Source organism: Synchiropus splendidus, chromosome 1 (assembly GCF_027744825.2).
Source record: "Synchiropus splendidus isolate RoL2022-P1 chromosome 1, RoL_Sspl_1.0, whole genome shotgun sequence".
Taxonomy (NCBI): Eukaryota; Metazoa; Chordata; class Actinopteri; order Syngnathiformes; family Callionymidae; genus Synchiropus; species Synchiropus splendidus.
Window position 1 is genome coordinate 10,422,345 of NC_071334.1, and position 140,449 is coordinate 10,562,793.

Here is a 140,449-nt window from a genome sequence, read left to right on the forward strand (position 1 = left end):
AAACAAAATGTAATTTTTAAGAGATGCATTTTGAAAATTTAATTCTCTTTTTGTTTTGTTTTTAATGTATTTACACTTATAGTGTGCATACTGTAAATATTTAGCTGTATTACAAGGAGGTAATTGTTGGTATTTACTGGTGTCACAAAAACGTATAACACGGCAAACGGTTGAGTTTCTCAACTGGCAGTTAGTGCAGCACTGAAACAAAATAGACCCCTTTCCCCGACTGGAGTTGTATTCCTCCGCAGCTCGCCGTTTTCCCAAACGAACGTGCGCGGCGAAGAGCGACTCCGCGGAGTGATTTTTCTGGGACTACACCCAAGCGCTTTTCCGATTGCAGTGGCTTCTTTCAGTCGCCGAGAGCAGAAGAAAGCCGGGACTTGACGGAGCCGGAGGCCCGTAGAACCAGATTCCTCTCGCTTCCCCAGTCGCTTCAGAGACGCCCGTTATCCACCTTGCGCCACTTTCCCTTCCATCTCAGCGCGAATTTCACCGACATGTCCTGGCAAAGCTACGTGGACAACCTGATGGCTGATGGCAGCTGCCAGGACGCTGCTATTGTTGGCTACACAGACGCCAAATACGTCTGGGCATCGTTTGGCGGCGGCACTTTTGCCAACATTACGGTAAGTGTGGACTCGCTGGTTCGGATTTGAAGCTCCGGGGCACAAGAAATGGTCGGGTCCCGCTTTAGTTTGCGTGAATCCTTAGGCCTTGACAAGTGATGGTGTGTGGTACACATGGTATCCGGTGGTCCCAGACTAGGTGGAACGGCACCTAGTACTCCACCCAGTGAGGAATTACTGGATTGCTGTTTGCGGCCATTCTTATGTAACCGTTTCCCCGTACAAAGAACGGCGTTTTAATGAAAGCCGAGTGTAAAAAGATCACATCATGCTGCGAACTTGAGCTAAAGAAGCTAACATAGCAAGCGCTAGCAGCTAGATGAATTGGTCGCGACATTTCAGTGAGAACAGACCCTTAACGTCTTATATCTCCTTTTATTGCGTTCGTTTTTTATTGCACATGTGTTTTGTGATGGTATAAGACGAGAGAGTGGGCGAAACACGCGGCCATCCAGGACCGATTGGCCAAACTTGGAGGAAATCAGGCCGGTCTTTGAAAGAAAGACCACCGGACCACTCTTACGCAAACTACGTAAAGATAGTGACGTACGTGATGCGCGCACATCAGTCAACGCGAAGGATGTTTCAACGTAGATGTCGTTTGTGAATTTGTCTCCGCTATCATTTTCCAAGATGTCGGATTCAATCCCTGTTTATCAAATCACCTTAAACACACGCGGTTAAAAAAATATATATATATTTTAATCTTTTATATTCAAGTAGTAGTCAACGTTTTGACCGGAATACGTTTTAATACAAAACGCTCACATCTTACCGAGACATGAATACAGATTTATCTCCTTTTTATGAACGAGCTACTCATTCTTTTTATTTTATATTTTAATCTCTGCTTTAGCCTGACTATTTAAATATTGTGCTACAGTCATAACCTGAGCATAATCGCTAAATCAATATTTATACACGTTTTTGTGTGCTCATAATGCGGGTTACGCTAAACGGAAATGTCATCTTAGCAGCCACAGTTAAATTGAATGGTTTTGTTTGGGCTTTGTAAACATTTTTTTTCAATTTGTTGTCATTTGTTGACCCCAGTGTGAGCCCATTAGCTTTAGCAGTAGCATGGCACTCCGATCTCCCGACTGTTTAACTGCGAATAGCATAATCGTGCCAGCGTTTTAACGCAATATTAAATAGCTTTATTTGCTGTTAGAATGAGCGGAGTTGTCCCGACCTCTGGGTTTTATTTGTGGGAAAAGCCTGCTTCCTGTCGGCGCTATATGACTGTGCACTTCTGGATCCGAGGGCTACGCCTTTTGTTCCGCAGACCGGCTCAAACAATGTGTTATTATCACGCGGTTCAATAACGTCCTCTGACTATGGGATTGTTATATTTGACTTGGAGGTAGGTATTGGGGCCATTGTCAGCGACATCAGTCACTGGGGTCAGTACAAAGCTGCAGCCTCTGCACTGGGCCTCTGAGATTCAGGAGCTGATCATGAAGACAGCTGCTGCTTTTCAATGGCCCTTTGACTCTCTTTTTTTCCCCCCAGATTGAGATGAAACGCGGCCTTTTTCATGCCCTGCAGTTCATATTTATGTTGCTCATTTTTTGATCATAATAAAACGGGGTTATTCTGAAGTGTGATTTATTTATTTATTTATTTTAAATTGGTACATTCCAGTAGCTTCCATTAGTATGTGCAACAGACAACTGCACCATTCTTGATGTGGAGGTTCAAAGGTGGTTGTCTGGAATTGCTCCAATTTCATATTGGAAACCATTGTTTTATTAAGGTCACAAGTAAAACTGAGACCTACTGTTTTTGTTGGCAAATGTTCTGGCAAATATGGCTTCAAAGCTTTAGGGCCTGCACTTTTGGGGGGGAGTGAAAGTGTTTATTTTTCCAAATGATGTTGGTCGCATGTTTGGTGAGAGGCAGGGAACATCGGCCGAGTGGAAACAGACTGACAACATTTCATTCTGAGGAATGTAGTTTGTGTCAACATGCAGAAGAAACTTTGATGGCAGGGAGAGTGAGTTTACTTTTTCAAGGAGGAAGATGCTGCATCCGTCTTAAGTTGTGATGTGACATTCTTATGTGTGCTGTACTTGTGTAAAACATGAATGCATTTGTCAGAATTGAAGAGCTTTGGACTAAGATTTATGTGGTCAAGACGCTCCACTGGTTTGATGGAGCTGCCCTGCTTCACACAATACCGACCCAGTGAATGAGTCATCTCAGGAGTTTGCAGCCAGTATGACAAAGGACTGACACAGCGAGCCATGTGTATTTTGACCCTACAGTGGTAGCAGCAGATGACCCACATTGATTACAAATGTAGAGCAATACTCAATTGTTTTGAATGTTTATAAGCCTGTGTGGTGGCCGCGCTCTCATGCCAGTCCAGCCCAGGTTTTACGGACTCACATTACCCATCTATCTATATACACATCTATAGTAGGTCGATTGAAAGCATTTTTTTATGTGTTGTTGACATTACTTTGCCAAAAATAATGGTTCAATTCCTTTCTCCCCCCTCTCTCTCCTTGTAGCCCGATGAAATCGACGTGTTAATAGGAAAGGACCGCGAAGGTTTCTTCACTTGCGGCCTGACTTTAGGCAATAAAAAGTGCTCCGTAATCAGAGACAGCCTCAACGTGGACACCGATTGGACAATGGACATCAGGACAAAGAGCCAAGGAGGAGAGCCAACATACAACGTTACTGTAGGCAGAGCTGGCAAAGGTACGTGTCCCACCGCGACTGGCTGTCTCCCTGCGTACGTTTAGTTCCCCCAGTGATCCATAGTCTGCTTTACCGTAGAGGCATCAGTTCAGCTCTGAACATCGGTGTTGTCCATGCATGTGGATCAACCCGACACGCACCTTTCCTCAATATATGACGCTCCTGTGTTCAACGCTTGGGTTGATGGAATTCACTCCAGCATTATCGGTTTCAATTTCCACAAAGAATTTGTGACTATAGTTGATTGCACTGTGAGAGAAAAGAAAGGTGAGGGAGGTCTCTTTGAAGACAAACCTCAAGATGTCAAGATATAAATTAAAACTTCCATGAAGAGGATAAAAGGAATGCTAAATATACACTCCAAATATGCATAGTAAAATAATGGCTGACTTTATTATAAATCCCAGCACGGGATGAACGTCTATTTTTAGGGACAAAAACTTTCAAGATATTTCAACTTTGAGGACAAATATTGTTTGTGTCGACTACATTGGCAGGAAACGCTTTGACAACAGTGTATGTAAGAAAAAGTGTTTTTGTGATGTCAGCGAATCAGTCTTGTTTTCTGCCACTCCCCTTCAAAGTGAAGCACATGCAGTAACGGTGTATTTTCTCAATGACTGAAAGGGCCAGTGAGCGTCTTGTACAGTATACTGCACTACGTATATATAGAAGGACCTGGAAGGTAGTGCCAGAGAGTTCGCCTGCTGACTTGGCTGGGGTCATGATGCCCTTATCTCCCCCCTTTTCCATTTGTTTCGTCTCTTGCTGACCCGCATGTTTCTTCCTTCTGTTCTTGACTTCCTGTCTGAGAGTCTCACCCTCTTCTACTAACGTTTCAGGGCAGTTGAAGCCCTTTTCATGTATTGAGGAGAGGTACCACGCGCATGCTGATGTCTCGCCTGCTTCTGTGCTGCGCCTCCATGTTGCTGCTGATACGCCGGATGTAGCGGCTCAGTGCCGACTCGCTTACACACATCACAACCACCGATAGATCAATGTGTCATTCAAGATCCAATCTTAGCCGCATCACACACACGTTAGCTTCTGGACCCGCCGTGGTAACACCACTCACTGTGTGTGTGAGATCATGGTAAAGTTTTAAATAACCGTGTTTGTCAGTAACTTTTTAGTATCATCTGTAAATGGCGCAAATCCCAGTTATTTTGACAGTCAATTGCGTGTCATTAGCTATTCCGCTTTGGTGCGAGTGACTGTGCAACAATGCCGAGCTAAGTTGGCGCAGCAGCCACTTCATCCGCGCCCAGCCACCTGAATAAGCCGTCCAAATCCACTGAAGCGGGTTTGTAAACATCCAATTAAATGCTCGCTCTGAGGTGAAATAAGTGGTGTCTGGCCCGTATACGCCATTTTGACCGTAACATTATGTCAGAAGTGGCTTTGAAAATATTATTTCAATAGTGTTCAGTTATTCACTGGAGCTGAGAAGTACATTACTCGCACTGTTTTTCTAAAAACAACTCATGTGGTCTTTAAGAATATTGAGACCCGCCGTTTCCAAACAAGGATGCTACATTTTTGCGTTTTTCTCAAGCAGAGTACTTCATTTTTGTTGTACTTTGGATGTATTTAGGGACACTGCCAGCTTGAAAACAAGATGGCAGGAATGTCCGTTCTACATCGGCAACCAGACAAAAGTAAAGAGATCCCATCCAAATTTCCAGAAATTAAACGTCTGTAGTTTTGAAGTCGCGGGTAGTTGAAACACTGTAGAACAATTTGTGTTGCTCTCCAGTAAAAATTGTGACACAAAACTGGTGCTGTTTCACTACAAGCTCCTTGTGTTCAAAGCCTGTAAGATATTAGTGGGCTCATGAGGCTTCATGAAACAGTGTCCTCACGAGATGGCGCTCTCTGCTGTAAGATCTGTGGGTTTGAACAGCCGCTTCAATGAAACCTGACATTATTTTGAGGCCCACAGCGCCACCTGCTGAGCTCGTAGAGTGTTGACACTGTTTCGCGAAGACTCCTCAGCCCATCACTACTTGTCTGTGTTACTAATAAGCCATTGAAACGTGCGTGGTGAATGAAACATTAAGGGTTCATGTTTGGATTGTTGCGGTGCCACTTGGATGGTTAAACATCTGAATCTGAAGTTCATTTAAAACGCACATGCTTGATGCTTTTTGCAGTTTGTTGTCGCAGCTATGGCTCACTAGAGACACCAAAAAGGGTTTGATCACATGACCTCCTCACCCGCTTCACACCCCTCCCCTCTTAACTCCACACTGTCATCAGCAGCACAAACCAGGTGGATCGTGGTGGTCTCGCTGCGTGTGTGTCTGTCTGTGTATCTGTCTGTCTGTGCCTGCCACGCTGTTCTCTTGACTTCACCTGTGGCCTTCACCTTCTAAGTGTCCTCTCTGTCTCTTTTCTTCCAGTCTTGGTCTTGGTAATGGGCAAAGAAGGGGTCCATGGCGGCGGCTTGAATAAGAAGGCTTACTCGATGGCAAAATATTTGAGGGATTCAGGCTTTTAGTTTTTAAGTAGCTGCTCTTGTGTAGTGTAGGCAGAAAAAAAGTCAACTAAAATACAAAAAAAAAAAACAAAAAGCTTTACCTATGGTCAAATCCCAGGAGCGTCTCTAGCAGCAGGACTCGGGGCGATGTCGCCCCCCTCACGTTTTAAACCCTGTAACTGTTTCAATGACCAGCTTGCCGCAATGTTTGTTCATTTTGTTTTGTTTCTTTTCCTTTGTGTACTCCAGCGTTGGTTTTTGTCATGGGGAAGGAAGGTGTCCATGGTGGTAACCTCAACCAGAAAGCATTTCAGATGGCTGACTACCTGAGGAAGTCCGGATACTAGAGCGAGCGGCCCGTTCCCCAACTCACCCGCACCACCCCGTCGCATTTCACACTCTCGTCCTGCTTTCTTTCTTTTTTTTTCTGCCTTCTCTCCATCCTGTCGTCCCACCCCCACATCGACCCCCCCTCCTTCTTTAAAAGCACCACGTGGATAGCGAATCATGATGTCAGCAGTAATTGGTGAAGAATCTGTACCAGCAGAAATCTGGCCACACACGCACGCATGCACACACACACCTGCTCGGCACACACTCCCTCCCTGACCAGCTGAAATCTGAAGAGCACTTGATCAGTAACTTCCAAGTCTTCCTTCATATTCCCACCCAGGGAGGGGAGACCGCAGACATATCTTCCCTCTCCTCCTCCCCCTCCCACCCTCCCCAAGTAAAATGCAGATTCCCCGCTCCCTGTCCCGAAGACGCGGGTCTGGGGCGTGTGTTTGTCCACGCGTGTGTGTGTGTGTGTTTGGATGAGCTCCGTCTACCCCCAGTTTGATGTGGTCCAGATGCTGATAGCCTCCCTCTCGTCATCATCATCATCATCATCGCCTCAGCTCCGCCGACTACACTGACCCCGCCCCCTCCCTCCTGAAGGACATTCCACAGTAACAACGGCTCAGGCACTTAATACTGTTTTGTTTGCCAGCTCCTGTAATATATGTTTGTTTTTGTTTTTTTTCTTTAAGGCTGCCATTTTTCGGACAGTAGCTCTCCCAGCATTAACATCTGGATTGTGTCCAGTTTCTTCTTTTTTTTTTTTTAATAGGACCAAGTGTAGTCAAGGGGTGTTCATACATGTGTGAAGGAAGCGACCGACCCTGGTTGCCATGGTGATATGAAGTTACACTGGGGGTGGGGGGGGGGTGGGGTTAAGGGTGTCTGTTTTCTTTATCTTTGTTTAGTAAACAATACACGACATTTGTACAAACCCATGCTGTGTTGACAACTACAAAACTGTGGAATAAATTGCCTTCTACTCTGTCGAGCGCCAAGCCGGGCCACCGGCGCAGCGTCGCAAACTGTAACGTCCAAACCCCAAGTAGAGCAGACACTGGGATTGGTTGGTTGGAAACGCCGGGAAACCGGCCGTAACACTAGAGAAGCTGTGTATCCTGTGCCATAATGTAGAGATGTGTCGGCGTCGCTCACTGTCCACTAGCGTTGATTGGCACTTTCTTAGCTTGAGCTCCACTGTCAAGGCCTTGTGGGATTTGTGTACTCAAAACGAAAATAAACCCTGTCCTGTTTGCTGATTTATGTTCATTTCTCCCTCCCCCCTTTCTCTCTTGCCACTTTTGTTTTCTGACATCTGGGTCTCTTGATGCGTCCGATTTCATATGCATTAAAAAAATGCCATAAATTGATTTATCACCTTGTTTACAGACAGATCAAAATAAATTTATTCCAACCAGGCCGATTGTTTGTGCCGTCATTTGCGACTGGATTTCGGTTCGCGGCATCGCACTCGTCCCACTCTGTGCATTCTTGAGGATTTTTTTTTTTTTTGTCTGGCTAGTCTGTTTTCTTTTGTTTGTTTGGGAAAGCTAGCTGGAAATGGAAGGGTCTGGTATGGGAACATTATGCCAAAGAAGGGGGTGAAGGAAAAATAAATTTTATTATTAAATGCTTCAAAAGGAAAAAAAACCTGCTGTACATTAATGTATAAAAAATGATATCTGTCAGATCCTTTTCTACATTTATTTTCGTTTTACTCTGGCAACTGAGGACTGGCTGAGCTCCAGTTACCTGTCATCTTAGCCTCCTTGGATGCAAAAATAACATGGACCAAAACAAATCCTCCAGAGGGGTGTCTGGACCTTCTCTTGGTGATGGCTCATCTGAGAGACGTTCGATGTGGAACTGAAGTTCCTTCTCAGCCTCAAGTGGGGATGAGGTGAAGCCCTGAGGGAGACCCAGAACACACCAGGGCGATCTGCACCTCACGCATCAAGACTTTGATCTTGGCTATGCAAGAGCCCACTCCTTCCCTTTTTCCGCCAAAGAAAAGAAGGAAAATGATAGTGCTTAAAAGTCCCAGTGGTCATAACTTAACACTGTACAGTCCATGAAATCAGAGACACGAGGATGAATTTCCAGTTACTTTTATTGGGTGGATCAACGATGTGAGCATCAACTGAAAAGGCAACATATGATTCGACATATAAAAACATTAAAAACAAGGTCGGTCATGTTTGTAGCACTACGGAGCTGCTGGAGTGACGTGGTGGCACAGATCTGACGGAAGAAAATAAGGTGTCAAACAGGCCGACGTACGGTGAAGCTGAGATTTGTACAAAAACAAGCAGCTACAATGAAGTTGTACCGTTCTGTGTTTATATACAAAGAGGTTCCATGTGGTGCCATCAAAGGTGGTGGGAGTTTGGGGCGCTACAGTTTTTATTTACACTAAATAGGCGTGAGTTTTGTCACGCTCGCGGGATCAGCACTTGTCTGGTTAAAACTCATTGGTGAGTGGATGCAGTACGTTCATTTAGAAGCATTAAAGCGGATGGACCGCACGCAGTCAAGCTCTGGGCGAGTCTTCGGAGCACGGCTGCTGCATCTGGACCACCACAGTCTCCACGGTGACCTCCTCCTCGCTGTCGCTGCTGTCCAGCTCGTCGTCATACTCCGACGACTCCTGCTCCTGCTCCGAGCGCGGGACCCCCGACATGGTGCCGAAGGAGTGGGCGCTGGTGGACGCCAGCGAGCGCAGCAGAGGCGTGCTCTCCGACACCTCCTCGTTCTCGTCCGGGCCGCTCTCGCCGTCCTCCGAGTCCGAGTCCGAGTCCTCCTGAGAGGGGACCACCTTCTGCTTGCACACCGGGCATGTCTTCTTGGTCTTGGTCAGCCAGGGGTCCACGCACTTGCTGTGGTACGCTGCAACACACACAAGGTGTCACATCTTTGGCAGGCGACCAGACTGGCCGAGAGGTTACCGTGGGAACACGGCAGCACTCGCAGTTTGTCTCCTTCCTCATACTCGTCCAGACAGATGGCACAGACGTCGTAGCTGTCTCCTGAAACACATCAGAGTTGGGACATCAGATCATGTTCTGTCCACGTCCAACATTTCATGACACCCGGGGCAACACCCCCAGCAGCCATGAACACGTGCTGTAGAGTGGACTGGTGAGTTTCCTCTGACCGAGACCTCAGTGACTGGAGTTGAAAACATTCAAGTCACTGCTGTTTTTTTTCAACACGGCTCCTCAAGAGTCCGTCCCTAACTGCTGAGTCGACATCTCCAAATATGGCCTCTGATCATCGGTGCACTTTGAAGACCTCCAGTGATGCATTCACTGTCACTAGAGTAAAAGCAAAAATCGGCGCTCAGGAATTTGCTGTCGCGCTCCCTTCCAAATTCCTCAGCTTCTTTTCGTTGGCTTCCTCTTCCTCCTCTCCAGGAGCGGGTGTGTTTATCTAAGCTGCAAATGAGCCTGTTTTCCCCTCCTGGACTCGCAGCGTCCGTGCCAGGGCTGCGTGTGACCGTATAAGGACGAGGAGTCACTTCCCGCCGCTCCCCCTCCCTCCCTTCTCTTCTTCTCTCTAAGCGTCAGCAACTTCTGTTTCCATCCCTCGACCACATTTCGAGTGAACAAACGGCGGCGTCACTTGCCGCCCCTCCCTCTTTATCCCTCTTTCATCCCGACATGCGTCCAGAGCCGCTTCCTTCTTCACGTCTTCTCTACCCCTGCTGGACGTCTGGGGTCAGGGCGGTGGCACGGATCCACTATGAGCTCAGGAAGCACCAGCACCAAGAGCGTTGGTCGGAGCGGAACACGCTGAGCAGCTTTGGGGAGGAAATGAAATCTCACATCCACTTTTAAGCAAGACATCCAGCCCAGAACCTCCTGACCTTCTCTCCTGTTGCTGATGGCGAGCAAAATGAGGTCGAGCAAGAGCAAACGTGAGCCACCTGACCACAAAAACAAACTGGACTCCAGACAGAACATCTGCTTCTCATCCATTTCTCGGTAATCCCGGAATATCAGATGGTTCCTGAGCTGTCCCGTGAACTTCCTTCACTCTTTCCCTTTCCTCCGTGAATCCATTCACAAATGTCTAAATTCCAAATATTTTAATGCTTAACAGAAGGAACTAAAAAGCAGAACTCACCAGTGCAGCGTGGACGTAAACAAACATGGCTGACATCTCTGTCGATGCTATTCCTGACCCTCTACATCCCGACCCTGTGTAACGTGTCAGCAGTTACTGTTTTAACTGGCTGAACAACACCAGTCACACACAAACACTCCCCCACCTGTACCTCTCAGACTCCACCCACCCAAACATCCATCCATTCCGAGGAGCCCCATAACAAAGCAACAAGTGCTCACTACATGCTGTCAGCCTGGAAACTACTCACGGAACATCATAATAAAAAATACAAAGTGACACCAGTTTGATTTTTTTTTTAACTCAGGTCCTTATTTCCCCTCTTGTTGTATCTTGACCAGAAATAATCACAACATTCACCAGAATTTTGAGAAAAAAAATCTGCTGCAAAACCAATTTTTTTTGCCGCAACAACCAATAAAAAACTCTGGGAAAAGTCCAGGAAGGGGACAGTCAGTTGTTTGCGTAAGAATTCCTTCTGTGATACAAGGGTGATATTGAACTACGGAGTCTGCCGTGTGACTTGAGGGCCGGGCAGACCACCTGAGCGCTAGCATCCAGCAGCTGGGAATGATCGGTGTTTCCCCACAAGACGCACGGTTGGACGACCAACATCAAGTGTGAGTCTGTGGAGGATTCTTGTGTGTCTCCATCACACTCGGTTCTGGATGTTGACTTCCCAGAAGTCCGTCTGGTAGGAAGCCCAAACTGTTGCAGTGTTAAACATATACAGATGGGAATGGTGCAGACAGGAAACTGCCCCCAGAGTTGATCAAAGGGTGGTCCGTCTGTCTGCCAGCTCTCTTCTACACCTCCTGCAGGGCTTGTTGAAGACCACCAGACGCCATGTTTTAATATGCCTGCCAAAACATTGACAGCGCCATGCTGGACTTTAGCTACGTTGACACTTTTCAGACAAGGGAATCCCCAGCCACGGGTTCAGTAGGACGTCCGCAAAAGGAGCCAGTGCTGTCCCTCAGCCCATCTTCTCATCTCTCAGAGGAACCTCTGTGTCCCACTGAACTTCAGTGGAGTGTCTGCAGCGAGGGAGGCGTGAGAACCAGCTCGGTTCAACCCAGACAGAAACTGGCGATGACATTCAGCAGAAGTCAGGGGTCAAACAGGATTGTGTCTTATCCTCAGCAGTACAGATGCCCAAATATTCTCTGGAGTCCGGAGCCATTCAAGTCTGCTGTAAAATGGGAGCCTCATTCACGACCGTGCGCGACGCCAGCTGCCGTTACATAATCCCACATGTTGACACAGATCTTGAGTTTCACGCTGCGGCTCAGACTGGCATTGTCCACCGATGACACGCTGGTTTTCATTGTGTGCCACCAATGAGATCTCCTATTGTGTCGCGCACCATTCTCACCAGCCTGGTGCAAATGCACAAGGAGCGTCCGCCGCACTTCCCTGCTGGGACAGTGCTCCTCTAAAGGTGGGACTTGCACTGGACAGTTTTAATCTTGACGTTAGATACTTCACCATCACCTGCCTGACGAAAATCATATTGCTGCCTTAATCCCAGCTGGGATTAGAGAGAGATTTCCTGCTTTACTGTGTCACTGCGATTCGGACGGAGCAGACCCTCACTCCACTTCCTGGATATCTGAGTGTCCTTCAGCAACCAAGGTCTCCAGGGACCCATGAAAACCCTGAGTCACAGCATCCATTAACCAACAGTTAGCTTGCAGCTGGCTGGTCGCGTCAGCTAGCACCGTGAGCCCTACATTATGTTTGCCTCCGCTGTTTCAGCCAGAAGGTTTCAGCCTCCAAAATACTGTTTGAGGCAACACTGCTTAGAAAAACACCTCCACGAGCTGACAAAACCTGAGCAGCGCGGATTTGCATTGCAAAACCAAAAGAGTCCTTCTGACTTTTGCTCGCATGCGCAGGCAGAGCAAAACTAAATCAGTTGCAAAACACAAATTTGCTGAGCTAAACGCATGTAGTGGGAGGCAGAAATCCTCAGGTTGATATGTGTGGGGCCAGAAAGTTCCTGGCGACTGTCAGTCAAGCGAACCGGTGTCAGAACTGAAGAGCACTAATCTTCTCACATGAGACTTTATGGAAAATATCCACAATAATCCGATTAACTGGAAGGTGCAGAGCTCTGAGAGCAACGATATGTCAAATGCACTGATCACACTTTTTTTCTTTTGCGTCATGTGACCAACAGCAGCACAGTCGCTACGCAATCTGAATTCAAAGGACTCACAAAGTGATTTTGAATTATCACGACAGATTTTTTACACAATATTAACCATGCTATTTCAGACAGAGTCTCTGCCAGGATTTGTTCATCATCATCACTTTCAATCAGGGCAAAAAAAAAAAAAAAAAAAAAAACAGAACCCACCAATAAAAACAGGTTTACCAGATTTACTGAATTGGTGACAATAAAAATGTATGAGAAGTAGATCCCTCTCCTATCAGCAGCGGTCCCTCTCTTCATACGTCTGGCCATCATGCGTTCCGTATACTATATAAAATGTGAGTTCCGAGACCAACCTACATGATGTTTATTCGGGTTTTTTTCCTTGGAAAAACAGGACAAATCCCGTCATGTTCAAGACCACCTCCATGTTGCGTTATGTGTGTTTCAATGTTTCCACTTTGTTTCAATACATTCGATCCATCACAATTCATCTTTAAAAAGAGATAATTTCTCATTCTCATTTAAACTGCGGCAGTGCGTCACGCTTGTGCAAGTGAAACCCTGAATAACCTCCTGAATAACCTCCTCATGCCACAGACAGTCCAAACAGTCACATAACACTGCAGCAACCCAAAAACCAGGACACTCGGGTACCTTTCTTGTATTTGTGGATGGGAAGTTTCTTCAGCTGATCTTTACGGAGACGGTTCCTCCGAGCTCGGCGCCGATCCTGGACAAACTTTGTGATCTGCCGAAGGCAAAAGAGAGTCAGGCGGCTTCTACTGTTCCAGCTACGGCATGATCATGTTCGAGAACAATCTGACTCAGCCAGTGCTGTTTCAGGACAGTTACGCGAGGATCTCCACTCAGGATAACTTCCTCAATCTCTGGAGTCTGAACAGCTCAACGAACTAGAGCCACCTACAGAGCCGGCCTGAGAGCAGTGTAGGAAAGTATACAGAATGATAGACTGTTTTGTAAACATGAACTGTCCAATGTGTTAACTATATTCTATAACTATATTCCCTCATTGAAAAGCTTCATTTAAACAAAAGCCCCTCCACACACAAAAATGTTGCATGATGTTGTAGGTTATGGAACCTGTATGTGTTTGGGTGACGTGTAATATGGAATTCATCATAAATACGTGTAGACTTTTGAAAGCCAAAAATTGGTAACATTGGTAGCACATTCAACAATAATCAAGCATTGGGACAAAAATGGTTATTTTAACCCTTAAAATGCCAATAGTAAACAAAGACTGAACGAAAAACTAAGGTGCCGTTTGCAGAGACAGAAACAATTGAGTCCAGGTAACTGAAGCAGCGTTTGTTTACATAGTGACAGTGTAGGATCAACTTTTATAAATGGGCTCCAGAGTGAGAATTGTTGACGTCGTGCAAACGCTCCATGAAAACGGGATATTTTCGGCACTATGACATGTGCCAGACCCGGAAGAAACCTGTAAGGCCGCCCCACGCGCCTCTCACCATGAACACGACGATGAGGATGAGGCAGATTCCTACGATGATGAGGAAGGGGATCAAGTAGTATTCCAGTGGCAGGCTGAAGTCCGGCATCATTACCACATGTCCTCTGGAGAACAACAGAAAACAGAGATTTTCAGCGAGTGTAGCGACAAACACATAGGAGACACAATTCTTCATCGCTCGGCTGTGGAACGGCATCAGTGGAGAATATGATGCTTGTGTAACAGAGACACAGTGAAGGACAAGGTTCTTCACTGGAGATATGGACTGGGAAGATATCAGACCCAGAAATGCAGCAACATTTAAAAACTAACTTCTACTCAAACAATTCAGATTAAAAGACTTTAAAGATCAGAGATGACGCTGGACATTACGTCACTAAGTCAAACTGGATCAAAGTCAAGTGATAAGCAGCCACCTAGAAACTGTTGCAACGCGGAGGTAAAATCTGTTCGAACCTAATTTGTTCCTGAAAAACTAGAGAACACAAACCAAGCCTTATCAGAGCAGACTAGAAGCCACATGGTTGAGCGATACACATACAACCACATGAGACCGATCGGACCACCTACGTCCGGAACCGGAGTCATGACTACAAGCGCGCCGAGCATGGAAGACCATCAGTGACAGAGTCTGAACTCCAGTTGCCACCAGCAGTCTGGTCCTGGCATCTAAACATATGATCTCAGTGGGGAGGATCTTGTCCTTGAGGTAGTTCCCAATGAGCGTCCAAAGTTCTCAGAATCAACTTACCCCTTGTCAAACGCATATTCCACTTTTAGAGACTTTGCCGTCTCCTCGCTCACAAACACTGAGGGAATGTCGATCTGCTTCATAACATCCACTGTAGAGAGAAAAAAATGCCAGTTAGAGGAGGTCAGTTTGGGAGGATTGACTGCAGGGCCACTAAACTAAGGTATCCAGGGTTCCAATAATGTAGTGATGCTAAGACTAAAATATGAAGCATAAAATATCCTTCCAAATAATGAGGGAATTCAAGAGTGAGAATCAAGGACACTAAAACTACAGTAGTCATACTGTCCTGTTCAACCCATCTTGATCTGCCTCCCGAGTCCCGCCTGTTCTCTTCATGTCCTCCCTTGGCCACATGATAGTATGAAACTCATTGGTGGTTCTTCTACTTCTAACAAGGTACAGAACCTCCATTTCTGATGTCCAGCATCTCACCTGTGCACGTGTTCAACCCTCCTGGCCTCCATAACTTTGTCTCCAAACTTCCCTGTCCCTCACACTTACACTCATAACCTGAACATCTTCATCCCAGTAGTTAACTCCTGTAAGTTGTCAGCACCCACTCTCAACCCTCGGCATCACCTTCCTCCCTCCCTCTTATCCACATGAGTTGTCTTGCTTCTACTGATCAACACCTTCATCACAAACGTGTTTAAGGTTACAAAGTTTATCGTCAACAAATCTACCACAAATTCAACAGATACATTTCAACAAATACTTTTTACATTTGGTTAAAAAAACAATAGGAGAGTGTTTAGAAACACATGCAGTGTAATGAACGGAATAATAATAATAATAAAAAGCCAAATTCAGCAAAGACAAGTCTGGTTTATGATTCAGGGGATGTTCTTCTTGTGACTTTAGAGGGTCGACAATGCTTTCGCAGAGGAATGAGGCCAGGAGACAAAACACGGCCCTGAACTTCGCAGCATGAATATTTGTGTCCACCAGCAGTTACTTACGATCGTTGGATCCCATGCTGATTAAGTCGTCCGAGTCAACATTGTGAACAATGGCCGCCTTGTACCCGGCTTTCTGGGCATTGAGGACCTGTAGGGGGACAGAAATGGGGACAATAAGAGAGGAGGAGAGCTTGGGATCAAAATGACCCTGCAGTCTTGAACAGGTGTTTCTCTTAAGATCGATTATTCATCATTTTCAGTTGTTGAATTGCAGCAATGAACTACAACTTGCCATATAAAGGCATCAAATGCAGACCTATTACCACAGCTGCAGAGGAAACAGACGTTAAAGAACTTTTCTCATTGGCGGCCCTTCTCAAGGGTTTGATCCAGTGTATAAATAAGGTCAGTATCCTGTACCACTATTGTTGAGGCCAATGGTTCACCGCAGATGTGGAGAAGGAAACAGGATGTGACGTTGGCAGGAGTCACACACACACACAAAGATGAACTGGCATTGGCTATGGTCTGCTCCAGAACACGCACACAATGAATACATCCAGAAAGTGTTGACGAACAACACCAGAAATCGTTGGCCATGTCCAAATTAGGTGTAGTGAGATGAGAACGACAGTTGAAAACAGGGAGACTGGTATAAAAAGGCAAGACTTGATTGGACTTCATTTTGGTGATATAAGTGGAATTCATCACTTCAGTTTGTTCTCTTTATTCAGTTTCCAAGGTTACCATCAAATCAGGAAAGATGGTTCTCTTTCCAGAGACACTTTTCTCACCCTTCTCAAAGACTACGCCAAAAAAATGTCTGTGAAATCCAGGAGTAGCTAACTGACAGGTGGGTGAAAGCAAAGCCAAGCTGGACACATCAGGGAAATAACAAATATCTCCCTTAGCCAAAAGTACATCCCACTGAGGACCCTGTTTTACAACAACACCAGAAGAGCAGTAAGAATGTGACATTGCTTTGAGGAGGACCGGGGGATTCTACAGGTCGGCCAAACTCAATCGGAACAGGGTCAAGTGTCGAAGTTAGAGGTGTTCAAGCATCAAAACACAAAGCTCTCAACTTGCTGGTCGAGCTAAAATGAGTTTTCTCCTCAGAGTGTCAGGACTCCCTCTATGAAGAGCTCCACCGTCCAGCAAAGGTGAATCAGGCCTCTAGCCAGGCTGCCTCCTGGACCCCTCAGAGGGAGTCTCAAGAGTCGTTGGAGAGATTATGTGCATTGCATTGACCTGGCAATGCCTAATAATTCTCCTGGTGCTGTGGGCCCTCACACGTAACTTGTGATACTGAATTGAAATGTTCCGTATTCAAAGTTAATGATTCAAATGTAGTTTTCAAAATTAATTTCAAGGATTTTTATTTGGAATGTTTTGTTCTTTTAAATGCACATTGTTTTCCTTTATATTGCATTTAAATATATTGATAGATATAAATTATATATCATTTAATCTTCTTTAAACTATTTTAAATTTTAGCATTTTCATTTACTGCAATTCATCTTTTTTCCCTGACAGTTCCTCATTTATTTCATTACTGTATAATAGCAGTAAACAAACCCTGTATATACTAGCACCAGATGTGGTCCCACTGGAAATTGGATTTCCCACCACTGCCCTCGAAGGCTGGAGGATGTTTCTGGTAAGAGTGAAGTCAAGGTTGCTTCACGTCGAAGCTGTGATTTTTAATTTGAAATTCCCCATTCAAGAGAGCCCATTACCCTCTCCGTAAGACCCTGGTTCCATCTTTGAAGCAGAAGTTCCTTATGCAGACTTGGTTCCCCAATGCATCGGTCACTCACCACCTTTCTGTCAAGTCCTGCTTTTTGCACTCTTCTGACTATATACTCAATCAGAACAAAATTGTACAGTGTTAATATTAAAAAAAATGAAACTCAACAAAAATTGTGCTTGAATTAACAAAGACTTTGATTACACTGCTGTATTCGAGTCGCTTTAAGTTCACTTTACCTCAGACCAGAACCTTGGATGTGTCCACTTTTTCAAGCCTAATGCAAGACAATCCATTCCAAGCTATGAGGGGAGAACAGTCTGCGCAAGTGTGTATTTGCATGGACGCCATAGCAGAACAGAAGTTTCTATTGTCTGCTCCTTGTCATTGTAATTTTATGCACAGGCACACATGAAGTAGCAGCGTTTATGGCAGCCGCAGCATTGTGAGTCCATGTGTTTGCATGTGAGGGTGTATTGTGTGGACAGCTCAATGGCTACTGTGTGTCCAGAGGCAGGCTTCGGCATAAAGAGCAAACAGGCGAAAAATGGTCTGATTTTTGGGGAGGGCTTTAGTTGTGGTGAGGGGATTCTACTTAGCATGTTAATCATGAATGATAGTGCATGAAGCACGTTGGTTTCCTGAAGCTAGTTCTCCATATTCCACGGCAGACGCAATAGACTGGTTGATACGATGTCAATAGTATGTCAAACAAAATCAGGTGACATCTATCAATCCTGAATTCAACAGCCTTTCTAGCAAAACCCAGCTCTATTCAATGGTTGCAGAAGCAATTTGAACAAATCCACAAAATCCTTTAACTTCATCATGTAAAGCAAGTGGTCGATTTCTCAGAGCCCATGTGTCCGCCTGGGATCTGCAGAGGAATTCAACCTCAGCTGCTGGCTCACCTTGGTGTTTGCATGAGCAGAGATAAGGGCATTCAGTGCATTCCTGAGCCGAGAGAGGAGGGACACACCAGACGGGCAAAAAAAAAAAATCACAACAACATGTGAAAGAATGGGGCAGGTAAACTGAAACAAAAAAAATGATTCCAATACTGCCTTGAACATGCTCCTCAATCATCAGAATGTGAACAGACTGTCTTGTGATCCCATGACCCATCTCTGCATGTGTTATTGCAAAGGTCAACATTATCTGAAACATTAAAATGGTCACAAGACTGTTTAATGGGCAAATGCCATCACACGCTCCATTCAGCAAGTGGAGTTTTCAGGCAGAACAAGCTACCAAGGATGAAGGCAGAATGCTGCTCAAAATTATTCCTTGCAAACAAAACATGTTTATCCCATATTTCAGTAACAACTAGCATGGAAGCTAAGCAAACCATGAGTGCAAAACAAACATTACCGATGACTCAATATTGTCTGCAGCTATTGGTCAATGTAGCAACTTTACAAACTGTTTTGGTGCTGACTCAAATCTGTGGAATGTCACTCCCAGAGCACAGGAGGTTCCCTCACCTCTTCCTCCAGAATGACCTTGCTGAAGCAGCAATACATTTTTTTCAGTGTGAGCACATATTTGGGACAACAGGTGTGCAAACCTTTGTGTGAACAGGTGCCTCTTCCATCTAGTTGCAGGGTTCTCTCCAACACTTTGGCAGCATAGGAGCCCCCTACACTGAGATTTTCCCAGCATAGTGGGATTTTCAATTGTTTTTGTCAACACTTGGTGAAGTATGACATTAGAAAGTCACCGCCCCCTCACCGTCTGTTAAAGAGCCTTTTAAGGTACACAGTTTTGGAAGACAGTTAAGAATATAGGATGTCATTCACCCAATCGAACTCAGCTCCAGTCCCAAAGTAGGTTACCCCTTACGCAAGAAGATTTCCTGAAGAGAACCCTCAAGTCTATAAACATGACACAGAATAATAAATGTAGCATTGCTAAAACAGAAAAGTGCTAATCGACATTTAAGTTACCAGGGGGCATCAAACTCAGTATCATTGCAGCCATCTTCGACAAGTCAAGACTGAACGCTGAGAACAAGTTCAGTTCACCTCCATGACCTGGTCTCTCCAGCTTGGCAAAGCTCTTCTCTAAAGTTGGGTTGTGCTACAAAAAAGAATGTGCAATGTATGACACAAAAATGTAATCTGGGCAACAGACGTTCATGTCAGATGGATGAACCAAAAAGAAGAGTGCAATTCAATGAACTGAAAACAAGTCAAGAGCATTTCTTTTCTCAAGATCGTCCATAATTATTTGTGCATCAAAAAATCCTGATCTCTCATCAAATCTCCGCTACTTGTGCTAGCAAGACAAACAGTGTTGCATGAGATTCATCCTGATGTGCTGCTCTGTATTTGCATGGACGTCAACTTTGTGTAAATGAGCACATCAGCAGTTCTAACCCAGGGAGCTCAAATACAACCACACCTTGATCACAACTTTTTATTATTGATCAAGACTGCAGCAAGACAAACAAACGGGTAAGTTCCTTGCATCAATTCCATCAAAATTAGTCACTTTCACAAGTGTACTTCAACATAACATGCCGAGAGTAGATTCTGTCTACAAAAATATCCATTCATGAGCATGTCAGAATCATTTATAAACACCCGGATCTTTCAGGATCCACCCTCTCACAGTCCAACCCCTCGAGCCATCTGCTTCAACTTTCCAATCCCTATATTTTGGACTGTTCTCCTCATATTCTTCACTTGTCATCACGTTCCTTCTTTAGGATCATGCAAAATCACCACGCCTGCCAAAATGTTCCACACATTTGCCCTGCCTCTCTGTACTTCTTCCACCTTCCTGCCGTTATTACGATCCACCCACTATCTTGTTCAGTGACACTTTCTTCTACATCAACCACTCCCCCCAGTCCTCCCCTTCCGTTTCCCTTGCTTCTTCAAAATGACTCTAATGTTCTCTGTGGTTCCAAGGTCCAGAGAGCTGATTAGATAAAGAAGTTCAATAAAACTCTAAACTGCAGGGCGTTGAACACTGATTATCATCTTTCGCTGCAAGCTTGTGTGAGACACTTCAGGCATAACAGCACACCCTTAATTAACGTCTTACAAGGGACAAGACCTCATGCCTCATATCTGAAAAAAACAAGTACTCACAGTCATCTGAGCACCACATGGCACTGTCATATCGACCTAATAGTGATTTACAGCACACCAAGTCATTCATGGGAGAAGCGAACAGTCCTAATAAATATTTTTGTAATGGAATACAAGTGAGGTTAAATTTTACCGGTATAATAACTATAATTAGAATTATAAAACAAATGAAACTTAGCAAAATAAACAGCAAGAAAAAAAAAGAGAAAACCGAGACTCGGCTTTTGTCAAGCGAGTCATGCATCCAGTCAGCCATAGTCATCGCAAGTCATAAGACTGTGAGTGTGAGCAGGAAGCTGGACCTCCGAAAAGTGTGTGTGCAGCTGTGAATTTACAGACAACCGAGATGAGTGTGAAACTGACTGTGAAACAAAAAATCTCAAGAAAAGAAATACTCAACGTTAACTAGACAAAAACTAAAAATAAACCAATGCAATGTGGGGGATGGGAGACTGCTGACAGACATAAACACGTTGGCCCAGCGGGGAATTTTGGTAATTGCTTTTTTACATACATTACTAGAGGAACCTTAAATCTGATGCATCGGCCATTAGTGAAATCGCTGAGAAGATGGCCCATGCATGGGCGGGGTTAGTAAAATCACAAGCACAGGCACCATTTTTTTTCGTCTGTCGCTGTTGGCCAGATGCATTGCCTGGGAAACACAATGTCCCTTCATTAATTGGTGACCTGTCCATAGGGTTCCCTGCCGTTTGCCGAATGGAGGATTGGAATTCAAACAGTGAGGCTTAAAGCTGTATTATTTGTGTCACTCTTTCAGATACAGTTTCACTGCGTTGTTGATTGTTGTGTATTCACCAACAGAGAGTTGATGGTTGGTGAAAAGAGGTCTGGTAAAGATTTTGTGGAAGTGCCAGCTAAAAGATGGGGGGAAGGCATGGATAGAAAAAGGAAAAGGGTATTGGGTTTCCTGTTGATTCCCCCTCCTTTTTAGCAGAGGTCATCACTGAGGCACCCCCCACCATCTAAAAGAATCCCAGAGTACAGGAAGTGCAAACCCGCTGTCTCTAGAGATTCCCTTTGCAAAAGAAAGAGACTTAAGGAATGCGCCCTCTCCCTCTTCCAGACACACTCGAATCAAGGCCATTAACACCCTTTCACTTGATCCACTTTACCCCAACCATCTCATCTTAAACACTCTACATTAAACCAATCCCATCTTGTCTTATCACAGAAGGTCGAGCCGACAGCCACACTACGTTTAGAGGTTCTAGCACGTGACCATGGGTTAAGTGACCGAGTGTCCATTTTACTGGCTATTACAGCCTAAAAACCATTACGTTCCTGATGCTAATGGAGATAAAGCCAGAGGAGGCTGCAGAGAGAGTGGGAGGGAAGGACCGAGAACAAGGCAGTGACACACAGTCTGACACTCACAGGACAAAATCTGTTAGATCTTTGTTTTCTCTGCAGTGGTGTCTAATAATGTGCATGTGGCTACTTTCTCCTCTGCTACCCTAAAACAAAAACAATAGTTTTATTTTGCCACTTAAGACGTTCCTGTTCCTAAAAAAATATGAATGCAGCCCAGCTCCTGAAGGTGTCAGCAGCGAACACTTTTAATAGAAAGATCACAAGATCCTCCTTCTAGAATGTTTGGGAAATATATTGGCTGAACGAATCTGGATATTTCACAAGATTAAATAAAAACGTACACAGTAGTATCATCAAGCAGTACTCTCAACAACCAAGTTATACAATTGCACCAAAATAAGACCCATAGACAGCTGGCAAATAATCAACAGAACTGGACTGGACTCAATTCCTCTCATCTTAAAGAGACATGCATTGCATACGCAATAAAAGTCAAAACCCAAAGATTCATGTGAGTTTAAATCTAGCTAATATCTTCTTCACTCTGATCCAGAAACAAAAGCCAAATGTTCAAGATAATATCTGATCCCAGCCAGGACAAAGTCAGACTGTCTACAACTATCACAGTTACAGCTTGTGATTTTCGTCAGGAAAAAATGTCCTATGCCAAAATGAAAAATGAAGGTATTTTAACCCCACCATCTTTCAATATATAATTTGTGCATGCATACAATGAATTATAGTTTAGTTTTTCATTTTTTCCCCCTCTCAATAGAAGTCAGATGACCACTGACTGGACTGAGTGGCTGTGTGAAGCTGAACACTGCATTAAGAGAAGAGAAATACTCAGCTCTTGCAATATTTTCTCTTTTTCTTTCTCACATTTTTATTGACTGGGAAAGCACGAGGATGATAGATTGTATTTTGTTCCACTCCATTTACACTACACTATCAGAAACCTCAGTTGTCTCGTCTGAAGCTTTTTTAGAATGAGGAACAGTTTTACTAGAATATTTTGACTGAAAACGATCTGGTGATACTTAAGAAGTTGCTGGCTCTGGAATGCCTGAATTCACTAAATGTCCTCACAGAGTCCAGCTACGAACAACTGTGTATCGGATCTTCCCCACAGCCATATAAGGCTGCAGAGCTGGAGTTAGCGTTCAGCAAAAAGTGGGTGAGAAGGGGAGACTGGCTGGAATTACAACAGCCAACAAAACACCCAAACAGAAAAAGATCAGGAATGTAACACGGTGAATGAATAGGGGATTAGGAAAGAAGGCATGCAAGGAGATGGGATGGACAGATCTTTAAGAATTCTAAAAAAAAGGGCTGAAAAAAACTTCACAAAAGTGCTGCTACTTTCACCCCATTACTCCAAGCTGTTCAGAGCCTTAATCCTCACCTCATTCTTTAACTCACTTCAAGCTCCCCCAAAACCACATCTGGCACTCTTTTACTGATCTACAGTACAGAGGCACACAGCTTCTCCAGCAATGAACAAGTGAGTGAAACCCCCATAGCAGGTGGAATCTAATCAAATAGACCCAGCTCTCGCATTATCCAGCCATCAGCAAACATCATTCAATAAGTGTGTTGTTAATAAAGATGAAGATAAAAACGCTACTGTATGGTCTCAACTGTCTCAATCACTGTTGCTGCAGTGCTGGACATGGAGAATACACTTAAGTTATAGACATGTGTTTAATTAAGTTACTATACTTACTATACTACCAACTCTATTCAGGATAATAGAACAATGTACCATTGGAATATAGATGTCTTGAGAAGGCTCGCATTATACTACATGTTGATTGTACCACTGTGTTTATAAATGAAAGGTTAATTTTGATATTTTAATTCAGTAACATGACAAAATGTTTTGTTCGATCCGGAGCCGAACGGAAAAACCATGAAATTAAAAATGTCACTTTTAATCCCTAAAAATTCATTTTTTTGGTCTTTGTAAAAGCAAGCTTTCATTGAATCCACTGTGTTTTACCTTGATATCAAAATTACAGTCAAAGCGCTTGATGAGGACAATGAAGACGCCGGTGGAGTTGTCCCTCGGCGGTGGCTCGATGGACACACAAGCATTCTCTGGCCGTGCTCCGATTAGAAAACCCTGTGGGGAGGGAAGAACAAACTGGTATGAGTGACAACCTCGGGATTCCAAGTGCGAAACCACAAGAAGTTGTGGTCAAACCACTCCTGGATACATGGAATAGTATGACTGAATGGGTGAACACATAAATCACACCTCAATGTGACACAAGGAGAACAAAGGAAATACGTGTGTATCTTAACTGACTCATCAAAATTAATACATGATGAGAAATTACTTCAAACAGTTGGCTGTGACTTATAACTACTACGCTACTTACTTCTGAAGGAACAGTTTGCCAGTGAAGTAAAGGCTTCTAAGCAAATGACGATTATCTTTTTATTGGCGCACAAACACAATAGCAATTACTTGGCATCACAACAAAAGGAATCAATGTGTGAAAGCAATCAGAAAAAGTGTTATCTATCAGTAAGATCTTAATATGGTCTCAATGATCTTGTACCAAACACAGTTCAGGAATCAACATTTCCACGAAGCGGAATTCAGTTTGGATTGACTTATAAATAAACTCTCAAAAGCGGTGGAACCACATGAGAAATCGTGTTCGATTCATGATCTGAAACCTGACCGCACGTGAGCAGTGAAAAGTCCAAGTCCAGGAATAAGCAAGTAAATTTAGAAAGTGAATCATACATAAGGCAGGACAGAGACGTGAGGACCTGCCCCTGCCATGACTTCCTGCCCCTTCAGTCAATTCTGGCCTCTGGCAATGACATCACCGTGCCACTCGCTCACACAGAGGCGTAGCCGATAGCGCCATCTTTTGGACAAAACGAAGCATGCCACTTCAGCATAGAGATTGAAAAACAGGAAATGGACCATGGGCGGAGTGCGAGGAGCGGAAAGACACATCTTATAAGACCTTAAAAACACTTACTGCACTGTAGTTTGCTGCTTTGCCAGACAGACAAAAAGATCAAAACTTCATCTTGAAAACAACACTGGCTCAATTGTCAACCTTTTTTTTTATAGCACTTCGTATAGTGTGAGCACCATATGCTGCTGCATATCACAATATTATAGCGATTATACAAAAACATATCTATTACATATTATTAAAAGATTTTAGGTTGTTTCTACACTTTATTTATCTTAAGCAAATAATTTTCTTTTCTTGTCCAAAAAAAGCATGCTCTGATCAAAGCTACCTCTGGTCTCTTACGCTGACAAACTGAAGTTCAGTACCATCTTACTGTGTTTTGTCCAGCCAACTGTTTCACTGAATGTGGACAGGAATGTTAATTAACAAGCGAAGCTCATTCTGGGTCACATTCCACAGTTGCCGAAGACAAGAAAAAGGTGGAATACAAAGCAGACGTGGAATTTGACCTCAGACAAGAGGGAACAGATGAAGTGATCAAATGACTGTTGCTGTCAAACCGATTATCACACAGCTCCAAACGCAAGACGAGTGTCTCATGCTGGTTCTTTAGATCTGTGGAAGAATATACCAACTACTATTAAACTTCTACTTTTTTAACTCCCAAATAAAGTTCCCACTGTCTCTCAACAAATATCCCAAGCATTTTATAAAAGCATCCTTCCCGTTTCCCCACTCTCGAGCTGTGCAGTCCTCACTTCTCTAACAGTTTCTGGAAATTGCACAATCGGCGTAATCCCTTTTTATACTGCCTTGAATGCCGGGTAATATGACTGTCCAACCCTCTATGGAAACTCTGCCTGAAACGCTAAGCCAATCTAGTTTCATAAGGCCTTTAACTCTCCATGCATTGTCACAAATCACTTTGCATCCGTCCCTTCGGATTCACACTCAAGATGATGAACGTCCCGTTAGAACAAAGTTGCTGCAGTGTACCATGAGTTCAAAACATTTCAGATTTGATACACTTAACAGTGGAAAACAGTAAACACACAGTAAACACAGCAACAGTAGAACAGAAGTTGACAAGGAGTTGAAATCACAGCATCAGAGTGGCTTCGCCTCCTGTTGGAGGATGGCTGCAAATGATCCTTAAAAAAACATGTTTGGAGGTGGGAAAGATGAGATTTTATAGTGACTACGGTGTTGTGCAGACATTATGATCTGACATAAATTAATCACGCTACTATAGCAGATGGGTCGGAAAACATTGAACTGTCTGTCAAAAATAACTAACAATGAAGATAACACCACCCATATGGATGAATAGATCTTAACCATCATTGAAAGGACAATGTTGCTGCTTCACTGCGAGTTCCTGTGACTCCATCATGTGCTTCCCACAAACAAACAAGGAGAGAAGTGAAAAAAAAACTGTGATGTTCCAGGCATAGCCTGCCGATAATTAAAACTACATTGAAAAGTTATTTATAAATTACAGCCCAACTGCACCAGATGGACTTGATGTGTTCGTATATATCTTTTACTTTACTTCAATCTACTGTGGCTTTATTATTTTATCCAGAAAGGATCCCTACAAACCGATCTTGAGCACGATAATCGTCATTTGCACTAGGTTTCATTTGGACAATGACACCTAGTTAGAATCATCACAACCTCCTGTGACAAACACATGCCTCATGTTTGCGTGATGCACAAATCTCAAATCCTTTAGCTAATATCTGCACTCATGAGACAATGATGAGTAAAAGCACTTTTTTGTACAAAACAGGGGCAAACCTCATGAAAGTTGTCAGCAGCTGGTGAAAACGTCACAGTCCTGTTTTGAACGCCTGTAGCATTTACTGTGTAAGTGGAAACAGTGCATTCTCTGTTTACTAGTACAATTTCAGAGTCCTCTCGAGTCAAGAAGAGAGGGGAAGAGTTGCCGTGTGATGCCCAATTTTTCCAGAAATATCCATCAGAAGAAACAAAATTAACAGTTGACAGTTGTATTTATTACAAATCATTATTTTTCATTTGACAAAGTGTCATCAGGTTAAGAATGTGGGGACTGTACGTTTTTAGTGTCAGGCACCCAGAGTAAATTCCAGAAAAAGAATTGAGAACAATCATTATTAGCATTATTAGTCTGTGGTGTAACAGTACTAAATCATTTTTTTGCATAAATAAATAGGCAGAGCTTTATTTTTAAGCCTTTGAGGGAGAGCTGCGGACACTGTTTTAGCACACAGCTTCTCTGACTTAAATGATACTTTAACTAGAAGTGAAAACGTTTCCCAGATAACATTTTTTCAAAAAAATACCCATAAATCAAGTGTGAACAGAAATACTTTGTTGTTATATGTTATAATGACTAGTAAAGTTGTTGAAAACCTACTGCTGATGCGCATCAGATTAATTTAATAGCTATGTAATCAAAACATCATCATTTTAGAAATTGCCCTCTGATGCAATTTGCTTGTGTCAGTCAAACATACTGTAGAGACTTCCAATTCAAATTGGGCTAATACATTAATCAGATTTAATAATTTATATGATCCATGATTTCAAGTTTTCACTGTGGAGACAGTGGAGAGTCTTCATTTCAAAAAAACTCATGAGGTCATGTTCAATTTTAGGATTTTTTAACAGCAGCTTGCAGAATGCTGTTGCAGTGTGATGACATCCAAGACACAAAAATAAATAGGTAGTTATTATAGCCGCCCAGATATACGGTGCTTAATGTCTGCGCAACACCGCAGTCACTATAAGCAAGCTTGTGTGGCTCTGAATCTGTTCTCTTCAAAGACATTGTGGTGTGGACCAGCTTAGATAGCAGACATGAATAACCACCATGAGCTGGGGCAAAAGAGACGCTGCAATAACAGTGTTTATAGGCTCATGAAAACAAAGGTCAGCAGCCTAGATGGAACAATTCCAGTGAGTCAACAACCAATGACACGTGCATCAGCTTTTAATCACCAATAAGATACTTGACATCTCTAAATACTTTCAAGATTTTGGATAATTTATACACTTTTTTTTTAGAACATTAGAATAGAGGAATTTAAAAAACCCAAATGATTTTAAAATGTAGGTCACTTGTCTTCAGTCTATTATCTATGCAGTAAATCATGACTGGCTCAAATCCAGAAATGTGACTTTTCAGACACGTTGAGTACTCCAGATATCTCAACCCGTTTAAGTACAGCTTCAAATGTCTCTCTGGCTAAGAAACGACCACAAAAGCAAAGTAAAGAAAACTAGCAATATGTGAACGTGGACTCACCTTCAATCCATCACTTGGGAGTCTGTATCCAAACCGTGCAGGAAGGTCTTCAAAGGTGTCTGTTCTGTTGTCATATGAGTACTGAAGAAACGAAAAGTACCATTTTATTGGCTTGAAAGCCTTATTTAGAGTACCAAAAATTCAGATTCTTAATAACTCACAGCAGAGATATCCGCCTCCACAGGCAGTAGGTTTAGGAAGGCGAAGAGCTGTACAGTGAAGATGGTGTAAATCTGAGTGGCAGACAGCATCAACATTCCCAGAGACAGGAGCATCTTGGCATCACGTAACGACTAGCAGCTGCTGTGCCGATCACTTGAGTCCACGAGGGGACACACGCTGACCTGCAGCTGACCAACCAGGTGTCACACCTAAAAGACAGTTTTGGGAATACATATACAATATAAATACATATACAATGTGCATTTACTGTAGTAATTCCAAGAAAGGACATTTATTATTAGACCTGCAGCTGCATTTTTCAACTATAAACGATTCAACTCTGACACACTGAGATTCATGTTTTTTCCACCAACCTGAAGGGTTATTGGCCCTTCACAGATACTTTTTCCAATCATCTTTACAGGAAAGAAAATGTGCTGGATGTTGAAATGCTTTTCAATTTCAACAGAGGCCATTTCTCTTTGCAATATTTTTGCTCTTACGGTTAACATTGTGTGCTAATTACTCATTCAACAGCCAAAGTAAGCTGCAGATCAAACATGAAGTGACCTAATAAGGGTTAGCTACAGCAGAAGGGGAAGCATGTGACTGGGTCAGAGGCAGCACCTTCTTTTGCAAGACTTTTGCTTGAACAAAACAAAATTAACACGATTCTTTTCATCAATCAAATTGAAGGGAAAACCATTCACAATAGTCGCTTCCAAATGTCATCAAATTTGAGATTAAATTATATATAAATGTGCCAATACTCATAGATCTCAATAAATGTATAATGTCAACTCTATACCAATGTAGCATCTTACAAGTTAAAGTGTGCAAAGAGTAGAGTGGAAGCTACTCAGACAACATTGAAACAAGTTCATTCCCATGTATCTTCACATGTGCAGCCATAATAAGTAGCGAGTCAAAGTTTACCAGTTCGAGTGCTGCGAAACTTTCTTTTTTACTTGGAATTCCTCAAAGCACATTGATCTGTTGCATAATGGCACAGCAAACAAAAGCAGTCTTGATATAAGTAGTTCATTCTCATTGGAAAAATTCAAGGGATATACTATACTTGCAAGTTTTCTGTTTGACATTTTAAAATAATGCCACACATGTATCAGTATAAGTATCCTATCACCAGATTACTGGCAACCATGTCTACACAAATTATAGTGATCCATCAAAAAATGTATTTACGCAGTTCTGTGGCTTTCAATAACAGCAAAACTGCAAGTGATGGTTAACCAGTTCAGGTTTATGAAGTGAAATTGATTCATTTGGTCCAATTATTGCAAAACACATATGAATAACCTTCCTTTTTACAAAACCAATTCAAAGAAATCCCCAATTTTCTGGAATTAACTGGACGAACATGTTTCTTGTCACACAGGAAAAAATGATTATTGTTTTGTAACACAACATTTAATTTCTTTCCCTCAAAATAAAGCTGGTTCTCAGTCTTGTGCTGAATTAGATAAGCAAGTACAGTGGTGAGTTATTATTGGACATTTCTTACATTTCTTCAGGCAGTTGGTTACAAAAATGAAGAATGGCATTATCACATCATGTTTGGCTTTGAAAAGCATTTCATCAAAGAACTAACAAATTAAGCGATTTTACTCACATCAAACAGCATTAGATTCAAGTTGTTGGTAATTGATATGGTAAGACTTCATGTATAAAAATTATCCAATGCAAAAATTCGAATTATAAGGCGGTGTTTTAATGTCAATGCCACAATAAGAGGAAACGAAGCTTCCGCATTTTTCGACTAAGATCGACACTTCCAAACGAAATCTCAGCAACTTCTCAACATCAGCACTGATTCCTCCTGAGTTTTGATCAGGAGACACTTCACACATCAATCTTTTTAGGTGCACTCGAACCTGTATCCTATATATTGGCGAATTCCAACTAAACATTTCGCAGATCATTTTGCCGGTCCAAAAAATACCCACCCAACCCCTCCTTAAAAAAAATACGACAGCATTTGTGAGATCTTCTTGACAATCAGTGCAGTTAGTCGTCAAAAATTGTTAGTGGAAACAAGAACTTTATCAGTCTTTGAAATGGGGAAGGAAAATAAACCACACCTGTTTATGTGCTTTAGTGCATTCACAGATGATGACAAAGCACTACATAACATTATTTGAAAAACTCCATGAGGGGTCACATGACAAGTCATAGTTACACTGTGAATAAAATTTTCTGCTATCTTGAAAAACAACGTCCTGTGTCCGAGCTATTAATATGCTAACGGTCCGAGCTAGCGGGGTTTTTTTACCTTCAACTCCGCTTGGATGTTCGGGTTGTCCTCGGTGGAAGCCGTAGGCAATGACATCGCTTGATATTACAGCATATGATCAAATGTAGCGTGCATTCTGTACATTCTGTCGCTGGTTTCTTTCGTTTATTAAGACGGGACGGCGATGTTAATCCTCCGCGTTAGCTTCTTCTTTCATGTGAGAGCACAAACTTCCGTTGCTCGCGCGGATCCAATCTCAACTCGTCATTGGATGAAACGCCCGTCAATCATTTTATTCCGGAAATGAACCCGAGCGTAAACACAGCCACGTGATGAAATAAACAACCACAGACCCGACGTGAGGAAAACGTGTATTTTTTCGAAATTAAGTAATTAAAAAGCATCTTAAACAGTAAAATAGTTTTAGATTATATTCTATAATGCATAATTCCTGCCATATTTAACTTACGCGTTTATATCTTCTTGTGAAAGCAAAACACTTTAATGTATTTGAATTGTCGCGATTTAAAATAATAATAATAATAACATATTGTACCCTAGTGTTTCTCTAACAGTAGCGTAAGGTGCTTTTTCCATTTAGTGAATGTGTGAAAGCATTAATATTCAATATATAAACATTTAAACTTTAATTTAACGTTCTATGGCACCACGCTTTTTTTCTGACTATTATGTGTGTTAACATAATTACATACACATGCCGAGTTTGCAAACTCTAATTCCCGTGTGCAGAATAACCCTCTAGATTGCGTTTTATTACTTTTTTATAGTGTCAACCCAGCCCCCTCTTATTTTCGCTATTTGCTGGATTTTATTGTTAGCTATGAGTCTTTAAATTACATAATTAATCCCTGTACTTTCATTATTTTTGAGTTAATAAGATACCAGTTGTTAAATTTGTATTAACAATTCTAAGATACAGCCTTCATAGTCTTTTATCTTGCACTGAATAAATAAGATAGGCCTTTTGTATGTCATCGCATTGTTCTTAAAAGTCACCCACAAAACAGTCCAATGCCATTGAATATATACTAATGGTCTGTTTCTAATGAAGTAAAGATTATGCATTGTTGTTTTTCATTGCTCAAAATGGAAGATAAAGACAGATGAATAAGTTTTGAATAGGGCATCACATGACCCGTGTCAGTCTTTGTTTGCAGGGGTCTGCCTCTCCCCACCCAAATTCTTTGTGACTTCAACTGAAGGTAACTGAACCCCTCCTCCTTGAACACAGACAAGCTGTGAAACAAACTTGAAAAGGAAGCAGACAACTTAGCCATGAGAATCTTCGTCTGCTATAGAGGCTCCTGGGAGACGTTCGATGTACCCAGGGATCAGTCTGTAGGGACAATGAAGCAACTAGTAAAGGTAAAGTCCTCTAGTGTCTGGGTTTGAGCTCAAAATTGTTTATTTTTAAACTTAATTTGGCAAAATACAATACCATCTGTACTTTTCATGGCATTGTTTGATCTGTCTCTTCAGGATGCTTTTCTGGTGAGCCTGCTCGATGATGCTCATTACATGGAGCTCAATTATGCTGGAGCAGCTATGCAGGACAGTTGGACCCTTTGTGACGTGGGTATTACCAGTGGAAGCCTAATCAAATGTCTCATAAAGGTACTGAAACTTTTTTTTGAGGGCCAATGCTTTGTATAAGGCAAAATATCCTACTCAGACCCATAACCATATGCAGAAACACATCACTTAAAAAACATTGCTTTTAATATATCCAGGGACTTATATGATTACTTTTTTCTTTTTCTTTTCTTTTCTTTTTTTGTTTTGTGAATTTATGAAGAGTTTGCTTCCTGATTAACCCTTAGGATGAATCAAGTTTGAATTATGTGTCAGCTTGTATGAAACCAACCTCTGTGTACCACTTGGCCTGTTCGATTTTGACAATTGAGACAAGTTCCATGCCTGTCACTTGGCAACCTTGTGTAAAAGTGGACACAATGTGTAGGCATCTGTTCAACAATGTACTTCTTTTATGGTTTAACATCCTCTCGTAAAACCACGGCTGTCAAAAGAGCCCACAGTGACCTTTTTCCAACTATGTTTGTTTCTCATAGGACCCTTCACAATAAAACTGCAACATGTGAACTCTTACACTTTGTAATGAGTCGTGTGGCCCTATTGCTAAACATCTCATGTCGCTGCTAAATCATCCCTTATCGTTTGACATTTTTTAGAGCGAACAGAAGCCGGTGCTGTTTGTGTTCAATGTTGTGACAAAGGACATGTTACCAGTCCTGAGAAGTGAGAGTCTGATGAGCATGTCTGTGGCCGAATTGAAAAGCATCATATCAGAGAAGACGAATCTTCCTGTCAGCATCTTCAGACTCACAACAAGCAGTAATGTTCAGCTCTATGACTGCAACACACTTCAAGACTATGGCATCAAGGAAGGTAATTTCACTGAGGTTCCCAATCATGTTATAATTGCATTCAAATTTCCCCAGTTGTAAACATATTTAATGTCACTTAATGCATGCCCACACACTAAATTCTACACATCTAGTTGGTATTACATGTTGAAAATGTGCTTGTTTGTCTGCACTTAATATATTTTTTCCAAGCTTCTACTGATTAAATTTAATTTCAGCATTATCACTACATTTAGAAAAAATAACTTCAAGCTGATATCAGGAGTAAAATAAAAGTTTTTCATGTTATTTGGGGTTTTGGACATGCAAACCCCTCTACATGCGAACTTTGAATTGTTAAATGAAAATGCTCTGGGTACAAAAAAACATTTTCGAAGTTGTCATCTTTTCCTGTAGGCGCTGTTCTTTATCTGGACACTTGGGATGGGTGGGTGGAGTTCCTTCAGGGCTGCCTTCTTGGCAACAAGACCACAGTTCTGAGTCATTTTTCACAACAAAAGCTTGTGATCAGGTGATGAAATCTCGGGTTTATAAATACTCAAGTCTCGGTAGTTGTTGTCTGCTCATTGGCATGTAATGTAATTCCAGATTTCAGCAGCGAGTGGCGCTCTACATCGCCTCTTCACTTGGCCACCTGGACCTGGCTTGCTGGCTGCTGGAAAGGAGGGTGCATGTCGATGAACCCGTGGGAGTTCATCCGTCTCGTCAATGGTGCCACCGAGCTGCCCACAGTGAGAGCAGAAAGTGCCCCGTCCATGTTGCTGCAGAGCGAGGTCAACTCCTCATCCTCAAACTCTTCATCACTAAGGACATTTTGGCCTTGACTTGTCAAGACCCACAAGGTCGTGATGCCTTAAAGATTGCCATTCAGAATAGACATGTGGCATGCGTGTGCTTCTTAGCTGAAAAACTCTGCTCAGTCGCTTCCTTCTGGAACATCTCACTGCCCATGCGAGTCTACCTCAGGGTCAAACTGTGGATCCGACTGAGTCAGAGACGCACAGCTTCTGCTCAGTGTCAAAACAACCTCCCCAGCAGGTTGGTGGAAGGGTGTTTGGTTGATGGTTATAACCATTCTAACATGTCGTCTAAACTCAAAGGCAAAGAGATAAAAACACAAAAAGCACAGAACGACTCCTTCTTCACTGAGGTCCACAACATAAGGCCAAGTAGAGGTGATGTCCTCAAGACGAAATCTAGACATGAAAACACCATCATATACAAAGAAAAGCTTCCCCCCATCCAACAATCTTCAATGAGTGAAGTGTTAGTTGGTGCGCCTTTGAAATCCTCCATCATCCATCCTATACTCATCACCAACCAAACTAAAAGCACACCAAGAGAAAATGCAGTCTACTACATGACACTAGCCAGGTTGGTTTTGACATGACCTTTATGTTATGCATGATGCATGCTGTTTTTCTTGTATTGTGGTATTGTAGTTTAGACTTGGGGCTTGAATGTAGTGGGGCAATGTAACATATATTCAATTTTTTTTTCTTTTGAACCAAATCATCAGGTATATATAATTTTCTGAACATTTGTTTCCTATTTGCAGCCACTTCACAGAGAAGCCTTGGGCAAAGCAGTTGAAGATTGCAAGGACACTGGCCAAAAAGCACATCAAGACCTGACTTGACACTCAAAAAGCCCAACACCACAAAGCCTCATCCTGGATATCTGTTCCCATCCAGTCTGGATGATTTAAAATGTAGATTACAAAGGAAGAAATTACTCCTCATCTTGTTATATTCCGCGTTAGCACATCATTTTGGAGGTTATGCATAGATTAGCTTTTGCTGATAACAACAATGGAAATGTATATGCATGTTTCCGACGGATAAATGAATTGCAGAAAGATTTGTGGGGACAAAATCGGTCTGTTTTGTTCTAGCACCACACCAGACTAATTCAAACGAAATCTCGCACTGGACTCTCGCGATACTTTCCTCCGCTACGACCCGCTGCCTCGGCTCCAGCCCCGCCACATTGAGTACACTCGGGAGTACAAATGTGCGCTGGCGCCGCGGACCCCGACTAGGTTTTTCTGGAGCATACTGGAAGGACTTGAGCTATGACGACGCTTGAATGTGATCCAGCCTTCGGTTGCTGAGGATTAGAAACAATAGAAGCAGATTTCTCCTGAAAGGGAACACTTGAGCCTGCCCCAGTTTGACAGAGCCACCGTGTGGGAATGGCAGCTCCCCGGCCGATTAAAGGCATCCTCAAAAACAAAAACTGCGCGGCAAGTGTCAAACCTCTCCCCGATGACGTTCAAGGGGAGAATCCGGAGCAGATTCCCGGACTGTCGGAGGATGACCAGCAGTAAGTTCTCTGGCTGTCCTACTTTGATGTTAGCTGGCTAACAGTTGCTAGCTTCTCAGCTGCCTCTTCCACGTTGAAGAAACTTTCACACAAGTTAAATGTCCATGCGAATCGAATACGTCCGGGATATATTTCCGTTCACATTCCACGGAATGTTGCCAAAAACCCTTCGCTATTCGGAGTCGGTTTTGTCTATCTCCTACCGTAGCACGTTACAATGACTCAACCAATACAATAGGTGTTGTTTCCATGAATAGCCAAGCAGCGAACTGACTTATTCGTAATCAACCTTTAAATGCTAAACATTGACTTATTATTGGTCAATGAAGTTGGTTACACCCCCCATTGATTTCTTCTTTGATGACCGTATTAGGCGACAACTGTCAGCAATTCTGCTCACATAGGGTTCTATTTACATTCAGACAAAACAGTGGCAATATGTCATGAAGACATGATGTGCAAGGAGTAACTATGTATTAGTCCAAGTTTTACCACGACTGTATTATCTTTGTAGCGCACAGTTGGTCCATGGTATTTATTTTGATGTTTGAGTTATTTCATGTTTTTATTTTGATTTCTTCACATATCACTTGTTTTTCATCATACGCCTTTCAGACCAAGGTTCAACAAAAACCTCTTTTTGCTACCTAAGTTTAAATGCTGGTTCAGACGGAACAGGAGTTGAACTTGAAGAACATGGGATTTTGTTGCTTTGGTTTTACTATCATGCACACTTTCTGATAATAATAATGTTAATACTGTGAGCATCAACTACCAATCAAGCTGTTTCTCTTAGCAGTAGATAGATGCCTGCTCCTCCTTTTGGAGGATTTCCAAGCACGTCCATTTAAGGAGACAATATTACCATCTCATAGCCACCTGGGTTGGTTCTGCCTTTGCACTGACTTGTGATCGTCTGAAATTCCTCCAGTCAAGACCGACTCAAATGGGGAAGCAGTTGTATTTCGATTTATTTTTACAATATTGCAATTGGAATTCAGCATGCTTTTTTGGGAGTGGGATGGAATTGTTTATGCAACAGAAGCAATACATTGCTCTATTGTGTGACCAAGAGGATACAATTCACATATAAACACTTCTTCCCAGTAGCCAAGCAATATATGATCATGAAATGAGATGAATTGATTCATACAATAATTTGAATTACAAATCTTTATTGAACTGTAAAAAGAAAGACCTTCAATCACTGTAGAATATTGACTGCAAGCCTTGTAAACATGTGCATCTGTAACTGGTGTTGTGGGATGCCACGTTTTCTCCAGTGGTCTCGCGGAGCTTGCTTCAGCGCTGTGGCAAACTTTTGGTAGGCTGCAATCTGAAAAACGCAATACGCTTTTGCTGAGTCATAATAAATCAAGTTGAATTGTTGAGACCTTCTGAAATGGCAGGTTTTACCCTCACTGACATTGCCACCGCATCCTTGTGCAAGCTTGAAGCAAATAATAAATTGAAACAGAGATGAATAAATAAATTCAGGGAGGGTTTTTTTATGATTCCTGTGAAAGTTGTATGTTTCACCTTCCTATAAAGCCACAGTCTATACACTAGGCAGCAGCTTGACACCAACCCAGGTTGGAGTTTAGCTTGAGGAAAACATGGGCTTCATTGAACCTGTTCTGTGTGCGTCTGGAGTCTTCTCCCTGTGCTTGCACTCAGGTTTCCTCCCTTAATAGGTGGCCAAAAGCTTTGACTTAATGTTATTTTATGAAAAGGCCAACATGTAAAATGGAGATAATATACTTTGTCATTGTGAACGCTTTCAGCACAAGCAGCTGTTGTGATTGCATTTTTTTAAACAATGAAACAGCGATAAAGTGGAGCTTAATCTGGATATTTGCTCTAGTTCCAATCCAAGTTCCTTTGCGTTGGATGTTGATTAAACACGCTATATGTCAACCACTCTGGAACAGCAGCTGTCCAGTTCTTAATCAGTCACACTTAACATTTTAATACTTACTTAATCCACTGATCCTGATTTGTGGATCACCACGGTTAAATAATGCCAAAAAAGTGCCATTATTTTCTGGCACTAAATTATATTCAAGCATCGGGTTCCTTTATATTACGACCATGTCTTCAGTTTTTTTTTTAGCTTTGTAGCCGTCTTTTTATGTTTCAAAAGCAGGCAGCCACAGATTAACAGAAATGTCCTTGGTCTTAATTTGAGGCTCATCTTTGAGCAACCCACGATCATTGCATTGTTGCGCCTTCTTTGAATACGTTTTGTCTGTTGAACAGTTTCTAAATCTATTGCAGCTAATATTAAGTCAAATTTTAGAGCTGTGCTGTGGAAATTAGGCCAGTGAGGGATGAAAGTTAAAGTCCCTTCCCAGCTGTGAATCAACCTTTTTCTGCGCTGCTCCTAAAATAGCTCCTCTTTGAGTGACAGGAAAGTAAGGACAAAACAAGTTTAATCTTAGTCTTGTGTGCGGGAGTACTAACATAATACACTCACCTATGAAAAAAAAAAAAGTAAACGTGAACACCACCCTTCCTAAATTTTTCTGATGCACTGAAAAAATAACTTGCTCCCAAATGGCACAAAGTTGCATATGATGACTTCTACTGAGGGTGTGTCAACGTTTACACTTGTATAACCAGGTAACGGTAAGCCAAAAGGTTCTTTGAAACTTAAAGGTCCCTTAATAAAGGTCAATGGATTGAAATAAGTTTGTAGTTGAAATAAAGCATTTAAGACAAATCCGAAACCTAAACATCCCACAATCTTGAGGGCTTTGAAAACAATCAGTCAGTCACCATTATTCAGTGGACAGTGATGCTTGAGCATTACTCCCAGTCATGGATAATTGATGTCAACTTCCATGAAACTTAATCTCTCTTTTACTGACTGGAGTGTTGGCGTGGCTCAGTTGTGAAACCGCTGCTGGTGGTGAATCTCATCCTGTTACGTAAGCAAAGGTCATTAGATGCCACCTGAAGAGAGTGTCACTGCCAATGTTATATAATATGTGTATAATATTTGTGTAACTGGGATTTATATTTGCAACTGTTAGACTATGTCAGTGACCTAAAGGTCACAGAAGTATGCAAGCATCCGTGCAACATTGACCGATAACCAGTCTGAACATTTGCTATTCCTGAATGACACAATTGCTTTAAATGGTGACCCACCAGAATGACTATTATTATAGTTTAATAACCCTGAACTGAAGAGCAAAGTCCCCACAGTAAAGAGCATTTTGTATTGTCTCTCATGTCTGTTTTCTTCGCTAACGGTTCTTCATATTTCTGACAAAACAAGTTCCTTCCCCATCTTATTTAGTCACAGTCAAACTTTCTGAAACACACACAAAGAAGAAGATGAGTTCCGCACATTTCCAAGTAAAAGTGAGGGGAGCTTTCATTTTCCAGATTTTCTGGGCCAATGAGTGGGTGCTCTGCTGCAACAAACATTCTGAAATATGTGTGATTCTTATACTTGCACTACATTTGTATATTCCACCAAGTGTATGGTCTGTGAGTTGTTTCCAAAACCGTGCAAACAGTGAAATAAAACTGCAATTAACCCCCTGTTTTTTTTACATTACGATTTGTAAGACAACACAATATACCAGCTTGAAATGCGCAGAATTATTTAGGTGTGACTGTGAATGTTTCCATCTCATTATACCCCAATATTGCTGTTTTCGGTTTATGACGAAAGGGGCCGCAATCTGTCATAGATTGCCAAAGTTGGGTGCTTGAGGAACAACTGTTGTTTGCACATAAATAGATGTCAAATATAGGTCAGCAAAAGTTGTCTTCAGCTACACAAATGTCATATATTCGGTCATCTACAAGTCTAGAAGCTGGCTATGGATTTACCGAAGCAACTCTCTGTCAACAAAAGTCACAATGGCACATGTATTTCAAAAGTATAATTTACAGACGGCATCTGTAACCCCAGCAGTAAGAGCGTTTTACTGGGTTATATCAACTGATTTACTAGGCAAATATTACATTAGATTGGATGTCCTTTATTATGACTTTGATTTTAAGCTTAGGCGACGTCATTCTCTGGTGTCTGCTTAATGTGGCTTTACTGTTCCGTCTACTGTTTCAAAAGGAAAGTCTGCTGCTATTGGAGATTGAGTTCTTGGCCCTAAGAGCTGGACACTCTCCTCGCTTGCCTGTGACCAGGCTACCTGATAGCGTGGCCCAGCGCTCACTGATGACTCACTCTATTTAATGAGCCTTTTTTGTGGCTAGACCTAAGGCTTGAGTTGACATTGTCATGCTATCTTTGTATGTGCTTCTGAGGTGCAGTAGAATTCACTGCGATGAGGATTGGAGGACAGGGATGGGGCGCCCTGCAAGTGTTGGTCTTTGGTGCTTTGACTGGCTTTGTGGCACTTTAGCTAAGAGAGCTATTTTTCTTTTTGTTGTGTTAAACAACAATGCTTATAATTTTATATAAATAATTTTTAATATCTCATATCAATTCTGAACTTTCTGGTACAGCTATTCCCAATATAGTTGAGTTTGTCTTTTAGTTCCAAGCTGAGTTTTTAAAAACTCTGTCTGATTACCGTTCATGTCGCTGGTTTTGTGCAATTTAGAAACACTCCTGCATGAGTTGAATGAATCATTTATAGCTAAAAGACGCTTGGAAGTGGCCTCTTGAAATAATCTGTGCCAAAGACATCTTGGGACCTATTTGTCTCTGACATCAAAATAGCCATCAAAGTGAAAAGTGGGACTGGTTCATGTCAAAGCCTTTTCCGGTAACTGTTGATTCATTCAGCTGTAGCTATTGTTTCTCACTGCTTTGTCTCGTTCACAGGAAGAAATCCCAGAAGTGGGATGAGATGAACATCTTGGCCACGTACCATCCAGCAGACAAAGACTACGGCATGATGAAGATTGATGAGCCCAGCACCCCCTACAACAGGTTTCATTACCTTTGTTAATTCCACTGCCAGTAGTACCTGGTCCCAACTTCATTTTTTTTTTACACGAAATTAAATGTGAGAAATGATCTACTGGTTTGTTAGCAAACAGCGTCTTTTTGCCAGTAGTTTTCACTTTGGTCTCGCCTAGAATTGTATTCTGTAAATAAAACTGACTTCAGCTGCATTTTTCTGTTTAGGTCTCTCGACTTCCAAAACAAACTTAAGTTAGGATTGTAGTAAATGTGATTTTTAAAACCAAGGTAAAATTGAATTGGTAAGAACCTCACAATATAGATACTTTTAATATTTATATGTGATAATTATCTCAGGTAATGATTTTTCGTCTCTTAAACCCCCCACATGTCATCCTTTTGTCTTCAATGATGGTGTTAGCTGCATTACAAGTTAAGATTTGTTCAGTTTTTTGTTATGGTTATCTGTAATTATGTAGTTGTAGTAGTTAACTGACAGTCTTCATGTACTTTGCTTTTTCAAGTTATGTGTAATACTGCATTTAACCTTCTGTATTTAAAAACCAAAATAAATGAAATCAGATGGTTGACTTAATTTGTTCTTTCACGTTTTAGTTAGTTTTGTTTAATACTTTATTTTTGACTTTGTAGAATATATTTCACAAAATTGCGATGTATCATGGTATGCCAACTTTACTTTACAAGTCAAAGTTTTGTCATGCCAAACTGCACAATGCAAAACTCAACAAAGGTTATGCTTCATCCTCATTGAAAACATGAGGACAAAGGCTCTTTTAATTACTAACAGCGTAAAAATGATTCATGTTTTACAACCTTGCTAAAAATGATTAAAAAAAAAATATATATATATATATATATATTGGGAGATTAAATGTACATATTATATTAGAGGTCAAAGATATATTGCAATTTCAAAAGGAGCACTTTCTTCTCCCATTGTGGAGCAGAACTGCAATGTTGACCTTGTCCTTCATCTTGAATTGTAATCTTTTTTTTCCCTTTTTTTCTCTCTTAAGAATGGTTGGTGATGAGGATGATGAAGGAGCACTCAGTGATTCAGATGCCAACGCGCTCCCAGCAGACGACCTGGCTTCAAAGTAAGACTTCATTTTATCGAGAAGAAGATGGAAAGGGATAGGGGATGATCTTGTTATTAAATAAGACAGAGAGGAGAGGAAGCTGAAGGAATGGTAAACAGATTTGTAGTTGATATTATAACCATGAGTGCTTCAGCTAAAGTAACACCCGAACACCGTAATGCAAGGTCAGACGTAATGCCTCTGTTTCACATTTTTGATTGCACAAAACTTGTCTTTTATAATGTAGTAATTTTTTGTTAGTTTTTTTTTTTAGCTTTGCCATAATCTTCTATTATTTTTACTGTAAGTTATTTTGAGCTAAAGCATCGTTGCAAACTGCAGTCACAGCTGGCAGGACATTCAATTCCAGACTGCACTACTGTCACTTTGCGTTAGGCTTCATGTTATTAATGAGTAAGGAGTAGAATAAATTTTCACTCTCGTTGATAAGAGTGCACTTTGAGTACTCAGCAGTTTTTATGTGAAGTCCCTCACCTGGATTCCAGTCTCACACCCTTCACAGTAGTCATAAACACGCTGCTCCCAGGATTAATAAATGTTAAGTATGGAGGCAGCAAGGAAACCTTTTATTGAGGAAATAAATGAAGCTCAGAGAAGAACATCAGAGAAGAACTTCATTTGAGTCCAGTTGTGAGTGTTTCCTGTCCTGTTTCACTTGTTCAGTGAAGTGAAGAAAAGACTGTATAGATTGATGCACATTGAATGAGCCAGCTATAACACAGGTGTTTGATATTAAATAATCCATCATGGCGTGTGGCTCCATTCCGGTCAGTGACGGAAACACGAGTCTGGTGTCATGGATGCCATCTGCTGCAGATTCTGGTGACTGACCTTTGGAACACAAGCTGCAACATTTTAACCTCATTTCAACATCATTCGTTAAATGCTCCTCTGCGACGTATCATGGCTTACATTCAGAAGCCGATCGAAAATCATGGTCAATGACATTTGATTGAACTTGTACGGAATGCGAAGCTGATTAATTGCAAAAATGAGAACAATGACATGTTAAGTACTTCCCAAAAAGGCTCTTAATCTTCATCAGCACCGTATTACTGTTTTTCCTAATCTGGGAAATTGCACTAATACATCACAGCAGTGCAATGTCTTTCAATTATATAAAGTATATTATGCAACATTAACTACTCTGTTACTCTGGATCGGCTTAATCTCCAAATTAAAAGCCTCAAGTATCAAAGAGAAGAGAAAAGGAAATTATTTGTGTTCTTCAAATGCAACTACCTTCAGAGAACTGGATCTGATCGTGATGTAAATGTTGGCAACATGGCAATATATTTTAGTCGGCGTGATGAGAACGTAGCAATAGAAGACAGGAATTTCAAATTAGTAATGTGTGCATGTATCAGGCACTTGCACAGACATTTTCGGGCTGGTGCTCGAGCCAGAAAAAAATGGGGTTTTAAGTAGAATTGATGAGAGAATGCCTTTTTTTCCCCTCAAGAATTTAGAAATGAAAACAAAAATGGGCCCCAGAGGGTGCAATTTCATTTCAGTTCATAGGGGGAAAAAAAGTTCAAGTTTCAATTTTAGAACCTGGTAAGAACTGAGATGATTACTGATGACTGAGATGAGCTGTTATACCTATCTGCAACAACAAACTTTCATCCATGGACCTTTATTATTGAGTCACACTGCTAATTGATGTGTGTGCAATGCCCAGTTGTTTTTCACTCGTTCGGTTGAGACTGAGCAACCTGGTGGTCTCACTGTCACAGCATGGAGTGAGACTGAAACAACGCCCCCAAAGTAGCCTTCTAATTGAAATACAATATTAATACACACATTTTTAAAAAGGAATAAACATTCAATAATGTTGCAACGTGCAACTTATATCGTCCTCTCAGGATTGACAACACAAGAAGTGCCTTGAGGCGGGGCTATGCGTGTTCTGTGCCCCTGTGTTTGGGGTGCTCGTACAGACGTGCTTGGGCCACAAAAGAAGCAGATTTTCAGTGTCTCTCTCCAGAGAGTGTTGGGACAGATTTCAAACATTGATGAGGGCTTTGATATATCCCTGCTGTCTTCCACTCCATCCACAGGAAAGAGTGAACATTTGAGGACGCGTTTGCCATATTTTCTCTGTATACTTTCAGCTGCTTCTTCTCAGCCTTAATAGGATGAGATAACACTTGAGTGATTCTCTTGTGAGGAAAGCAATACAGCACATAGGAAAATAAGAGATGCACAGGATGTAATAGTTTGATAGGGTGTCAGCTACATACAGACATATCAAGATACTAGTTGCGAGTAAGGAAGTACAGTTGCTGCGATAATTCTCTCTTTAAAGATTCTGGCACTTCGCAAAGCATTAGATCCAGTCACTGCTCCTGTCCCAAGATGTGTTCTAGGTCTGGGTTGTGCTTATGTAAGAATTAAAACGGGGCCAATGGCTAGAAAAATCTAGTCTGCGTTCCCGCCTGCACATTCATTTGCTCCAGGCTAGTCAATTAGGTTGCATTGTTTGTCTACATGCTGAGTAACTCTCACCAATGACTCGAGCAGTGCTCTTATTTTCCTCCCCATACCACACTTCATTATGTTGCAATCATCCTCCCTGGTTATTTGACGCATCAAGCGGTGTATTTTTAAGCGGAAAGTCCAGTTCTTCAAGTGATTCAGGCCAGTTTATTGGAGAGCAGTGGCACAGTGAATGGGGTTTTCCCTTGAGGCAGCTCCACATATTCACCACGGTCCTTTCACCACTCAGCCGTAAACGTTACTCATGTTGTCCTGTGCAGTTAAAGCTCTTTGTGAGTGTGAGAGATGGGAGTAGTAACTGTTATTTCTGTCGGCTGTCTGACCTCCCCCAACTTGACACTCGACACATGTCTGAACACTTCTGTTCATTTTCCTTCAGTGGCTGTTCTTTTTTTCCTTTTTAAACTGTCCTCAAACTTTATTTGTACTCCCATTTACATTTGTTTTCTTGTCACTAAAGGCTCTTATTTATCTCTTGATCGTGAAATGAAAATTGCTGCGTGTCCAAACTAGTAGCATGATTTGGAATATTTACTACCTCAAAAGTGGGTCCCTTCACATCTGAATTGCCAAATGCTCTTTCTTTCTGAATTTCTGTTAAGCTTGTCGTGGGGAATTCCTTTGATGTGACGATAATTCTATCGTAATGGACCTAACTCAGTGGCCGAAAAACCATGGTGCTTAAAATAATCCTTCTTTTCTGCTCCTCAAGACTGATGGCTGCTGAGGGCTCAGATCCTCGTTTTATGAAAGAAGATGATGAAGAGGATAGCAGCGAGGAAGAGGAGGAGGAACTTACTCCTGAAGAACAAGGTAGAAGTCCAATAATGGGCTGAAGTATGTTTTCATGTCATTTAGCTGAGAGTTAACTTATCGACCACACATGTATCCAATTTTTTTTTTAGGGTTAGACAGCCAAAGCAGATTGTTACAACACTATACTGTTTTGCCTAATGTCAAGATGTCTGCATTATAAGGCAACAATACTAGTTGTTCAGAATATTTTGTAGATGAACAACAATAAAGTGAGAAATTGAATCCATATATCTTTTTTTTTGTTAAACATATCAAATGATACTCTTTCTGATAGCAGACGCCTATGTAGCAGATGAAAAATAGTCTTGTTGGGCCCAAAATGGCTGTTAAAATGGTAGACGCACACTGGACAAAGGCAGTTGAAGATGAACAAACGTTTGACACCGACAATGGTTTTTTAACAGTTCACAGTTCTTGTCTCTCCTGACCCTGCGGGCAAAGTCTTTTGAATTTATGATTTGATGGCTCTAACTGACAAAATAGTTTCCGACAATTGTCTTTATTGATTGCGACAAACGCCAGCACAACCCCTCACTTGTTGATCCTCCTTGTGCTACTTGGATGCAAATTCTCTTGAGTTACTTTTTTTTTTTTAGTCCTCTAATTAGCTTTTTATGCTGTGCATGTCGGGCAAAGCTGGATTTCTACCATTTGATCCTTGACTTGCCATTATCACCTTCTGAGAGTCAGACATAGAAGCAAATACTAATAAGATCATGTATTTCCAGGAATGGTACTCGTATCTCTTTCTAATGACTGGACGTCACAGTGAAAGTGTTGCTACTATGTTGGCCTAATTTAATGTGACATGTGACGTTTTTAAAGTAATATTTTCTGTCTTTCAATTTCAGTCACGTTGTATCCAAATCTTTATTGGAACAAGGAGCGTTCCCTAATTGTACCTCATGTCACCACATTCATTGTCCTCATTTGAAGTAGGTCTGTCCTGGAGAGGTCTGCTATTTATAAGCCATTTGTTACAGCTGTGCTCTAGCAAGTCAATTTGAGCCTTCAATTTGAGTTTGACCACTTAAGATGGACAATGTTTGACACATTCATGTGGTCATTTCTTTCTCTACGCAGCCAAAAAGAAGCATTTCCAAATGATGAGGAAGATGCACTACAACGAGGGACTCAACATCAAACTGGCCCGACAGCTCATCGCCAGCGAGCTCCAAGAAGAGGAAGAGGAGGAGGAGGAAGATGATGACGTAGATGAAGAGATGAGGGAAGACATGGAGGAGTCGGAGGAGATCAGCGTTGACCTGCCACAAGAAGGTAAATCGCTGAAGGGGATCATGTACACGCATGCAATGTAAGGGCAACAGAGTTCAAAGGTCTTTCCTACATCGACTTGCTTGTAGGCAGTTCTCTATTGAAGTGTTTCGCATTCATTTCTATTGAAGCAAGAAGTAGATAGTAATTTTGATGATTTGAAATGTGAAGAAGAAGATGACCTTTGATGACCTTGAAGCCCTGTCAGGTTTATCTGTCTAGGTAATTAATAACATTTGGTGGATAGTAGAAAATGTGGTCACACTTCAGATTGGGGAACCTACTGTATATTACTGTGAATGAAATGCTCATTTGTACATGTATTAGCCTGTAATTAATCATTATAAATTACTTTTTTGTGTTGTTCAGCCTGACTACTCTTAACCAGGAATGGATTCCAAAATTCCACGCTAGACAGCATCTTACTTAGTGATTATTGATCATTAATAAGCGGGTTGTTTATTTGTATTCCTTAATCTAGAGTGTTTATTTTCGATGAAACAATGTTCATAATTGATGTTTGAGGCAGGGAAAAATGTTGGTCATGGTCACACACATGAATATGTGATGCTGTACTTCATTTCCCTGTGTGTATCCTGTGCAGGTGAATCCCTGGACTCGTAGATGAAGCCTGTCAGACCCAAGCAGACGATGGCGATTTCACTGTTGAGACAAATTGCAGACTCCGCTTCACCGCCCTCAGAACAAATCTACCACAATACCAGAGTCGCTCTATTGCCTCCTGAGAGCAGCGTCACACACAAACAGAACACAAGTGAATCGTCTTTCTCTCATCCTTTGGTTGCCAAGAAAAGCCCCTCCCTGCTACATCGCCACAGAGGCGGGTCTCAATCATACGTGACTGTGAAGGGTTTACTGCCTTTTTTAATGACACAGTGAAGGAACCAGGACTTCCGTCTGGCTGCACAGAGCCAATGTGTCAGGACTCCATGGCCCGGAGAGAAGCATATCAGAGATTTAGTGAGGGGTCTTTTTTTGTGAGAAAACAACTGGGTTTCACACTTTTAACTTTGTTCATTAGTAAATTATGTTAATTACTTTAAAATACTGTTTGTATTCTCTGTGCTCATCTATGACCTGCTTCATACCGGAACATAATTATTTAATTTATGCAGATTATGGCTTCACTTAACTAAAATATTTAAGTATATAATGATCTCTTGTTATGAACATAAGTTAAGTTTAACTTCAGACAAGCTATTCCGGCATCGCTGAATGGTATTAACAGCACACAGAACAGCTCAGTCCAGCGAACTGTTATTTGGATTAATATTGAAAAGGAAGCATGATGAATTTCTGATTGTGGTTTTCTCTTTTTTTTTTTTTTTTTTTTTTTTTACACAAGATTCCCAAGATGTTTCAAATGTAAGGCATTCTTGAAATGTAAAATAAACTAAGTTTGAGATATTGGTCTAAGTAATATTAATGTTTGATTAGAATGGCATTTTTTGAATTCTACTTCCTGGAATTAACTACACATTTTCTCACATTTTTATGACACCGAAATGTCTTGGACAGAAACATTGTTGATGCTACTGATCAATGACTTTGCTTGAATACAGGAACTTTGTGAAATTGACCACTGGCTCTTTTCCTGTTCAGATTTCGTTCAAGTGATGTAGTTGACTGACTTTTTTTCTTTTTTTTTCTCTCTTGAGTGACTTGGGGTTTGCTGATGTATGTAGCACCTTTTGTATTGTGATTTCATGTTTTGTTTGTGATCATTTCTGTTGAATGAATTATGGAAAAATGTCACCATGCCTTTTGTTCAAACCGACCCTGCTTAAATCCAACCTCATAATTCCCCATCTCATTATTACACTTGGAAATATCATTGTTATAATAACAAAAAACAGATAGGAAACCAATGCCTGCATGTGTGATTGAGTGAAGAAAAAGGTGGCTTCTTTGATAATAAAAAAAGTTGCTTAAAGTGTATCTGACCAGTTAAGGGGGTTATTACACGTCATTGTGCCTCATGTATTTGTCACGTTGAGCTGGTGCGCTTCAGGGTTTTTTTTGTCCATCACTGATTGTTTTGTGCTGATGAATTTGCACGATGTCAAGACTGTAATTAACTTTATAATTCCAGTTTGCATGTTCATCATCCGATTGTGCACATTCTGTTTTTATGTGTCCCATAATTAAAGAGAACTCTAAGATTTCTTGTCCAGTATTTGTTCTCCATTTCTGTGAACCCTGTGCCTGATGTTTCATTTATGAAAGACAGTTTTTCAGGAGGCAATGTTGCCGGTAGTTTATGCGAATATAATCGGTGGTTTTAGGTCGGAAACTTTACTTTTGTTGCTTCAACATTAAATGTTAAATTCTGTCTCGCCACTTGATGTCGCTGTAGGGTTCAGAATCTAATCTGCAACTTCCTACAGTAATTGGATGAAGTCACTATCGCTCCTGTCAGGATTATTCTGCTTATTTACCCTGCCACATTACAACTAAACAAACATTTATTTATCCCCAGAAAGTCGTTTAAATGGCGCTGTCGTTGGACTCTGTTAAATATCAACACGTGTATTATTTTCTTAGTTTTGTCATAGTCCTGTTGTGTATTTAAAACTTAAAAACTTGTATTTATGACTTGGTCATTAAACCAAACTGGAGGTTAAAGTGAGGAAGCTGTTCGCCTCGATCCGTCAACGCTGATCAGTCCTCTGGGTTGGGGAAACCTGTCAACTGACGCGAAGATCGTTTCAAAGTAAACAGATGGTTCACTCGCGCCGCGCTTCTTCTCAATGGGAGATATTGATTTACTATAATTCGAACGTATATGGGACGTAAACTTCAGTTATGACATGTTTAATGTCACACATATGTGGATAGCGTTCCCCCTTCCATCCCAAGAGAAAACTACAAGCCGTAAAGGCTCTCCAGGCGCGAGCTTCACTCTCCACACACGATCTTTGTGGTCGAGTGTGTATCTGCTGAAGAAAAGCTGCTGGCTGCCATGACCGAGCGACCGGACGACACTCTCCGTTTCCGCCACTGACCCTCTGTCTCCCGTGCACTTTTTCCGTGTTTTGGCCACCGGTCACCGACGTGTTCGCCGTGTATGGTCGCATTCCCGAGTTTTTCCCTCACTATCGACTGTCCTCCGGGGCTAGCTGGCTAGCAGCGGAGCAGCTGGTCGGACAGAGGTACAGTAGCGTTAGCAAACCAGCTAATTAGTCTGGATTACTGACCCAAATCCAAACTGGTGCTGGGCTCGGTTCGCGACATGAAGATCACGGTGGATTTCGAGGAGTGTTTGAAGGACTCTCCTCGCTTTAGGTGAGTCCCCGCGACTGTCCTCTTCTTCACTGTTTGTGTCGGTGAGAAAAATGGTGGACCACTATGGGCAAGATATTTAAGACATTTCTGAATAATTTTCCTGTCTCTCAGTTGTTAAAGTAGTGTGTGTAAACATATGGAGTCACGGTTGTGTGTAAAGTTTAAATTGTCTGCGACTGTCCGTGAGATTTCTAAACAATAAAAAACTTCTTACACTTCTTAAAAAAGGCGGGATTAGTGTAAAATCGTATCGTGTCGTCGAGTAAATATTCTTTCACCACTTGCTTGGAGACTGTCCCATCCAGGTGCTTCACCTGCGACTACAGGCTTCACTCGACTGGATGTTTGCCCCATTCAGATTGGATCTTTTCTCGCCCACAAAGTGGGAGCCTTCGCTCCTTTTAACAACCACAAAGAATGAATGGGCTTTCAGTCTTTCAAATGACCGTAGCAGCATTTTCACCTTCCCATGTCCAATTTTATTTTTTTCCTCATTCCTGATGTCCAGAAACAACGCGACTGTCTGATCATTCTCACGACCATTTGCTTCCCACTAACGCCTACTGTTGAGCTCATACTATTATTGAAGGAACTGTACATACTTTTTAATGTTCACTGTAAAAGCTAGTTAATACTTAAATATGTTCAACAAGATTGAGGGCTGACTAGTTCCAGCCCATGAATGACCAAAGGCAGTCAGACCATCAGAACTAGTCACCCGCCTTTAATCCCACTGAGGCTGACAGCTCCGACTCAAGAGTCATGGCCCATGCAGCTTTCTCTTGAAGTTCAGGTTTGATTCCTGATTTGTCATGCCACTAGCTAAACATAATGGGACTCATGTGGAACCATTTTTTCGTCAAAGTGAAACCAATCCAGATGATTTGTCCTGAAGCGATTCCATCTTCATGTCGCCAACAGAACTCATTGGCGTGATTCACTATCATGTAACTCAGAGTGCCTTCACAAGCTTTTATTTTCACTTTGCACTAACGTTGTTGCAGGAAAGCCACTCCTTGAGCTTCCATGGTATAATTCTTTATCGTGCGGTCAAACCTGCCTTCAGTATCTATGATCGTGAAGTTTGTTGGTAAGAGGTGGAATGTAATGAGCAGCAGTGCCCTTCTTTTCTAATGTTTTTTCCGATGTCAATACCCTGATACTGTAGCGTGATATTTTTGAGGTAAATTGTGAGCAGTCTGGCAGCATTGGTTCTCACACGAACCACAACCTACAAATAACCTTGATAATTATGACCTCTACTGTACTGGTGCTTCCTCTTGATAATTTTTAACTTTCCATGTGCTCACGCTCTTTCCCAGTCAAATGTTCTCCCCTTCCATTACTGTCCTTTTTAAATGGTGAAATAGATAAAAGCAGATCCACTGAAGTAGTGATATGTCCCTAGTTCAGGAATATAGATCCAGCATTTCATTACACAGTCAAAGGCTTCATCTTTAAGCTACATCTTGTGCATCAATGTATCAGATTAGTATGCTGTCACATCTTTATCCTTGTCTTTAGCGACCTCTGCCCTCTTGCAGAATCATCCCCTCCAGGTCACTCATGCCACCAGAGGCTTGAATTGAGTGGAGGGGTGAGGACTTTTCTACAATGTTTTCAAAGGGATTGTTTCCAGCTCTCATTTGTTTTGCTTGGAGAAAGAAGTGGTCAAATCTGGAGTGAGCGTTTTGACAATGCAGAATAGACACAGGCAAAGCAGCCGCTTCCACTCTCTCGACATCTGTTTCCATTTTGCCTCTTGCTTTCAACTTCATACTACAGCATAGTGAGAGGGTTGTTTTGAAGTGGTCATTTGCAACATCCCATATTTTAGTCGTCGTACTCACGTGTCCTCATTTTCGTTGATGAGTGGTTTTCTGTCTTGCAGTACACTTTTAGCCTTACTTCAAAACTTTCACAGAAAGTATTTATTTTTGGTAGGCGTGCACCAAATTGAACATTTAAAATGCTTGACTAAGTCTGAATAATACAGAATACTGTATGTCCAATGTGGCTAAGTTTTTTTTTTTCTATTTTATTGAAGGTTGCATAAAAAATTGAACACATTTTCATACGTGTTTGTCAAAGAAAGTTACTGTTTAGATTAGATTATAGATACATTTTATTTATATTTCAGACTTTGCTTGTCAAATATTGATAATAAGAAAATAACAACAAAAAAAAAACATTATATAAGAGGCTAATAATATGGATAGTAGGCTCTAGACAATTTCAACACTTGCAAACTGAAATTCTGATCTCTCTGATACTTTAAAAGAACTGAAAACTTCAACACTGTATGTAGATTTTGGATCACACTTTGCACTGTAAAGTCGCCATGATGACGGTCGGTTCTTAATACTTTGACAGAATTCAGTCAGAGGTCTCGTAGAGTTAATTTCACCTCCACAGTGCATTTTTATTTTTGAAAAGCACATTCTTTACGTCACATTTGATATGGATTCATACGTCCAATTTAAAGTGAAAATCACTTCTAGTTGTTCACTATTTGGCTTTGGTACCTCTTGGCCACCTTGTATTAATACAATAAATTGTATTAAGTTGACATATCAAACATGGCAGCTGCCATGGATAGGTTTTCCATTCGAAGATGAGTAATTTTTTTTTCCTTCTGAATTAGCTTAGTGGCTACGATATATTTTTACAGTTAAAATGCCTTCGTTTTCTGTGGTGTTCTTGAGATTTACTGTCCTTTATTAAAACAGACTTGTTGTATGATCTGTGTTACAGAATGAAGCCACACTGATGTTGGAAATCAAGATTATTATATTTAGAGAATTTCATTTTAAATACACATTGTCATTTGATGCATGGTATACTTCCATAATTTATTTGCGCTGTTTCACTGCATTTGTTTGATGACTGGTCTTGGACAACTGCTCTCATGAAATCGTTGAAACACAAGGCCAGGTTTCAGTTCTCACTGACAGCAGTTGAGTCAGCACATCGTCGGCTGCTAATTCAAAACCTGGAGCCTTGAACACAGTCGGCAGCGTCCCATGAGAGGCCTTGTGCACTTGCAACTCAGTGTGTTGCTGTTTTAATTCATTAGGATGTGGATCTTTTTTGTCATTATTTGCAAACCATTATCAACTGTTTGGGAAGCAACCCTGACAGTGCCTGGGCTATAAATAAAGTATCACTACCGAAGGCATATATGTGTGCAGTGTGCTCGTAATGAGGTGGCAGTCATTGGTGTTTGCCCCTACAATTAATTTGGTTTGCTAATCCTGAGAGTTGCGTGTTGGCTGATGCGTTTAAATAGTGGCTCACATAATCAGCCATTGCATTTACTTCATAAGTCAACTGCGGTTCCAGTGGCCTAGCTGCTTTTTGAAAACAGAATTGAAGCCAAACCATCATGGTATTTAATGTAAATTACTGCATATCATACATTGCTATTTAACTTTTTTTTAAATCAACTCTCAATCTGGCATTTTAACCCTTTTGTGTGAGTCCATTTTGTATATGCATATAAACAGCCATGAGTGGAGTAAAGCTCATCTGATTATTCACAGAGTCTCCAAATAAAGATAAAAACAGTCCATGCTATTTTGGTACAACCCACAGGTTCCTATGTTTGCAAGTAAAACCACAACTGTGCAGGTTTTTCTCAGATCATAGTCCAATAACCTCTAAGTAGAAATCAAATGATGTGTGCTAAATCTGAACTCTGTGATGACTGACTTTTATATGGAGTTTCTGCTACAAAAAAACAGGAAAAATACTGTAGATACACAATGTCATTCACTGTTTGGCCTCATAAAAAAGTAAGTGAATTTGAGAACGTAAGAGCCGATTGAATTTCCACCGCGCTTTCTTAGTCACGTATCTTTAGTCACTGACCTCATCTGTTTGATGACGGCTTGTCTTCATGTGGTGGCTTTACCACAGCAGGACGCCGCTCCCCCTTTCATATCACTCTCAATGCACTCTCTAACAATCACAGGATCTACGTCACGGCACTGAACTAAAACCATTCTTCACATTTCCATCCAGTCTGTTTGCTCATGTGTCTGTCACATGATGGTAGCGTTTAAATTGACACTGACAGAGAAATTGTTTCTACCCCTGGTAAAATCCATGAGTAAAACGCTGCAGAATCGTCTGCAGAATTTGAAGGACAATCTTCAAAGATGAAGTGTAATTCGGCGGATTAATGTGTCGCATCTATAAACAGGATTGGTCACAGTCATTTAAAGTAAGCCAGCTGTGGGCAGAAACGATTCAAAGGCTTTGTGGGTGAAAGCGTTGCAGGAAAATATAAATATAGATAATATGTGAAACCGATTCATCTTAAGCTGTTGAGACAGTTAATGCTGTAACATTTTTTAATTGATGTACATGACTTTATGTATGACAAGACCACTTATGGTTCATTTTAATGTTTTAAAAGCCAATGTTGTTGACCCACAAATATGTCAGAAAGATTGGTATATTTAAAAAAAAACTGTGAAACATGTTGCTGAACAAATCAACAATACCTGGTCAGCTGTTAATAATTTGTTTTCTCTAATGTCCTCTAAAATGTATAAATAAATCCATACGTTCCTCAGTCAACCTGACCTGCAGTAAGACCAGATAAACCAGCTAATCCCAGCGAGCCTGGTGTTAGAAAATGTCTTCCAGTCGAAAGTGGGGTAAAAAGCAAAGAGCAGATGGTGTCTAAGTATTTAGGCTTATTTCTCTCGTCTACGCTACAGACCCACCCACACACAGACGGAGTGAGGGTAATTTTGGCAGAAAGGATCCCAAACCCAGTACCTCAACCGGGTCTTTGCCAACAGCCACACTACATTTGCAATGTGGTCCTTGAATAACTGTCAGAGAACATGTTTTGTGTCTCATATCATTGAAGATGAAAACACTGAATGGTGGATTAAATCCTTTTCTGACTTGTCTTTTGACATCTAAAATTGACATTGCATTTTTCGGATCAACAAACCATTTAAAGCTTGTGACATGTAGAAACAAAGTGGTGCGGGTGAGGTGATATAAATAAGATGGCATTCGCATGACAAAAGTGCAGAGCTGTGGCGTGGTACTGAAGTGACTGCAGCATTCTAAATGGCTCACTTTTGCAACATTTGTGTTAAGTGACTAATGAAAACTGTTCATGCCCTTATTTGTGTCTTCATTCATGTCTTAATTATGTCATGTCTATTTTTAGCGGAGGTGGGTAGAGTCTGCAAAAATGCAAGTTTAAGGACTATTAGTTAAAAAGCCTGTGACTCAAGTAGAGGTTTTAATACACTAGAAGTGTGGCAAAGCCTTAGTGAAAAAAACTATACAAGTACTGAGTTACTTGTTTTTATTATGTGAGCCAGTGATGAGCTGATGTTTTTTTTTTTAAATACCTTGTTAGATCTAGCCAAGTTTTGGTTGGGAAGAATCAAACTGTTACAGTTTTGGTCTGTTGGCATATTTCAGCCAGGGAAACAAGGACCCAACGTGGGGCCAAGGGTGTTGGCCTTCTCAGACCATGAAGTAACCAGTTAGCCATGTCAGCCATCCTCGATCCACTGACAATGGTGACGCGATCATGTTGCTGATTCAGGGTTCATGAAATGGATTTCCGGTGATGAGCCACCATGAAACTGAAGTTCATCATACTAAGACTTCCAATAGCAGCATGCTGTAGTTGAATATGTCTTAATACAGGATTTTCAACAGACATATACTTGAGCAAAAGTTGGATGTCTTCATCAGGAAAGCTAATCTTTGAAGTATATTGCAAAAGTTCATCACATATTTGTTAAAGTGTCACTGTAAATGTTGTCTTGTAGCTTACCCAGAGATGTGGTGAGGACTGGTTCACCTTAAAGTGGATCTGGATTGTCGTTTTAATGATATTGTAATTTTCTGCTACACTTCAACTTGCATTATGTCTACATTCAACCATAAGTTGCCTCGCTAATTTAAAAGTTATGTCAGAAGGACTGCACTTAAGAGTTTTCCCACCCTTTGTTTGGCCGTTCACATGCAAGTAGCAGGATTGTTGTGTTTTGTTAAATTCTAGAAAGTACAGTTGTAACATAGAGACAGTCTGATATAATATGCTGTCCTCTTCATGAGACCAACTCTGAGTAGATTCCAAGGAGTGAACTCTGGAGCAGCGTATACAATGCTATTCCACTCTGTTCGGGTGAAACCTTCTAGCCTTGTCCGGTCTGTCTTTGATAGATGAGTGGAATGAGTAGAAGTTGTGGGAGAAGTTTCACATTGTTTAAAATGTATTTGGTGGGCCTTTGCTGATTTATTTTCCGCATAATCACGGGTCATTTTTGTCACAGTGACGTTAGTGTGTGCACTTCTGTCATGCTACCAGATAAACCAGAGATGTTCAAGGACACTTTCATGCTCCAAACAGTTCATACACTGTTGCCTGACAGAACTTAACCAGAACCTTGCTTTTAGGACCTACCGTACATACGGGTTTCAACATTATGTTGGATACACTGTTTTAGCCACAGATTAGATACCACCACTTGATGTTATGACTTACTGCTTAACTGAGTTCCGTTGGACTAGTGAATCTAAAAATGGAGCTTCTGCGTTCACCTATATTCTAAACCAATGCTACCATAGAGATAAATAGGGTCAGAGAAGGCAATGTTCTGCCTTCTTCAACTGTTGTCTGGCTCTTGTTCTTGTCTTTATTAGATTTAAGAGTTGAATTTAATAGACCCAAATGATTCAAGACAAAATTTGCTTCCGTGCTATGCAGTAACTGTCAAGGGCTTGTGCAAAAGATGTGGACTTTTATAGCATGCTCTTTTAGTATTTTAGTTCCTTTTGGTTAATTTTGCTGTATACAAAACAAATTTGCCCTATAGTTAAAAGAAACAAGTCACTAAACATGCAAGAATGATTTTGTCACATAGTCCCTCATGAGTTTGATGGTAGTGTTTCCTAAAGAATTGCTGACTTGTTCTATATATTTTATACAGACTATTGAAAACTGAGTTGATGTAATTTTGGGGAAAGTAGCTGGCCTTTGTGCAAAGCAGTTGGCATTATCTTTCAGCATTTCCCTTCAGGGGTACGACAGGAAGTCAGCCATAACCTGGCTGCATCCTCCCCAGTCACACCTGTCTTCTTCAGTGATATCAATTTAATTGGTTGTATTCCTCTTGTTCTTTTTCTCTTTCCATTGTGTCCTACACTGCCTCTCCATGGGCAAAATTTGACCGACAATTGTGTGACCTTTGTGGTAGGAATACGTCCTGTTTCTGAGCAGTGTTGGAAACTGGGCTTTAAGCTCTTTATCAAGCAAATTGCATTTCATTAAATGAGTTATTATTTGCGTTTTGACTCAGTACAGATATAACCCATAATTTTTCATTGTGTTTCTTTCAAATAAAGCAGTGAAAGAAGCTACATTTTATGACTTCAGCTTGAGAATGATGTTTAGCACTTAGCAGGATTTAGTGTTTGGTCAGGAGCTTAAGAAGCTCGGCTGCATTGAGGACAGAATTAAGTACATCCACATTTTTGTGTACACCCAAGCTGCGTTTAATCACTTCCTTTTCAACTATGTTTAGAATCTGTTGTAACGACACATTTAAGGATCATCTCTTGCTCTGCAGTAGTTGGGATGCTCCAAAATGTAAACATTTCTGAAAATCACTTGTTTTCAGTCCCTTTGTCTTGTATTCTGTTGCATAATATTCCTCATTTTTTCAGACATCGTCAAACAATGGGGAATGTCCCAGTTTTTCTTCATTTCCCAATCATTGCATATTTATAGCAGATTAACCATGTTTTTTCGCACTGAAACATCTCTTGTTGAAACACCATAATTCTTCTGTTTTTCCTGGGTAGTCACCAGATGTTTGTGTCGGTCCGTGTGGGCCCATATGGAAGCTAAACAGCTGGAGGGGGTTTGTCGGATGTTGAGTCTTGTGATGTCACGATAAACTCTACTTAAAGGGATATGGAGACATAACAGTTTATCACCCAAACATATCGATCAACAGATTTGTTATATTGTATAGTGACCATTGTCTGACTCCATGAGATGGGTAATTCTGCTATTTTTGATATGTTATGTTGATATGTTTGATGTGTTTGTGTATTAAAAAGATCTATTTTGCAAACATTTGATTTAACAAAAGTGCCCAACTTAAATCACTTTTCATATACCTTTAAATGCTATACATTCTATAATGGATACACAAACCAATGCCTGCTCATGGAAGCTGTTATAAGCTGTCACTTGACTCTTGTGTTTGTTTTCCTACTATTGGTGCTGTGACCAAAGTCTAGTGCCTTTGTCTTCTGATTAGATGTGCAATTAAGAAGATATGATGTGTGATGTAATATGTTCTATACAGTTCAGATAAGGACTGTAGTGTGCATGGCCCAGTAGCTGATTTAAAAAAGTAACTACACCACCTTTAGCAACAGTCTCACAGCAGCCAGCTAATGAAATGTTATTTTATATACCTTCTGTATGCTATTGATAGTCATTTAAAACAGTTTTTAATTATTATATGCTAACAAACAACATCTCATATCTGCGTTACAGCAGCCCGTGTTGATCTATATTTTACCGATCGTTGACAGTACTTTCAAACATTATTGACTCTGATTTGTGTTTTTCTCTCTTCAGGGCGACCATAGAGGAAGTGGAGGGGGATGTGTGTGAACTGGAGTCCAAGCTCGACAAAGTGAGTACCGCCCATTAAAAACCACTTGTTCTCGTGGAAGCTAATCCTGTTTGTGGGAAGCACAGGTTTCCACTTCACATTAATGTGCCTTGCTGCTTGATCAGAGAGATATATATTAATAATAATGATACTTAGTCCCACATATGTTTGACTGATGAGATTAGTTCCCAGTTATAATCTGGTACTTGTACAGCAACTCAAGCACCTGTCTAGCACACTACAAACACCAGCAATTGCAGATTCATTCTTTCCACACCTTACGTCCTATAAACATCTCTGGAAGTTCCCACTGCACTAGTTGTGTTTTCCAGTTGGTTATAGGTTTTTCATTCTTAGCAACCAACAACTGGAAAAGTAAATGATTGCACTCGTCACTGTGTGTTGGTGGACTGAACTGTGTTAAATTAGGATGCTACTCTTTTCTGACGAGGCTTTGTGGTGCTGAGTGTTCACAAGCCGAAGGAAAAGTCTCCCTTTTGGCAGCTCCGCTTTTCATTGTTCTTGGACCTCCAGAGTCCCACCCTTGTCTTTACTCCACCTACTGTGACTCAGCCTCTTCCCTTCTGCTTAAAGAGGAAGGATCTGCTGTGAATGTGCGTGAGATCTCAACCTGCTTGGAAACATTCAAGGTCGCACATGAACAGCAAACAACAAAATAGAGAAAACCGATTTTGTCATTCCATTTTAGTCAGGTTTGGTTTAGGCTAGATAAAAGGAGTACACGTTTACTTGTGTCCAACAATATAAGTGTATGATTATTCAGAAACATGGCTGTACTGGTGTTGGTGTTGGAATTAAGACGTGAGTTGAGGATTTTAGCTGCACAGCTTTTGTGTCATCTGCTCCGTGGGCGTACATGGAAATCTTCCAGGGATTGCAAGTGGATGTATTTACATAACCTGAAGTGATATTTGCCTTCTGTGAGTCATGTTTGGCATCATCTTTGAGTGCGTGACTTATTAAATACATAAGCGTCCTGTTAATTTGTCGCTCTTAGTTGAATGGTGTTTCTGTTTTCTTCTCCCTGTAGTTGGTGAAGCTGTGTATAGGCATGATTGATGCTGGAAAAGCTTACAACGCAGCCAACAGACAGTTTGTAAACGGGATCCGAGAGCTCGCCCAGCAGTCCACTGAAGATGAGGTCATCGAGGTAAAAAAAAAAATACTACCTTTGTTATGGAGATACTTGTATAAATAACTCGGCGTCACATGATAAACATTCATTTGTTTGAAACACAGATCAATATAACAAGTTGTTCTAAGCTCTAGAGACTGTCATCCTATTTATTTCTTCCACGTGGATGAACCACTTTTCACAAAATTAACATTGTAGTAACATGCTGCAGCTCAATGGTCTCAAACCAACCTCCAGAAGGACACCCTGCATCCCTTTTGTGGTTCAGTCTAAGACGTCTGCTTCTTCTTCATCCGTCCCAAAATATATTCTTTCCAATGTATTGTACAATTAGATGGACAGTCATTGTTTGAATGAGACTGACTTTAGATTTTTACCATGCCTCTTGCTGGTTCCATTAAAAAAATGGTGCCTCGTTTTTTTTCTGGTGCACAGAAAATGTTTCCCTTTAATTTTTCTTTAAATTGAACACTTGTTCGTGTAATTGAATAGAAGCAAACTCGCTACATCTATTTGTCTTCATTGGGGTCATCTATAGGTTATTGTTTCACTTGAATTAATTGAGTAGATGCTAATTTTTAAAAAATTTCTTTTGTGTGGGTCTTGGTTTCCAGGGAGAAATCTGCAAAAGTCTGTCGACGTCTCAAAAATATAGTTTCGACCAAGATAATGGCATTAGGTGCACCCCAAGTCACATGCTCTTGTTGTCTTGTGAAATAAAATGAATAAAAATGAATAAATGGAAAGGCAAGAGCTTCCTGTCTGCCCTACTTAATTTTAGGATCTGAATCATCTCAGGAACACTTCTGAAGGTGTTACAGTGTTACAGGGTTTTTCAAACACACTGAAATGTGCAAGTTGTTTCGTTTTCCTCACTCATTAAACCTTTTTGCTTGAGTGATTTGACTAAATTATTATCACTCTTGTGTAACACAAACAGAGCCTGCTCTGATTCATGTCTGTCCTCCTCTACTTCCTCCGCAGTCGAGTCTGACAAAATTTGCTGAAAGCCTGCAGGAGATGATCAACTATCACACGGTATGCTCCTCCTCGCCGTGTGAAACCGGATGTCGTCTGTATGTTTTTTTTTAATTTCCAGTCGACAGCTGGGTGATCATAAAACTCAGCTGGAAAGGCCAGACCTCTGGCAGCTGGTAGGAACCACAGGCAATCTTGGAAAGTAGGACCATATAAACGAGAGTTCTGAAGGTTAAGCTCGTGTGTAAAAGATGTTGTAAAGGGTTGAATTTAGTATTTCAAATATGTCCAATGTTAAAAAGTACATTTGAGCTATCAACAAATTTCAACTTCATAGTTAAGAATTAGGTTTCTTACTGAGGTTAGTCATGTGTAAATAACTTGGTAAATCATCATACAAATGCTTTCAGAAAGGCTAAGAATTCATAACAAGGCTTTACATCTTTCATGTATATTCACCTTCAGGTAAAACTGTGGTAATGTAACGCAATGCAAACTCATTTCTACTTTTACGCGATCGCTCATAAATTAAACAATTAATTCTGTACTCATTGGACTACTAGAGTACTTCTAAAGTAAATGATGATTGGGCTCTCACACAATCTGTAAAGATGGTCAATAAGCTTGTCTTGGCTCGAAAATGGTGGTTGGTGTGTCCATGTCCATGATGGTATCAAGAAATGTGCAGTAGATCTCATGGACCATTGGTATTAATAAATTATGCGTGTTTACTTGCTACTTTAAGCAGTCTATTTTCAGTTCCCCAGATTTTTGAGTGAGTGGCCTCAGTTATTGGTGCCCAGAGAGTCCTGAGGCTGTGACTCAGCCGTGTGGACTGTGGTCAAGTCAGCTGACTGTCTCTATTTCCTGCTACTCAGCGACCTCTCAGCACATGATCTTCACTCAAACATAGTGCTTAATCTGTTTGTCACAGCAAGACCGCCACACTGCTCGTATTGTCGTCTCATGGAATAGTTTCTAAAAAGCACATTTCTGAGCAAGCACGCAGGTTCTCAGTCGCACAGCTCAAAACTGCAAATTACGACATCTCATTATGTTCTCACTCAGTATTTGCTGTGTCAGCTCGTTTTATTCTGCTGTTTCTGTGAACATGAACACTGACTGCGATTCCACTCTTATTTTGCTGTCTCAGTAATCACTTATTTCCTGCTTGACAGATACTCTTTGATCAAGCCCAGAGATCCATTAAGACCCAGCTGCAAACCTTTGTGAAAGAGTGAGTGTTGATTCAGTCAAGTTAGATATTGTGGTTGTTTTAGTTCCACCTGTGCTGTCATTATGAATCTGTTTTGGGGTTTTGCGGTCCACAGATGGTTGTGAATGAGAAGTTCAGAAGCCTGTGGTTTCATTTCATATCTACGTTGACATTGCTTTAGCTTGACACCTACCGCACAGATGGCATCACAATCTCTGCGATGTTGGGGTCGGCGCTCCGACCGGAAGCCAATGCCCTACAGCATTTTAACGTTTGCAATTTTTGATGTGCATTTCAAATTACGTTTTTTACGTTTTTTTTCAAATGTACCTTTTTATCCAGAACATTCAAACACCGTCTGAAAGAAGAGATTTTTTTGGTGTGCATATTATTGTAATTACATTAGTCCCTAGCACTTCTTTAATAAAACTGCTGACACACGCAGCAAATGAGAAAAAAATCCAGGGGTGTCTGTGAACAGATAACAGGAGTGTTCCCATAATGTGTGTCATGTACATGCCTATTGGTAGTGAAATATTGTGCAGGCAGCAGCAGAGAGGGAGTGAAGGGGAGCGTAGAGCAGTGTTGTTTTTCAGCATTTAACATGTAACACAATGAGTTGTGAAATGATGTTATATTCCTCAGCAGTCCCATTTAGGAGTGTTTTTCACATTTCTAGCATGAGCTCTTCTCAAAACCATGCAACTGCGACTGTCAATAACCAGAGAGACCACCAAGCTGCTCAGTCCAAACCAGACTAGCTGAAAACTGAATAATAGGGATTGTTATTGTAATTGTGTTGAATAGTTCAGAGTTTAGATTGTGTCCTCTTTTTGTCTATTTGAACTGTTATTAAACAGCCAGAAACTAAATGTAATATCAAATAACTTGGACTTTACAAACGGTTCTAGTGCCACAATGTCAAAGTAAACTCAGGCCTCCTTGGTATATCTGTGGTTGTAGAAGGGTTAGGCACTCTCAATCTAAAAATGGCATTTTTATCTTTTACCAGCGACCTACGGAAATTTAAAGAAGCCAAGAAGCAGTTTGACAAAGTGAGTGAAGAAAAGGAGACTGCCTTGATCAAGAACGCTCAGGCGCCCCGCAACAAGCAACATGAAGTGGAAGAAGCCACCAACATCCTCACTGCCACGCGAAAGTGCTTCCGTCACATAGTCCTGGACTACGTTTTACAAGTAAGTCACAAATGTTGAAGCTCTCCTATTCTGAAATGGGACATGGAACGGCCGATTGCGTCATGAGGCCTAATCGTCAGAGGCCTGTTTTCTATTTTGCCTGTTTTGCAACTTACTGGAAAGACAGTCAGCTTGCACAGCAGATCTAAAAATGTTCGATCCTTCAGAAGTTTAAATCTTTGTCAGCATTTGTAAAACACAGCTTGCACTACATTCCAGATGCTGTGAAGACGTTTAAACCGTTCAGTCTGATCTGCTTTGCTAAAATCACTATTTCGAACCTAAGTGTGCTCACTTTTTCCACATTAATCCAGAGGTATGCTTGAGTTGATAATGTAGTTTGATTAAGTTCTGCTTTAACATCCTAGCGGGCTTATGTACCAAATGTTACAAAAACGTTTGTTTCCCTGAACAGACTCTGTCCACAAATGTCTTGCAGCGCACCCTGGTGTCAGAAACGGGAACGTCTATCGACTAATATTTTCACTGCGTCTCCCCAAATGCAAGACATACATACTTCCCATTCACTTCTTTTAATAATTCTTGTTTTGTTTTTTTCAGATCAATGTTTTGCAATCCAAGAGAAGATCCGAAATCCTGAAATCGGTGCGTATTTTTCTTTTTCATTAGTGTTAGCTGTATTGATTGAACATTGGTCTGCATGATAATCATCACCTGTCCACAGATGCTGTCCTTCATGTATGCCCACTTGACCTTTTTCCACCAAGGATACGACCTGTTCAGTGAACTGCAGCCTTTAATGAAACAACTGGGAGGGCAGGTACGACACCTTTTCACCTTTTCCCAGTAATTTATTCATCAGAATGAATCTTATAAAGTGCAACCATAACAGATTTGCTCTTCCTTCTAAGTATCTTCTCCGGCGCGGGGCCACTTTTCAGTGTGATTTATAGAATAATTGCCAAGGTATGTGGGCCACTGGGAGGGTTTGCTTAGCTCACGAGATTCTGGGTTCACCAGGATGGTACAAGAAGGTAGCAGCAGGTTGAGGTGATGTTGTAGCAATTTGGTCCACGAAGTAAGAGGAATAGCTGCGTTCTGATGAAATATTGCACAAGGTAGCACCTAAATAAAGTGGCTTGTAAAACATCTCAGCAAGAAGGTTGTCGGTTTGGTTCCAGCCTTGAGTCACTCTGTCTTTTATTAATGTGACCCAGTCAGTGGGAACACTGGATTTAGATGGAGGGATTATATTTCCTTCACCTCCAGATCAGAGAACGGAACAGCTGATTCTTGTTGATTAAATCTCCCAGCAGACATGCAGTAGAAGATAAATCAATCAAACTTGATTCTTGTTCTGATATCTCTGTTATTATATAACCCACACAGACATTTGGGGATCTGCTGCTTGGTTTGTTGTCTGAGGATTTGCTTTTTTAAGCTGTCCGTTTATCTTGCAGCTTCCTTCTAATTTCACACACAAATATGCACTGCTGCTCCAGAGACTTGTTGGATTGTTTTTAGTGAAGCAGTGGAATAACGTGGTTCACATGGTGAAAAGAATAAAGAAGTTGGTGTCTCAACATCGAGCAACGTTAGACTTCCCAGAGGACTCCTCTCCACTCACACAAGGACTGATAATTGTGGTCTGTGTGTGTTTGTGGGTCCTCTGATAAACAACCCTCCCTCTGAGATCCAGGACAGCCCAAGTGTGACTGTACCACAGTGATTGGAGCTACACCCTCTGCTCTGGAATGAGGAAGAAAAGCATCCAGAGGGCAGGAATAGGGTTTCCCACAGTCTTATTCTGGTTTGCAGTCAACTGAGAAGGATGGCAGAGAAATTCAGGGATGATGCTCAAGTGCTTGGAACGTCTACTGGAGGTGTGTTTCACTGAGAAGATTGAATCAAGCTGCCAAGATTTAAGGGATGAGACCCGAATCAGAGCGAATGGGATAATCTTAAACGACACAGAGGTTGAAGAATACCGGCGATGTTACTTTTGAAAGAGGCAAAATGTGATCATTCGAACCTGCAATTGGTTTCACTAAAGGGGACATCCTCTTCGATGCGGAAATAATGGAAAGATCCTGAGGCCAGATTAGTTTGAGATGATCAGCTCCGAATTTAGAACTGTGAAACGCTAAATGAAGAAGTTCAGCGTCTGAAAGGATTGGAATATATTCACCCACAAACCGTTATCATGAAGCTGAAGAAAATGGAGACTTTCTGCAGGGAAGTGTGGAGGAGCTGTCAACAGGTTGGTTCATAAGACTGTCTTCTTGTGACGGTAGACAAGTACAGTCAGTGATGGAGGTTTATGGTGTGTTGAGTGATGTATATAGTACTTAACATCGTTTAGGATTTCAAATTAAAGTGTATTTGTAGTCTGCAACAGGTGTGTCAGTAAAAGTTGCCAGAAAATATGTTTATTGCAGGGAACTGAGCTGGAAATATTTTCCTCATGGACTTGTTCACCCTTTAAAGTCTGTTGAGAGAGTTTAGTGATAGTGTCTTTACGTTACCATCCGTTTTCAGCGCTCTCACTTCCTCAAGCTAAACTGTTTTTAATCTCACTTTATTTAGAATCACGGATGTGGAAAAGAGCTGCATGAGATGAAGTGTTTTCCGTGACACAGTTCCTCAACCAAATATAATTCATTCGAGGGGATGTTTGTGTTCATTACATGTGTGATTTCATCGCTGTGTCAGGAAGTTTAAGCGGTCCAAACGAATCAAAGCAGACCAAAGTCAATTTCCAAATGACGAGACGTCTGTCAGCATGAGGACGTGAGTGCGGCACACTTTGGTGACTCAGCGTCACAAAGTATGAACAGGGCTACACACACGTGTGCAAACATGTCCGCGGACAGACAATCCTATAGAAACAGCCTGTGGACGACTTGTTTTGGTTTTGATGGAGGCGAATATTTCCCATCTGATGTTATCGGTTGACTGCTGTGCCGTCCACCCATTTCCTCTCTAAGCAAAACAGAAGCCTGACTTCTCTGCCTTCAGTGGTGGCTGAAATCATTATTGATATATTGATATAAATGTTTTACCTTTGAAGAAGCTGTCATCCAACCCATGCGTGATGAATCCTCAGGTCTTACATCATCTGCATTTTTTTTGCCTTCATCTTATGGATCTGACATATCAATGTAATCTATCTTAACATCTAACATCATCAGTTATCAGAATTTTACAGCAGATTTTATGATGTTTCTGTGCACCACATCAAGATCCAATGGCAGCCTGAACAATAATCGCCCCTCTAACCTCTTTTCCCTTTATCTTCTCATCGTTTTTTCTGCCCTCAATTTAAATACTGTTCCCTTTGTCTGTGCCGATGTAGGTCATGGTGCATCCCGCGGCTGAAGGGCAGCACCACACATTCACCCTTGGCACTGGCTTTGCGCTGAAATTGTGCTTCTTCTTCTGCAAGACGCATTGTTGTTTGTGGGCACATGGAAATCACATGACAGGAAGGCTTTTTTTGGGACTCTCACTGGATTCCTAATTCCAGTACCTGGGTTTGGAGGATGTGAAAACTTTCTTCTGAGATAGAATGTTGTAAAAAGAGAAATCCAAACCTCATATTGTCTGGTTGTTGGAAACATCACTGTTGCCAATCGCAGAGCAGAGTCACTGCTGTAGTTGGGCCTCATGGCTCCGGAGTCATACAAGCTTCTCTGTACTAATAATAATAATTTGTAATAGAAATAGCTCCTGAACGGTCATTGTGGTTTACCAATAAAATGAAATGGTACGTACAAGCTGAAACTGGGGGCTTTCCAATGATGCATGACAAAAAAAAATCACCTTACAAGCGCATAACAACAGTTTACTGAGAAGGAGAGCGGTGCTGCACTGGTTTGCTGCAGGATTGTTGAATGTGAAGTTGGAAAATGTGTTGCAGAACAATTTTATTTTACTTCAGAAGCTGATTTGGGAGTGGTGTTTCACATAGTTTCACTCAAAACCATGCTGCGACTGTGATAGACAGAGAGACCAGCAAGTTGCTCAGGCCTACCCTGACTAGCTAACAACACCTGGACATTACTCTCATCAGCTCGCAGGGTAGAACATGTGCATGATTGTCACAGCAGCTCCTTGAGTCTTCTGTAGTGTGGACAGAGGGAGTGGAATGGGTAGATGTAGTCCAAGAAATTGCTGGCTCTCTTCACTCAAGGCTTGGTCTGGAATCTCCTCCTCTGTCTTGAACAAATGCTCTTATCTGAGGCATCCATCTGACTAAGCCTTGTCTTTTAATCTGGAGTTCAGCACTATCTTCTGCATATTTGTTTGTGATTCTGTGAGCACTTCCTGTGACCCACATTCTTCAGGTTTTGCAGCAAATGGTACCGTGATGATGTTCTGTTTGATAAAACGGGTTGTGACTGGGCTTTTCGTGAAGCCTCACTAATTGGTTCTACTTTTGCAGTTGGACCAGCTGGTGGTAGATGCTGCCAAGGAGAAGAGGGACATGGAGCAGAAACATTCCACCATTCAGCAAAAGGTACTACTACTCCTCCTCCCCCCTCGAAACTGTGACCAAAAAACACCATCAGAGAAGTAAAATCCAATGTTTGCTTGTGCTTTCCAAGCCTCTATTATTGCACTGGGCCCGTTTTCATTAAAAAATAATCCGACAGAGCTCAGGCGGATCAACAGGACTGAAGAAACATGACTGGTAGTGGTTATGACGTCTTGAAAACAGTGTAGAGTTTCATGCATGGATAGTGAAGAGAAGGAGTAGTAGTCAACAGAGTGTATGTCAGTTCAGTAAAGAAGGCCTTCAGGTGTAAGTAGATCCAGGAGGAATGATGTCAGCCAGGAGCCCATCTATTATTGACAGCTTCCAGAATCATGTCTAAACAAACCAGGATGGATTTCATTCGAGTTCGTCCTCCCCATGTCAAATATCTAAAAGTTTTATTAGCCAATGCATTCTCTAGCTTGTAAATGAAGAGGTCAAAGGTTGTTAAGCTGGGCTAGTCGATATGCACCTGGAGTTTTCCTTGTTTCTCTCTTGACCTTCCCTCTTCTGTTCTGTCTAACAAACGCTGTCTCTTCTCCTCTGTCTTCTTCCACTCACACCAGGCTGCTCTGCAGGTAAGCGCTTCTCATTTCCCACTTGCTTTCTCGAAGGACTGTCATGAGCAAGGACAAAAACAGTATCGTGGAGGAGTCATCTTAAATTAAAGTGTGGTTGATCCCCCTCTGCATTATTCATCAGTGTCACGGAGCGTGACGTGTCAGTGGAGTGTTGCTTTACATGTAGCTGCTCGTGAAGCATGTTCACATTTTGTGCCAGTAAATATCCGAACTTGATGGTGTGAAGTCTCATCTGAGTTGCCACAAATGTTGGCAACATGATGCACCACACACGTATAGACACACACACACACACACACACACAGACGACCTTGTTGAGCATGAGGCTGCAGGAGGAGGAGCCAAAATGATGACGGAACATTTCCGAGCTCACGTGACGGATGGATGTGTAGGGTTTTGCACTACAGCTGAGAGACACAATGTCACTGAGAGGATTCACTGTTGGACTCATGCGTTCATGGGAAAACACGTGTGCGTCCTGCGCCGCTAATGATAGCTCACAATGAAGATTTTCAGTCGCTTCCACTACGTCTGGTACCTGGTGAGTCCGCCTGACGCGACCCAAGGTTCTCTTCTATGTCTCGCACCCTTACGTCAAGATTCCTCTATGTCCGGCACCAACGCTTTCTTTCTTTCTTTTTTTTTTTTTTTTTTTTTTTTTTTTTTTTTTTTTGCTCTCTTGCTTGTGTGTGATGTCATAGGATGTGACGGAGCCCGACTCGTTACCCGACTTCCGAAACTTTTGTGCGTGGAGGTCGACCTCCGTACGTAGAGTCGCTGCATTGATTTCCATTTGACTTTCCGTTTGACCCCCTCGTCTCCTCTTCTCCCTCCTAGGCTCCTGCACTGCAGTGTTTTGTGTTCAGGATGCACTTTTCAATACTCATGTGTGCGTGTTTGAGCGACTTTGTTTGGACTTCTGCATGGTTGTTTGTTTTTTTTAAGCATTACATTTTTCTTGAAGAAGGCAACAGCTGCCTCTTCGTTCTGTGGTTGCGTCCATCATCGACAAACTTTTATTTTGCTGTTATTCCTTTACTGTCTGTTGGATTATGACAGTCGTGGTAACTTGTGACAAGATGATGAAGCTTCAGGAAACACTGTCCACAATTTTAGAGCTCACTAGATGGCGCTCTCTGCCCTAGAATCTTTGGATTTGAGCAACCCAAGCCTCACATCATTTTTAAACCAGGAGTCCCTTAAAGTATGTATAAAGCTTATATTGAAGATAAAAAAAACGCACCAAAACTTTTCCTAGTTGTAGTGCAATAAATCCCCTGATATAATAACTTGCATTCAACTTGAGAAAAAGGCTGCATGGTGGTTAAGTGGGCAGCACTGTGGTCTCACTGCAGGAGGGTTGTATGTTTGAATCCTTTTGAGTTGGATGTTCTATTCAAGGTTGAAGGGCAACCAGTGAGTGAGCCGCCTCTTTGCTCTATACAACTGAGTTGGTCTATAATGAGCAATTTTATGTGGCCTGTAAGTTTTCAATATGCTTGTACAATCAAAATGAAGTTCACTGTCCAAGTTCACTAACCACAGAAGAAGTGTCTGTTGCAGACTCTCCTTTAATAAATGCCTGCGACTTGAAATGGTGGTAAAAATGTGGCCCCATGTGTCATTGACTTATGTGTTAGAGAGTGAATACAGTAATAATGGTTAACATTCATCCTGGTGGTTGTGTGACTTCCAAATATTGTGCTGCATATTTTACACAAGCAAGAATTTGGCCACTGACGTTCATCACTGCTATCAACACTATGGTGTATATTTAAAGTCGGAGCGGAAGATCACCTGACAGAATGTCTTACTGCCGCAGGATCTACTCAGGTGCTAAAAATAGACTTGACCAGGATTGATTCTCTGTGGGTCCGTGTCTGATGTGTTTGTCCTGAGATGAGCTGCGTTGAATATTTAGAGATAAAAGTGCCTCTAAATAAATGTCATGTGCATGTTGCTTCAGTGCTGAACGGTGTGTATGTGGGGAAAGTGACCCTGGAAAAAAAAAAAAAAAAAAATTCCACGTGAAGAAGAACTTTTTGGATGGTCATTTCCTCCATATTTGTTGCTCTTGAGCAGGACTTCTCCAACGATGACACCAAGCTGGAGTACAACGTTGACGCGGACAATGGAATCGCCATGGAAGGCTACCTGTTCAAAAGAGCCAGCAACGCCTTCAAGACATGGAACAGGTGAGACAGTCGGGACCATCATGAGGTCACCCGAAGAGAACTGGAGATACTTGATCGTATAGTCCTCATTTCTCAAGATGTTTCATGAAGATTGCTCATTTAAATGACATTTCCTGTAGTCGAGTCTTCACTGAGATCTTCCATATCATTACTTCATGTTTAAGATTCAACACCATTTTAGACCTGACGTCTTTGAAGATTCTAATTGACTGATCAAAAGATGGCTGCAGTGGATTTTGGTCGTATTTCATGTTCCATGTGATTTGCTTACAGGCGCTGGTTTTCCATCCAGAACAACCAGCTTGTTTACCAGAAGAAATTCAAGGTGTGTTGTCCTGAATCTTTACACTCTGTGACGCTGCTCAAACATAGGTTTTTGAAAAAAAAAGTATTATTTATTCATTAACTTTCACAGCAGATTTCTTGTTTTAAAACGTGATCCAAACTTCTGCTCCACCAGGACAACCCCACCGTGGTGGTGGAAGACCTGCGGTTGTGCACCGTCAAACACTGCGAGGACATCGAGCGGCGGTTCTGTTTCGAAGTGGTGTCTCCCACCAAGTGAGTTCATGGCCTTGATGCTGTCAACATGAAATTACGCGCTCCTCCTCCCACTCGTTTCTGAAAAGCGCCCGTCACACGGTCACCCACTCACGTTCAGCAAGTGGCGTGATGAAACCGCTTCTTTGTACCTTGACAGGAGCTGCATGATGCAAGCCGACTCTGAAAAGCTGCGGCAAGCCTGGATCAAAGCCGTCCAGAACAGCATCGCCACCGCCTTCCGGGACAAGGGAGAGGACGCCGAGGTAGGAGCCCACTCAGAATTTACGCGTGACATGTTTGTGTGCCGCTCTACTCCATGTGTCTGTGTGACTGCAGAAGCTGGACAGGAAGTCTTCCACCTCCACTGGGAGTCTGGACTCTGGAGGAGAGGCCAAAGAGAAGTCCCTGAAGGGAGAGAGTGCTCTGCAGAAGGTCCTGGCGATCCCGGGGAACGCCTGCTGCTGCGACTGCGGACAACCAGACCCCAGATGGGCCAGCATCAATCTGGGCATCACCCTTTGTATACAGTGCTCCGGCATACACAGGTAGTTTCACTCTCACTCCTTGCATCCAACTGTCCATTTGGCTGCGACAAATTTTAGTCCGTTCCAGGGCAAAATGAATTCAGTGTTACAGACATGTTTGACCAAAAACAGATGCTATTTTCTTGAAACATAATTCTACATAATTAGTCACAAAAATGAAACTCAGACAGAAACATGAAAATGCTTCGGAGTTGACACGAATTTTGTTATTTTTCCTCCGATGTGTTTGGGATTAATTGTTTCAAAAGAATCATCTTCATTATTTGACTCAACGTCCAAAAAATTAAGAGAAAAAGAACGTCTCATTTTCTTCATTGGAAAATGGGACATTTTTTTGTTTTTATTTTGTAGATCGCATTTCGTCACGTTTTATACAGCTAAAGTGACTGAGCTTTATATTTATTCATTGTTTCATTTTTCCCCTCATTTTTTAAATCCTATATTCATTTTCATATAAAAATATTTTAAATTTTTAATCAATAGTTCAAATAAAACTGACATCCATGATGATATATTGTCTTAAAAAATGTAATTACATTTACCTTTTTTTGGAGGAGAAAATAAAGAGAAAAGACAAGGAAAAAACATAATGAAAATTAATAACCACAATTCCTCTGCTGAACTACTTTACTTGTTTTTTTCACAATAATCTTACATCACCCTTTGTTAAAAAAAATAAATAAAAAAAAACACGACCTTTTGCTTCCAGTAGAGGGCGCTCTTTTGTAGCACTCAAGAAGGTTTTCCAGAAGGAGGCCACAGAATGACCGCTTCACTTCTGCATGTAACCTTATGATAGATAAATTAAAATGAGACTTAAGTTCCTGGGGATCTCACTGTGACCTTGAACATCGCAGTTCAACATTTTTCCAAATAAATGTGTAATATTGAGGCATGTATATCAGGCATTTGTGGATTTGTCCACACTTTCTTCTCATGTCACTCCTTTATCTGGCCTGTCTGCAGGAGTCTGGGAGTGCACTTCTCCAAAGTCAGATCTTTGACCTTGGACACGTGGGAGCCAGAGCTTCTCAAGGTGACTGAAGGAACCTGGGTTCAACATGAAGTATTCGCTCCTGCTCACATGACTTCTGCTCGCCACAGCTCATGTGTGAACTCGGCAACGGGGTGGTCAATCAGATCTACGAGGCCCGCAGGGAAGAGCTGGGAGCCAGGAAACCTCAGTCAGGAGATCCCAGGTGACGGCCATCTATCCACCACTACTTTGTTTGTAGCACTACCACAGAGTTTGTAGTGACCGTTTGGAACCTTCTCAGACACGAGGTGGAGTCCTACATCAAAGCCAAGTACGTGGATCGCAGATTCGTGCGGCGGCCGTCGGACGAGGAGCTCCGGACCAAAGTGGTTTCTCTCACCAAGCAAGAGAAGAGGCTGAGCAGCAGCTCGGACCACCTGCCCCCCCGGCCACCTCCGCCCACCCCCAAACTCAGACCGGGGTCCAACTCCTCTGGACAATCAGGTTAGTGACGCAGGTTTTCTTGGCCACATGTGAAGGGATCAGCGGTCTCGATGTTGAGTTTGGGACCTCAGTGAGGAACCCTCCTCTGAATCCAACATCCTGATTCAGAGAAAGCAATGGCCTGGTCTGTCTGGGTCACTGCACTGGTCTGAGCTGTGAGAAGCTTCCTCCCATTGTGTTTCTGTGAGCGCTCGCCTCCATCTCAGTCTCCTCCAGTGTTGACCAGCTCAGCCTGTGCTCTCTTTTCTCTCTCCTGGCTGTTTTCTGCTTCTGGACTAACCCCTGCTTACATCGCCTCTTTTAAAACCCTCTGTCCCCGCCCACCCTGCCACGCCATGTGCACCCCGCCCCGTCTCCCCACCCCTCCCACCCACCCCCCATCGCCCCTGTGTAGCTGTTGCCAGCGGCTCGGGGGCCCGCCGTGACTCTCTCTTCTGTGCCGATGAGCTTGACTCGCTCTTCTCCTACTTTGACAACTCCTCCAAACTCAGGAGCAGTAAGTACCCAAGCTGTTTCACTCGTTTGTCCATCTCTCTATCCCTTTATGTTTCCTGCTTTCCGGGCTGTGAACTGACTACCCTCCGTCTCTCCTGCACCCCCTCCTTGCCCAGAACAACCCTTACATGGTGAGGAGTTTGGGGAGCAAACTGTCTTTTGATTTCCGTCAGAAGGGTGAATGAGTTTCTCACACGATTGTCTGGTCTTTCCTTCAAATGGATCAGCTTTGGTGGGTGATGGTTGGAGCTGTGTTCCAGTGAAGGGCTGGTGAGGCCTCATGAAACACAGCCTTGTATTTTGAGCTCAGTAGGTGGCACTTGAGGTTTAAAAAGGAAGAGAAACGAAGTTCAACTCCAAAGATTTCAGAGCAGAGAGTGCCATCTGGTGGGTTCTAAGGACACTGTTCCTTGAAGCATGAAATCGGAACGGCCCTGGCTCAGCTCTCCAACATCAGACATTTGAAGTCATAATGTGATAATGTTGTTGAAGGAGCCTCTTTGTCTTTCAGTGAAAAGTGCCGACAGTGGCATCCAGAACAGCGATGGAAGCCGGGAGATGCTGGCCGTCGCCCCGGCCGCCAACAACCTGACTGAGGCTGGTATGGAACTGTCGCTCTCCCATTTCCCCTCGCACCTGTTTTTCCAAGTCCAAATGTGACTTCCTGTCTTTGTTCTGCCAGAAGCCGTGGAGGCTCCACCCATGCCCATGCCGTCCACCCTGCCCCCTCCCTCGCCCTGCAAGGAGGTGGTCTTCTACGAGCCCAAGGAGTACAGTCAGGGCCTGCAGCTTTACTGGGCCTCGTGCGCCCGCAGCCTGCCGGACATGGCCGAGGCCCTGGCCCATGGAGCTGAGGTCAACTGGGTCAACACAGAGGACGAGAAGAGGACGCCGCTCATCATGGCGGTGCAGGGGGTGAGTGCGGCGCCCGTCGGTTCCAGACGTGTTCCTCATCATCCGTGTCTCCAGGGCTCGCTGGTCACCTGTGAGTTCCTGCTTCAGAACGCGGCCAACGTGAACCAGCAGGACGCTCAGGGCCGAGGACCCCTGCACCATGCCACCATGCTGGGACACACTGGGTGGGTCTTCCGCTCTGATCTGATGCAGCCCCGCCAGACTGACACCCCACCGTGACGTCCACCTCTCTGTTTCAGGCAGGTGTGTCTGTTCTTGAAAAGAGGAGCCAATCAAAACGCGGCAGACATTGACGAGAAGACGCCACTGTCCATCGCGGTGGAGGCCGCCAACGCTGACATCGTCACACTGTGAGTTGTGTCTTCATGAGACAGCAATGGTCTGGTACTGGTGCTCGTGTTGAGTTGGTCAAAGATCTGATCAAGGCTGTGTCCCATTTCTCACCCTTACACTGGGTTTTTCACGTGTAAGTGCAGTGTGTCCCAATACTCCTAAGAGCGAAGGCGCTCACTGTTCACCACTTGAAATGATCCCTTCAAACCGAGGGAGCTCCGAAGCTGAGGTGAAACCAAGTGGCAATATGAAGTGTGGATGTGCCAAAGTACTTTATTTAAAAATAATGTTGGATAGGACACCAGGGACATTTTAGTAGCCAGGACTACTCTTCCATTTGTTGACTTTCTCTGGTATCTCTGGTATTAGCGACCCAAATGGTTGACCGTGTCTGACAACATGAACAATACAACATGTATGTACAACGGTATGTTTTTATTTCTTCTTAGCCAACAACAGTCAGCTAGCATCCAGGCTAACGTTAACATCCTCATACCTCTAACAGATCACTGCAACGTGGCGGAGAAGCCGGCTTCGGCTCCGCTGGTGCAAGAGGTTGCAAAAACACTGGAGCTGTCATTTCCAAAATGTCTCAAACACTGGATATGCAGGAAACAAAACGCAACACGGCAGCCAGTGACATGTTTTTACGTGTGACGTGTCTCAATTCTTAGGGACGTGAATCACTTCACTTCATAGTGGACGACACTCAAAACCTAGTGCTAGTGTTCAGTAGTGTTCAGAAGGTTCATGAATCAGATCAAAGATTTTCTCAATGAGTTCGAGGGACAGTTCAGGGGAGAAGGTGTGGACACATCTAAAGGAGAGAGGGGGAAGTTTGAGGGGATTGGAGACACTTGATGATGTTCAGGGATGATAGAGGGCATGAAGGGGATCAGTGGTGTGGTCTCACAAACAACCACTAGATGGAGCGCTGTTTTATTTCGTTCACATCTTGTGATGTCACTATAAGGTCTTGCAGCAGATGAAAGCACCCGGTGGTCTCACCTGTGTTTCCTGTCCCCCTGCAGGCTGCGGCTGGCCAAGATGAACGAGGAGATGCGCGAGGCGGAGGGTCCGTACAGCCAGTCAGGTCAATACAACAGCAACAGTCCCACTGAGGTGCAGTACAGGAAGTGCATGCAGGAGTTCATCAGCCTGCAGCTGGACCAAACCTAGAGCAGGAAGTAGATGGACGTTGCTTCAGTAGCGGCGAGTCACGTCGCGTCATCATGTATTTCTATATAGCACAATATCAACGTCTGCACTTTTCATTTCGACTCTTCCCTTTAAACTGGGAGAATGAGAGATTAAGGTGTTGAATGACCGCGAGTCGGACCTGAAGAGTGGAGCTCAGTGTGGCGACACTCCAGACTTGCTGATGAAGCCATACCCGAAGCAGCAGGTGTGTCATACGTGTTCTCAAATCATCGGCTCTGAAGAAACTCACTGAGCTCATTCCTGCTGATGTAGCCGCCCGAGTTTGCTCCGTCTCTCCAGTCTTACAAATGTGGTGCGAGTGTTTTTTTTAAAGAGTTTATCCACCAGAGATGTTGTAAATGAGTCTGTAGTCCAGAGGAAACTTTTATTTTAAGATTGTAGCGTTCCTCTCTCGACAGGAAGTGCAATATCGGCTCAGTTCAGCGGCTCTTTAGTCCTTCAAAACCCCGCACACGACTGGGGTTTTCAGTCTAAACCCGCTGATATGTGTCAGTCGTGATGGGCTGATGAGGCTTCATGAAACAGGTGGCGCTCTCAGATGAAAAATAACGTGAGGAGTCTTTGAAATGCATGTTTGAATCCTAAAGATATAGAGGCAGACCGTGCTTCCTAGTGGCCTCTGGAAACCAGCCCATCACTAGGTGTCAGTGTGGCACAGAATGAGCTTTATAAACGTGTCATGCGAGTCTCACCTCGCAGCTGAGAATCGAGAGAATAGCCACACGAGAGATGAGCTGGTCATCTGGGACCAGTGTTTCTGACTTCCTGCAGCCACTGGTGGCGTTTGGACTGTTTTCCTTCAGAATTCTGCTCTTCTTACGGTCACTTCCTGCCGTCTGTCTGGAGGAGGAATGTTTTGGACCTGCAGAGGTGTAACTGTTGGAGGATGAATGTTGCAGAAGAGATGTTTGTACTTGATGATGAAAAAAAAACCCAGGGACTGTTTTTGCTTCTGAAAATCGCTGCCTCCTTCACTTTCTCTGTCTTTGCTTTTCTCTCTGTCTCCTCCCCAGAGTTGGTGCCTTTCTTCTGTTCTGTGTCTCTGGGCTGCTGAAGCCAACACAACTGTACTTGTGTCAACACAACCCTGCACTTTAAACACAATACAGTTGCTGAGAAAAACCAACCTCCTGTCATCTGGTCTCTTCTTTTCCGAGTTTGCCGCTTTCCTCCGTTTTCCTTTCCAGCCAGGTCTGCTCTCTGACAGGTACTTTCTGGCTTTTCTGGCGTCTGAGCAACTGAGAGGGGGAAAAAAAAGCCTTGGATGATGAACAGACGGTTGCGATGTTACACGCGAACTCACAACTTTCTGAGCTCCTCCGTCAAAATCATGTGCGAGGAAGAGTCGGGCACTCTCAGCTGCATGGAGACCGAATCACCATGACCACGCCATGACAAGGGTCCTGATTTCCAGAGGCCACTAGATGGCGCTCCTCTGACCCACACACAACATTATAGATTAGCTACAAATGGTGTCACAGGTGGGATAGTGTATGTATGTGTTTGCAGTTTAGGTACAAAGAGTTACTGGTTAAATTCTTGCTCTTGACTGATATTGTGTTTCCGTGCTGCTCGTACAGGAGACGAGACCTACCAGGACATTTTCCAGGACTTCAGCCAGATGGCCTCCAACAACCCAGAGAAGCTGAACCGCTACCAGCACTACGACCAGCAGCGGCACTGACGGGACTCACCACTGGGGGGCGGCAAAGCGTCCCTCCTGTTTGGTCCAACTGAAAGAGAAGCGTTGGAAGTGGAGTGGTACAATCCTCAAGCATTTAGCAGAAGCTGTTTCAGCACGTTCTCTAATCCACATTTATGTTCAACGTGAGGAACATTCTTATTGTTAGACGTTTTTTTTTTTTCATACTTTTTTTTGCGTGGAATGAATGTGACTCAGTCGGAAGTGAAGCATCACTTCTTTTAGCTTAAACCGCTTTCAAGACTCGAGATGATTTGTATTTTTTTAAGCCGAGAAGATGGAGCTTTACTCCGAATGTTGAGGGGATGGTTTGACTCGGCACCATTTCCGTGAGGTCTGCCGTCCTTTGAAGTAAAGCCATTTTAGCCACTTTGATTCTGGTTCAAACCCCGGGTTGAAGACTTTATTCTTCCTCTCAGTCAGAGGTGCTGATCCTCACCTGCCTACCGCCTTAAATCCAGCAGAACCAAACCCCACACTCTGGGGTTGTTTTTAGCATCAGTAGATGATCCAAATGATCACTTGTAATTTATTTTTTAATAAATGTAGAGCTCATCTGCTTGTTGATGTCGCAGATTTTCTCCGTCAAACGTGATGTCGCAAAGAACTGAATCCTGAATTGGAACTTTGCTATTCCCCGGTCTCACAATTTGGTCCAGTCCCTGAGGCGCGGACGGACGCAGCATGGGATTGTTTCTCTCGTATGGTCGATGAAGTCAGTGGTACTTGAAACGTTTGTGAATGCGGCGGCATGTTGTACAATGTATGTAAACACAGCAGTAAACCTGAAGATTCTCACCTTGGTTTCCGTCTGGATTTGTCATTTATCTAGGTGAAAATCATTAAACCAGATCCAACGGCCCTTGACGGGCCGATGACGCCGTGTCCTCCTTTTCAAGACCCGCTAGATGGCGCTGTGCACCGTCATCTTCAAACAATGACGAGATTTGAAACGTCACTTCTTTTTTTTTTTAACCAAGAGCGCCACCTACTGCGCTCTGAAAGTGAGGACACCGAGCAGGAATCGGAGGAAAGTGTCTACTTACGAAACACCGAGATTCTGACGGACACGTGATGATGACTGCGGTGACCTGATAGGGTTGAGGTCACCAAAGGAAGGTCAGCAGTCAGTTAGCTGGGAGTGTTGGTCCACAAGTGCCCGCCTGGACCTGCTCCAGGAAGCGGTCGATCGCCTGTGGAGAGACCAAGAGCCTCAGCTGGAGACGTTTTCCTCCATTAAACTCCCACATAAACAACCGCAGCCTGTGGCCGCCTCAGCCCAGACTCTTCCCGGTAACACCGGCTGCTGCCACGCTCTGCGAGAAGGTTCCAGCCTTAGTCAGAGGTCAGCTGCGGGGACGCAGCCCACGAGGGGGCGCGCTCTGCTCTAAAATATTTCACATTGAAAAACCATTGCGATGAAATCTCAAATTATTTTGATTTAACCGAGAGCGCCACCTAGTGAGCTCTAAAAATGAGGCCATCTGTGGCAATCTCTTGCTGTACAAACAACATTTTAAAAATGGAGACCAGCCCCTAGTGAGATCTCAGAAAATTAAGATGCAGCTTCACCAGCGCATCTCTGCCTAAAAGTGGTGGACGATCAACGATGGTAGATCAAAAAAGGCTGGTCCTGTAGGTCGAGAGGAAACCTGGACTCTGTCCCTTGTCAACAGCTGGACCCCACATCTGTGAGGCAGCAAAGGAGCTGGAAAGATTTGCCAGCAGAGAGAGAGAGAGAGCGAGCTCTGTGGCGTGAAGAGCGGGACTCTATAGAACATGAACCTCCTCAGACTGGAGGTGGAAGTAAACAAAGGTCGAGTCTGAAGGTGTCGGCGCGAACAAAGCTCCTATTCATGCCTGTGCTCCTCAGCAAAGCAGCAGATGTGAGCGGTCAACAAAAAAAAAAAAAAAAAAAAAAAAAAAAAACCTCCAGAGTAAACACTTGTGGAGGATGTGGAGACCAACAAATGTGGATGACGGTCTCTCAGCCATGACTAAGACTTCAGATGAATTCTTCACATCTTCACACAGTTTCACTATCCCACCACTGAATAAAACACAGCTAAACTAGATGTGGACTTCAGGCCACTCAGTCGTCCACCTGCTGTGGACAGAACATGAAGGCAGCAGTGAAAACAAGAGGGTCCAGCCTCACCTCTGGGTCATCACTCGCCGGGTCCACAGAGCAGCCAAAAGCTCGGGGAACATAAGTGAGTTTGCGGCCGATCTCTCTGGTGGGTCTGGATGTTTTGGTTTCCTGTCATCGGTGCAGCACAGCCTCCCAGCATCCACAGACGGTGACTCACAAACTGAACTGGGCTCTTGATGGTCCATTTGTCCGTTTCCTGTAAGACACCGGGCTTCTCTTGGCTGCAGAACTGGACCTGAGTTGGGGCCTTGCACGCCGCCTTCTGTCAGTCCAGTTCCTAAACATGACAAGCATCAATCACACATGGAGATTTCAATTGACCTGATTTGGAAACACCAACTGCACGACGTGGTCTGTTGTTGTTGGACTTGAGGCCGAACTATGATGTAACTGGTGCAACGAGACTAACGTCTGATGCAGAGGGGAAGAAGGCGACACACACACATAGCGGCGCTGGTTTACATGGTTTTATTGTCAGACAGTTTTATACAGTCGCAGGGTGAAAAGAACAGAAAGGAAACATGAAAAAGGATTTTGCCGTCGTCAGCAGAAACTCGCAGGAGAACCTGTGGAGAAGAAAGGCCACAGATCACTCAGTGTTTGTGTGTGTGGAGCACACAGTGGCATCAGACCAGTGATTCATGAATGACTGTCAGAGTCACCACTTGGCCTCTGCACTGCCCTTTCGCACAGACAAGATCAAGAAGTGAGGCCTGCACAGCTTCATCCCTCTTGCACTTGCAGCCAACAGAGCTGGTGAGGCCTAATATGGTCAGCGTCGCCTCCTGCAGCCTGCGCGGCGGCCATTACATCTGCAGCGCGACTGGCGAGGGCCAACGTGGACGCGGGCACCCGTGTTTACATTCCTGACTGCGCGAGTGAGCGAGCAGGTCGCAGGAAGAACCAGACGCTGGAGTTCAGACAAGGAACGGTATAAACACTGGGACCATAAACACGTTAATACGTCAAACTTTATTGTCGCTGCGCCTTTCTAACCTCATGAGGCAAGGAAACCTGGCGGCAGCGAGTGTGTGAAGGTGTTCCAGACCGACTCATCGTCTCTGAGCATTTCCTGAGCCTGACTGTGTTTGCTTCGTCTGGAAATGTGAGTCTTAAACTCCGTGGTGATGGAAGAGAAATGACCGCGAGTGGCTCAGTTTTGTGTCGTGTCCGAACAGCTCACCGTCACCGAAGACCGCTCTACTCGTCGATGTACTCGAAGGGCTCCGGGGGCTCGGGCTCCTGCTCCTCCTCTTCGATTTTGGGGCCGTGAGCAGAGACGGGCTCCACCAGCTCCTCCTCTTCCTCGCTGGTGTCTTTCATGATGATGATGCCACCAGTGTGGAGCTGTGGACCAGAGGAGACCTTCAGCTGAACAGCACGTTCACAAGCAGAGAAAAGTCACTAACAGCTAAACTCATGTTTGTGATTCACTTCCAAGCATAAAAGCACAGCCACGTTCCCTTCAAACCAAGGATGCTCCGATCAGGGTTTTTGCTGTCGATCACCGATACCGATCACATGGATTGACAATGAATTTCAAATGCATTTAGGACTCCAGAATGGCGACGGATCTCATCTAGCTCAGTGAAATGAATAATTATTTCTTATCATTCTGAATGTCACGCTCAGACCAGTCAGTCAGACGCGCTAACAGCCTGCTGCAGAGGAACCAGCTGTCTCACTTTCATGAGCCCAGAAAACTCTGTGTTCCGTCAAGCGCTGGCGCTTTAAATGGCGTGTTTAACTTGAAGGCGCTTCCCTGCACAGCATTTTCCCGTGCATGTGCTGCAGGATGCACACTTCACATGACAGATTGAGAGAAGCTCCACAGTAGACATGCCGGACGCATCACAACCAGTGTGGCTCCATCAGAGCGCCGGCATTCACCCATCACGATGAAATCGACCGATCATGATCGGAGCATCCCTCCTCCAAACCCAGCGCTCCTGCTGAGCTCTGAAACGCTGCTGGTGATTTCACGTCGTCGCGATCTTCACAGTGGAACAGTGTAGATATTAACAAGCAGCCTGGGTCAGAGTCCTGCAGAGACTCCACTGAGCACCGCAGTAACAAACAGCACTGGAGAGAGACACTGAAGCAGCAGCAGTACCGGTTTGAAGGGCTGGTAGCGGCAGGTCTCCGGCATGTTGAGCACTTTGAGCTGAGCTGGCATCACTCGTGCCGGGTTCTCCAGGAGCTGGAAGTTTGGCTCTGTCTCCTTCTTCTTCTCTTTCTCCTTCTCCTCATCCTTCTTTTCCTTCTCACCCTCCTGGACTTCCTGCAGCAGAGACAGAGGAAACGTTTGCATCTTGACTGGCTGGAATCAATTAGGTTGAACTTTTCAGACTGAAAGAATCGACTTGCTGACACCAAAGCAACGTTAGTCAACTGAGCACAAAGGAACAGATCCATGAAAAATGAGAGGACAACAACGACTGTGAAGCAGCTATTCTCACACCAAGGTTCGAACATGAGTCACTCTCTGTATATCTGAGTGACAGGAGTGAAAAGACTCAGGATCCACCACCAAGTCTGGTGTGCGTCAGAGACAGTACCAAAGTGACTCCCATGGTGGGGACAAAAACAAAGTGTGGAAATAGTTGAAGATAACAAGGTTCCGTTCTTCGTTCTACGTGAAGGAACACACTTGAATTTCTCCTCTGGCAATGCACATGAGTATGCACTCACTCCTCCGCCAGCGTTTCTTATGCAACCATCTGAGGTCAGGCCATGTCCCTCCAGCTTCACCGCATGTTTCTAAGTCGCAGCATAAGTGAGCCAGCCAAACAATAGCTAATGTTGTGCTAAGCTACCAGAGTGAATAAAAGAAACAAGCCCCCTGTTGCTCCTCACCACTTCCATCTTCTCCTCTTCCTTCTCCTTCTTTTCCTTTTCCTTCTTCTTGGCCTTTGCTGTGATGGAGAGAACAGCGGTGGAAACCTGCCCAGCAGAATGACACATTATCAATGACTCAATAAGTCATCAACAGGGAAAGAGGGAGGAAGAATACTGGGCAATGATGGGCCGGAACCCACCTTTTCCTTCTCTTTCTCCTTGGGGACCTCTAGAGCCGGTGGGTAGGCAAAGGTGGACGGCTTACAGTTGGAGCGGTACTGCACTTTGGGCATCTGAAACAACAACAGGACCGCTGGGTTTTAAAAGTGAAGCCATTCAAACAACACCCTAAACAAACATGATCTTTAAAACAACACAGAACACTGAGCTTCCAGTTGCCAACCCCGGCCTGTTCTTTCTTCCCCTGGTTAAAAACCCTTTTGGGATGAGAAACTTATCGAAGCTACAGGATGGAATGATGGCATAAGGAACCAGCCACCCGTCTTTATTTTTTCCTTTTAGGTGCAGTCAAGGCCATCCAACTGTTGATCAATATAACAGGGCACTTTTCAGATATCTAAATGAATAATAGAAATAGAAAAAGCAGAGTAGCTTGTAAAACACTTAAACATATTTAAAATAAGCTCAGGGTGAAAAAGTAACTGCACTCGAGCTACAAGTTCAATGTCGCCCAACAATTACCCTGAAACAAACCACCACAGTAAAACAATGACAGGAAAACATCAACTACACTGTCTCCGTTGTGTTGACAGGTGCCGACCTTTTTTTCCAAAACTTTATCAGAAGAAGCAAAAGTAAAACAATGTACTCTCTTGATGCCGGTTTTGCAGCAGAACACAAAAGGATAGAGGTCATTTCATGACATGTGTTCATTGATCAAGTTGTTATCTAGTCATGAAAGAATCTACTAAGAGAAGTACACCCATCTTCTCAGTCATGCGCTGCTTATTTGAGTAGCAGAAGTGTTGATACCCAGCTAATGCTTCAGTAAAGGCCCGTAATAGGTCCATGCAATCCCGTGGCATGAGTAGATGGGTGGCAGGGGACCAATGCAAACTCACGGTGAGCTCAACCCATGCACAGATAAGACTTGGAGCAGCATGGAAACTCAAAAGCCAAATGAAGCCTTTTCCATTTTTCCACAGGAGAATTATGACAACAAGTTATGCGTGACGCAGATGGAGAAGCACTTCTGTAAACCAATTGTGCACCCAACCCAGATTTTCCAAATTCTGTCCCCTTTTTCTGCTGGAGTTACATACACAGGCCCATATACTTTCTGGTTGCTATGCACCAGTATATGCAGCGAAAGTGACGAAAGGCAAGCTCACACACTGCTAGAAGGCCCTTCGCATGCGGCCCAGATTTATGTCTTCGAGCTTTTCACATCATAACTAGGAACCCAGCAATCACAAGATTGTACAGTAGTCATATGTTCCAAGGCTGTCTGTGTGTTAAATCGGCACCTTGAGGTCCTTGTTGAGGCAGATGATCGCAGTGGGTGTGAAGGCCAGTGAGAGGAAGTGGGACAGAGGGAACCAGAACCAGAACTGAGTGAAGACCAGCAGGCCCACGACAGACGGCATGTGAGTGTGACCCGTCCTGGACTGCAGAGAGATGGTCACGTTGCGCCCACCTGCACACAAAGTGGAGAAGCAATGCAACATTATACACTCAGAAATTAAGTTTCTAGCCGATTCATGGGCAAAGAAAAAAAAACAATTACAGCACGCTAAACAGATAACCAAGAATATTTCAAATTAAGAGCCACATTAAAACTATAATTTAAAAACCACATACCCACATGGTTTCTCTCATTGCATAAATCATTTTAGATAAAAAGGTAGTTGTGTCCATCTGCTGTAAAATGTATTCAAAAACCTATCACCATTTTTGAGGAGAAAATGCACTGTCATACATGGGGGGAATCGACGCTGGACAACTACACGTGGCGATAAGGAGGAGCAGGGAAACTTGTGCATGACAAATGACATTCATGCTCAGAGATCATCTCAAAATTACTGCATTGTTACATGATTTATCACATCTCAATTATATACATACAGGGCACTATTATTGCTCTGCATGAAAGAAACACACTCTTTTGCCACACACACTTCTCAAAAGATCTGCTTGATCAGAAGACAGTTGTAGCGACATGTGCATATACTGTATAAGAGTCATGTGTGCACTGGGTTGTATATCAAAGACCCCACACAAACTCATAGACTGAAGGGTGATCCAAACAAAGACCCACACAAATAAACCGAAGAATAAGGCCAACAGTAATCACCGCTGGGACATCATCAGGCCATGTGGCAGAGAAAAGTGACTCGAGCTCAGAGCAGCCAGCACTAATGTACTTTAGCATGATTTGTTTCAAAGAGGCTCTGCAGCAAGGGTGGTCAGAAGCCACTGTTTCAACACACTAAAGCTCTGTGTTGACTGAGAAATCCAGCGACCCAATTTCATATTCACAATCAAGGAGAAAGGAGTGCAGTAGAAACCTGTCAGCACAACATGACAACTCACCAGCATCAAGGATTCCCTGGGCAAGAATGGCACCAAACTTGGCCATCACGTCGTCATGCTTGTCGTTGATGACCTTTGCGTACAGCTGTCTGAACTGATTCACCTAGAAGAGGAACAGTGTCAGTTTTTTAGGGTTGTGTTATGTGGAAATTGGTGTCTTGTTGACTTAGGGTTGTTTTAATCTAGAATACATTCACAGGGACTTCACTGCTTCTCCTAAATTAAATAATATAAGAGGAGAGCTGCAGTCATGTAGAAGAGATAAGAACTTTCCTGTCAGTAAGTTTTGGCGCTTTTGCAGTAAATTCAGGGAAATGCAAGCAAGAGACATAACAGAAATTGCAAAGAGCAGGATGTAGAATAAACAGTCTTGGATGTTCAACAGCTTCTTGCACAACTTTGCATACCTCCTTAAGCTGCAGTGGAGTCCACAAAAAATGTGCCTGGCATTTCTTTATCAAAGACATGGGCCTTGACCTTAGCCGGGTGTTTTTTTTTTCAGAACTCCAGACCCAGGCAACATATTCAAAATAAAACAAATATTTCCTGAATCTAACAAGCTGTTCCCCAAAACACAATTTGACCCAAGTGTGAAAGCACAGGATTCAACATTGTGGAACATAAAAAGGGAGCAATTAAACCAGACTGCACAAACCTTAGGACAGGTAATCTCAGTTTGCTGGATCATGATCAGTGCAGAAGCGATGAGGGCACCCTGCCTCACATAGTTCACAGGGTCATTGGTCATAGGTTCCAACAGGTTGATGGCCTCCTGCAGAGTGGACGAATATTTTACATCAACATTATGTCAACATTACGTGTAGCAGGTGTAAGGAATTCTCAGGACAGTATCAAGCAGGTTTAATGGAACACAACACCATACAATTGCATGAAGCCCACAGACTGTTTTGCAAGATTAGTAGTTTAGAATTAGTATTTCCTCACATGGCAACAGACAAGACAGCAGAAAAAATGTCCTAAAACAGAAGACTCATAATGACTGACCAATCTTTTCAAATGTCCAACAGACATCAGTGTTACAGGATGTCTGTGCTGAGGACAAATAATTAACAGAGGAAACCAGAGCACACAAATGAATGTGATTAGTACCACTCATATCTAGTTGCCTATGACGACTCAGCCATCGTTCAACACTATGTCTCCTGCGTCTCATGTGTAGTGACAGGTGATCGCTTTTCGATTTCTCTGCTATCAGACAGCATTGAGGCAATTGTTTTAAACAGAGGCAGATGCTTCATTGGCGAATAGAGAATGGAAATCCTGCACCAACACTACCTAAAAAAACAAACAAACAAAAAAAACCAACAACGTTTCATCTTGAAATGACAACCAAATATTCAACCCATTGTCCTTCGTCGAACATTTCCTGCTTCTTGTCAGTTGAAGGGGATCTTCAGGGCCTTTAGTGTCAGGGAGAGAATTGTTCTCTCAAAAGATAACTACTGTGACTGTAACAGGGTGTCGATGGAATTAAATACGCATGCCAATGCTGGCATGAAATTAATTTGACCACTCTGGTCACTCAGTGTTCAAGAGATTGATTCACAGTCTCAATATTCCAGACACCTCATTGTTGATGATTAGCACTACACAACCTGTGATGCCCAACACAGTTCAGGGTCAGTACATTAAGAACCTTCAGTTCCTTCAAGTGTTTTTTTATTGACACCGAGTTATCAAGTTATCAAGGGCAGAGAAGAATCTCTTCAGGACAAATCGCCCATGGATCCAGCTATCCGTACATCAATGATGCAGGAAATTACCCCAGAGGCATGACACCAGATAAATTGAGAAGCAGTGGGAAAACTATTTTCACATCGGCAATCAAATCACCATTGTGCTGGGGAGAAATTAGAAATTCTCCTCTTGGATGTGCAACGTCATGACAGCTGAGAGCTCACCCCACCTTTGACAGTCATAATTGATCATGTGTTGGTGGTAACCAAGCTCACAAGAAGGGGACATAAAATAATAATGAACAACATTTCTGGCCTAATATGGGATGTAGCAAAATGATTCACAAGATGTTAAAAAGTGTTCAAGGTTACGGAACATCGTAAGACTGTCATGTACAAAGGCCATCCCATAAGATGAATGGGCTTGAAAAACAAACGCCTCGATCCTTGTTTAGAATTAGAGTGACACTCTCTGATGCTGCCTGGATTCTACTCCAAGAACTAACTATGCTACACTGATCTTAGTGTGTATTAGTATTCTCTGCAGTGTTGCAGTTTGTGTATCACAGTATGACTTGAAGAATCTTCTGTTATCACAACAACCTTACAGTACAATGAAATAAAAACAATGAATAAATATTTCTGGTTGACAAATGAATTTTAACAGTTTTTAACTATGGGAGAATACTGTGACCATTATCATCTTATCCTGACAGGAATTGTTGGTGGTGGGACTCACCTTGTTGCCTGTCCCAGCACAACAGATGCCCAGAGCCATTGCAGCGCCACAGCGCACGTGAGGGTTGTAGCTCTCAGACAAAAGGGAAACCACACTGGGACACTGTTCAGGAGTCCTAAAGGGTGAGAAAACATTACAAAAACAAAGCCTTCAGAAACATACAAAACAGTTATCAGGAAGGAAATGTCTAGGTTTGGCTCTTAATCTTACACACACAGAAGGGTTGTAATGTCTGCCAACAAAATTAATATCCATCTATGCTGAGTGATTGCTATTAAAGAAATTTTATGAGACCCCAAATGATCATGAACTGCCTGAAATGATCAGCTAGGAAGGATGACGCCCAAATTTCAATAGCTCAAGTTTGAAATCTGTTTCAGCAACGCCATGTCATGTGGTCAGTTTTCATGCCAATATATTTAAGATTTAATGACAAAATAAGTCTAAATTAGTAAAATGGTTGGGTTTCCAGTGTAAGGAAACATGTAAGCCAACACTGCATTTGAGGGATGTAATTTCTTACTTTCCATTCCGTAGACACACGCCGTTGTAACTTATATTAAACAGTATAATAATAACCTAGGTTGTATGGCAATAACTGAAATAATTGAACATTTTCCCTTTATTTAATGACGAAAATATCTGGCTGGATTTTACTTACTTACTAGAAACATTGGTCTATATATGAAATATCCTGCCGAAATTCCTAAATTATTAATTGTACAAATTTCATTCCATTTACAAAAGGAGCCAAAACCATAATCAATTCCAGCATCGCAACTTGGGTAGGAAAACTTGCTTTGCATATATCTCACACTCAGATGCACTGCAGGGGAAAAAAAACGCAAATAAAGTAATTGCACCATGTAGCATAATGAAGACAGTAAGTTGAATGTATCTAAACAACATCCTCAGCATTAATCCATGTAGAACTGGTCTGAAACTTCCAAGTTGAACCAATCATGTGTCAACTGAAACAAGCAGCACCAGACTGACAATCCACTGACCACAGTCTTCAGACACCTGCTTGGTGAAAAGGTGATTGTCTGGAAAAAAAACTGCACCCACAATATCACTTGATTTAAGAAGATATACCTTCACAAAAATGTACACAAATACCAGCCACTTGCAAGGTCTGAAAGGAGGAGGCAAATGCAACATGCAACGCTGACACTTTGACCTTGTTCCACTGAATCATGACACAGAGGAAAGAGAAAAAAAAAACATTTTCTTTCTCTATTTACCCTATTTAAAACTCATTCTGGCCCTGATATTAGACAAGAGATTCCACCTCCACCATGTTGGACTTGTTTATAAACCACAGACTTGTCAAAACAAAGCTTTGGTGGTGAACAAGAGGATTGGATTTCCATCCATGCTCTGTGAGGTCTGTAAGTCCACCTAAACAGACCACTAAAATATTAAAATACTAAAAAAGATCCAAAAAAACAACCTTTCCTGGGGATAGTGGTGAATGTAAAAGAGTATTCTTTGCCAAGTTGTTGTCTCGCAGTTAAAGCAACACTGCTTCAACCGCGTCAACCTTGGAAACATTTTTACGCCATTCTAATGGAAGCTCAGAATACATTCAAAATGCTAGTACAGTGACTCACACAAAACAGTTGTTAATGGCTTAATGTTTTTGCACCAACTCATTATGCCTAGTGATCCGTGGAATTAATGGACTCACAAAAGATTAATGTTCTTCTTAAAAGAACACTTGCTCACCACCCAGCTAATGAAAAATCTCCTTCACTTTCAGTTTGAAGAAAAATTCATAGTCCTCAAATTTAAACATCTCGCAGATTAAAAAAAGGAAAAAAACAAACAAAACAAGGGCCAGACTAAAAATAATATCATGATTATCATTACACGAAGTGTTGACAAAACAGAGAAGAGGAAAAATAAAATCAACTTCCAGTAATTCTATTTCATCTTGATAGGAAGGACAGCTGGTGATTAATGTAAACCGTCTGTTGAAGCAAATTACCACCCAGAAAATTGGCATGGAGCCAGCCTGAAGACATTCATATGTTTTGTGCGGAGTCTGACTAACTGAGAACAAGGGGGGGAGGAGACCAGATCATGACCAAGGCAGGAGGACGGGGGAGGCAGTTTTGAGACAGCATAACGTGGAGTCCGATTGGAGACAGGCGACTGAGACTGGTGCTTGAAGAAGACTGTACACAACAACACCTTTTACCAACAAATGCAAGGACAGATCATAACGGACAAATTCAGGAGCAGGTAAGACTTTGCTATCCCCTGCCTCCATGCACCAGCAGTTTTGAACCTCGAATCAAGTCAGATTGTTGATATTTTTACAGGTTTCAGCAAGGCAACGTATTTTTTTCAAAGTATACTAACTATTGTCAAAGAAAAGATGGCGATTGAGAGGAGAAATCATTGGTCTGGAATGATGGGAAGCCACACAAGGAAAACATGAATGGATTACTGATAACCCTGAGGATTGGAGCAACCATACTTGTACTTGCAATGGAATATTTACTATGCCAGTACCAGGACTCCTCGGACATTGGAAAAGTGATCAAGGGTGTTGACATCAAACTCATTGCCCTTGCATATGGGATCTGGCGACCATGCTGACCAGTTCTGCACCAGCAAAAACATTGGAACTCAGACTTATAACAAGGTCTGCGGTCAAGTCTGTAGCACCATGTCACAGCTTGTTGGGGCTTCACTGGGGGACAACAGCTCAGCATTGGAAACAGAGTATCAGCCACAGTGGGCTTCATTGCTCATCATCATGGTCATCATACCCACAATCGGAGGAAATATTTTGGTTATTCTGGCCGTTTCACTGGAGAGGAAGCTGCAGAACGCCACAAATTACTTTCTGATGTCACTGGCCGTGGCTGATTTATTGGTGGGACTTCTTGTGATGCCCATTGCTCTCATTACCGTTCTATACAGTAAGTAAAGATACCTCTGAATGATTGTTGCAGAAATGTCAAATTCGACAGAATAATCCATGCCTGGTTCAACCAATTCTTCGTTCTGATGATTTACATCATAAAAAATTAATTTCTAAGCTGTTAAGAAAATACAAAATACTACTTAGAAATGTTGACAGATTACTGACACATTTTTTAAGTCTAAAACTGCAGCAAGTACACATTCATGCAGGTATTTCACATGGGTGCCACAGTTGAATATTGAGGAATGTATTTTAAGTGACTGCTCAGACTTACACACCTGAAAGAAGGAATGTGAATATTACTGAGTATGATCCTTCAGCAAAGGTCATGAAAATGTTCACGAAAGTAACTAGTTTTGAAAACCTATGCAGTCTAATTTAACTTCAGTTCCTAATGGTGGGATACGTGCTTTAAAAGGCCCCAAGTGATTTCTCCAAATCCCCACTTGTCCACAGTAATGCATAGAGGTTAAAATAAACAAGTCTCCAGACCATTTACACTTACAGCCTTAAGTTTCAGTGAAGCTTTCCTTTCAAATGTAGTCATTCTTCGGTGGAATGAGCAGCAAGAAAGTAATACATCTTGGCAGGACATCCTAGTTTTACCATCCTTGGGACTTCTGAGTAAACCATAAATAAATCAAAGGCAATGCCCACAGCACTTAAACATACAAAGTCACCTGTGTACACTGAATTCTAACAATTCTGTTACTCATCGTTTCAGACTCTGGCTGGCCTCTACCAGACTTCATATGCCCCATTTGGCTCTTCTTGGACGTGCTGTTTTCTACTGCTTCTATTATGCATCTTTGTGCCATTTCGCTGGATCGCTACATTGCTATCAAAAAGCCAATCCAGCACAGCCAGAACAAATCCAGAGCCAAAGCATTAGTCAAAATTGGAGTGGTGTGGCTCATTTCCATTGGTAAGCAATGACAATGTTTCTCATTAAGTTCCAGCAAACATAGTTGGGTTCATATAATCTGTTTGAATTGAATGAAAATGTTCCAAGTAGCTGTTGCGGAAAAAAGGCAACAAGACAGAAATTTGAATTATTGGATACAACATGTGACCAAGACTACAATTACACAATCCTGGATTTCACAGCTGGCTCATCATTTTAAAGACATACAGTATATACATTGTTTGTTCCAGAATTTCAACATGGGTACATTAGGAACAAATTGTAGGCTTTTCAACCAACACAGTATAGAAGTTTAAAATTTGAAACCAGCTATTAAATTGTTTATTGCTAACTTCTCCACTCTTTTTCCAGGTATCGCGATGCCAATACCAATTAAAGGTCTCCAGGACTACCATCCTCACAATAACATCACCTTTGATGCCAACCACACTTGCCAACTGATGACAGATGCTTTCTGGGAGTTCAAGCTTATTGGGTCACTGACTGCATTTTTCATCCCATTAATGATTATGATGGTCATTTACCTTCTTACTGTTCATGTTCTACGCAAAAAGGTTAATTTGCTCAGGTCAAAGGTCATCCAACGGTGTAGTTACTCAACAGTCTCCACAATTTTCCAAAAGGAATATCCGTTTCTGACAAACAATGAAGAAAAACTGAACATGCTGGAGAGGAGACTATGTAGGATAATGGAAAAACCAAATATTAACAGAGCGAACTTCGCTCCATGTGATGACTCACCCGTTCGGCGAATGTCTGCAATGGGGAAGAAATCAATGCAGACACTGAGCAACGAGCAGCGCGCCTCAAAGGTGCTTGGCATTGTATTTCTCCTATTTGTCGTTATGTGGTGCCCTTTTTTCATCACCAATATCTCATCAGTGCTGTGTACGAGCTGTGATGATGACATCATTGCCCACCTGATGGAGATCTTCGTTTGGGTTGGCTATGTGTCATCAGGAATAAACCCTTTGGTTTACACCCTATTTAACAAGACATTCCGACAAGCATTTCGTCGACTCATCACCTTCAATTACAGAAAATTCCCTTCACATGGGCTTGACAGGAGTATGAATTCATCACAAAAAGATCGGACATGTAAAGGAACTTCAGTAAGGTCTTCAGTGGCAGAAAATTCCAAACACTTTGTGAATATAGGAATGAACAACGTCACTGGAAAAGATCTGTTTCGAAATGGACAAGACAACCGGGTGGAACTTGCTAGTAGTGTTTAGAATTGCTAGGCAAGACTCAACCACAGAGCTAACAGCAGGAATAATCCATCAAAAATGCAAGAAAGTCACAACATACATTTTTAAGATGCAAGGAGTTCTAGTGTTCAGTGCCAGCCTTTTCAACTTACTTAGTGACAGCAGGGGACATTACCACATCAAGTAGAGCTGACATCAAAATGGAGTGTAACTTTATAGGTTGAAAACCTTCCATATGCTAACACTGTCAACAAATGACAACTTCTACAGTATATGATGTTTACATACAAGTTTTCTTTTTCCCTAGCAGACTATGAACTATAGTGTATTCTCATACACAATTGTGTCCTGTAAATTAACATGTTACTGAATTGCACTTGTAATGCATTTTTGCATTTTGAAACTTGTCTTTTTAAATTTAACAATGCTGGGATGCTACTTTATCGAAAAAAAATGATTAAAAAAAAATCTATTTTCTACTTTCTCTGATGTATGGGTGGTTTGTTTTTAAAAATACGGAGCAGTTCATATTTGCCTCTTTGCAATTTTTCCCAAAAACCTGGACCATAATACTATAACCACAATGAGCAGGCTACTGAACCACGTATACAATAATGTCTGTGCAAGTTTACGAACATTGGGAGGCGCGCTTAGTTGACCATTATTAATGGAAAACAAATCACATTGTTGAACTTAAAACTTTCATTCAGCTGTGACAATTTAAAAACAGACTGGATGAAAATTGGCTAAGAAAGACAGACGTTGCTGAAGTTATCTCATAAGCCAATGCAACCGTCACATTCAGTAGTCAATGACAAATTGTGGATTATTAAATCAAGACATACCGAAACAAGATGAAGCCGATTGACTCAACAGCAGCTCGTCTGACATCATCGTTCACATCACTCACCTAGCAAAGCAAAGAAATATGACATTTTGGACGTCTTATCACATCAAAGTTCAACAGTACCACCTAGTGGACAACAAATGGACTTCCCCTGAAAACATCCTTGTAATTGAAGAAACGTTAAGATATCCATCTTCTCAGGGAAAAAAAGAAATGTTAATGAAAGACTAACACTTACAGCAACATGAAGCAGACGCCGAATGGCCTTGTTGTTCCCAGAGCCACAGTAAGCCATTCCGACAGTGTACATTCCAGAGCGCCGCAGGATGGGGTCCTAAGGTATACAGTGAAGAGAAACAGAGCTTTGAAAGGTTTGTATATAACGCAAAAATCAACAAACTTGCGAATCATTTTCCACATTTAGATCCTTTAGAAGGATTTTTGGCAGACAGAACAAAGAGGAAGTTGCATGAGTAGCTTCAAACACATTCACAACTCCAGTCTTCCTTAGTACTCACTCCTAAAACTTTTGAACACAATAACATCACATAGAATTAATTTGACACCATTCCCCACTTGACATTTTAAATAATTATTATTACTGTTTTACATTTAAGAAGCCTTACGTGAGCAGCAATACATTCCACAAATGCAGTAAATCAAAAAGAAATCCTCACCTTGTCTCTACAGAGACTTTCAATAAGAGCATCAGCCTCCTCCATGCGTCCATACATAACAAGCGCTATTCCAACAGCCAGGCCACGCAAAATTTTCTCATGCTGCGTCTCTTGGGCGTAGCCCACCATGTCTTCAATAGCCTGGGCTGACTTTGAACCCAGCATGACAAGACCCAGAGCCAAACCAGCAGCCTCTCCTATAACATTAAAGAACAAATGTATCAGTTAATGCATCAAAGTATGCTGTGGCTAAATATAACTATGAAAACATGTATAACATGTAACAAAATAACAATGCCTAAGCATTGATCTAAAGTGATGTATTTAAACATTAAAATGTAGATATATGCACCAGTAACGGCGTCATCCTGGTACAGATTGGACTTGAGGAGGTCATAAACATCCTGCCTGGCTGTTCCCAATGCAGCTAATCCAAGGCCAAGGGCACCACCATGACGAACAATCTTCATGAGAAAAGACATTTTTTAGTTACATTTGGTGATAAACATTTTCCAGCAAAGAAAGGTGAGCAAACTCACATCATTGCTGGCATTTTTAAGCTGACCAAGCAGGTAGTCGATGATGTCTCCACCATGGTTGGCATGAATGAGTCCCAGAGCATACAGACCCCCGCCCTCCTGGTATGCCGAACCTGGGGATGTGTCTTTTGGCAAGTAAGTGGCCATTAACTGAAGGGCTTCTTTTTCGTGACCCTGGAGATAAAAGCAAACAAAAGTTAGAGAAACTCTACAGAATAAAACAATGTCGTAAGGGCACCAAGAGTCACAAAAGGCTTACTTTGTGGATGACACCCAGACTTGCTGTGGCTGTGAATTTTGCCCAGTTGGTTGCTCTTGCAAGCCACTCAAGATTTTCTCTACAAAAAGATGCAAAATGTTTGACTCCCAAGCAAGGTCAAAGCAGTAGACTTGATAATGAAAAAATATTACCTTAGAAACTGGTCACTTGTAGTCCCCGTGTGCATGAAAGAGTTGGCTATGACTGTGGCAGTGTGACAGACAGAATTTCGAACTGCATCCTACGATTGTATTTGAAGGAAAGCAAACAAATAAAAAAACACATAAAATATCTTCGACATGACTTCAGAAGTATTTTAAGTAAACAGCAACTGATTCAGACTCACCTTAGTGTTTTTAAGGATCATCAGATCAGTATTGTTATTTCGAATAAGGAACTGCAGGTGGAGCTCAATGGCCATTTCACCGCTGAGGATTTTGATCATCTTGGCATTCTGGTCTTTAGGTTCGTCCTTCTATCAACAGAACAATTATAATGAATCCACAAGTGGTGAGAGTAAACCCAGTAAGGAAATGAGTGAACGTACTGCAGATTTTCCAGCTGGTGAACTGCCTGCTTTCTCATCTGTTTCCATTGCATCGCTAGAAGAAAAACATTAAGTACTATTCACCATTGGATAGCCGAATCACTGAATGTAGCTCTCATGCTACATTTTGAGATCCACATTTTTAATAGATGCATTTAGCCAGAAAAATACTGCCATGTTGACATCAATTAAACAACAATTTTTAAAATATCCTTTCAGGCTCACCTTTCTTTGTCAGCTGTGGGCACTGTGCCTGTATTCGTTGAGCCAGGAACAGCTGGGATAGGTGTACCAACAGTTCGCAGATTTTGAATTACTGAAGAGAGAAACTGTTGGCTTGCACTCTCATAGAGGTCAAAGCAGATCTGGTAGGCCATCAAAAGGTTGTCCTCCTTCACCAGCTTTTCCAAAATGTCACTAACTGCTTGTGGGTCATCCAGGAAAATCAGACACTGTTGAGGGGAGAGAAAGAAAAAAAAAACAAGACAAGAAATTATTTCTCGAGTTGTTGCTTTCCAATAGTGACTGCCATGTTTACCTGACAGACGTTGATGAAATCAGGCTTCTCCAAATTCATGTACAGCTTCACCAGGACCCGCAGGACTTCGTTGCGAAACTTCTTGTTCTGCATCAGTGACATACAAACCTTCAAGCTGTATGCAAGAAGTGCACTCACGTCACTCTGCATTAGAAGGGCAACAAAGAAGAAAAACAATTACATTTAGAACGTGTATCAATTCATTCAATAATAATTCAATAATTTGTTGCTTTTTTTCCATTTCAGACAGAGAAAAAAAACAAAAATAAAAATAAATTACCGACTCCAGGATGGTTTTCTCAAACATATCAAGACGCCTGGTCTCCAACGCAATACCAATGGCCTGCTTGTACTTGTGATCATTCAAACATCGCAGGAACATCTTGTTGACAATCCCCTCCAAGCGAGGGTCAATGGTTTTCTTTTCTTCATCTTCTGGCAGTTCAGCATTCTCCACTCGCAGCTTGGTGTAGTGGTCGATGCATTTGGCTACGGTCCAATAAAAGCATCCATTTAGCAAATTAATAAATTAACTTTATGCTGCAGGAATATAGCTAAAAAGTATCTTACCGATGGTGGTCTCCACATATTCAGATTCATCCGTAACATTGAAAAGATCTCCAGCACCTAGAGCATAGTTGAGAGACTCCTCAAAGGCTCCGAGGTGGTAGAACACTTTAGAAGCAACAAGGGCAGCAAATGCTCTGCTCCTGAAAGTTTCATCCTCATACAAGACTTCACTGCAAACATGGAGAAAATACACATAAAATGAATGAACAGATTAAGGTTTCAGTACGTTTTGGTTGGACACAATTATTTAGACCATCTAGCCAAGTCATTCTATCCTCTCTGTTGTACTTACATCTTATCCACAGATCCAGAAATTTCAGCCCAGAAGTCATTCACAAGAAAGTCAAGTTTTTGGAGGGCAAACTCCTGCAAATGAATTTAAAAAATAAAAATAAAAATGAGGACTATTCCTGTTTGAAATGCACTACTACAAACATTGCGTTCTTCTAGAAATAAGAATAGAATTCTACACACTGCCAATAAGCGAACACACCAGAGACACAATCAGATTGACAAAAGGTGTACATTGCTGACAAAATAACAGTCTGTGTTTAACAATGCCACTATGTACCAGAACTTTTACCTTAAGTTGCGGTTCGTCTTCATCGAGGAGAGAAATAATTCCAGCTGAAGAGAGAAGTGTATTCAACCCATTAGCATCTCCTAAGTGGGCAACGTGATGTTTGACGGTTGGCGATGACATGTCAATAGCAGTTGTTATTTTTTTCTTCCCTCAAGTTACCAATTTGACAATAATAACGTTAGCAACAATTTTATTATCTTACGTTTGGTCAATTTCGCGTCTCTATTATTTACCGTGCCTCATAGAGGGACTCTCAAAGGAAGTCCACACTCACCGGTAAATTTACATCTAACGTACTTTTCAGTTGAGACTTACGTATCAGCTTCTCAACAGTATACGTTTAATGTTCCATAATACAATATCTGAACTGTTCGAATGAAGCCAATAAATAGTTTACCTACTCTAAAGCCAAGTGACGGCTGGTGAGCTAGCTGTGACTCAGCTAAATCAATGGCAGCTAGCTAAATTCACAACCACTTACCGGCTGATGTTATCATCTCGAATCCCTACTTGGTACCTCGACCCAGGTACAATGGTGTATCGTCTTCTGTTTAACACAAGACACTGTTGAAAAACTATGATAAAATATGAAAACCGCAGCAGCAAATCGACCAGCGCCGCTAGTTAGTTCTTTTTGTCCTGTAATGCGAGCACCATATGAAAGGACCCACTGGCATAGCTGGCCTCGATCTCGCCTGTTCGCCTGAAAATTTTATGTGTAAACATTTCAAATTCATACAATAACAAATGCGCTTGATTATATCACTGATCCACATATGCTATTTTGTTTTTCAATTCAGAATTTCACATGACTATTACATTTATTTATTTATTTCCCAGGCATATGTATTGCCAGGCATAATAGTGGAAGCCTCGCCCGGCAAACAGAAACAACAACCTACAGAAAATAGTGGTTCTGAACAACTCAAACTCACTGGGTTTAGGTGAGTGACAATTATTTTTGGACACATGTTACGATTTCTAAACTGTAACAAATCATTTTCTTGACGTTAAAACAGTGGACCAATGCACTATGTAAACTGACTAGTAAACTGTATTGAAGTTCGATATCATACTACGTTTATCAATATATATTACATTAGTATCGCACTACACTATTGAAAAAAATAGCTGTGACAGCTTCTATGAATGTAACATATGTATATATTTACTTCCTGAGTTAAACATTCTGACAAGTGGTACACAATCTCAATACCATACACCACATTGTTTTTTGGTCAATAATGTATTGCCAGTAATTGTGGTGTTCTGTCTTAAATGTACAGTATTTATACTGACCATGCCAGATTAGTGTGTATTTGGTAACAATATTTATTTGTCAATACCTTATGATACTGCAGAGAACCTTAAAAACACTAACAGCTATTGCCAGAAAGATCAATGTAAAGCTAACAGCATCAACAGACTTTCTCTCTTACATTTTTGCATTTCTAATATTTAGTATATTTACTAAATGTCTCAAAATTACCACCAGCAGCGGAATGTGATAAGTGTACGTATAATACCTATATAACAAGCAGCACAGATTACATTTTCAAATAATACAAAAGTCATTGGAAAAGTTTGTACAAAACCATTACAGATGAATGTTCAGTAAGCACTTTTATTTAAATATTCATATAAAGGAACAATCGCTTGACAATAGAAATACATAAAACAGACCATGTACAAAAATAAAGAAGAGCACTTGTCTGAGGCACATTGTTCAATCAAAACTATTGGAGGAGCTCTACGCAACAAGGAGATGATCTACTATTTTAGATTTAAGTTGCGGGCGGCTAGTGTGTGCTTTTCTGTCAGAATAAAGACACTAAACATTGTCTTGTGATAGCAAGTGATTGTCTATATTAGCAGCCCCCAGCCGGTTTGGTACGAGTACGTTAGCAAAGCTAGTTCTGGATCCATAACTCTGGTAAAGGCACAGAAGCGAGTTAACAGTTCACAGTGCGACGCTTGGGTCTGCTTCATCATATTTGATGGGATCAGCTGTCCACTCCAGCTGACTCCTCCTGAGGCCCGGCAGCTGAAGAACGGATTTTCAGAGGGATGCTTTCTTCTTCACTTTGCATGTCACCTGAGAAACAGAAGTCAACAACAAGCGGTTAAACTGTGTTTACTTCAGAATGATCTGACTTTAAAGTTTCTCATTTATACAGTGAGTAAAATAATACATATAGTTTGGCCCTTTTGTGCTAAAAATTGTAGCCTCCTACGGGCGTTTTCATCATCAGCACCCATGAAGTTATTCAGGAATAGAAAAGCAGGGCTATTGGACAGCATAACATGAGCTAAATAAAAGTTTTCTAGCATGACCAGAATGAATTTTCTTATTAACTGGAGCTCAGCTGGTGGTTTGGATAAAATGGTCCAGCCTTTGCTCACCACAGGCATTGCTCAACCCATGACCCAGTTTCTTCTCCACGGCTTTCCCTTCCTTCTCCACATGCTTGATAGATACCACTCCAAAAAAGAAGTAGAATCTCACCGCATCAGACACTGTTGTTTTATTTATCAAACAGCTCTGATTCAAACACGTCCCCAGTATAGTTGTAGCAGTTTTGTTACTTATCTGTCACACAGATGTTTGCTGAAACTACTGTAGACACAGCAGCAAAATACTGAGGTATTTCTTTTTCAAAATCCAAATCTTAGAAATGCATGTCTTCTAAACAAGAGTGTGAAATGGATCCCTTGAAGCAATAAATGCAGATGTCTTTCTTTCCGCTGCAGCAACTAATGTGTCCCCCTCGTTTTGTTTTTTTTTTCTGTCATCTGCAATCCAGGCAGTTCACTAACCTTGCTTCTCTCGATTTCAAAATGAAATCAGGGTTTGTAAACATGTGATAACCTGACCTGGAAAAGACGTTTGGTTCCTCTGACACAGATTAGCATAGGCAAACATCATTATCATCGATGGCTGCCCACCTCGTTGCTCGTGGGACGGGGAGCCGTTTGCCCGGCCCCTGTGAGACCAGCACCGACATGGGAACGAAAGCAGGTTTCCTCTGTCCTCTGTGTTATCTGAAAAGCCATAACAAGCGTTCATTAAGTTGGCAGTTGATCTCAGAGATCCTTTGTTTCATGAATGCTGCTTTTGTTCTGGACCCTTTGGAGCCACGGGCAGAAAAAAAAAACAAAACATGAGCTCACACTCAGGTGGTCTTGTGAGTGTCATGCCGTGACCTATATTGGTCGGCCGCTCAGTGTGGTCGTGTGCCAACCTTCATATCCTATGTGTACTGGTAAATGATTAGCCATATGGTTTAAAAAAATGTGTACATATCACACACACAAATCTGCTGCATTCATTTTCCTAAAATATTAAGCGACCGTTTAAGTCTCCATCACTAGCAGCAACAACATACGGCAGCTGTGCACCATCGTGAACAATGTCACAAACTGCTGGAGCAAAGCTTCAGTTAAAAAAAAAGAAACTAGTTTAACCAGCCACACATGACGCTTTTGTGAAAATCGAGTCTGAACAATGCAGTCGAACAAGACTGGACAGCTATTTACACCTGCTTCCTGAGAGGCCTTTATAACCCGGCTGATATTCCTCTTGATGTGGAGCGTGTTGACCTCTGAGAGGGGAAGGAAGCAGCCCACCCAGATGCACTCGGCTGGATGCTTGCGGAACACGGAGCGGATCAGCAGCTCCAGGTTCTCCAAACACTGATGCGTGTCACTGTCCTCCTGTCGGCTGTGTATTAGTCCAATCAGAGCTGGCCTCCGCTTGGTGCGTCTGGCGCGCGCCTTCACGTCCTTCAGAATCTCCTTCACGCACACGTGGTTGCGGGTTTTCGAGACAAACGTCTGTCTGAAAAGGAAAACGATCACCGGGAAGTCGATAGCGCGTCGCTGGCTGTAGACGCTGACCTCTCGGGTCGCGGTTCTCTGGGGTTTGCCGTTCGCCGCGTCCTCACACGGACTCACGCCATCTCGCTTGATCGTCAAAGGAATCTCCTTCATGTTAAGGTCTTCCATTTTGGCGGCACAAGGGTGTGGATTTTGAGAAGTACATCGCTGCCCGATGTTGCCGTACAGGCGGCAACCGTGGAACATGTCACCGACGAACTCCTGCAGCAGTCCGCGGCCGTCACCCTCGACCTTCCCCTGACTCTGGTGGACATCGCTGACCAAGTATATCCGCTCTTGACCTCCGATCTGAGCCACTGTCTGCTGGAAAAGCGTCTCGTCCTCCGACCGCGAGTCTCCCGAGGTGGCCGCGTCAGACATCCTTCACCCGGCTCCAGCAGCTTCCTCACCGGCCACGAGCAGTGACGCGTCCGCCTCACTCCGGAGCTCCAGTCAGCGGAGGAAGCAGCGTCCGTTCCGATTGGCTGACGAGTCGAGTGGGTGTATGACGTCGCCGACTTCCGAAAAATCGTAACCTTGCAATGGAAGTCTACTTTGAAAACGGTTGCGAATGACCGTGATTTTATATAGAATTTTATATAGACAGGTTTTGGAACAAAACATTCATTTTGCTTCATACGGACGAAACTTTATTTTATTTTTCTTTTATTTATCTTTCGACCAAAATTAACGCGCTTAGTATCCTATGTAATGGAATCCCATTTTCAGGTAAAAAAAAAAGAGGATTGATTTTATTTAGGTACATTTTTGCATGAAACAAATTTAAAGTCAGCTGCGAATTTTAAAGCGACCAAATATTAAATAGTACTTTTATTTTTGATTGAACCAATATAAGGCGAGTAAACAAGATGCTCATTTTTTTTTATTTTTTATTTTTTTTTTAACATTTTTGTACACTGTTAGTAAAAAAAAACCCCAACAATGTGGGTTCTCCTAAAATATACATGTAAGCATTGGTAACGGAGTTATCGAGGTGTTTATGTTGATTCAAGTCGAGACTCAAATCCGGTTTACTATGCTGGTTACATTTAGTAGTAAGTTTCAGTGTATATTTGTTAGTACAATCTTTGTTTTCTTTTACTGTACAAATGCTGAGGTAAAACAAATAAAGTGATCAATAGTGTGAGGTCATGCAACACAGCTAGAGGCAAGTAAACGTCTGGAACAGTCGAATGTCCCCATAGAGACTGAATGCATGAGACACACTACTCTTCTCACACATCCTTGGCTTTTATCTTCCTTACACAACTTTTTTTTTTAACCGTTATTATTTATTTTATCACCAATAGTCCTAATCTTATTTGACATTTTCTGTGCCTCAAATATCAGTTCCATAAGCAATCTCACTGTGACTAAAGTCAATGAAAATGCTGGAAAACAAACAAATAATAATAATAATATTTCGAAATAGGTGCACAGGCAACTCTTGTTGTTGTTGTCGTGGGAAGTAGTAACTGCCACTGGTCAATAAAGAAATTTACTGAGTGATTCAAGGGCACTTTCATTGGACCAGACCCAGAAATACAACAAGTAAAAGAACAACTTTGCTTCTGTGCAGCCATAAAATGCCTTTTTCAGCAATTACACAAAATAAATGTTAATATTTATCGACACTCTATTCATGTTGAGCAAACTTGTAACAGACATTTAATGAAAGTGAAATACTCCGGTGAATCCTAAGCACATCATTCACTTTTATGTCACAGAACACAGCCCAAAAGGCAGATTTTATTGATGTATAAAGTGTGTTTTAAAGTGGGTAGGTATTTCGGTGGGTGTGTTTGGTGGTGGTGAAATCAGGTATCAGAGGTCACTTTCTTGATTTTCCGTATTTGCATTGTGAAGAGTCCAGCCTTCCCGCCGACGTTGAGGATTCCTGCCTTCTCAGACCGAGGAGAAAGAGTGAAACATGAAGCAGCAACACAAACTTTGTCCCACAGCACCACTTTCACTAAGCCAAACGCTGAGGCCCAAAAGATCCTTCACCTCTTTGTTCATTCAGAAAATAGCTCTCAGCCAGTCAGCCGTTCACTACATCCACTCTCTGCTCAATCCTTCAGACTCTAATCTGCTAATCCAGTCGTGGATTAATTAACTGTCTGTCAGTCTGACATTCCTGTGAGTGATGAAGTGGCTCGCCAGTTAAATGCATGTGTGTGTCTGCTTGCTTCATTGTTAGCTGATAAATAGATCATAAACCAACAACGGTGACAAACAGATGTTAGGCTCTGAACTTTAGACCACCTGGACGTTGATCTTTGCCTTGTCATGTCGTCACACATAAGCAACAGACCCTCATTTAAACTCTTACTTTACACAGAAATTGCTATTTTCATTCACTCGGTAACAATGTTAGCGCTTACCAGATGTGACGCTGACAGTTTGTAAAACTGACCTCTTTGTTTTGAAAAAGTAGCACACGAGGCTCCAGCTTCTCCTCTGGACCCATGAGAGAGAGACGCAGTCCCAAGCGAACTATTGGAGGGAAGAAATCAGAGTTTCATAAACAAGTTACTTACTTTTCTATGTGATTTAAGTGACAGTTCAGTCAGCTATTGATGCGTATTGTCATGTGTTTAAGTGTGTCTTTTGTAGTGTATTGTGTGATTGGAAAGCGCAGGTCTGCAGCGAAGTAGTGGAACATGAAGAGTGGACCATGTGTGGCCTGCAATTGGTGCCCTGTCTAAGGGGTCCCCCAACTCCCCCGTCAACCCATTCAGGTGCAAAACCTAACAAATGCGGTGATGCTTGTGTTTCAGTACGATTGCGAGCGTTGACGGTCATCAGTTTGTGTATTTGTAGGGACATTTCTTTTGTTGTGTTTGGATGGTTGTAGTAGCAACGTCGGCCTTAGAGGTCACGAGTTGCGTGTCCTGGCAACTGTCAATACTTTGCTGCCATCTAGCGGTTGATGAATGTTACTTTTTTCTATAAGTCGGTGAGATCTTCTGAAAGGAAAATCGAATGTTATAAACCTGTCATTTTGTCCTCAGACAGCAGAGCTCTGAGCGACTGGAGATGAGAAGAGGTCAAAATCTTTGCCGGGAAATCCTCCTGTGGGCGACCTCTGCTCCTCTCCATACTTCCTGTTCTGTTGCCGTGTTGCGGGACCTCCAGTGGGCTCACTGTGGAAAAGAAGTGCTGTTGGTTCCTGTACACGCCTCATTGTTTAGGTGAAATAATGTGGGAACCTTTGAGGATGGACTTCCGTAAACGTGCTGTTTGTGCAGACTTGGCTGGTCTTGGAGGGTCTCCCCAATGACCTGCATCATTTTATGACACGGGTGTGATTGAAAAATTAACAAACAAACGAAAAATATCACTAAAACAACATTTTAATGACATTTCATAAGCCACATAACGATGCATGTAAAGATTCACATGCTGTCATTTAATCTTCATTAGTTCTATGTTCCCACAAACTACAAATCACTCACCAAAAATACTTGTCCCAAAGAGCACAATCAAGTTCAAGCATCCTAAACCAACGATAGTGCAGATTTTCTTCCGGAAAGATCTCTTCTGTGACCTCATGTTGAATTGGAAAGTTGGAGCTTCTCAAACGAAACTGACATCAAACTCTTTTGGGGAGGAACCTCACATCCCATTTCTACACAATACACTGAAGCCTCAGGGGGAATATTATATTTCAACCTTAACAAGGGAAACCAAGGTACGGGAGCAGCTGCTGAGCAAAACATGTATTACATTTAAAGAAAAAGTATTACATAAGTGCGTTTGTATTCTCACAGTGATATTTGTGTTATGATTGTGTTTCATGCAGTCCAAATCAGACAAACTATGGTTGGAAACCATGTCAAATTCCTAGTTTTCATCTGCACTTCTATGCTCTATATGTCTTTGCTAAGATGGGGTTTTTGGCAACGTCTCAACATCTCTCTCTCTGTCTCTCTGTCTCTCTGTCTGTCTGTCTGTCTGTCTGTCTGTCTGTCTGTCTCTCTCTCTCTCTCTCTCTCTCTCTCTCTATATATATATATCATATATATATATATATATATATATATATATGATATAGATATGTATGTACAGTATGTATGTATGTATGGCCTTAATGTATTGTATCTTTGTTCATTCAAACACTACTTATCATTCCAAACCCTCTAAAAAGGGATTCCTTCACACATCAATCATAACAACTGAATCACTCTCATTCATAACTATAATTCTATAATTCGCACAGCTTCATTTCAATGTTTTTGGACCGTCTGGATGAAAAGCCTATAAGCTTCACACAGAAAGGATCCAGTGTTGTGTTTACCTGATACACAACTACGCCAGTATATTGACAGACTATTGCATCAGTTGCCAAACAAGTTAAAAGAAGACAAGCCAATCATACACATGGATGTGGGTGTAGAAGAGCATCACCCACTTGCCTGGAGGGATTCAAGTGTCTTATTTACCCTGCAACGTTTTGTATCCTTTTCCAAATATTTAATTTCATATATTTAACCACAACAACAATAAAATATGTTTCATGCAAATGATTCTAGCTTGCACGTCCAAATATCTATATAATACAATATATAATATAATATCTCAATGAGGTTTTAATGTATAAATAAATGTCATAATATGTCGTTTATTATTTTTATTGTACAACGGGACACCGAGTACAAAAGTGCCACAAAATATTTTTCTGTCGCGTTTACCTTTTCTCCTAGCAGTTCTACCAAAAACCTGAGGGTGGTGCTGTTGTATCACAATTGAGAGAGCTCCTTATTTAACCTATTGCATGCTTCGACCGCCAGGTGACGCCATTTTGGAAACATCTTCTCCAACATCCATCTGGAACGTGTCTGAGAATCTCAGTGAACGCCAGACAGACGCGACACGTTTGCAGGGCTTTAATTTTGATGTGAGAAGTGAGTGAGTGTGAGAGAAGTTGGTGCGCGTGTGTGTGCGTCAGTCTCGAACCCCCCAGTTTGTGGTGTCTTTATGGCAGATGACACATCACTTGAGAAAACATCCTGCTTGCGTGTGGGTTCAAACAAATGATTCAACTGACAGAAGCGTCACTAGTTCGTCCGTCTGTGTTGTTTTTTTTTAAAGCACTTCACATCAACGCTGGCATGAACAAGTGGTTGATGACTTGAACAAAAAAAATGTCATGCTTCGAGGTGATTTCTCATTCAGAAGAGGCCAAGATGAAGCTTAACTTGGAGGAGGGAGATCCATGACGGTGTCGGAGTCTCTCCTGGATGACTGAGCTTCTCGTTCTTCCTCTAAACAAGAGCAGGGAGAAACAGATACCAGTGGGAGTTGGTGTTCTTGGCTTAAAAATGACGAAAGGTTTCATGAAAATAGTGGGTGAAATTGGAAGATTTCAGAGCAGAGTGCCATCTAGTGAGCTCAGAACATGAGGACATTGTTTCATGAAACCTCATCAGCCCATCACCTGTGGAGGGTGACCCTCAACTTTAGCGCAAGGGAGTTGGAATAGGTTCAGCCCTCAGTAGCCTCTTTAGGCCAGGAACAATCATAGGAAACTGAATCTGAGATCTTCCTGGGGGCTCAGACTAAGATTGGTTCAGCCTGAAATGGTTCATAGGCAAGTGCTGGGATAAGTGTCTGCATTGCCAAGTTGGAAGTCATGGTTCTCATTCTTGTGAGGAGGCAGCAGAGGAGGCTTTCGACAAGAAACATCTCAAGGGTGCTAAAAACAGTTGAGGTGGATCAGAATGGCTGGATTACTAGTGTCAAATGAATGAGTGAATGAATGAAACTTTATTTATATAGCACCTTGCATACCCAGGTGTAGCCCAACGTGTTGCACATGATGAAATACCCATTAGAAGATGAAGGAAGTATCTAAAAAAAAGAGAGAACACAGAAGCCAGCCATACATGCATTCACTCTTGGACACATACTGTACATTCACACATACAACGGACAATGAGCAAATCACATCTGGAGCCAGATCCTTGTCCACAAGTTAAAAGTGAAGCCACAGAATAAAGGCTAACTAATCTACAGTAATCTGACACTCCACCTGAGCCCCCCCACCATTGATAGACTTATGTTTGGCGGCCCCTAGTGGGGAATCACTAGAGCTAAAACTAGTGTTATGACATACAAATTTCAGTCAGAGAAGCGCCATAAAAACATCCTTTCAGTCAATAAATATACAAACAGGATTTAAATTCAAAGATGGGTGTCAGGCAGATGGGGGTTGTTATATCTAAAAACATCTCTTGTCTTTTTGATCTAACCTTGGCAAGAGTCTAGAGGTGGCGACTGGAAAAAGGAAATGAGCCATTATTGACCATTAAGAAATTTTAAAACCCATAAAAGGATCTTAAATCACACAGGAAGCCAATGCTCTTAACTGCGATATGGTCTCTGTTTCTGGACCTGGTTAGCAGTTGTGTAGCAGCAGTATCACTGGTGAAATGGAGGGAGGCAGATGGAGCAAACCTGGCTACCACCATCCAAACAGACATCCATCCATTCAACACCATCTCTTCCTAAATGGAACTCAATTGTGCGATCCAGGTTTGAAATGAGATCCATCATTTATTGCACAGTGGTTAAGTAGTATTTGTTTAAAAATAACACTATAACAACTCACATTAATATCAGTGAGTTGTTATAGAATAATATAGAAACATACCATTTTGTCACCTAACATTTCATTCAGTTAAGCAAATGGACAGAATAGCATTAAATAAAACACTTGTGTTGAGACGTGTCCATCAGGTTAGAAGTCAAACTAGTAGGTGTATACAGTAAGCGTCCCGTCAATTAAGAGAAAAAGGAGAAACAAGTGTCCTCTGGCCGCCCTACGTGCCCTTTGTCCGTCCCTTCCTCAGGCTGAGACGCTCACAAAGACAAACAAACAGTCCACTGTAAGCAACTTTTCCAGCACAGCGGCTCTGGACACTGGGGGTTTGTCCACAAAGACACAGATGGCAACACCTTAAATACGTCCGATGAAAACGGCTGTGTGCTGGGTCGAAGGTCGCAGGAGTTGACGAGCTCAGTGAACTCGAGTAAAGAGAAGTTATATAGGGGGAGGGTGGGGCTGCTGTGACCTGACTTCACCTCAAAATATCACACATCCAAATCACTCCGTAGTTGTTGGATGAGTGGAGTTAAACAGTAAAATGTACTTTTACTCTTTTGTAGCTGCTCTTTGGTTTTTAGTCATCAAATTTTATTCACTTTAATATTGGTTCTTGTGTAATTTATTGGTTTGAAAGCTTGTTTTTATTCGCCTGTTTGCAGCGTTTTGCGGCTATGTTTTCGTAACATACAGTGCTTTGCTGAGGACGACAATAAAACATTGTAGAATTAGATGGCATGGATGAGTTTTTGACAATGGTATTGCAGCCATTGCTCGGTTGCCATGTCGCCATGAAGTCACACACAGGCCTTGATCCAAATAAAATGTTGACACTTTTCAAAGGTGAAAACAGTTTGTCTGAGTCCATGGTTTCTCCAGAGTTACCGGTGGAATTTGTGGTCAAAATCTGGGTCAGTGGTTCCAACTCACTGCAACGGCTAACATTTGTGTTTGGGTTCGCAAGAATCTGTTCTCTCTGAGCCTTTATACAAATATTACATTTTCTGAATCAAGTGCTCAAATTGACTTCCGCTCCAGTCTATAGCTTCATGAAACACTTTCCTAATTTTCAGAGCTCAGTAGGCCACGCACTATGGTTAAAAATAATGTGAGGTTTCTTTGAAATGGTCAATTCAAAGAGTAGTAGAGTAGAGAGTGCCACCTAGTGGACTCGGAAAATGAGAACATTGTTTCATGAAACCTCATAGGCCTATCACTGCTGTCAGGAGGCCATTGGATCATAGTGTTCTTCATATTTTAAGCCGCTCATGTCCGGATGTGTTTATTTCTGTAAGATAATCTCACCAACAATTTATCATTAATAAGTGGTGGCTTGATTTTGATTTCTAGAATGATTGACTAGAAAAGCACTGAAAGAGTGCATTGCTGAAAGAATGCTGCTTCAGTCCACCCCAATAAAAAAGCATCCTTCAAAAAAAAATCCAGATTCCAAACTGGTACATATGGCGAAAATGCTCCTGCCTCCCGAATCTTTAAAAAAATGAATGAATCCAGACGGTGATCCGGATCAAAAACTGAACCATTTGTTCCTTGTCTCATCTCACATATTTTCATCCAAAAATGTCCATTACTTTTCTAGTTATTTTGAACACATTGCCTTCAAAAACAACCTCCTTATCAGATGTAACCATGTCTTGCATGTGGGCGAGGTGAATATTCACCTTTGAGGTTGCTATTGAAGACAGTAACTCTCATATTGCTTTCTGTAATTTCAGCACTCAACAGTGCGTTACTCTGGTTTTTTGTTGTGACATCCCGCTGATATTGGCAAGAACATTTTCACGAGCAGAGATGGGAACCACAATCAAGGTGACACCTTTGTTTGAAAGTGAATCTGTGTTTATTAACCCACCTTTCAAGGCGTAAAATATTCTTTTTAGCTGGTCAGTTGAGTTTTATGATGCAAATTTGTCAGATGAATAAAGGGTTGCTTTTCAATTGCAGGCCTTGGCTGTATTCATGGAATTATTGCCACGGAACCAGCGGCACAATATGGAATAGTTTGATTTAAGTAAAGGCCGTGGCCGTGGTGGAGCTTCCTCTTGCTGCCTGCATCTCATAGACAAAGCAAAAAGGAGGCAATAAGACAGAGCAGAAAAAAAGCTCCTGACTGCAGATGTTATTGTCGCATGAGGAGGAGAGTGAGTGAGAGTGCAGAGCAACGTAACAGCTCCGCTAATTCCCCAATTATCACCACTAATTGCTGCCTCCCGAGGAGAGATTTCGGAGACAAACTAGTGCCTCCCTGGGAGCCGACGACTGGCCCTTTGCAAAAATGTCATCCATCGTGAAGCCTAATCGAGTTATCGTATCAACAAATCTCCCACCAGGGGCCCCGTCATTGACACTTTGCGAAAAGGCGCCCACAGGGGGACGACAAATTTTCCATCAGCAGGACACCCGGGACAAGAAGTGGGACCGCCGGGCAGCTGAGAGACTACCTGCAGCTCCTGGTCAAACTCCCCTCTGTGAGGCAACACTCTCGCCGGACACCACCGCTTGTCTTAACCGGGGCCCTGCAGCGGTTTAGCTGACAGCACAGAAGCAGAGGGGGGACACTTTATAACACAATGGTGCACGGAGACCATATAGAACCTTGCATAGTTTGGCCCCCGAAGAACGGACCTACTGTGGTGGCGTGAGGGGACAGAGGGGTCAGGGTTTAAAAGGCATGGAGGCATTGCCAAAGGAAGAGGTTAATGTACTGTTAATCTAAGGTCAAAGTTGCCTCCGCATGCTCATACATCACACATGACAGCGTGGATTAGAAAGACGACCGCATGAACAATTTGTGGTTAAACTGGCATTTGGACAACTATTCACTAACATGAATTTGTACTAAATAATTTCAGCATGAAAAATGTATCTATTTGTAAATGTGATGCAAATTTTCAATATGTCTTTCGATCATAGTCAACTTCTGTTGTTTAAATCCATTCAAATAACTTAAACGTTCGGTACTGGATAAGACTGACTAGTGCAGAGACATCGCGCTCAACTTAGGGGTGTTTCTTAGCAAAGTGGGGGTCTAAATATTTGTCTCCCGCCTTGACTGTCCTTTTAAAACGGCACATTTCCTTCAACTCACATCGATTATGTGGAAAGCTGAGATGCCAAATGTGGCCCATGATTTAGTTAAAATACTATAACAAAACCACACAAACGCATAAAGGTCCAAACTGCACTGCAGTAACTGAAGCTCCTATAAGTCAGTTGTATGAGTTACAGGTTGAAATTAAGTCTCTATTCAACAGATTCTGATTTGAAATGAAAAAAAAAGGGTCACCAAAGCATTCAGTCGCATTGAAATTATATATATTTTGTTAGTATGACATGCATTACATAGTTGCACAGATGTAATGCATGTCAAACTCGATCACATCAACAATAAAACAGACTTCGTTGCTTCTTTGAATTGTCCAAAAGCACAGACGTGATTGTGCACAAAAAAATATATATCTATATCTATCTCTCTCTCTCTCTATATATATATTATCTGATATTGGTTGAGATAACACAGATAGAGACAGGAGACACACAGGAGGGATACTTCAGTGATACTTCAGAACGTTCTCTTATCCGCTGTGTTGAATCAGTTCAGTTGTGCTGATGTAAAAATGGAAATTGAAAAACTTCTATTTTCTTGAAATCGGTCATTGTCCCATCTTCCATGAAAACAAAAAAAAAAAAAACGATTCCGACCTATGCTAGCTGTCGCCCTCACGACTTCATTATTGGATTCCTCTGTGAGGCAAGTGAATCAGCCGCTCTCCTCTCTGGTTTGACGTCGGATTGCTCCCCATTGTGTTGGTCTGTGGCGTTGTGAGGGGGGAGACAGGGCAGGTATGGAGCCACCACAGGGGGGCTCCCCTTTGACCCGGCTGTGGAGAGCGACTTGGGTCTACCCAACATCACAATGGTTCCAGCATACAGCCCTCAGTGGCTGCCTGCTGCTACCCACAATTAAGTTCTTTGGAGGGGTCTCTCTGGGCAGAAAGGCCCCCCGGAGCGTCGACTGCCATCCGGAGGTCTTTCTCGCCTCTCTACCTCCGGCTCTGGTTGGGAAAGAGGAAAAACTCAATAACAGAGAAGAGCCAAGGAGAACAATGCTCTATAGAGGGCATCTTAACCCGCAACAAACAGTGTCAACATCTGTGAGGAACCAGGGATAGATGGACACAGTCTCCACTCTGGACAGAAAAGATTTCCTTCCTCGCAGGCAGTCGCTCTGAAAAGGCTACAGTTTTGTTTTGTTGTATATGAGAGGGATTTACTTTCTTTTCAGATGAACCATGCCGCGGTGCCAGAGCACAGATTTGGTCCTGTGTGGAGTGCAGGGCAAAAGATGAAGCGGAGCCTCGAGAGCCGGGTCTTTCTTCCCATGGCCTCGCTTTTTGTCGGGGTGAAGAAGATTATTGTCGTACACAACAGGGAAAAAAAACGCATCAAAGTCGGCGCGGAGTGTGGCTCGGATTGAGGGAGCGAAGGGTTGATGTTACAAACACGGACACATGTGGCGTGTGTGCGTGCGGTGGCCACACACAAGCCGCGTCGCATGGGAGTGCGTTGGACTATTATGGGCTGTCTGGGAAAGACAGTGCTGCTCTCTGTCTTGCTCCAGATTATTCCCTCTCAAGCGTGTGGTCTCCTCTCATGTGAACTCCGTGTCGGCATAATGGATCACTTCACCCCTCCCACCCCCATTTTTGTGCATCCCAATATGAAAAGGCTTCTTTCACTGTAGCCCACCGTCACACTCTCACACATCCCAATTTATCAGTTAGCCAGCAATTGGGCCTAACTGGAAGCTTGTGGGAATCCAGGTGCTTAGCATTAATGCGGCCGCTGCACTGCGGTCGGACAGCAGACGTGGGAGGGGCTACGTGTCATGTTGCTGCCCGTCTGAGAAAACTTCCCCTCCTTTATCCAGACACGCGCCCGTACAGGCAGTCACCCAAAAAGCTTACAGGAAGATGTGCACAGCGGCAGACCATAAGAGGGAAGGGAGTCATCTTTGACGCCACATCCGGCGTCACACAACATTACTTCTTGCCTTCCTGTAAATGTCACTCCAGTCACTCATAAATGCCCCATAACACACTGAAACTGAGAGCTAGAGGTATAAGTCACAACCTTTTTTTGCCCGGCAGTCTCAGACGACTGCCAGTCTGTCTCAGCTAGCCAGGTTCATATGCTACAAGAGCCCATCCTCTCCATCACAAAAGCCATTTTTTTTGGACTATTTAGAATTGCATCTGGAATGCTGAGGAAGAGAGGAAACTGGAGCACATAAAAAAATCCAGGCAACTCTTCAAGCATGCCTGAAAGCAATGAAGTTCATCCCGGAAAGGATCTGTATCGGGGTCCATCAACAACCTCATTCTCTATCCACCCAAATGTATTTCAGTTCCTGATTTAGTTCCTGTGAGAATCGTTCCCCAACGTGTACCACGGCTCACGCAAGCTCCTCCCACTCATCCTCATGTATCGCCGACCCCGAGATGAACGGCTCCCCTGACATGAAGTTGAATTTTTACTCGAGTGGATGTTGGTATTTATTAACTCAAAAGTTCTAGCTTCTCCTCATTTTAGCTGCAGCTGATCACGTGACCGTAAGTAATAGAAATGAATGGGCATTTTTTTTAACATAGGCGCAGTATATAAATACTACTAAGAATTGTATGAATAGGTTTCACAATAGGTGCACTTTTTTCTGGCTTGTGCTGACTTCTGCCTTGCACTGTAAGACAGAATGGTTCAAGTGAGACGGCCATATTTGCAAGCTTTAACTAAATATAATACGGTAAATACAAATGTTTAACTTCAAGTTTTCAAGTGAAGCAACTCCATGAGTATGTGTGATTCGATTGCAGGAGAAAGAAAAATACACAAAAGGCCCCTTCAAGTCATTTATTACGGTGTCACTTTAAATTAATCTCTGGTGTCTGAACTGCTTTTCCGTCAGAAGTGTCCAATATCTTGTCCATCAAAGGGAACAGACATTACAAGCAGATCAAAGTAAAGAAAGCACCAGCGAGAAACAAAGCGCGTCTGTATCATCAGAGCTGGAAACGGTCCTGAGAAACCACTTCCCTCGGAATCCACCACCTCAACCAACGTACAATCCTGGTTAGACTTCCTGTTAGAAATGTAAGAAGTGACACAAACACACATTCATGCGGCGATCAAAGCTCGAGGTCTGTGGGCGTCGCCGCGGAGGGAGAGTCTGGTTTGTACACTCAGCATGTTCACGGTCAGACGTCCCAACTGAAGAAAAAGAAGTTCACCACAGGGGACAGTTTATACAGATGTTTGCAGGCTTCCAATAAAATACGTAACATTTACAGATGCAGCTAGATGTCGCTGCAAAAGAGAGAATCTGACTATAACAAACCTACAAACCTGCTTTTGGGGCATTTTGAGTGAGTTAATTGGTACTTTTGCGATGACTCTTGCACAGTGATGACAGGGAGGGAAGGACAAACCTTCATAGAACTACACTGCACTAACAACCAAACAACAGGGATTAGTTTGGAGATGAGGTCTGTCATCTGGAGGCATAGACGTTGACTCAGGCAAAGAGACGTAGGAAACACTGAAGAGAGGATTGGTTGTCTTGCTACAGTACACACATCAGTGTTTCCCTCAAACAGCCACAGGGGGGAAAAGGGATGTCTGGCACTTCCTGCATGTCCAGATGGCTGAAGGTAAACGGAAAACAGTGTGTGGGTTTCTTTTTTTTTTTTTTTTTGGTTGAATGGACTCACTGGTACATTTTTCACTAAGAAATTCTGAATAGCAAAAAACAGGACAACACTGACACTGCTTTCAAACTGTCCCAACTCTTGGTGAAGGTAAACTGGCAGTACATGACATACATCATAGTGAGTGAGGGCTTGACCTGTGGATGCATGATGGAGTTTTATAGTCCCAGAGATGAAGGTCAACCACTGTTTGGTCTGCTTTTATTGTACATGCATCATCACATTTTTAAAGCCCAATTGATCCACTGACTTTCAGTCTCTGGGACTAGAGGCAGAAACAAAAGTGTCTGAGGGGCTTTGCCTGGACTCTGTTCTCATTTCAAGTGATCAAAACTATAAATCACCCGAGCATTAAGAGCAGCTTAAACAAACCCTTAAATAATAGAAACATAATGGGCTCCTATCTCGCACTGGTCTGAGACACACTGATTTGAGGAGTGTTGTGTTCATGGGTCCAGATGTTCTCTAACTTCCTCTGTAGTCTACTTGGGTAAAACGTAACACATTGTGTCATCTTATTTTTAAAACTACATCACTCATCATCATTCTTTTATACTTCAGTTTAACATTTCACCTTACTAACTTGCTGAAATATGGCTTTTAAAACATGAGAAAATATCTTAGGGCCCCTTAAATCTTACTTTATCTTGTGGAATATGAGACAGACCTATGAAGACATGACTTTTTTAGGGCGTACGATTGTGGTTTAGCACTCGGCAAAGATACATTTTTCATTATCAAATGTTACATATTGAACCAATTGAAATCCCTTTCATCCTGGATGGTTCCGTGAACTGAGCCTATTTTGTGGGTTCTCTAATTGGCTCCTCTTCCTCTCCTTCTTGACTTGTCACAGCAGGCGCAGAGATGTAATAATTACAAATGAGGGTGTTTCTCTTGAGCTGGCACATCCCATTTCCTTCATAAGAGGATGAGCACTCAAACAAGTGAAGGGCCTGTGAAAGAAGCCACTTTCTTTGAGGACGATGGAGCTCCAAGACAAACCGCAGGCTTGAGCTTGGCCAGAGGACACCAGCCGCGAGGCCTCTTTAGCTCCTCGGTGAACCAGAGTGTAATGTTTATTAGCAGATCAGCGGAGAGAGTGGTGGGCGTGAATGGAGGACGCACCTTTGTTTCCTGCTCCAGTACCAGGAGAGCTCCAGTAACATTAGATATGGCTGACCTGAGGTGAATGTTGGCTTCACAAAGAGGCATGGTGGGGGATGAGGACCCAAATTCTCCAACACGATAATCTCTATTGCTTCCCCCATGATGCTCCTCGTCCTCCTCCCCATTTCTTATGCTGGTCTGCTAAGCTACTTACCACCAAATAACAATTATTTCATTTGAAGCATTGCGACGGGACTGCTGACCACACGTGAGTCACACAAACTTGAGTAACTTGTATATCCTTAAACATTATGCTATTCTGGGTGCCTCAGGGATCAATACTTGGCCTTTGTCCCCTTGAAAACAATGATATTAAATCATACGTGACCCTGGAATAAATGGTTGTTTAACATCACATAACTATGGTGGCAGAAGTTGTAGGTATTACAACTGATACTGTACAGTTATCCTGCATTGCACTGTGGTTTCCTTCCACTCTAAAAACATGGAGAGGCTGATTTATAATATAAAATTCTGAATGTGTGAGTGTGTGCAGTTGGTGGTCTAGACTGTAGAATTGTGCTGAATGTTTTTGAAGTAGTACTTCGTAAAGTATAACATCTTTATCGGGATACTTAAGTTTTGCTGCATGTGCCTGGAAACGGAAAGGAATGACAAGAGACTTAAACCTTCATTCTTTAAGAAATAAAACACAACACGCTAATGTCTCACACCTGGCTTTGTGGAGGAACACAATGCAGTAAAAGGTCACTTCCAAAACAACACAAATTTGGTGGTTCGTGTTTACAGGGGACTGTTAATGTCGGGAAGCGAATCTATAAACAAGACGGTTGTTTCAGGGTTTTCTTTTATGTGCGGCAACAAATGCCAATGTGAATGTTTGAACATGGTGGCTGCCCTGACCCACTCCTGCTTCCTGTCCTTGAAGGCGAGATGGTTGCTCTGCAAGTGACTGCTGGAAGACTGCAGCTACACGCCAACTTAGTTCTTAACCACCAGAGCTAAACTTAATGATGCAGGCGCTGTGTTAATGCGTGTGAGCGTGCGTTCCGGCAGCAGCCGGCACCTGGACCAGCTGTTGGCTATAAAGCACAACAACTGTCGGGGTCTATTAAAGCACCTTGCGGCCAAGCCATCCTTCTTCCTTCCACTGCAGCAAGGCCTTTAAACTAAACGTGCCTAACAGCGTCTTCAACTAATTGGTCTCTTAGCTCAGACTTTTAGTGGAAGCACTCGCCTCAACATTAAGGAGAATGTTCCCACACACGTATTAAACCATGATCACGCACCCTCAGGTACGTCTGACGTAGACCGCCCTCACGCACCCATGTGTTTGGCTTCTCAGAAAAAGGTAATAGACGGAAGTGTGTATGTGGAGTTGACCCAGAACCAGAAAGTTGAGGACATTTTACTGTACCCCTTGGGAGTGTAGGAGGGTGACGCTCTATGATTTGAGTTTGTGTTGGGGTTGGCTGTTCGTGGTAGTGATGGACAGATGAGGTTTCATGAAACAGTATCCTCATTTTCAGTGCCACAAGGTGGCACTCCCTGCTCAAAAATCTTAGAATTCAAACTACTCTTCCAAATAAACCTCACATAATTTTCAACCTGAGAGCGCCACCTACTGAACTCTGTAAACAAGGAAACCGTTTTGTGAAGCCTCGGCATCCCATCACTTGTCCTTAGTCACCAGCTCTTTTCTTCATCTCTATGAGCAGAGCTATCCAGCCAAGGTGCAGAGGACTGAGACCTATGAGAGTGAGACATGGCTGAAGACCACACCTCATCACTATTGGGAATCATCTCAGTCCTGGTCCGGAACTTTGCGTTTAAAAGTCAAGAAGGAACAATTAGCTCTTGGGTTTTTCACTAGTCAGACCAGGAATCAGTTTCCCTGGGTTGCCTTGCAGTGTGGAGTCTTTGCTGATATGAAATACTTCTAAACAACATGGCAATCCTTACCGTCTCCTGTCTCTGTGCTGTGGATATGCAGGGCTTCGATAAAGTCTTTTGAGCAGCGGAGCAAGTAGAGCACATCAGAGACGCACCCTGAAGAAGGAAAATAGAGAAGAATGGAAAGAGAATAAAAGCAAAGGAGGAAATTAAATATTCACACGTATTGAAAAAGAAACTAAACACAGTGTCAGTATATTGGTCTTCAGATTGGTGTGATGATTATCACGTTCAGATAATAATGAATTTACGTAAAAAAAAGAATCTAATGAAAAAAACTTTGCAAAATTTTACTCTGACCCCAAGAGGGCCAGATAAATACAAGTAGGGGATCCAACTCTGCTCGACTAGATGGAACCTTCTTTGCAGACTGCTGCTACAAATACGGACACAAAAAGAGATTTAGAGAGACGCAAAATATGGCCAACATAGCTGAATATACATGAGATGTGAAGAAGCATGGATGCCAGTCAAACTAACCTCCATTGGACATGGGTGTTCATCGACGTTGCTTTGGCTTCCCCAGCTCATCTTGCTTTCACAAAAAATCCTGATGTAACCAAGTTAGACCAAGTCGTGCAGCTGCCAAAATGTCAAAGCTACATTGCAAGACAGTCACTCATAACGACCATTTCATCAGCATGTGTCTACTTGGAGATGGTTTCCTGTCACTGGCAACTGGAGCTGCACATGTGCACTTTTCTGTTGAGTGGAGCCATCATGTCTCCATTGTCATCGCTCTGAGCAAGGGTTGAGAGTGGGGGGCTGCCTCTGCAGGGGTTGAAGGAACATCATTTGGTAGTTTGACAGTGAGAGGTAGTGTGGTCTAAGATAGCAGGTCGACTCGCCATTTTCAGGGTGAAAGAGGCATCATTGCCTGTGAAGCCTGATGAGCTTCGGTGAGGTACAAACAGTTTTGCATATTGCAATTGTCGAGAACATGTATAGGTATCTTCACAGTTTGGCCTTTCAGCAGATCTGAAACGTTGTCAGTCTTGTCTGACTGTTGTGGAGAAGAAATAAACTCTGAAATATTATTGGCTGTGATCGTCTCTGCAGCACGGCTGGGTGTGCGCCATCCACAAGTACATGTCAACCTCCGAGAGATTTACAGCCTCTGAGCCGGGGTGCTGGACGGCTGAGAGCGATCGGCAGATTGACAGAGTATGTGTCGGGTTGGAGAGTGTGTGTTCCAGGGAGCCAGCGCTGGGGAAAGTGTGTGCCTGCATGCGCTTGTGACAGTGAACATGTGTATGACTGAGCGCAGGTTTCGGCCGCCAGTGTGTCTGTCAGTGAGCTGCTTGTGAACTTCCACTGGCTACCGTCATCCCTGCTGACGGCTTCCCAGAAACATTCCCATCTGTGCATGTGTGTGTGGGATTGTATGTATTTGTGAAGTGTTTGGAAGGCAGACAGCAGGGGAACTGTGTGCGTTCGGGGCTGGAGCCGCGTTAACAGCTCATTAACACCAATTCATTACGGACCACTTTTGCTCCTCTGGTGGTTCTTCATGATATGGCCAGCCGGCTCTTATTCACACAGTGCAAATCACTGACCGAACTCACAGTCACACTCAGGGAGTCCAGCCAAACCACTGGGCTGGAGGCAACCTACCTGGGTGTTGTCGTTTTCCCAGTGTGTGTTAGCGGACTGGAGTTGTGGGAGTTTGGTCCATTCAGCGTGACAAGCCAAGAGGCTGTGAGCTGACAAGCAAGCAATGAGCGGGGCATTTTATTTCGTAGTAGTATTTCACCACTTGGTAACTTTATTTTCGTACCTCTTCATGTCCTCCTGCATCCATGAGCCTGTCTTTCTCCTCTTCTTTCTTTGGTCTCCCGTCTCTCCTCCCCACATATTCAAACCATCTGGCCAAACTTAGCTTCCAAACATCTCCACATGAGCTGTCCCTTTGATATACTCATTTCATCTTGTCCTTCTTAGGCACTCCCAATAGAAACCTGAGCATCTTCAACTCTAGAGAGTCTCGAAGCCATTCATCATAGCAGGTCTCACAGCTCTTCTGTCACAGATCACCCAGTGCAGTTGGATCAAATGCTGAACCACAAGTGAATGCCCAACAAGAACTGGACGGGCACTTGGACACCCACCCAGTTGAGGGCAACAAACTCGACGGATGCAGTGTGTGGTGGTTAAACAGTCGTCTAATCCGTATTTGGGATGAAAACAACTTGACAAAAAACACAGTCTCCCTTTCTCAACAACAAGTCTGCACATACTGCCCCCAGCTGGCCAGAGTGAGTAAAGAAAACAGCGGCATACAAGTCTGACGGTGGAGGCATAAAGTGCCGCAGTCAGAAGTAAATCGGACTTGGGCCTGGTCCAATGTGTGAGTGCTCCGGTTTCATTTCAGAGTGAAGGTCTTGTTTTTGGAATTGACTGGATTCATACTGACTTGTGTTGGTGAAGGTAGACTCAAGCAGACAAGGCTGAGATGATGTGCTCATTCACAAGCCTCTTTCACACTTGAGGGTCTTGCCCCTCCATCTTGACTTGGCCTTGGTGTCCACAGGTCTTAGTCTCAACTTCAACGTGAGTGCTGATATTTGACTTTTATCGATACACAACAACAAAAAAGATTATCTTCGCCAACAATTTGTTGATAGACAAATTGACTGAGGCACCTGACATGAAGATAATTCTCACAATCGTCCGATGGCAGAACCATATGGGCTTCATGTCACAGCTGTCGTGTCTCTGCAGACCAGCGGTCGGAGAATGAGTGACGACTGTGCAGTGGAGAACTGAAGGAGCAGCTCTCTGCGCTTGTATGTCAACAGTAGTGCCGGTGATATCTTAACCCTCTCAGCACCTTCATTTGTAACAAAAGACAAATCCACTGAGACATAGTGGAGGTCTGGCATCAAAGAGACCACGGGGGTATCAGATGCAGAGTTCCTTCAGGGAATAATGAACGAGGACCATGCCAGGCCACGACCTCTGCCCTCGCTACCTGGTTATGTCGCACACTCTTCATTATTGTCACACGATAGCTTCAAGTGTCTCCGTCCTGGCCGCTTTAAGAGCCAATTTTTAAATAACTTGAGAAGTTTCATTCCCCTGAGGGCTGTTCCCCACAATTGTCTCACTGTCATCTGTCATAAATGTCAGGTCAAACCTCAAAAGCATCCAAGGACACTCTCGAGGAAAATATCTGCTACAAAAGCAGCCCTTCATGGAAGCAGTAAAGAAGAATGGCATAAGCCCCTTATTATCCGGCAAATACATTGGAGAATAAAGTCTCACTGAGTCCACGTGAGGTACTTTGTATCCAGGAAAAGTGTATTTTAACTTCAGCAGGAAAGTTGCTGAAGTGAAGGAACCTCCTTAGGATTTTCTTTTGACCTCTAAAAGTGAGAAAAGCCATTAAACCTATTTTCCATTCTGTCTGTTTAAAGTGAAGGGACGGAGCGAGAAAGAGACAGATTCTGTTGCGTCACTCCAATGTCAATGGGACTCAGGTGATGCGGCCGCTCTGCCCTTTGTTTGACCACCGAACACGGAGCAACAACAAGTGCGATGTGTCTTTGAGCGTCCATTGGGTCCCCGAATATCTCTCCTCGCTCTTAATTACAATAAGTTGGTGCCATAATAGGATTGTCCCTGACCAAGGAGTGACAGCTTAAAAGAAATGCTTTCCAGTTGAAATGTGCCTTTGAGGGCCAATTTTCCAGAGCTTTCCTGCTCCACTTTAAAGCTCCATCCAATTCAGCGGCCCTTTCAGTGTAGCTGGGATACAAATCCGTGCCAGTGCAGCTATCACAGGCCCAGAATGAGCATAAAAGCCGCGTTACATCTTGCTTCAGTTTCAGAGGTTCTCTTTGGCGTCGCCTGCGTACGGACCCTCTATAGGCCGCAGCGGCACCACTGTGGTCTGCGTTACTGGGATTCGTCATAGAGAAGTCAAAGAATCACTGTGAAGACAAAGCAGTCGCTCAGCGTTTCATCATGGCTCAGGCTCTCCATCTTAGTTCACAGGCAGCAGCTCGCCAAAATGCTTCCCTACCAATCAAATATTTGCAGGGGGAGAACTGTTTCCAGTTAGCTGTTGTGCCTTTAAAGTCTGCCTTCACACTCCTATTCATTTTCCCGTTCTTGCCTAAGGTTTGACAGCGTCCAAGAGTGCTGGTGATCCAAGCCAAGGTGTCTCGGAGGCGGGCGGCGCAGGCGATAACCATCCCCAGGCCCACCGTCGGCCATGCTGGGCCTTTGTAGGTAAATTCAAGACATGCTCACACCATTCGCCCTCGGACTAAAATATGGAGACGTTTGGAAACCTTGCCCACAGATGTTTCCCAGAGAAGGGGGGGCGCCATATTCTTGCTGCCTGAAGCAAACCTGCTGATGATTTTAACCAGAAAGAGACTGAGCCAAAACAGAGGAGAGGAAAAGGCAATGTAAAACATTACCCTTCCATTTTACTATGTCCACATGTCTGTGCGTCCGTCCGCTGTGGCGATGCAAACACTGTTTGTGCTTTGTTGTCAGTCAGTTATTTAGCAAAAAGTACACTAGACATTAGGTGTTATGGTTTCAGAGTGATGTTGCGGTACTGGAGTCGACTGTGTCCCACTGTGGACAGGTCTCCAGGTCATTTGAGACACCAGGGAACACTTACAGAAATGTTCAGTGGAGAGTTTCTGTATTTCATTTATACCAAATCACTTAAGATAATACCACTTTCATCCTTCCACCAGGAATAATAAAAACATGTTGGCTTTCTGCTGAGGGCATGAGCTACATGATGTGTACCAAAGGGGAAACCAATCCTACATACGGTTGGAATTTACTCCTTCGACCCAGCATGGGAGTTTATGGAAACTCTGTTCATCGCTCCCCCTCAGCCGACCTCCCCATCCACAGGTTGGATAAGGCCTGTACAGCTATTCCAATCCAGGCAGCCCTTGGAATTAAGGGGAGCTCAGAAAAAGATAGTCATTCTTTATTAGAGTTGTTGAAGGAGTGGCTGCGGGTGCTGACGTCGGACCCCAGCCAGCTCATGCAGGCTCATCCTCGCCGTGGTCTGCCAGATAAGAGAGGATCATCTGCCTTCCTGGAAATGTCTGCCTCACCCCCCGCGCCGGTGGAATCAGAAGCACCACGTCCTCTATTTCAACTGACGATCATCAGATTTGATCGCAATTGATATGTGATTTTTAACGCTACCACTTGCAGCATTCTCGGAGGATCAATTCAGTCCATCACCTAATGATTCACATGTGGACCAATGATATCGATCAAAATACCCAACTGAATCCAGCTGAATGTGTGCAGCTAGGATGCTTCGGTAACAACAGGCTACACCTCCTCAACAGCGGGATATATAGACTATACAATATTAACTTCATTGCCAATTTCATTCTGTTCTGGAACAGGCTCCTGCTTTTTGACTGAAGATGGGCTTCACCCGAATACACTTGAACATTTAACTTAATATTCACACCTTGATCTCCAACATTAATACAACTGACTGGAGACCAGCAGACAGTATAGACAACACATCAGCTATGATAGAAGATCCGCCTTGAGAAACTCAGATATGTAAAATGTGACCCAAACGTGAACTTCTGCGAATCGTTGAAATTCATTCACAGGAGAAAAGCCATTGACAGATGCCTTTGGGTTCCTGACTGTTAGTTAATTTACTTCACAAATGATTCCAGATTGAAATAAATCATAGGTTGGAGATTGGTCACCATGAGACGTTGAAACTATATAATTCCACGAAACTTCAGAGGCACTGAATAAAAAACACACACCTCAAACTTTGTCAAGTTTTTCTTTGAACAAATTACTTCTGGCAGCAGATGACTTGTATCACTGCAAACTGCCACATTTGCATCTGAAATGGACTTATAGACGCATCATCAAGAACGATAAAGGCAGACAAAAGATGAAAGAAGTGAAAGGCCAGAGTGTCAGAGAAGAGAAGAGAGCGAAGGAGCGGTAAACAAAGAGAAGAGAGAAAACAAGTGAATGGCGCTGAAGAGCAGTCAAACCCTACAGGCCTTCACCTCACCATACTTTTAATTACAAGAGAAGAAGGGGCCTGAGGAGGATGGCTGGGTCCCAGGATGACACCGCTGGCCTCAGGGATCAGATGTGAGAAGCCCCTATCATCATCATCACGTCCCGGCACACGCACACACATTAGTCACCGGCTGGGCGTTTAACGGTGCCGGGGTCACGGTCCAGAAGTGCACTTTGATGGGACACCTGCAGTGAAATGGGATCTTTACTGGATGGAACCTGAACCACCGCACACGAACGTGGGGTCGGGAGCACGCAGGACTCCAGACATACCACCACCACCAGAGCGTTTGAAGATTTTAATAGATGACTGTTGTCAGGGCCGGAATAAGGTGTACGTCAGACCGGCTGCATGTTGGAGGGATATCAGTTGATGTAGCACTTCTGCACCGGAGTGGAGATACAGCTTGCTTTAACAACTGGGGCCTCATGGCTATCGAGCCCACACGCACAGTTGCACTTAATCCCACTACATTTGAATCGATTTCTGCTGCCTTTCATTGCCTGCTTCTACCTTATAGCTGTATGTGTTTTATACAAAAAAGATGGCATTGTATTTAAGGAGAAAAACTATATGGATGCAAATATGTGACTCAGTGGACAAAGAGTTCCATCCAGAATGTTGCTGCCATTCAGGTTTGTACAGAAGAGGGCCAGTGAAGAAGAAAATAATAGTGAAATAAAGTGAGAATTCTGACTTTAATCTCAGAGTTCTGACTTTAACCTCAGAATTCTGACTTTATGGTCTCACTTTAAAGTCAGAATTCTGACTTTTTTCTCAGAATTCTCACTTTAAACTCATAATTCTGAGAAAAAAGACAGAATTCTGAGATTAAAGTCAGAAATCTGACAATTATTATTTTTTTTCCCTTCACTGGCACTAAGCCTCTTCCGTAGGTTAGTTGTGGTTGGGAAACTGCAAACAATAAGCACTTCATGTTGATGACGTTGCAAAGATGAAGAAGATAGTTTTATCTGCTGACGTGAAGCTTTTAAACGCAGCTACAAAATTCTGTTTCACAGACACTGGTTGCAGGTCAGTTCGTGACCAGGCTCATGATTGATAATAATAAAAAAAAAAAGATATGTATTTCACTGTCACTCACACGCCATGGGAATATTTCCCCCCCCCAAAACTCCGCTGACTTTGTCGACAGGCCAAATTTCGGCAGCACAAAGCCGCCTCAGCTACATGAGCCGTCAATGTGCACCGCCCCGGGTCACGGTCTGCGTTCTGAGCACCGTGACCGTCGTGGTAATTACCCAAATTGGTGATGAAAAAAAAAAAATCTGTGGCATTCCAGAAGTGTCACAGGGGCCTGTTTGTGTGGGCAGAAAGTGGGTGGAATACCGTAATTCCACAGTGGATGTGGAGGGATTTAAGCTGCCAGGAATCTTCTCCACTCCTTGTGCTCTCCTGTCAGCACCCCACCCTTTACCCACCTACTCCTTGATCTGGCCCTGTTTCCCAACACAGAAGGAGAAAGCGAGTGGGAGGGTAGGGACGCGCTGGAGGTCAGGGAAAGTATGCGGTCAGGCCTCACCAGTCAAGCTGGGTCAGTGGGTTGGGTGACCCCGCCAGGTCAGTGTATGTTGTCATAGGTGCTGTTACTGTAGCAGGAGGTCAGGCCATCGCTGTCAGTGGTAAAATAGTCCTACCACATTTACCAAAAAACATTGGCTCACACATGCAGCAGAGGTGTAAACAGATTAGCACACATGCTTCTAAATGAAAACAGCCGGCGCTCATTTGTTAATGTGTACAAAACAGCTTTAACGGAGAACAAGAAGTACTGAGAGCCTTAATATCACAACAGCAGGCGGTAATGAATCAGCTGCTCCCGGTGAGTTCTGGGGCAATCGTGAGACTAAGCTGAAAAAAATGTTCCAATAGGTTGTGCAGTCAGACGGCTGCAGTAGTTAGAAGACAGATGGAGAGTGGTTTCCTGGCTCCTGCTCCAAATTCCATGTCATTTCTCCAATCAGCGAGCGTGGGGCCCCCAGCTTAGTCTTGCAGGGGGTGGGTTGAGTGAGCGCGGTCTGAACCGTGGGAGCTGAAGGAAACACGCAGCTATTTTGACAGACGCCGGCCTCCTGCTCAGGATGAGGTCTGCCATGCCACGGGACGTAAACCCGACGCGCCGTGTTAAGACGTCGATGCCCCGGGGAGGCACCCGGAGATGATCATGGCGTGACAGTGTCACGGGCGGACAAGCAGGAAACTGCTGCCTCTGACTTGAGAATAACCATTTATCATCATTCGTCACTTTCATCTGCAACGTGATGGAGGGGGACACCCTGGAAAGGTGGCCAGTCACAGGGCAAACAGTGCAACAAAATATATATAAACAAATGAAACTAATAAATCATGTTAGCTGGTTGTGTCGCTGAAATTTACCATTTGAGAAAACCTGAAAACACAGGCCCAGCACAGCATGAGGCCTCACTGTACAGTAGTAACATTAACCCCCACTTTTCCTCGCCTGTCGGAAGGTGGGGGTGCGAGGGGCCACACCAGAGTCCATTTTTCACTGAGAGGAAATGGCTCTACATCTCTAAACAATTACCCAATTAGGAGCACTGAATGTGTGCGCAGAAAGAAAGTGGCTGTTCTTATTTACTGTAATAAACGGAACCTCTTTGTGAGGATCGGCGCTGACCTCTGGCTGAGCCGGCCCGACTGAGACCCGCTTTGAATGCATGTCAGGATTCATAAAGGTTTTCAGCTCGGCGCCCGCCGGCTTGCGGGCGAAAGAAACGTGACAGAGATCATATTTAGGCTCCTTTCAGCCCGCTTTATAAACGCCCATCAGCCACATCCTATTTGGATAAATCGGCGAAGAGGGGAGCGCCAACCCAACCTGAATCTATTTTCCACAGTCGATTCAGAGTGGGACCTGACACAAGCATGGGAAAGCAAATAACTCGGATTAGGCTTCTTCAAAGTCTGTGGACACAGGAGGGGCAGGCAAAGGTGGGGGCGTCCGCACCGCCGCTGTTGTGGCACACACAGAAAAGATGAGATAAAACTGTACGGAGCTGAGGGTGGTTTGTCCAGGGGTCAAGGACAAAGAGGACGAGAGTCGCAAGCATTGTTCAGTATGTTAATACAGGAGCAATTATTAAGGCTTAGGTTCCCCTGTTTTTGCCAAAACGGCAGCTCTCTCTGGTTCGTTCCAGGTCGGCAGAGGTGCATGCCTGTCAAGAGAGGTCCAAGTAAGGAAAAGGCGGTGGAGTGGTTACCAGGCCACGGACGGCTAACGCTCAATAATGCATGAGGAGAGCAGAAACTGCTGACTGCACGTCCTGGTAGGACGGACTTCCACGTCCATAGAAACTCACGGCCAAGCCATGATGGCGTTCAGAGAGGGCCTCAGATCAACGGCAGACCAGATGTTTGGCCAGTGTTGACGACTGGATCAGTAGGCATCGCCATCTTTGCACCAGACTTCAACAGTGTTTAGGGTCAAACCATAAAGCTTTGATGGTGCTGTTTAAAGTGGCTGCCTACCGACGACGTTAACAAGTCGGTGCGTGTTAAATGAGATGAGTTCAGTCGTAGTCCTCGTGCACTTTCACATCAAACTGTTCTCCCCGTGTTTTCCTGAGACCCAGGATGAATCCCTCTGCACACACACACACAGTGGGAAACACGAGTCGTACATACACACATGCAAAGCACTTACACATGCAGGCACACAGTGCGCTCCCTCAGGCTGTCTGGCTGTAAGATGATACCTCATCTCTGAGCATTTCACACATGCCTTCCCGGACAGTTCCCACACTCCCGGCTGCCTCAGCCTGTCTGACCTCTGCCAAGCCCGCCACCCTCCCTGCTTCCCCCCCGCCTCGAGTCTCCTTCCTCCTTGCCTGACTCCCTCCCCTCCACTTCTTCTCCCAGGGCTTGCGGTTTGGACAGCTGCGGCCAAGCTGGCTGCTTGGCTTGTGGAAAACATCCGCCACACATGGAGCGCCGTGCTGATCCGTCTTGGCCTGCGCACGCTGGCTGGCTGGCTGACATGATGTTCCCAGTTCCAAGAACGTTTTATTTGACCCTTTCACCTCTGCTGGGCTGCCCACAAACCACGCAATTGAATTTTACCAACCAGAGCATTATACAAGGTTCAGAGAGCGATATGCCTCTCACACAGAAGTCACATGGAATTTTGGTGATTAATATAAACTGGCAGTTTGTTGACCTCTGATTTGTTCAGTGCTTTTCACAACACTTTTGTTGTCTTCATCAGTTCGCAGACTTCAACGCTTCCAGTTTGGTTCCAGTGGAGCAGCTGGGATGCAGTACAGTACCAGTTACAGGTGATATTTTGACCCACTTATGGTGTTGTTTGAAAACAAAGTATGCAGGACTAATACAGAAAAATAAACCAGGTTAATGAAAAATTACATATAATGAATGAGTTAGCACTCTTGCGTTTTCAATTCACGGTTCCGACCGGTGGTTTCCTGCATGGCATGACCTCCCCGTGTGCTCATGGGTTTTCTCTAGGTACACTGGTTTCCTCCCTCCGCCCTGTGATGGATATATATATATATATATATATATATATATATATATATATAGAGAGAGAGAGAGAGAGAGAAATATATACATAATATATACATAAAATATATAATAATAATAATAATACAAAAAATACGACAAATGGTGAACCCATTTTGTCCCCAAAAATAATCAAATGAATCTACCATTAAAGCCGAACTACCTCCCTCAGCTAATGTGATTTTCCATCCAGATTCAATAAAAGACAGTATTGATAAGGCAGTTGTTTTCTTCGGTGCGGGACTAATTCCCAGCAGCCTGTCTCCAATTCGAGGCCGCCCGACCAGCAAAAGTAAATGAATTAGGTCACAGTCACTGGTTCTGTCTGGCCCGTGTACAAGAGAGTTACTGGCGTCCACTATTTTTCTCATTAGTAGTGCTGCCTTGTTAGTTGTTCAAGTCTGCTTGGACAAATCCTGCTGAATAAGAGAACTTGAATGAATCTCAACTTCAAGATGCAAACAGTCAGTGAATTAGAAATACAGTGGAGCCTCGGTTTTCGAACGTCTCGGATTTCGAACAAAAATGTAGAGATTTTTTTGCTTCAGAATTAGAACGGAAGCTGGAAAAAATGGCTCACCTGAACCATGACTCTGAACCAGAACGGAAGCCGGAAAAAACGTAACTTGCGCGGACCAATGAGCTGACCCACGACGCACTTTGTTATTGCGTATAACGCAGCCTCTGTATGCAGACGTGTCCCGTTAGCTACATTTACTGACTGTTTCTTCTTCATATTGAGGTGTAAAACCTTTCCTGTCTCCGCACTGGACCGTGGTAGAGTGTCACAGGGGAGGTGCTCGCTCTCCACACCTCCACTCCAGGGTTTGATGTCCTGTTGTTGGCTGGAGCTGGGACAGGGATGAGGCGAGTCTGGGACAGAGCGTTACTTGGTTTATGACTTTGTCACAGCCAAACTGCACAGAAGCGCACATTCAGAGCTGGACACGCACCGGGCACCTCTTCACTTCTGGAGAGACGTCACTCACTCGGCAACCCCTCCCACATGCAGCGGCCACACACATAGAGGAACAGCGCACCTGCAGCAGACACTCTACATTCACTCCTACAAAAGCCTATTTTAAGGCTTGGAACGCATTATTTCTTTCTCCATTCATTGTAATGGGAAAAATCGATTCAGATTTTGAACAATGTACTCCTCAATGTGGTCCTCGAAAGGCCGTCTGGAACGGATTGTGGTCGAGGTACCACTGTAGAATGTAGTCTTTCTTTGACGCTACAGAAAGCTAAAGCTGGCAGGTTGAAATAGTGAGAACTAGAAAGGCACTGAGAGAGTGTAGACCTTTATCCTACGTTTATTTTGTCCACATAATTAAATTCCCCTTTTAGTGTTTGAAATATCATTGACATCATTAAAAGTTAAGCTCAAAGGAACTCAAATGGGAGGCAGGTTGTAAGCAGCAATCCAGAACTCACTCAAAAACCCAGAAGAAACCGAGCAAGTTAATCGGTCGAGGTTGTAAAGGGGAGCACAGAGAAACCAGACCACAGAGGCAGAGGTGATTATATACAAAGAACAGTGTGCATAAGCTTAGAGGCGAGTCGTGCCTGGTGATGAAAAAAGTCCAGCAAGGTTGAAGACCAAGAGAAGGACTTAAAAGACATATAAGCCACAAAAATCTTCAACAAACACACAATCTGTTAGTCAATGCTTAAGTCTACAAAGATATAGAGGTTTGAAGTGAGAATTCTTACTTCGTACACACAAAAATTTTCAGTCTACACATCTCCTCTCCTCACATCTCCACTCCTGAAAATGATGAGCTCCGGTGAGCGATATGCTATCACAAGAAGAGATCTGAGCGAGAGGCAACATGCAAATATTAAAGAGAAGAGGCCAGAGAATGGACCCTTGAGGAACCTCATGTGATCGCTAGATATTTATCAGTTCACACCCATTTTCCTACCAGTAAATTGAGTGTTCATCCCAGTAGATAAACAACAAATTCTGAAAATGAAGACACTGTTTCATGAAGCCTCATCAGCCCATCATGCTGTGAGGTTCGTGGCTAGTGAGGCTTCGAATAAACAACGGGTGGCAGTGACTGTCTATTGAATCAAGGGGTAGGCGGAACTTATCATTCTGCCAATGAAACACACTGTTTTCAGGCAGTCACTCATGGTTCTTGCCAAAACATGATTGGCTTCATGAGTGCCACCTAGCATGAGGCAAGAGAATTGCCAGAGACAGCCATGTGTGGGTGAATGGAATGCTAAATATAGAACTTGATTTAGAATTAAAATAATAATAATAATATGGAACTTTTGAAGCTGAATGGTGGTAAACCAATAGTGATTTAGTCCAAAAGTTTTCTTCTTACGTTTCACCTTCTGTCTGCATGTAAAGCTCACCGGGAAAACAAGAAGTTGGGTTCGACCATAGGAATGAACCATTACACACTCACACCAAACAAACTCACTTTATTTAATTTAAAGACTAGGTAGCATTCAAGTGAGTGCAGCGTCACAGTGGTGATGTTTAAGTTCCACTATCACGGGATGAGTTGGTTAGTCATCATCCATTCTGTTCCCCATAATGATGGAGCTCCTTCACCTTAAATGGCTTCGCAAAAGCAACAACTTTCAGGTCTGTGAGTTTTCAGTGTGCAAGTGTGAATCCATTTAAACAGCGCCAGGAACAGTGTCTTACTTGTGTGCATGATAAAGCAGTCGTAAACAGCACAGTGTGAAAATGCCGCTCAGGATCGTCGCACAAGCTACTTAACGCAGACTATGTAAGCAGACTCACACACACACACACACACGCGCACTGCTCCCGCTCCCTCTGCGATTGTGTTACAGGCGACTGCCTCTTTGTTACACACACAAACATTGTAAAGTCTTTCCTGCAGTTTCCTCACCTTCCCTTCTTCACACCAGGATGAAAAATGAAGTGTGATGAATAGAGGAACGGAGTCAGATGGAGGATTACACCCCTGCATGGAATTTTTGGAGGGGGAAGCTTTACTGTAAAGACGACAGCAACTGTTGATGGTGTTGCGGACACCTTGCGTCACGTTCCTCCTCAGTTTGAGAGCAGATTATGGAAGTGTATCGGAGTGCTGGCAGGGCGCTCGCAGCCTGACCTGGGAATCAGGGATTTCCACTGTTTGTGAGTTGAATTCATCCACACCGAGCCCACACAGTCTCCGAGACAAACACGTCCTGGTTTTCATGTTTGGCCACACAATCTCTCGCAAACAAAGCAGTGGAGGGCAGGAGCTTTGTCATGAAGCCAATGAGAGTTTCTATCTCATTTTCGATTGTAGCTTCAAGGTTGTGCTTCAGTGACTCATATTCATCTCAACCCTGGGATGAGGACGGGGCACAGAGCTTTTTGTGTGTTCTCTCAATGCTTGTGTGGGACACCTTAGGGCACTCTGGTTTCCTCCCACCGTCTAAAAACCTACAGAGGTTTATGGTGATTGTATTTATATAAGGATGGCCTGAGCGGATGGACCTGGCATAGCCTCTCCCCACCATGGATTAGGAATTGTCAGTTGTCTATAGACCAGTTCAGTGTTCAGTGGGTGCGTGCACAGCTTTCCAACAGAAGCACGGCCTAATAAGGATCGCTTATTTTAGCTGCAAAAGCTCACACTGATACTTGAAAAAGACACGTGCATCAGTTAGTTTTCGACTGTATTTAAAAAAAGTAAAAAGTTTACTGAATACCTGTCAGCAACCACACGACAACCAGAGATAGAGCACTGAAAGCCTTCGATGTTTGGATCGAACGTTCACTTTAGGGGCTCACATACAGGGCCGTGTCAAGAAATTTGGAGGCCGCAGGCAAAAGAATAGCTAACATACTGTAGCATAGGGCCGACGCCTCCTCCTTCAAAACCAAAGTTAGCAATGTTGGCTTTTGCAATGTCATGTTATTAAACACGTTCACAACATGCAAGCCAAATATTAGCCAAATATTGGATCAAATCATGTGCTGCCACGTAGTAGTCGCTCATGTGTACCAAGGCAAAAGCAGATGTTGGTCATCTCGATCAATCATCTCGATCATCTTACTTGGGAGTTTACTGAATTGTTTTTTAACATCTTGAGTTCATGGCATGACTCCATCAAATTCTGTCCATCAGTCCGTGGTCTTGATCTCCCGCTCATTTTTCCTTCTCAAACTTGCTGGGTCCGGTGGAGCGATAGCCAATAGCAGTGCCAGTGTTTATCACGTGACAGCAGGAAACGCGAAAGCTGGAAGAGTTTTATGTCGCTCACCATACAATGTATTTCAAGATGGAGTGTCACGATGGAGCGCAAACATAAGATTCCAAGCGAAGAGGCAAACTAGGATATGTTCGTAAACGGGAAATACAGATTTTAAATTTAAGTATTTTAAAGTAAATGCAAAGCTCACCGTCTGGTTAGGTTTGCGAGAAGTAGTAGTGATGACGCTAAGATGTGAAACATGATTTTAGCTTAAAAATAGTGCCTATTACTGGTGCTTCTCGGCTCAAGTAAATGGCGAATTGCGTTTTCTTTGACGCCACAGCTTTCTTTAAGGGTCTTCTGACAGAGAGATGTCGACTTCAGGAAGACCTGGAGAGGATTCTGTCTGAGCTGGCTACAGTAAAGGAGTGTTCGGGATTCTCTAATGACACAACAATAGATTGAAGGTTGAGGAGGAGATGGACCGGCTCCCGTTACGTTTCGAGTTTTTACATGTGGCTCCTTGGGGAGAGGAACTGCCCGCGGGGTGTCTACAGACAGCCAACAGGTCATTTTAATGTTAGCTCAGAATTACTGCGTTACAGAGGTTATCGGGAGTCAGGGTCAAAGATTCCTCGGCAGCGATGCACAAAACTGCACTCCCACGTTCAGAGTGCACAACACATACACTCCCACATAAACAATTCTCTTCCCGCCTTGCTGCCCTCGTCCTCCTCACTCCTCCATCCACTCGTCTCCCACGAGGAGCACTTGCTAAAGGCTGCAGTGCAAACGCTCATGAAACAAGTGAGAGAAAAAAAAACAAAACAAATGCTCGCCCTGATGATGGAAAAAGAGACACCAAAAAAAGCCAACGGAGAAGAAATGTGGAGACGGAAAAAAAACGTTAAGTTGAAAAGCGAGCGCTTTCTCTCGCTCAGAGCTTTTGGTCCAGGCTCCCAGGATGCCAGAGTCTTTCATCATTTGGCAGCTTGGCTCTGCAGTTCACTTTTACCTCCTGGCTGCAGGCAAGCAACGCACCACTCGCTCTCCAAACGGCAAGCAAGAAGGAAAGAGAGAGGAAGACAGAAACAAAGGAAGACAGAGAAGCAGGCTTTCATGCCAGAGCCACCTCTGGTCTCAACGAGGGCTGCGCGCAGACCTCGTCTTTTACAATCTCCTCTCTCTCCCTTCATCCACCTCTGTTGGTTTGGCTTCAGATGTGCTCCAGCGCCAATAGAAACACTTTTTTTTATTATATAATCTCCAAGAGAGGATCGCTTCCAGTGATGGAGATGATGGAAGCGAAGAGGGGGAGATGAAAAATGTGACCTCTGATATGTTTGGAGAGAAGGCGGCAAACAACTGAGCCGGTATCATCTTTGAAACACCAAAAACAACCATGTAGTGTGGCGTAGTTCACCTGGCATCCCTTGTTCTTGTTGTTATTTATTTATTTTTCCAATTTTCCATGAAGTTTTCTGAAGACAAAACTCTGGCAAAACACTTGGAGCAATTTTCTGGTTTCATACAAATCTATTTTTGGCAATGTTGCCAATTGCCTTCTGTAGTATGGACTCTGCCAGATCGCCTTCCTCTTATCTCTTGGTATCAAGCGTATATTTTATTTACTGCAGCTGTAAAGACAGATAGAGAAATTAAGCTTTCACTAGACCCAACCAGATCATTGTAGCTGCTGTGTGAACCTCTAGCGCAGGGGTTCTTAACCTTTTTGAGCTTGGGGCCCACCTTTTCCAGAACAAATGGATCCGGGGCTCATTCGAGGAATAGAGCGGATTCATTTCTGTGAATGCTGTTTTCAGAACTACTGATGTCATTTGTGCTCAATAGCTATACATGTAATCAAACTAAAACCTTGTGAAATGACATGAAACCATGTGCAACCAGCGCAAAGATATTTGTCATTGAGAAGTCCAACCAGCAGCAGAACCAGGTGCATCAAATTTACTCAACAAAAAATGAAGAAAACAGAAATAATCTTGATGCAAACTGTTGAGAAAATTGAAGTGTAAATGAAAGTATCATCATAAAATGTTATAATTGATTTTAAAAACTGCTCCAACAGGTTAACAGTTTGTGGCAAGTGTATTAAAACTGAGCGTCTCACAGCCCTCACAGCCCAAAGGTGTGAAACAAAAAACTTCTAGTGGCTCTCTAGCAGTGGCTCGTGGCCAAACCAGGGACACCGGCCCGATCGTGAAGAATCACTGCTCTAGTGGACAGCCACACTTTCCATTTCAAACATACATGAGGAAACACAGTTTGGCTCTCGACTTTTCACCCTCTCATGCTTGAGTTACGATAACGTCTTTTTCATTTCCCCCAAGTGCCACTTAGACATAAGTGGACAACAAACAGCTCACAAATTCAGTATTATGAAATTGTCACAATTTCATAACAGGTCAGTTGCTGATGGAGTCTTTTAACTGAGGGTGATGATGTAGTGGATTCCACAGAATGAATCAGAATCTATCTTGACTTGCACTGACTTGTTCAACACTTCATTAGTTGTGTGTAGTCTAATGTAAAGTATAGACCTAACAATGGCTGCCTTCTGAGGAGCTGCTGCAGATCTCACCAGTTTGTGTACAGTCCTGCTTAGAGACAAATGAATAACCCCCTCGGAGGGACTTATCATTCAATTACACACACAGGGGAGAAATTAACTGCAGGGAAATCAGATCACAACCTCCTGCCAAGCAAACAAGCCGCGCCAACTGTGCAGAACAGTCCTTAAATACTGTCTGCCGCTGTGCAGGAACACAGGTTCCCACAGAGATTGATAAAGCACCGCTGACACCCGCATTCTTTCCCCGTGGATATGCCACCATGAACAAGACACTTGGGCATGTCAGGCCGGCCCGAGAGGGAAGACTGATGCGTCCCGTCATTAGGTCTGCTGGCAGCCCCTGCGGCGAGATCTATGTTCCCTCTGTGATGGCCCTGCGGGGATTCCTTGGCACCCCGCTAGGAGTTCTGGGAGTGAAGGCATCTGCTTGGAAGACGTCTTCAGTCCACCCATGGGCAGAAAAGGAATAACTCCAAATACATATCATTAAGTAGAGATGTACATTCAACACACGCAGACATGTGCACAAAGCCCTGGTGCAAAATGGGTAAAGTCGGGCCCCCGGAGCCCCTGCCCGCCGACTGCGGCCCCTGCTGAGCCTGCCCTGTGGGAGCCCCGCCACTAGCTGCGAGTTGCCCAGTGGGGTGTCTGGCAGATGCGGCCCAGGGGACCATAAGACGAGGGCTAGTATGTCGACCATGAAGGCCTTGTCCTTCAGAACGGCCGCAGGAAGAGAATGATTCTCAGCCACAGCCGTCGGCTCTTAGACATGGACGATTGTGCCGACTTCTTTACAGCCGCTGTTCCCATGGCCTTAACGTAAGAGGTCCTGAGAAATGACTGCAGACGGCTTAATAATCTTTTTCAACATTAAAGTGCCATGAAATATCGCAACATTGAGTGGATGGGATTGATAATGCATTAAAGCTGTAGAGGCACTGAAGAACTCAGCATTTTAGCAGCTGTGTTATTTCTTTGTGGGTGCAGTGACCAATATCAGGATCACAAATGCCGTCGGCCATTTTAAGGAGCTTCTACGAACATGAACAAAAATGTTTCATTTCACTTTTATCTGTGATTTTACTCGAAATATCTACACATAGTGACAATATAATGATCATTTATAATAAAAAAAATTGAAATGCAGGCAAGCAATTTATGCTTAGTCAGCTTACTTTTAAACGTGAGTCCTGTATTTATGGTTAAGCAAAAAATTATGTATGTATGTAGTTTTCACATTTTTAACAAGTTAAAAGTTGAAAAAAAAACAAAGTTACTTCCGAAGTTTGGTATGTTACCGGCTCTTGTTTTCTCTTTTCAATATTAAAAGTTCCAATTGAAATGTTATGCATGATATGAAAACCTTCTTATAAAATATATTTTGGAGCCTTTTATTATGCAACAGACCCTTGACATCGTCATGCTGCTCCGCCTCCAGCTACATCAGTCAGTTTCAACAAGATGCTACTTCTCAAAAACTAAATCAGACTGACAGACAATCCAGATGACGAAATAAACAGTAAATGAGTGAAATGTAATGCACTGCCTTTCCACCTTTCTGCCGAGAACACACCAAATCATTTTTCTCAAATGTGCTGAAGAATATTGTGAAACCAGTCACAATAGAGAACAGACTGTTTTTGGTCACGCCTGGCCGTTTGTCAACAGCCCAGGAGGTAAACCGTCTGTCAGTCATGCTCCAGTTGAATTTGATCATATTAAATTGAGTTCATAAAGATAAGCACTCAGTATTTTTGCCTAGCTGGAAACAGTTTACAGGTTGTTTGCCAGGTCAATGTTTATTTTGTTCATGTAACAGCAACAGCAATTTGCCCACTTGTCTTACTAAATGTCACTACACACAAAGAAAAGAAATGTTTACTTCAGTCCACTGAATCATTACCTGATCAATTGAAAATGTGTTACCTGACAGTTGCACATTGCATACAATTCATATTTCTTTTTACATGATTCAAAGATTGAAAATAAGTGAAAGAACAGTCCTTGTCCTTGTGACCCTTATTTCTTCTTTCCTTATTTTTGGATCAGTAGTTGTGTATAATTGTGTATAAACTTGAGTCTATGTTAAGTTGCAGTCCTGCAATTTTGTGGAAAACACCTCCTCATGGATCCTTTATGTCTTTATGGGGCCCTTTTGCCAGACCCGACAAGGTTAAGCCTCAATCTGTGGATGAAGTCTTGAAAACAACAAGGTCATTCTTATTAGGTTTAACTATGGTTCAGAGTGTTGGTTAGGTTTAACCACTACTTTTGGATGGTTAGGTTGGTGAGAGGCTGGAGAAAGCATTATGGCAATGAGCGGTCCACACAAAGATAAACCTGTGTGTGTACCTATTTTACAGTCTAATGAACACCTTTCAAATGTAGCCTTCTGACCTGCGCTTATATTCATCAATGCCTCCATTTCTGTGTGAGTACTGTGTTATTCTTTTTACTTTCTATCCACAAACTGTCAGGTTCTCTCTGTAAAGTCTGTATATTGGGTCAATCGATCTGTGCTGTCTGGGCCAGGCAAGAAGTCCTTGTAAACTCTAATCCAAAGTCATACCTTACTCAGAACACCAACCTTCGTGTGGTTCTCTGGAACAATTTTTGGTGTGTTGTCTGTACGCAGAACTCACAATGGCCCACAAGCATTTCCGCCAAGGGTCGAAATTCCTATGTGAAGTATTCTGTCTCGACTCATAAATAACCAAAATCTGATTATTTACACGTATCATAAATGGAACTAAAACCTCAATAGTACACAATGTGGGGGCACATGTAAACAAACATGGCTGTCTCTCTATACGCTTTAGACTCCAACAGTGTGTACCATATCAATAGTTACTGTTTTAATTTGCTGTATGAATGAGCTGCTGAACAACTCCGGTGACACACACACACACATTCCCCACCTTTATATCTCAGACTCATTCATGTCTCCTGCCATGCTGTTCCAGAACGACAAATGATCGCAACTCTCACCAATTTTTTTTTTTTTACATGGCAGCAAACTGTGACATTTTTGGCCGCAACAATAAAAAAAAGTCTGCAAAATCCAGGTGGGATTCATAATGTACCTGCGCTGCGTTTCAGATGGCCAGCATCTTGGTTGTCTCATAGCTGATGTGATGTGTTCTAAGTCAAGTAATCTTGGTCCCAGGGCTCATGGAGGGGGACTTTGCTGGAGCACTCAGGTGTATCTGCTTCACGAAGACTTACCTTGTCCAGCAAAAGCCTTCTAATTTCATTTGAACCATTATCGTTCATCCCACAAACTAGACGGACATTTCAGGAAAAACAAGGTCTTAACCTCTTTACTGACAAAACATATTTCTATCCTTTAAGATTCAGTTCAGCCTGGTCATAAGCAAACCAGAACAACTAACTTGTGAAAGTCAGAAAAGGTCCAGTAGATTTTTTTTTTTTTACTTCTTGAACTTTCAGGCAACATCGGTCCTTCCGCGAATCTCACTGTCCGTTCATGTCCGACCTCGAGAGGGGATTGGCCTGTGATTGATGACCCGTCTCATCATGGCCACAGTTACCTGCCACGACTCAGTGAGGACAAAACCTTTGGGCCGGGCCAGAACTAACTTAATTCTTGTCGTCCGCCCCTTTGCAAGGTATGGGAAAAATGGTGTGAACGGAGGAGTTGGAGAGATGAGAGAAGTGGAGCTTGAATGGAGGCGAGAGGAGAAAGGCAGTGAAAGGAAAAGGAACTTGGTGAAAAGGAAAGGGGGCAGGAGAGCGTGAATGCACCAGTGCGTTGTCTACAGTGTTGATATTTCCCTGAATGGTCTCTTCTAAAGTGAGCATTTTAAGCTACCTCGACACACTAAATTTGGCCTTTGTACACAGGGAGGCCCCTATCCATCGTGATGCAAGGTGAGGAGGCACTGGGGGCAGATGGAACCTGCTTGTCACCTCAATGGTCTCCTTTCTCCCCTGTATGCCCTCCCTGGCCCGACCCGCCCATCGCCACCATTCACGCAGTGCTCCAGTGGGAACATTCAGGGACCCCGTGCTTTGGGACTGCCCTATATAATGAGTCCTTCTGGATGGCTTGAATGTGGCGCCATTGTTCTACACACGGCCATTAAACCACCTCCTGGGCAAACAAGAGCGTCCCTCTTCCTTTATGGGGCCCAAGAAGGCAACAAAGAGAGGAGTCATTGAGACACAGAGGAGCCGCCCTTTGTTTGGTGTCCTTTTTGCTTCTCCTCAAAGCCTGGGCTGGAAGGGGAGGCTCCTGTTGATCTTTAGCGCTCCTCATATCACCACAATCCCTTGTTTGGCCAAAGTGGAGATGTGAACTTAATTGACTTGAGTGGCCCCAATGCACCGGGCAGCAAGTAACCTGGAGGAGATACAGAGGAGGCATTGTGCATCCAAAATTGTGTTTTGGAAAACCTGCCAGGACAGTTTGATGGGGCCTGTGATCATCACTAATGTAGCCCGGGAGGATTTAGAAGACTACAGCATTGGCAGACCTGATGGATGAAATGAGAAAGACTGGTTAAAAGAATCCACGAGGAAGACGTCCTTGTATAACAATGTACCTGATCGGTTGAAAGCTCTCTGTTTGGAAATTGTGTTGCTTCACCCATGAGCCACTTCTCACAATATATATTTTAAGTTCACATTGAATGTGCGTATGTCCGGCGAAAATATTGTCATTAAAAGTAATAGAAAAAAGGGTATGAATTATACATTTGAATATTTGTAACGCACTGTCTCATATTGCATACATGAACGTGCAGTTCATGTATGCAATATAGGACTGGTGGAAGTGTGGGGAACGTCCGGTGCCGATCCCAGGTACAAGGCCAGAGGCTGGCGTTGCCATTCGAAGACAAACCAGTCTGTCCATTAACCTGTTTATGATCAGTGGGAGGGCAGCAATAGACAAAAGTCATGCAAGCATGGCGAGCATGCAAACTGCCCCATGAGATCACATCAAACCCAGATGTTTTTCAACCTCAGACATTCTCACCCAAACCCATTATTTTGAGGGTACGGTGATTCATACTTAGGAAAAGTTGCTTGTCACTTGTTTATAACCAACTTTGGCTACCTGGGAAAAAATGAAATTAAACTGAAAAGGAAAAAAAATGTCTTGAATGATGATATTTTTGGTTGCAACACTGAAAAGTAAAGTACCACTAGAAACTACTAGACTACTACTAGAAAGGTTTGTACTTGCTTATTTGATAAAGGTTTCTCCAATGTAAATTTCTGTAGACACATCTATAACAATGCTTTCATGCAGCTGGGTGACAGACATCCAGTTCATCCAGTCCAACTGGTCCCATTACATGTGATTGACAAATATATGGAGAGCATTATTGTGCTGAGATTTCAAATACGGATCTGGCCCGTCTCTCTCCTGGTGAGCACATGACCCTAACCCTAGTTAGCTGGACTAATTAGCCACGTGCAGGTGCTGCGCGCTGGACTCCGCAGGAGAGGTTAAAGAGCCGAGTCACAAGTGCTCTGTGAGCCGCCGACTGGCTTGTTGCCACCATGTCATCTATCTTGTAGTCTAATCGAGTTATCATATCAACAAATCTCCCATCAGGGGCCCCACTGCTGACGCCGCCAGAAAGACGCTCAGAGGGGGACAACAAATTTCAAGCAGCGGGAGACCGGGGAAAGGAGCCGGCCTGCCAGGCGGCATTGAAAGGTACCTGCAGCCTCGGGGGACAACGCTCACGCTGGGCACCACGCTGAGGCTCTTATTCGATTAGGCTTCGTGCTACACGGGCAGCTCCATTCTGAAGCCCTGTGGTCCAGCCACCCACCCGCTGGGGAAATGTTATAGTTGCCACTCTGGAGGAAAAAGTGAAAGTCAGTCACGTCCAAGTGGAAATCAGCCGCTTTGGGAAAATGCTTTCTTTACATAACGGCTCTGACGGAAGTGTACAAAACGGATGTTGAAGACTGAAGTTTTTTTTTTTTCATTTTGAGTTTCCACTCACAGAAAATTCTCACACTATGGTTTGCTCATATAGGAGCACTCAGCAGGGGTCAGCGGGAGAAGGGGGTAGTTGAGTTGGCCCGAGAGTTGACCTGCCACTCCATCGCTACCTGCTGCTCAGGCACAAAAGAGCTGCCTTGGCGAGCCGCGTCAGGAAGAAAAGGCAGACGGAGAATGAGTCAGCTCCAACTCGACGGTGGAGTGTACCCTTGTCTATCCTCCATGACCACTCTGTCATCCATGAATACTATTTACGCCGCGGGAAGCCTTTTCTCTAATGGCCCCCTCTGGTCCCGTCAGCTTGGGCTGCCGCTTTCGCCACATTCACAAGAACTCTTC

At 42.9% G+C, this 140,449-nt stretch overlaps 8 protein-coding genes across 23 annotated transcripts; 5 read left to right on the forward strand and 3 right to left on the reverse strand.

Moving 5' to 3' along the window:
• The first annotated feature begins 315 nt into the window (after positions 1–315).
• On the forward strand, positions 316–7,574 carry LOC128755814 (profilin-2-like). Of its 2 annotated transcripts, none has more exons than XM_053859848.1 (3): positions 316–629; positions 3,146–3,338; positions 5,741–6,060. In XM_053859848.1, the coding sequence occupies exons 1-3, from the start codon at positions 501–503 to the stop codon at positions 5,836–5,838; spliced, it is 420 nt and encodes a 139-aa protein (XP_053715823.1). In that variant the 5' UTR covers positions 316–500; the 3' UTR covers positions 5,839–6,060. The 2 variants fall into 2 exon arrangements, with proteins under 2 accessions (XP_053715823.1, XP_053715814.1); XM_053859839.1 differs by lacking the exon at positions 5,741–6,060 and adding an exon at positions 6,067–7,574 and having other exon boundaries at positions 319–629.
• A 674-nt stretch (positions 7,575–8,248) lies between these two features.
• Positions 8,249–30,664, reverse strand: rnf13 (ring finger protein 13). Its single transcript, XM_053859817.1, has 10 exons — positions 30,460–30,664; positions 28,169–28,378; positions 28,008–28,088; positions 23,773–23,895; positions 15,648–15,735; positions 14,686–14,776; positions 13,933–14,038; positions 13,097–13,190; positions 9,102–9,182; positions 8,249–9,042 (listed from the first exon to the last, which is right to left on the reverse strand). Exons 2-10 carry the CDS (start codon positions 28,280–28,282, stop codon positions 8,687–8,689), a joined length of 1,134 nt encoding a protein of 377 aa, XP_053715792.1. The 5' UTR covers positions 28,283–28,378; positions 30,460–30,664; the 3' UTR covers positions 8,249–8,686.
• Positions 30,484–34,674, forward strand: LOC128755784 (protein ANKUB1-like). Of its 3 annotated transcripts, none has more exons than XM_053859796.1 (7): positions 30,484–30,778; positions 31,599–31,806; positions 31,921–32,055; positions 32,631–32,847; positions 33,222–33,336; positions 33,414–34,199; positions 34,384–34,674. In XM_053859796.1, exons 2-7 carry the CDS (start codon positions 31,717–31,719, stop codon positions 34,457–34,459), a joined length of 1,419 nt encoding a protein of 472 aa, XP_053715771.1. In that variant the 5' UTR covers positions 30,484–30,778; positions 31,599–31,716; the 3' UTR covers positions 34,460–34,674. The 3 variants fall into 3 exon arrangements, with proteins under 3 accessions (XP_053715771.1, XP_053715780.1, XP_053715762.1); XM_053859805.1 differs by lacking the exon at positions 30,484–30,778 and having other exon boundaries at positions 30,787–31,643; positions 31,740–31,806; XM_053859787.1 differs by lacking the exon at positions 30,484–30,778 and having other exon boundaries at positions 30,787–31,806.
• Positions 34,675–34,793: 119 nt separating this feature from the next.
• ppp1r2 (protein phosphatase 1, regulatory (inhibitor) subunit 2) lies at positions 34,794–47,929 on the forward strand. Its single transcript, XM_053859829.1, has 6 exons — positions 34,794–35,150; positions 39,955–40,062; positions 41,073–41,153; positions 44,368–44,468; positions 45,555–45,749; positions 46,351–47,929. The coding sequence occupies exons 1-6, from the start codon at positions 35,020–35,022 to the stop codon at positions 46,368–46,370; spliced, it is 636 nt and encodes a 211-aa protein (XP_053715804.1). The 5' UTR covers positions 34,794–35,019; the 3' UTR covers positions 46,371–47,929.
• Positions 47,930–48,698: 769 nt separating this feature from the next.
• Positions 48,699–77,595, forward strand: LOC128762134 (arf-GAP with coiled-coil, ANK repeat and PH domain-containing protein 2-like). 11 transcript variants are annotated; one of them, XM_053870058.1, is made up of 27 exons: positions 48,699–49,052; positions 57,691–57,748; positions 58,779–58,898; positions 59,868–59,921; positions 61,040–61,098; positions 62,090–62,273; positions 62,835–62,879; positions 62,959–63,054; positions 66,679–66,753; positions 67,338–67,349; positions 68,054–68,116; positions 69,435–69,547; positions 69,821–69,872; positions 70,008–70,108; positions 70,248–70,353; positions 70,427–70,635; positions 71,602–71,671; positions 71,740–71,834; positions 71,913–72,115; positions 72,510–72,611; positions 72,727–72,741; positions 73,122–73,211; positions 73,296–73,525; positions 73,580–73,689; positions 73,765–73,875; positions 74,890–74,951; positions 76,660–77,595. In XM_053870058.1, the coding sequence occupies exons 1-27, from the start codon at positions 49,000–49,002 to the stop codon at positions 76,761–76,763; spliced, it is 2,592 nt and encodes an 863-aa protein (XP_053726033.1). In that variant the 5' UTR covers positions 48,699–48,999; the 3' UTR covers positions 76,764–77,595. The 11 variants fall into 11 exon arrangements, with proteins under 11 accessions (XP_053726033.1, XP_053726022.1, XP_053726052.1 ...); XM_053870047.1 differs by having other exon boundaries at positions 73,293–73,525; positions 76,660–77,594; XM_053870077.1 differs by lacking the exon at positions 72,727–72,741.
• A 1,791-nt stretch (positions 77,596–79,386) lies between these two features.
• On the reverse strand, positions 79,387–97,058 carry psmd1 (proteasome 26S subunit, non-ATPase 1). Of its 2 annotated transcripts, none has more exons than XM_053843570.1 (25): positions 96,876–97,058; positions 96,395–96,438; positions 96,104–96,177; positions 95,812–95,981; positions 95,522–95,730; positions 95,242–95,385; positions 94,929–95,155; positions 94,704–94,758; positions 94,503–94,628; positions 94,309–94,397; positions 94,157–94,235; positions 93,898–94,071; positions 93,711–93,822; positions 93,359–93,555; positions 92,920–93,015; positions 92,680–92,744; positions 86,761–86,875; positions 84,980–85,096; positions 84,325–84,427; positions 83,259–83,428; positions 81,972–82,064; positions 81,790–81,876; positions 81,047–81,214; positions 80,117–80,280; positions 79,387–79,499 (listed from the first exon to the last, which is right to left on the reverse strand). In XM_053843570.1, the coding sequence occupies exons 1-24, from the start codon at positions 96,889–96,891 to the stop codon at positions 80,134–80,136; spliced, it is 2,877 nt and encodes a 958-aa protein (XP_053699545.1). In that variant the 5' UTR covers positions 96,892–97,058; the 3' UTR covers positions 79,387–79,499; positions 80,117–80,133. The 2 variants fall into 2 exon arrangements, with proteins under 2 accessions (XP_053699545.1, XP_053699536.1); XM_053843561.1 differs by having other exon boundaries at positions 94,503–94,631.
• Positions 88,938–92,251, forward strand: htr2b (5-hydroxytryptamine (serotonin) receptor 2B, G protein-coupled). Its single transcript, XM_053843583.1, has 4 exons — positions 88,938–89,007; positions 89,088–89,693; positions 90,423–90,623; positions 90,975–92,251. Exons 2-4 carry the CDS (start codon positions 89,345–89,347, stop codon positions 91,856–91,858), a joined length of 1,434 nt encoding a protein of 477 aa, XP_053699558.1. The 5' UTR covers positions 88,938–89,007; positions 89,088–89,344; the 3' UTR covers positions 91,859–92,251.
• A 946-nt stretch (positions 97,059–98,004) lies between the features above and the next one.
• On the reverse strand, positions 98,005–100,709 carry LOC128771077 (uncharacterized). Of its 2 annotated transcripts, none has more exons than XM_053886217.1 (3): positions 100,022–100,709; positions 99,341–99,436; positions 98,005–98,489 (listed from the first exon to the last, which is right to left on the reverse strand). In XM_053886217.1, exons 1-3 carry the CDS (start codon positions 100,649–100,651, stop codon positions 98,454–98,456), a joined length of 762 nt encoding a protein of 253 aa, XP_053742192.1. In that variant the 5' UTR covers positions 100,652–100,709; the 3' UTR covers positions 98,005–98,453. The 2 variants fall into 2 exon arrangements, with proteins under 2 accessions (XP_053742192.1, XP_053742184.1); XM_053886209.1 differs by having other exon boundaries at positions 99,934–100,709.
• Positions 100,710–140,449: the final 39,740 nt, after the last annotated feature.

Excerpts from the sequence above, each read along its gene's own strand:
- LOC128755814 (XM_053859848.1), top strand. The coding sequence starts at position 501 with ATGTCCTGGCAAAGCTACGTGGACAACCTGATGGCTGATGGCAGCTGC. Across the intron at positions 630-3,145 it reads GCACTTTTGCCAACATTACG|CCCGATGAAATCGACGTGTT; the intron begins GTAAGTGTGGAC and ends CTCTCCTTGTAG. Across the intron at positions 3,339-5,740 it reads TGTAGGCAGAGCTGGCAAAG|TCTTGGTCTTGGTAATGGGC; the intron begins GTACGTGTCCCA and ends CTTTTCTTCCAG.
- rnf13 (XM_053859817.1), bottom strand. The coding sequence starts at position 28,282 with ATGCTCCTGTCTCTGGGAATGTTGATGCTGTCTGCCACTCAGATTTAC. Across the intron at positions 15,736-23,772 it reads ACTGTAATTTTGATATCAAG|GTCCTCAATGCCCAGAAAGC; the intron begins GTAAAACACAGT and ends GTCCCCCTACAG. Across the intron at positions 14,039-14,685 it reads GAATATGCGTTTGACAAGGG|AGGACATGTGGTAATGATGC; the intron begins GTAAGTTGATTC and ends GTTGTTCTCCAG.
- LOC128755784 (XM_053859796.1), top strand. The coding sequence starts at position 31,717 with ATGAGAATCTTCGTCTGCTATAGAGGCTCCTGGGAGACGTTCGATGTA. Across the intron at positions 31,807-31,920 it reads CAATGAAGCAACTAGTAAAG|GATGCTTTTCTGGTGAGCCT; the intron begins GTAAAGTCCTCT and ends CTGTCTCTTCAG. Across the intron at positions 32,848-33,221 it reads AGACTATGGCATCAAGGAAG|GCGCTGTTCTTTATCTGGAC; the intron begins GTAATTTCACTG and ends CTTTTCCTGTAG.
- ppp1r2 (XM_053859829.1), top strand. The coding sequence starts at position 35,020 with ATGGCAGCTCCCCGGCCGATTAAAGGCATCCTCAAAAACAAAAACTGC. Across the intron at positions 35,151-39,954 it reads CTGTCGGAGGATGACCAGCA|GAAGAAATCCCAGAAGTGGG; the intron begins GTAAGTTCTCTG and ends TCTCGTTCACAG. Across the intron at positions 40,063-41,072 it reads CCCAGCACCCCCTACAACAG|AATGGTTGGTGATGAGGATG; the intron begins GTTTCATTACCT and ends TTCTCTCTTAAG.
- LOC128762134 (XM_053870047.1), top strand. The coding sequence starts at position 49,000 with ATGAAGATCACGGTGGATTTCGAGGAGTGTTTGAAGGACTCTCCTCGC. Across the intron at positions 61,099-62,089 it reads CTGCAAACCTTTGTGAAAGA|CGACCTACGGAAATTTAAAG; the intron begins GTGAGTGTTGAT and ends ATCTTTTACCAG. Across the intron at positions 71,835-71,912 it reads CCTCAGTCAGGAGATCCCAG|ACACGAGGTGGAGTCCTACA; the intron begins GTGACGGCCATC and ends GAACCTTCTCAG.
- htr2b (XM_053843583.1), top strand. The coding sequence starts at position 89,345 with ATGGGATCTGGCGACCATGCTGACCAGTTCTGCACCAGCAAAAACATT. Across the intron at positions 89,694-90,422 it reads TCTCATTACCGTTCTATACA|ACTCTGGCTGGCCTCTACCA; the intron begins GTAAGTAAAGAT and ends TCATCGTTTCAG. Across the intron at positions 90,624-90,974 it reads GGTGTGGCTCATTTCCATTG|GTATCGCGATGCCAATACCA; the intron begins GTAAGCAATGAC and ends CTCTTTTTCCAG.
- psmd1 (XM_053843561.1), bottom strand. Across the intron at positions 93,016-93,358 it reads AAAGTCTCTGTAGAGACAAG|GACCCCATCCTGCGGCGCTC; the intron begins GTGAGGATTTCT and ends TGTATACCTTAG. Across the intron at positions 85,097-86,760 it reads GTGCTGGGACAGGCAACAAG|GAGGCCATCAACCTGTTGGA; the intron begins GTGAGTCCCACC and ends TCCACTCTGCAG.
- LOC128771077 (XM_053886209.1), bottom strand. The coding sequence starts at position 100,651 with ATGTCTGACGCGGCCACCTCGGGAGACTCGCGGTCGGAGGACGAGACG. Across the intron at positions 99,437-99,933 it reads AAAGGCCTCTCAGGAAGCAG|ATAACACAGAGGACAGAGGA; the intron begins GTGTAAATAGCT and ends ATGGCTTTTCAG. Across the intron at positions 98,490-99,340 it reads CCCGTCCCACGAGCAACGAG|GTGACATGCAAAGTGAAGAA; the intron begins GTGGGCAGCCAT and ends TCTGTTTCTCAG.